Source organism: Carcharhinus amblyrhynchos, chromosome 1, assembly GCF_965287045.1.
Source record: "Carcharhinus amblyrhynchos chromosome 1, sCarAmb.v2.hapA, whole genome shotgun sequence".
NCBI classification, from domain to species: domain Eukaryota; kingdom Metazoa; phylum Chordata; class Chondrichthyes; order Carcharhiniformes; family Carcharhinidae; genus Carcharhinus; species Carcharhinus amblyrhynchos.
This window is the reverse complement of record NC_137324.1, coordinates 166,777,436-166,921,614: the sequence shown is the minus strand read 5'-3', so window position 1 is coordinate 166,921,614 and position 144,179 is coordinate 166,777,436.

Genomic DNA, 144,179 nt, shown 5'->3' with positions numbered 1-144,179 from the left:
ACGCCCAGGCTTACAAAAGGAGCCTTCCAGTCAAATTACAGCATCACCTTCATCAGTGGTAGCATTCCCATCTGAGCCTAAAGTATCTCAATTCCCATTACAAGGTTTCAGTGAATAACTTAGCTGACGCTTTAGTACAGTACCGAGGGAGTGTTACACTGTCAGAGGTGCCATGTTCCAGAAAACACACCTGGCTGTCCAGGCGGATGGGTGGGATTTTCCGACCTTGAAACCAGATCCGTCCCTCGCTTGCTCCAATTCCCATGGCGGTTCGGGACGGTAAAATTCTCCCTGATGTCTCAGCACAATCTGAAGAGTGGGTAAGTTCTCTAGATGCCCTGGCAGAGAATGCTCCAGCATATATCGAGAAAAAAGGATTCAATCACAGTTTGTGGGATCGGGCTCTGCACAAAATGCTTGAGATGTTTTTCTACGCATCAGCAGTGACTACACTTCAAAAGCAATTGATCAATTTTGAAGCACTTTGGCACGTTCTGAAAGAGATGTAAATATAGGTTCTTCCAAGACTAGAAAAAAAACTACCCTCAAATTATGGATGGATACAAGCTGCAGACTCACAAGCGAATATACTTTGTGCCAATCCACTAACTAATCTGAAACACAAAAATGTTTAGTTGGATTTACTTGAATTATTGAGATTTAATTTTGAAACCTCGTGCAGGTTTTAGGACTGAACTCTGTCTCTGATTTGACGCCAGTCCAAAAATAACATCGTTCACCCATAATTTATTATTTCAGTTGAACAAATATTGCTTTGATTAATATTTCAATGATATTCTCTATTAAAAGCTTCTTTCGAGAAAGTCGGTCTTGAAAATGCTGTTGAAACATGGACAGAGTTCCAAGCGTAACATGCTCCTGGGATATTTACTTTGGATTTTCACTGCACATCATGTGACACCCATGGTCGCTCATTTTCAGAGATTTATATTTCCGAGGAACAATGGTTAGATCTGCTCACTGACCGTGAGGATGTGTATACATTGGATTAATGTGTATTCTGTGGTTCACTGTAACATGAATAACCAAGGGACATTTTGACACCCCAAAGTTTTCAAAGAGCATGCATGTTTCTGCTTTGTAGTCGCGTGCTACTGTTGTGTCATTTTTAATATGCCTCACACATAACCTTACAGTGCAGGGCACGTCTGAACTCTGCATTCTTGCATTTTGCCATGAATGTTAAACAGTATACAGTGGGCATCGCTGGCAAGGCCAGTGTTTGTTGTCCAATAAGAACATAAGAAGTAGGTGCAGGAGTAGGCCATCTAGCCCTTCGAGCCTGCCCCGCCATTCAATAAGATCATGGCTGATCTGAAGTGGATCAGTTCCACTTTCCCGCTTTCTCCCCATAACTCTTAATTCCCTTTCCTACCAAAAACCTATCTACCCGTGTCTTAAATATATTTAGCGAGGTAGCCTCCACCACTTCAACGGGCAGAGAATTCCAGAGGTTCACCACCCTTTGAGTGAAGAAGTTCCTCCTCAACTCCGTTCTAAACTGCGCCCCCCCTTATCTTGAGGCTGTGCCCTCTAGTCCTGTTGTCCTTTCTCAGCGGGAAGAATCTCTCTACCTCTACCCTATCCATCCCCTTCATTATCTTATACGTCTCTATAAGGTCCCCCCTCATCCTTCTAAACTCCAACGAGTACAGACCCAGTCTATTTAGTCTCTCTTCATAGTCCAGTGCTAACAAAGTGATTAGCACTGCTGCCTCACAGCACCAGGGATCCGGAACTAGGGGAATTTCACAGTAACTTCACTGCAGTGTTAATGTAAGCCTACTTGTGACTAATAATAAATGAACTTTAAAACGGGTTTGATCCATGGCTTGGGTCACTGTCTGTGCTGAGTCCACACGTTCTCCCCTTGTCTCTGTGGGTTTCCTCCGGGTGCTATGATTTCCTCCTATAGTCTGAAAGATGTGCTGGTTAAGTGCTGCGGCCATGCTAAATTCACCCTCAGTGTACCCAAACAGGCGCCAGAGTGTGGCAACCAGGGGATTTTCACAGTAACTTCATTGCAGTGTTAATATAATTCTACCTGTGAATAATAAATAAACTTAAATTTCATGGCCCTTGTGGTAAGCCATCTTCCTGAACAGTCCATGTGGAGTAGGAGCAGCCACAGTGCTGTTAGGGACAGAGTTCCAGGATTCTGACCCAGCAACAGTGAATGTGACATGGTTCCAAGTCAGGGGTGATATGTGGCTGAGAGGGGGAAGTTGTAGATGGTGATGTTCCATGTGTCTTGCTGCCCTAGTCATTCCAGGCAATGGAACTTGAGGTTTGAAAGGTTCTGTCAAAGGAAGTTTGGTGCAGTGCATCTTAGAATCCCTACAGTACAGAAGAAGGCCATTAGGCCCATCAACCACAATCCCACCCAGACCCTATTCCCATAATCCTCAATTACCCTGCTAATCCCCCTGATACTAGGGTCAACTTAGCATGGCCAATCATCCTAATCTGCAAATCTTTGGACTTGCAGATGGTACACACTGCTGCCACTGCAGTGAACCTTTAAGATGGTGGATGGAGCACCTGATCAAGTGAGCCACTTTGCCCTAGATGGTGTCAAATTTCTTCAGAGTTGTTACAGAGTATTCAGTAACACTCCTAACCTGTAGATGGTGCTTGTGTTGGATGAGCTGGGAATAATGATGATTGATTTGGCCAGTGGTGCAAGTGAAAAGGACTGGTCAGTGCCTTGAAATGATTAAACTGCAATATTCCATTTTAATCCCATGACCGTTGATATTTCCTCACCAGTCTGCAGAGAGCTGAACAGTAGTCAGGGAGTCACTTCAGTTAACCTTGTCCTTACCATGTTTCTTAGGATGTTCCCTTGCTTTTTGCATGCAGTGACTATTGTGATCTCTTACGGTCTGCTGCCACCATAGATGTTGAGGGTCTCGAAGTAGACCTCAAGCGATCTATGCCTGTGCTATCGATGCTGAGTAAGATATTGAGAATGACAGGGGTTCTGGCTGAACATAATTACATGAAGTTCATTGCCAACAACAATTAAATATAGCTCTGCAAAGGCATTGGTCCAGCCTGCGTCCTAAAAGTTACATGGGTTGATTATTTGATGCCTGGCTCATAAGGTATACATTATGTTTTACTGACACGGAGTCACAGACAGTAGTGAACGTCCACAGTAGGGACCACAGGCAATAGTGAATGTTTAATCCAGTGACATCACCAGTAACAACCCACCTCCACCATTCTCCCACTTTTCACCAACAACTCAATAACTCACCAAGGCTCCTTCGACAGCATTTTCCAAATACAAATCAATGGTGCTACCATCACTGAATCCCCCACTGGCAACGTCTTTGGGGTTACCATTGTCCAGATACTCAAATGGACAATGTCCATAAATATAGTGGCTACAAGAACAGGTCAGAGGCTAGGAATACTGTGGCGAGTGACTCACCTTCTGACTCCTCGAAGCCTATCTACCGTTTACAAGGCACAAATCAGGAGGGTGATGGAATACTCCCCACTTGCTTGGATGAGTGCAGCTCCAACAACACTCAAGAAGCTTGACACCATCAAGCACAAAGCCGCCCACTTGATTGGCACCACATCCACTAACATCCATTTCCTCTACCACTGACACTCAATAACAGCAGAGTGTGCTATCTACAAGATGCAGTGCAAAAATTCACCAAAGATCCTTAGAGAGCATCTTTCAAACCCACAACCACTTCCATCTGGAGGGTCAAGAGCAGCAGATATATGGGAACTTCCTGCAAGTTCCCCTCCAAGCCACTCACCATCCTGACTTAGAAATATATTGTAGTCCTTTTGCAGTCTCTGGGGCATAATCCTGGAATTCCCTCCCTAACAGCATTATGGGTCGACCCACAGCACGTGGACTGCAGCGGTTCAAGAAGGCAGCTCACCACCATCTAGAGATGGGCAACAAAAGGTGGCCAGCCAGCAAAACCCATGTTCCACGAATGACTAAAAAATTAACAACCTTTAGCGTGTAGAAGGACAAGGGCAGCAGACATATGGGAACACATGTCCCAAAGCAAACACCTTACTTGGAAATATATAATTTTTTTTTACTGTTGCTGAGTCAAAATCCTGGAACTCCCTTCCCAAAGACACTGTGGGCATACCTACACCTGAAGGCAGCTCAGCACCACCTTCTCAAAGGTAACTAGGGATGGGCAAAATTAGTGTTGGCCTAACCAATGATACACATAGAAGAATTTTAAAAAAGCATTCTCCCTACCCCCTATCCACTCGGAACCCCAAGACCAATAACAAACAGATATGGAGTCAAATCTGTACTGAGTACAGGCAAATAGTGGTGAAGGGTATCAATAATGAGACTGCACATCTCTCCTCTCTTCCCCACAACACACGTACTGGTGAATGTAGATGGGGGCAGCCACTTTCAGAGCAGTTCCACATCCTTGTACCAGCAAGTGGAATGCAAACTGAAATGGCAGCTTTCCTTTTATCTTTTTAATTCAGGCCTGAGATTTTTTTTTCTCCATCTGCTCTAATGGGCTAACCCACAATGATGATAAATAATGATCCAGTGGTCACATCTTAATCTCCAGTCACTACTGTTTTATACCCCATCTTCCTGGCTTTAATAATGCATCTGATATTACCTAGAGGCATTTGTAATGTAAATGCGTTCCCATTAGATTGGACGGAACAATGTAAATGGCAGAAAAAAACCCACCTAATGTAAATTAAGCGCTCCTATAAAGTGCTTTCCTCCTCGAGGCTTTTTGGCCTTGCAACACACCAGAGTGAATAACTGATCAAAATGAATTAATTGATTACGACTGGAATAATTATTGATGAATTAATCAGACAATTATTGAAAGCTTTATTTTGCAAAGATCACATTGAAGTAAGGAAGTGCAGAAATACCAGCATACACCTGGCACAGACTGTAGCACCTACATTAACTTTAGCTGATTACAATGGCCTTCATCTATAGATCCATGCTTTAATCATACGGAAGAGAGGTCAGGAAGAGAGAACTAAAACGTTTTAATGAACTCTTAGAACCTTGTGAATAATGCTCCAAAATTACCCAAGTGTGGTGCTTTTAAGTCACTTTGTTTCTCCCCATTGTATCTTTTCCAACAGATGTCAAGGATAGGTAACAGCTCATAAGTAAACCAAGTTAACGCATCGATAACCTACATGGTGAGGCTAAGATATGTAGACCTGCCGCGTAGGAACAAAGCAAGTCTATCTCGCCTTGGCCAATGATCTCTTTGATATTGACGTGGATGGTGCTGCTGCCCCTGGAAGTGACCTTGAGAGTAGCGTCCTTGGCGGGGTCATGGAACCTCCATGGATAACAGCCCTAAACCTATTTACACAAGCTGCTCCTGAAGCCCAGGTTCTCAGCACTGACCACTTCACAAGTGAATTTCAACACTTGCAGCTTAGGCTTTCTCCTCCTGCAGAGAAAGTTACCAGGAACAAGTCAGCACTGCTGTTAATTCCAAAAGTCTGAAGTTGTCCACAATTACCTGTCATGAGAACAGGCAGTATGTTTTAATTAGACCAGTGTCCTTCTCACTTTACTGATTCAGATGCTTCATGTTAATCTGGGATGCAAAATTTCCTCCCCGAATGAAGCAGATAAAAGTGTGTCTAAGTATTTAAATCTCGATGCTTATAGGACAGAAGGGTGGCACAGTGGTTAACACTGCTGCCTCACAGTGCAGGGATTTAAACTGTTCAACTCCAGCTTAGGACACTGTCTGTGTGGAGTTTGCACATGCTCCCCGTGTCTGCATGGGTTTCTTTCAGGTGTTCCGATTTCCTGCCACAGTCCAAAGATGTGCGGGTTAGATGGATTGGCCATGCTAAATTGCCCCTTAGTGTCCCAGGATGTGTGGGTTAGAGGGATTAGAAGGGTAAATGTGTGGGGTTGTGGGGATAGAGCCTAGGATGGGATCGTTGTCAGTGCTGACTTGATGGACCGAACGGCCTCCTTCTGCACCATAGCGTTTCTATGATTGGCCATGCTAAATTGCCCCTTAGTGTCAGAGGACCTAGACAGGAGAAATGCATGGGGTTACGGGGATAGGGCCTGGGTGGGATTGTGGTCGGTGCAGACTTGATGGGCCGAATGGCCTCCTTCTGCTCTGTAGAGATTCTATGAATTGCTTGTCACTTTTGGGTGATTCTTTGAAGATTTGTTGGAGCACAGATTGGCGCACAGGTTAAGATATTGGTTTCTACGCTAACAGGTTACGTGGGGAGGGATACAGAGTTTCAAGTGAGAAACCACGGTTGAATTTTTACCTCCTGACCCACAGGGAATGGGACTGTCAGGAAGCTGTTGAGAGGCCATTATTCAAGTTTCCTGGACAGGCTGTAGAGCTGTGACGCCAGTGATCGATGACCCACCCAAAGGCCAACTTTGATTTGACAGGCTGGATCTCCCTAGTGTGAGGGGAGAGCAGGAGTTACAGAGGGGTTACCCCATGGAACCAGCAGGAAAACATGCTGGCACGGAATACATTTGGAACAAAATGGCGTACAGATGTTGGAACTCACCTCAGTTCCAATATCAGATGGTGGCCTAGTGGTATTATCGCCAGATTATTAATCCAGAAACTCAGCCAATGTTCTGGGGACCCAGGTTCAATTCCTGCCATGGCGGACAGTGGAATTAGAATTCAATAAAAAATATTTGGAATTAAGAATCTACTGATGACTATGAAACCATAGCTGATTGTCAGAAAAACCTATCTAGTTTACTAATGTCCTTTAGGGAAGGAAATCTACCATCCTTACCTGGTCTGGTCTATATGTGACTCTAGACCAATGTGGTTGACTCTCAACTGCCATCGGGCAACTAGGGATGGGCAATAAATGCTGGGCAGCCAGCGATGCCCACCTCCCATGAATTAGTTAAAAAAAAATGCCTGGAGCTGCTCTGGAGTTTGGGATGACAACCTTAAACCCTGGAACAACACGGCAGTGGCTGGAGAAAGCATCTGCAGGTAAACTTTCCAGATTCTGTGTCCTGGAGGGGGCTCCATCTTCCAGCCTCAGGATGTCCCTGGAGAAGGATCTTGATTTGCAGATGCTCCAACCTCTTTCTTCAATAGTGGTTCAGTGATGCTGGATGACTTTTCAATACGGCGGCCAGCATGGGGCAGTGGATTACACACCATCAGCTCTGCCCTGCCATAGAATATGGCACAAAACATCCAGTTGCATGAGGTTGGGACTGGAAGATTTGCTGTGTTTTCCTGCCAGTCACCACAATGAGAAACACTCCATATTCCCACCTCTGTCACAGAACTTAATCCCCAGTGGGAGAAGTTTAGCCCACGTTACAAAGGTTTTGCGTAGGGTTTTCACTTCTGGTCAACAAACTTTATTTCCTGTTTATTTCCTGTTGGCAGCAAGATTAGGGTGGATGTGAGGAAAAACTTCTTTATCCAGAGAGTGGTGATGGTCTGTGCTGCCTGAGAGGGTGGTGGAGGCAGGCTGCCTCACACCCCTTTTAAAAGAACCTGAATGAACACTTGGCACATCATAACATTCAGTTATGGGCCAAGCGCTGGGAGATGGAATTTAGTGGGAATTCAGATGTTTCTAATGTGTTGGTGCAGACTTGATGGGCCGAATGACCTATTCTGCACTGTATGGTTCTATAATTCTATGAAAAAAGTATTTTTTTTGTGCCAACACTCACCATTGTAACTTGTCGCACCAGTATTTTCCATCCAATTTTGATCTGACATGTCAGAAAGTAGTTGCAAATTCTAGCCACTTGACAGTCCTGGGAGTGCCTCATCCAACTCTGTGGCCATCTTGCATGAACAGAGAACCTTCTCAGTAAGGGATTGGAGTAGGTGGTGACTGTGCCTCAGGGAAGTAATCCCTTCCTCCCAGTATATTCTGGGTACAGCCCTGCTTTAAAGATGGCAATCAGGGTTGTTTGTTTAGACTTGACATGAGCAAGTGAGAGGTCACAACAGTGCGAAGGGATATACTTTCTTTTTCCTGCCTGGAGGAAGAGCCAGGCGCCTTGGTAATGTGTGGGACTTCCTCGTTTGGGGTTAGCTAAACAATGAGAAACTTTGTTTACAGTTTATTATTTTATAATGTAAGTAGGCTTACATTAACACTGCAATGAAGTTATTGTGAAAATCCCCTAGTTCCCACACTCTGGCGCTCATTCGGGTACACTGGGGGAGAATTTAGCATGGGGAGGCGATGACCTAGTGGTATTATCGCTAGACTATTAGTCCAGAAACTCAGCTCATGTTCTGGGGATCTGGATTCAAATCCTGTCACAGCAGATGGTGGAATTTGAATTCAATAGTAAAAAAAATCTGGAATTAAGAACCTAATGATGACCATGAAACCATTGTCAATTGTTGGAAAAACCCACTTGGTTTACGAATGTTCTTGAGGGAAGGAAATCTGCCATCCTTACCTGGTGTGGCCTATATGTGACTTCAGAGCCACAGCAATGTGGTTGACTCTCAACTGCCCTCCAAGGGCAAGTAGGGATGGACAATAAATGTTGGCAAGCCAGCGACATGCATATCCCACGAATGAATAAAAGAAAATTTAACCAGCACATCTTTCGGACTGTGGGAGAAAACCAGAGCACCCAGAGGAAACTCAGGGAGAATGTGCAGACTCGGCATAGACAGGGACCCAAGCTGGTAATCGAACTCGGGCCCTGGCGCTGTGAGATAACAGTGCTAACCACTGTGCCACGGTGTCGTTTCAAAGGTGGGCAGTTGGGTGGATTGCTGAACTCCAGGGCCTCAGACCATGACATCGCTAATAATGTTGCGTTCTGATATAGTTAGCAGGGTACAGCTAAAAGTATCTGCCCCTGCCTTAGCTGGACATCTAAACAGCAGTGCTCGTAATCAATAGGCTGATTATATCTGTGATATTTATTGCTTAAATAATGGGCAGAATGATGATCAGCTAACGCGGCGCTTTCCTTTTTCCCTGCGGTGGCACGGAAACTGCAATACTAATCTAATCCTGTTCATTTTTGCTCATCTCTGATTGCTTAGTGTGTACAATATTAGCAACATTACTGGGATGCATTGGCAGACCCTTCCGAATGGATATTGATAGTCATTAATGTCACCTCCTCTCACATACAGGCTTCTAAATATGAAGGAAACTGATGAAGTATTATGAACCCAAGCTGCGCAGCGTCCTGCATTAATTAGCTAATAGCAATCGAACTCAACATTAATGCATTTTGTCCTTTGCATACCAGGAACAGGAAAGAAGGATAAACCCTGAATGCTTTGATCTTTCGGCCACTTAAGGATTGGGGCATTGGTATTCCAGAGCGAGAGAGTGTACTGTAATTTGAAATTGGTCTGCCGTCCTATTAGACATCCGTGGATCAATAACAAGTGAATTAGAGTTTCAGTGATCTGATTAACTCCCCATTATTTTCTACACCAACTGATTTGGAATGCATGATGAGACAATATCCCAGTGCCTTTGGTTTATTCCAGTTCAAATGAGATATAGACTCTCTCGTGAAGCTGTGTCTGTGCATTTTACTTCAAGCAGCGAAAATAGAGCTGAACTGGCAGAGTTCATAGAATCATAGAATTCTTGCAGTGCAGAAGGAGGCCATTTGGCCCATCGAGTCTATACTACAATCCCAGCCAGACCCTAGTCTCATAATTTCACCCATTTACCCTGCTAATCCTCCTGGCATTCAGGTCATTTTAGCATGGCCAATCAACCTAACTAGCACACACCTTTGGCCTGTGGGAGGAAACCGGAGCACCTGGAGGAAACCCATGCAGACATGGCAGAATTTGCAGACTCCACACTTTGACCCAAGGCCAGAACTGAACCTGAGTCCCTGGCGCAGTGAGGCAGCAGTACTCGCAGTGGTTGGTCTGACTCAGGGCACTCTCGGGGCAATGAGCTGGACTTCATTGAGTGAGAGATTTACAGCATGGAAACAGACCTTTCTATACCCATTGTACCCATGTAACTGTCTAAATGCCTTTTAAAAGATAAAATTGTACTTGCGTCTATTACTACCTCTGGCAACTTGTTCCAGACACTCACCACCCTCTGTGTGAAAAAATTGTCCACCAGACAGTTTTGTATCTCTCCCCTCTCACCTTAAACCTATGCCCTCTAGTTTTAGACTCCCCTACCTTTGGGAAAAGATATTGACTACCTAGCTGATCTGTGCCCCCCATTATTTTATAGACCTCTATAAGATCCCCCCTCAGCCTCCTACGCTTTGATCCTTAAGAGGCCCTACTCTGTCCCTTGTTACTCTTTTGCTCTTTATGTATTTGTAGAAGCTCTTTGGATTCTTCTTTGCCTTATCTGCCAAGACAATCTAGTGTCCCCTTTTTGCCCTCCTGATTTCTCTCTTAACTCTACTCTTACACCCCCATACTCTTCAAGGGATTCACTTGATCCCAGCTGCCTTTACATGCCATGTGCCTTTTTCTTCTTCTTGACCAGGGTCTCAAAATCCCGAGTCATCCAGGGTTCCCTACTTCTGCCAGTCTTGCCCTCCACTCTAAGAGGGATGTGTTTACCCTGAACCCGAGCCTGCCACTTACCAAACGTCCCTTTGCCTTCTCACAGATTCCCCCAGCTAACTTTTGAAAGTTCCTGCCTGATGCTATCAAAATTGGCCTTGCCCCAATTTAGAATTTTAACTTTTGGGCCAGACCTATCATTCTTCATAGCTATCTTAAAACCAATAGAATTATGGTCACTGGTCCCAAAGTGATCTCTCACTAACACTTCTGTCACCTGCCCTTCCTTATTTTCCAAGAGGAGGTCAAGTTTTACCCCCGCTCTAATCAGGCCATCCACATATTGAATGAGAAATTCCTCCTGATTACACTTCTCCATCCGACCCTCTAATACTATGGTTGTCCCAGTTAACATTGGGAAAGTTAAAATCTCTGACTGTTACCACTACCTGTAATCTCCTTACGTATTTGCTCCTCAATTTCCCGCCGACTATTTGGGGCCTTGAAGTACAAACCTATCAAAGTGATTTCCCCCTTCTTATTTCTCAGTTCTACCCATATAGACTTATCAGTTTGTACAGCATTGAATGTACAATTAGTGGAATGTGGCCACTGATAAATGAGTGAGGGCACTGGGTAAATCCATATACAACTGTAGAATGGCTACAGTGGAGAAAGAGGCCACTGGGTCGCTCATGTTTAAGACTTTCTCTTCCGGAAAAGCTCAGTCAGTTCCACTCCTCTACCTTTTTGCAATGCCCTGCAATTACTTTCCATTCGGATAATTCTCCAATTCCCTTTTGAAAGCTTTGATTGAGTCTGGCTGCACCAAAAGAGACCTTATCAGGACCATGTAGATCATTTGCTTGGGAGTGGAATCCTGATGAAAGGAGGGCACGATAACCCTCCTCTAGTCCGAATTTCTCTGACAGTCCAAATTAAAGCCACAAAGAAACTGAAAGGTTGTTGGTGTCATAGAATCCACTTGCAGAGCAAAGTGAGTCATGGGCCGAAACTCTACCACTCTCCTGCTATGGCATTGGTGCGGGCGGGGGTTTGACAGTGGAAATCTCCATTGACCTCAGGCAGGAATTTCCAATCTCGCCCGAGCGAGGCCGTAGAATCCCACCCATGACCTATGATTAAGACTACTTGATCAATGTCAAGTTCTGTCTATTAAGTAGTAGTCAAAGTCAAAATTCAGGGTTTGACACCACCAGAGATGTTGAGAGAACAGTAATAGAAATGGAAACAAGAATCCAGATAGAAGGAGAAAGAAGACAGGTAGATTAATTGAAAGTAAATAGGAAGAAAGAAAAAAAAGTTGTTCTTTTCATCATTTCTTGTCAAATTAAGATATTTTGGTTAAACACTACCTTGTGTCAAGGAAACGCATATTTTAAACATGTAAACTACTCTAGTAATATTGCTCATATCCTTTGGTTATGATTACTGTAAAACAAATCTGCAAACCAACCGGTTAAATGTCAAGTTTTGTTGATATTGGCTCAGCCATATTGTATTCTGAGAAAATATGTACATATGTTGAATATTAATGTCAAAGTTTTTTTCAAGTGGGGAGGGAGTGTAGGATATGGTAGAGCACTCTCTGTTGCCCTCTTTGATTTGGAAGACATCAATAAAGTTCTTCAATATGGGCCAGGATTTTTTGGATGGTGAAATTTCTCTTCCTGCCATCCAAGGAGATGATGGTGAACGCATTGCAGACGATGCTGTGTCCCACAGTCGTTTCTTGTTCCAAGGGGAATTAATTGGCTGGGGGCAGGTCTTTTGGTTCTCCAGCGAGGAGGAAGTCCTGCCTCAGTGAGCTGCTGTCCAATTTAATGCCCAACAGTTCTCTGCTACCAGCAACACCAGAAGATGCAGTGGACAGGACTGGAGCTGCAGAGTCTAAGTTCTCAGAGTCTAAGTTTTGGGAGTCACAGGACAGAGAGGGGAAGCTCACACTGGGAATGGGCTGCTGGGTGTAGGGTTGCTGTGGAGAGGCCTGGTGGGGAGGGAGCACCCACAGAGGCCAATCCTTTTGTGGCAGGGTGGGGTGGGGGAAAGGAGCATGTTGAATGGTGACTAAGGGGCAATTTGAATGCTGACTAAGGAGCAATTTAGCACGGCCAATCCACCTAGCCAGCACATTTTTGGAGCGTGGGAGGAAACTGGAGCTCCCAAAGGAAACCCACCACACAGACACGGAGAGAACGTGCAAACTCTACACGGACAAGCTGGGAATCAGACCTCGGTCCTGACATTATGAGGCAGCAGTGCTAAACACTGTGCAGTCATGCTGCCCATATTGATGGAGGCCCGAGCAGGGTCAGTTTTCAGGCTTCACCCTTCCCCCTGAACACCTCCTTAAATGACTGTAGGTCAGTGAGCATTGTCAGCAATGTGGCAGGAAAGAGAACTGCACCATCTGGAAAATCCTGGCCTAAATTCCCAGGAGACCAGGACCAAGTAAATATTGAGGGTGAGGCCCGAGTGGGGAGATGGGCAGAGCGGGTGTTGGTGGAGAGGCCAATGGGGGCAGTGAATGCCCTGAGGGACTTGACTGTTTTCTGTGTGTGTGTGTGTGTTAGGGCGATGGAAGGGGGGGGCAGTAGGGAAGGCGGGATGGAGGGAGGTGGGGGGGAGGGTGGGGTGAGATGCCCAATGTTGAAAGGACACTGAGATGAAGATGCCCCCACCTTTTCCACTTCAGGTCTGAGCAGGGTCACTCTTCAGTGTTTGCCTCTGCCTCTGTACTCCACCCACCAGCCTGCAAACAGAGGTTAAGCGGGAAACAGCCCTTACCTGGTCATTAATTGATCACTTAAGGGCCTCAATTGAAACAAGGCTTCAGCCTCACTCATCCTATCACAAAATTGCAGAGAGGTCAAGGCAGGCCACACCCAGAATTTTATGGCCACACTCCATCTACAGACCTGCTAGTGGGGGAACATAACTGGAATAAGTTCTCGGAGGCAGATATCCCTTCACCAAAATCCCTTCATTTACAAGTCCAACAATAGCAGACAGAGTGCTTTCCGTTAGCAATCTACACTAGGATGCAGCACGGTATGGGTGGCACGGTAGCACAGTGGTTAGCACTGCTGCTTCATAGCTCCAGGGTCCTGGGTTCGGTTCCTGGCTCGGGTCACTGTCTGTGTGGAGTTTGCACATTCTCCTCATGTCTGCGTGGATTTCCTCTGGGTACTCCAGTTTCCTCCCACAGTTCAAAGATGTGCAGGTTAGGTTGACTGGCCATGCTAAATTGCCCCTTAGTGTCCAAGGATGCGTAGGTTAGCAGGATTAGTGGGTATAATATGTAGGGATATGGGAATAGGGCCTAGGTGGGATTGTGTTCGGTGCAGACTCGATGGACCGAAGGGCCTCTTTCTGCACTGTAGGGTTCTATGAGGAGTCCCAGAAAAACTGACACTTCTGGTTAAATACAAAGACTGACTCACCCACCAATTTGGCCCTTAATCAGGGAGTTTATATTCTAACAGGCCCACTGCGATTGTCTGATTAACATCATTACAATAACATTCTTCCCAGGGTATTTTGCAGTTGAGTGTGTTGTTTCTCAGTGCGGTACACAACAGCTCTGAAATAAAAGCAGGAAATGCCAAAAAGATTTCAGTAAGTCTGTCTGCATCAGTGGAGGGGGAAACAGAGTTAATGACACGGACACACAACAAAGGGAGTGTTAATAGCATTGCTAAAGACTATGGCAGGTGCTAATGGTGGCAAAAGACCAGATAGCAGAATGTGTTCATAGATTAAACAAGGGTCAACACTCTCTGGAAGCAAAACCGTAATAACAAATTATCGACTGGCCTTGTGAGGGAGGGGACTGGAGCAGAAAATATCAAAATAGAGGACAAAACATCTGGACCATGATCACTAGCCCCCTCCTTCGCCCCTCAGAGTCCTCTGCAGGCAATCAGTGACATCCTTGACCTTGGCGGACAGGAGGCAACATGCCACCCTGGATTCACATCTTTGGCCGCAGAAACAGGTGTCTGTACCCCTAAGTGAAGAATCCCCTGTCACAAATTTTCCCAATCGTTTTTTGGCCCCTGTACAACTGTTTTGCCATGGACTTGATTCTGTTTCATCTCTCAACAGTATTCAAAACTGAAAACCAGTTCAAGTTGTCCACAAATAGTTGTTTTTTTCTCTATCAGCCCCTTGGATCATTGCAAGCGAGTGAATAAGGAGAGAATAATTGAAGCCAAGGAGTGATTGTAAGGCTGTGGGATGGTGGATGGATTTATAAACAAGGAGACCAAACTCTGATAATAGATTGCTGAAATCATTCCCTCATGTTTATTATTTTCTTTGGATAATCTGCTGGTTTAACGTGATGCCAGGAGCTTTGTTTTGGATTTGTTTTGTTACTCAGACCTACTGCTGACACCGCAAAGCACGTGGTGCCACTGTACATAACGCAAGATTGATGATTAACATCATAGCTGTGGGTTTAATCAGAACAGTTTTCAGTTCATTGTTGGCAATTCTGTACTGCTTCTATATTATTATAATTATTCGGCTGCCAAATCCCCCTCTCTGTCTTTCCACGTGTTTGTCGCTGTATGTGTTTTTTCTCTCTCTCTTTCTGCTTTGAATCGATAATCCCTATCCTTGTAACTTTCTGGGTGGCGTGGTGTCACAGTATTTAGCACTGCTGCCTCTTAGTGCCAGGTACCTGGGTTCAATTCCGGCCTCGGGTCACTGTCTGTGTGGAGTTTGCATGTTCTCCCCGTGTGTCCATGGGTTTCCTCTGAGTGCTTTGGTTTCCTCCCACAGTCCAAAAATGTGTGGGTTCGGTTGATTGGCCATGCTAAATTGATGCTAGTGTCAGGGGGATTAGTAGGGTAAATATGTGGGGTTATGGGAATGGAGCCTGGGCGGGATTGTGGTCGGTGCAGACTCAATGGGCCAAATAGCCTCCTTCTGCACTGTAGGGATTTCATGATTCTCCAGCTTTCCGATGCTCCGAGACCTTTCCAATTCTGGCCTTGTGTGCATCATTAATTTTTATTTCCCCACAATGGGCGGCTGTGCTTTCAGCTGCCTGGAATCTAAGCTTTGGAACTTCCTCCGTAAACTTCTCTGCTTCCCTTCCTTCCTTTAGAACATTCCTGAAAACCTTCCTGTTCGGCCAAGCCTTTGGTCTCCTGTGGTGACCTCTCATTACCTGGCTTACCATCAAGTTTTAATTGACAGTGCTACTGTGAGCTGCCTCAGGACAGTTTGCTTGTGTCAAAGTATTACATTAATGCAAACTGTCCACACAAATGAACATGCGGCGTAGAGACACAGTGATTAGCACTGCTGCCTCGCAGCACCAGGGACTCAGGTTCAATTCCGGCCTTGGGTGACTCTCTGTGTGGAGTTTGTACATTCTCCCCGTATATCTGTGGGTTTCCTCCGGGTGCTCCTGTTTCCGCTCACAGACCAAAGACGTGCGGGTTAGGTGGACTGTCATGCTAAATTGCCCCTCAGTGTCCCAAGATGTGTAGGTCAGGGGAAATAGTGGAATAAATACAGGGGGTTACGGGGATTGGGCCAGGGTAAGATGCTCTGTCAGAAAGTTGGTGCACACTTGATGGGCCAAATGGCCTCCTTCTGCACTGTAGGGATTCTATGAAAAATCTTTGGACAATGGGCAGGATGGGAACACATTTTTTTTTCTCTCTCTTTAACTGATAGTATGTGAGCCTAATGATAAATACCCTTCCTATCCCCCAGGCTCAGGCTAAGGACCCAGTGGTGACTGATAAACAAGTCAGGGAAATATACAATGCAGCTCATTTACACTCTGTAGCCAGCAAACTATCAACGAGAACACTGAGGATTCTCAGTAAAATAACAAGTGTGTCTTTTGAGGAACTGGATATGATGGAATCTTTTGTGAAGAAACGAAAGGATATTTTCATTCATTGACTTTGGGCTGCAGGAATTGTAGTTTTCTTTTGCCGTGTGGCTATTCTAGAGGCAAGAAAACTAGCAATTGTCTATTTTATTCCTGTTTGTTTTTCTTGATGCTTAATGAGGTGATTGTCCTTTTAAGGGCAACACAGCAGAGTAAGTGTCACATGGCCTGGGTGACCAATCAGCTCTGAGTGGGGGAGTCGGCCCAGGAGGAGGAGTTCTCCTAGGCAGAGGTATTTTAGAGTTAGTTGCAAACATACAAGAGTGCTAAATAAAACCTTTTTGGTTCACTAATGAAAGTTCATCATTACACTTAATGATGCTGGATGCTGACTGTGGGAAGGGAAATTATTCAGGCACTTGTGTAGTGGTCCTGGAATGGGCAGTGAGTAATTGGAAGTTAGTGGAGATGGCAGTTGCCAGATCCCTACCTTTTATGGGCCATGCGTGTTGGCCTGAAGTGTTCCAGTATAAATCGTTAGTTTCAAAGAACTCCAAATACAAAAAACAGGATAGAGGAAAGATTGCCAGCAAGATCTGTATGCACAAAACTACCCACTGTTACACCATCAATCATACTCGTAAGACTTGAAATACTTACTGGCAATGACTGAGGGGAGGACTCTGCAGATGCCAGACTCTGAATCAGTGAGTTTAGTTGTTCTATTTATGCCAAAGACATTGACTTCCAATCTACACAAGTGGTATGGAGTTGTATGGCCCAATGTCACAGACCCAAGATGAAGGCCATCTACCCGTTTGCTACTCTCTTGACAGGATGACGTGCAGCATTTTACGTGAGTTACCTGGAAATGGTGACTTTTACAGCAGTCAGCATGGTGTCACTGCACTTTCACCTCCTACCCATTTGCACCATAAACAGAAGCACGACGGAACTGCTCATTTTATTATCCTACCACTTTTCTCAGAGATCAATGTTGCTGGTGGCTGACTGCTTGTCTACCAATCATCAAACTCCTGTTCCTCCTTTACCTTGCATTGTAATTCATTTGGTAAATATTTCCCATCTTAAGGTTATGTGTGGCTGTTGGTTTTTTTTAACGTTTATTTATTCATGTCACAAGTTGGCTTACATTAAGGCATTTGGGTGGCACAGTGCCAGGGACCCAGGTTCAATTCTGGCCTTGGGTAGCTGTCTGTGTGGAGTTTGCACATTCTCCCCATGTCTCCATGTGTTTCTTCCGGGTGCCCTGGTTTCCTCTCACAGACCAAAGATGTGCGAGTTAGGTAGATTGACCATGTTAAATTGACCCTAGTGTCAGAGGGATTAGCAGGGTAAATGTGTGAGGGTTATGTGAATAGGGTCTGAGTGGGATTGTGGTTGGTACAGACTTGATGGGCCGAATGGCCTCCTTCTGTACTGTAGGATTCTATGATCCTATAATCTAGGACCCCCATGCACCCCAGACATGCTCACTTCTACCCTCTTCCATTGGGAAAAAAATACAAAAGTCTGAGGTCATGTGCCAACCAACTCAAGAACAGCTTCTTCCCAGCTGCCATCAGACTATTGAATGGACCTACCTCGCACTAAGTTGATCTTTCTCTACACCTTAGTTATGACTGTAACACTACATTCTACACTCTCTCCTTTTCTTCTTATGAATGGTATGCCTTGTTTATATAGTGTGCAAGAAACAATACTTTTCACTAATACATGTGACAATAATAAATCAAATCAAACATTAACTCTGCAATGAAGTTACTATGTAAATCCCCTAGCAGCCACACTCTGGTGCCTGTTCATGTACACTGAGAGAGAATTTAGTGTGGCCAACCCATCTAATCCGCACATTTTTGGCCTGTGGGAGAAAACTGGGGCACTCGGAGGAAATGCATGCTGACATGGGGAGAAAGTGCAGACTCCACTCTGACTGTGACCCAAGCTGGGAATCAAACCTGGGTCCTTGGCACTGTGAGGCAGCAATGCTAAACACTGTGCTATCATGCTCTATGTGAACGGGGTTAAGGGAGGTGCAGGCTGATGTGAAATGTTCTGTGAGTATCTTCAGGCTGATGTGAGGTGTTGTCTTGTTCTGGGAATATCTTCAGGCTGGTGCGAGATGCTGACTGTTCTGGGCAATGTCTGCATGCTTTTTCTGAAGAGCAATGAAGAATAAGGATTTGAATGCTAATTCTGGAACATTGCTTCAGGAGATTCACATTTCAAGTTGTCATATTTGGCAGAGTATTTAGCTGTGTAAGATATAAGAACTAAATGTTGTTACCTCCGAACCTTGGGAAGAAACCTGTGTTTTTGTCTTAATTTGTGTTACATACAAGGATGTCCATGTTGGCATCCTCATTCTTACCTTGTGCTCTTGATATGTAAACTAAAGGAGCACATATGCGTGTCCAGCCTATCATTAAGGGCAGTGCAATAGCTGGTGTTGCATTGATTTAGTGTACCACTCCCACCACTGCATTCTTTGTGTTTTAATGATGCTGCAGAGGTGCTGGGCTTAGTGGTTGACGGTTTCTCAAGGTAATGTTCTTTTCTTTGTCCTTGATCAAGAATTATCCTTTGCATCCCAGTCCCAATGGCACCACGACAGGACTGCATAATGCGTCCCTTGTAATTAATACTCTCGCATCGCATTACCTCAACGCAGGTTTTACAAAGGTGCATTTTAAAGTCACGTGCCTGACTAGCGAATTGAAACAGGGGTCAAATGTAGCAAAGGAGCACTCGTAACGCAAGTTTTGACAAGCTGTTCAAAGGCAGGCTGTGGCTGGATGCCTTCCATTAATATATGTTGTAATCTCAAAAGAAAGTCAGCACTCAGAACAAGGAAAGCTCAAGAAGTGCCAAAATAGAATTCATTTATTTTGAACATGGTATTGCGGTGTGTTTAAGAACCATGTTCACACTGACGGTACATGATAAATGACTTGCTCTACCCAAGCCAAATCGTAAATTTAAAATGCAGAGGAAATATACAAAATGAAACTTGCAAAGAATGATATCTTGTAATACACAAATGCTCCAAACATTGCAGGATCAACACCAGGAATGTTTCATTTTATATTCAACTATCATATGTAATCTTGGTGAACATTCTGAATTATTTTGCCTGACAAATGTATGTAAAACAACAAATTAAAGAATAGGAAAGCAGGAAGGTCTAGGATCAGGGTTCTGCCTGGTCCCAGTGTCTGGGGAATACTTAACCCCAAAATGTGTCTCACATGCCCCGACGGGCAAATTTCAGCATCTCTTTCTTGAATTTACAGGTTTTTCCAGCCCCCACTGACCCTCTGTGTAGCTCATTCCAGATAATCAGCTACAATAGGGTGGCACGATGGCATGGTGATTAGCACTGTTACCTCATAACGCCAGGGACCTGGGTTCGATTCCGGATTTGGTCACTGTGCGAAGTCTACATGTTCTCCCTGTGTCTGTGTGAGTTTCTTCTGGGTGTTCCGGTTCCCTCCCACAGTCTGAAAGATGTGCTGGTTAGTTGCATTGGCTAAATTTTCCCTTCGTGTACCCAAACGAATGTGCGACTAGGAGATTTTCACTTAATTGTAATGTTAATATAAGCCTACTTGTGACACTAATAAATAAACTTTAAAAAAATCGAACTGTGTGGAGTGGTTAAATATAAAATTAATACCACATGAACAATCAGCCAGGCATTCAATTCAATGGTTTCCATTAGAGTTCTGTGATCAATTGATATTAAACATTACAAAATGTCCAGGCAAGAATCAGTAATGGGCCATAGACATTCACATCTCCTATATCTGAAAAATTAACAAAAAGATAAAATAAATTAACAAAAAAGAGCAACACCCTTAATCACCAAAATTCTCATCGCATGCCATTGATGTGGAATTTGAGAATCTAAACTCATAGCTCACACCTTGACCTATGATCACGTCACATCATTCCCTCTGTCTGCATATCTTTCAGATCAGCCTGGGTTTTAGCACAAGGCCATTCCTATTCCCAATAAGTATCTTTGTCTCCTCAGTTCTGCACTATTCCTATAACTCTTAGGTTTGTTTTATAATGATAGGGAAAATTGAATTGTTATTCACAACAGCAGAATTTTTAATATATGTGGAAAATTTTAGAAGCCACGCTTGCGATCCGTTAGAATGTAACTGGTAATAACATTGTTGTAATGTGACCAGTGGTAATAAGCTGTAAGGGTCAGCTGACCCAGTAAACCATGTAACCAATGACAGAATGATACAATGATCAGCTGACCAGCTGACTTAATATAAATTAGAACATGTTGGGAATTGTGGGGAACTTGGAATGACTCAGGCTGAGGCCTTGAGTTTAGAGTAATGAAGTTTCCGTATTAAACCTTTCTTTGATTTCTAAGTTTTGTTATATCTTTATTGTCTATGCTGGAAGAATTCTTTCTGAATCAACACGTACCTTAGAGAAGTGTCCTATTTTCTAACACTTCAAGGTGCTTTGGGCACACCTGTAGCTGTTTCGATGTACGTTTTATTGAAGGAATCAGGGAGGAGACTTGCAAAGTGTATACTCCCTCAATGAGAATAGGATCAGAATTTCTTCTTTTAGATTTCTCAAGTTTCTGATCAGTCTAATCTTTCTCTTTAAGTCGGCATATAAGTTTAAAATAACTTCTGAAGACAAAGGCAAAGGACAATATCAGTTGAGTTGATTTTGCATTGTTTCTGAGCAGGATTGTACTTGAGGAATGTTGGGACAATACACAGGGAGTCAATTTAAATTTGTGGGGAAATGCAATTGGGAAAGGCTGGGAAGGTTTAAAACCTGTCACCTGGTGCAAATATCAGCCAAAGTTGGGCTTTACTATCCACATAGAGGGGAAAAAAAAGATGCAAGTACACACTCCAGGAACAACACTCCATTAAGATAAGAAACATTGAGCTGGGTGAAGTAATGTCTTTCACCTCTCTGGTTGGCATTGCAAATACTACTAGTGGGACTGATAAGGATGTAAAGATGAGAATTGGGAAAGATAGAGCAGCATTCATCACTCTCTCCAGCATTTGGAAATCAAGAGAGATCTTCAATTCCAATGAAAGGTCTGTTCTCCTTTTATGGCTTATTACTCAGCTATTAATTTAAACACCCTCCAAGCATTCCAGTTTAATGAGACAAACCAGAACGAGAGTCAACTCTTTAATTAATTCAACAATCTCCCTTTATTTAACACATTTAGGTACCAACTCAAACCTAAACAGCTTCAATACCAGTTCCCTTTTACTGAACTCTTAACTGAACATTAAGCTAAACTATTTAATTGAAAATAGATACCACCAGGTTTTGGAAAAGTCTTGGCCAAGAACATCCCCGATGTAGAATCTATCTTTGTCATCTTTTCTGAATAATTCCTTCAGGGCACTCTTCTCATGATAGTGAATCTCTATATAGTTGTTGTTGGCAAACAAAGGACTACACCTATCTTTGATTTACAAATTCTTCCACTTGCTTCCAGAAGATTCTCTGTCATCCAGCCAATTGTGTAATCAGAAACTGACCCATGGCTCAAACTGTCAATGAAATCACTTGTAAACGACGCCATTATGCTCAGTTAAAACTGCATTTCTTCCACATACAACCCATTACCTCAACATAAACAGCTTTCCTTATTTGCTCAACGCAGGAAGTTTCAGATCATAGTTCCCAGGCCAGATCCTAACTTTAGGACCTGCACCTGGTTTTAGTTACAAGTTGACTGGAAATCCTAGCATGCTTAACATTCAGCCAGAATAGCCATTTTAAAGCCAATATTGTACTGTATTACCACGAAATTCATTGTAGTGTTTCTCCATTGTAATTTATTCATTACTGGTCAGCAGCTCCCAGAGACAGCTCCACAGCAGCTGTCTTCTGAATGAGCACATCAGAAGTACAAATTGTTGTTAAAATCATCGTTGTATTCATTCCTTGTCTTCAGACTCCCAAGCATGGAGGACCGCCAAAACACTATTGATGAAAATTCAATTCTTCAGTGACAGATGCCTCAGAAAGATCCTCAGAATTCGCTGGCTCAAAACCATCAGTAAGATTAGGCTATGGGAGGAGACAAAATAAGACCACATGGTCCTCCAAATCAAAAGATGAAATTGGATTTGGATAGGCCATATTTTGAGAAAAGTGCAGAGGGGCTTTGAGGGGCGGCACAGTGGTTAGCACTGCTGCCTCACAGTGTCAAGGACCCAAGTTCAATTCCAGCCTTGGGTGACTGTCTGTGTGGAGTTTGCACATTCTCCCCATGTCTGCGTAGGTTTCCTTCAGGGTGCTTCAGTTTCCTCCCACAGCCCAAAGCTTCGCAGGTTAGGTGCACTGGCCAAACTAAATTGCCCCTTAGTATCCAAAGATGTGTAGATTAGGGGATTAGTGGGGTAAATGCTTGGGGTTATGGGATAGGGCAGGGTTGGGCCTGGGTAACATATCAGAGAGCCGGTGCAGACCCAATGGACCAAATGGCTTCCTTTTGCACCTTACGGATTCTAAGATTCTAACATTACTCGGCAACCTCTCACATGGAACGTGACAAGGAAAGTGAAAGCGTGGCAGACCAAGAAACACATGGAGATGGGGATGCAGAAAAGGAGATGAGAGACAAAGGCTATACATGGCAACCACAGGGGAGTGTGGCCCAAAACAGGATCGGACGGAGAGAATTTGTTCGCAGTCTATGCTCCATCAGGGAGTGAAAAGGCTCAGGAGAAGACTGAGAAAAAAATCACAACTCTGCTGATTTTCTGATGAGTTAAGACCGCATACTCTCGCTGTGACAATATAATTCACATCCCATAGATGGCCAGATCTTTTATTTAGAGGCTGAAAAATTGTCCGCTTCAAAAAGAAATAGTGAGACAGCATTCAATTCCAGAACCGATGAGATTTGTTTCTTTCGGAAAATAAACTCTCGACATTCAGCGCAAACAGAAAAAATATTTTGTCCCCAGTCTGAAAATGATTTCCTTTGGCGTTCCAGATGCTAATCTAATCACCAGTGGCTGCCTGGTTGATCAGTTGTTGTTGGCTGCAGAGTGAGCAAGCAGCTTTTCCCTGTTCTTCCTCAGTCCTTGTTATGTCACCCATACGGAATACTGCAGTAAGGAGCAAATAATCAGACAGAAAAATTACTGATAGGAAAAGGAGGTCTGTCCCACCCAGCCTAGCCCACACTGCAAATAATCCATTTGATCAAGCAAACCAACCTCCCATCTATTGACTCTGTCTACACTTCCCGCTGCCTCGGCAAAGCAGCCAGCATAATTAATGACCCCACACACCCCGGACGTTCTCTCTTCCACCTTCTTTCTTCGGGAAAAAGATACAAAAGTCTGAGGTCACGTACCAATCAACTCAAGGACAGCTTCTTCCCTGCTGTTGTCAGGCTTTTGAATAGACTTACCTTGCATTGAGTTGATCTTTCTCTACACCCTAATTACGACTGTAACACTACATTCTGCACTCTCTCGTTTCCTCCTCTATGAATGGTATGTTTTGTCTATATAACACACAAAAAACAATACTTTTCACTGTATGTTAATACATGTGACAATAATAAATCAAATCAAATCAAATGATAAGTTTAAAGTTTAAGTTTATTTATTAGTGTCACGAGTAGGCTTACATTAACACTGCAATGGAATTACTGTGAAAATCCCCTCGTCACCACACTTCAGCGCCTGTTTGGCTACACGGAGGAAAAATTTAGCAGGGCTAATGCACCTAACCAGCACGTGTTTTGGACTGTGGGAGGAAACCTGAGCACCTGGAAGAAACCCACGCAGACACAGGGAGGAAATGCAGACTTTGACCCAAGCTGGGAATCAAACACAGATCCCTGGCGTTGTGAGGCAACAGTGCTAATCACTGTGCCACCATCCAGTTAAACCACAGGGTTTTTAAAGTTCATTTGAGTCATAAGTAGGCTTGCATTAACACTGCAATGAAGTTATTGTGAAAATCTCCTGGCCGCCACACTCCAGCGCCTATTCAGCTACACTGAGGGAGAATTTAGCATGGCCAGTGCGCCTAACCAGCACGTCTTTCAGACTGTGGGCGGAAACCGGAACACTCAGTGGAAACCCAAGCAGACAACATGCAAACTCTGCACAGACAGTGAGCCAAGCTGGGAATTAAATCTGGGTCCCTGATGCTGCGAGGCAGCAGTGCCAACCACTGTGCCACTGTGCCGTCTGTACTCATGATAATCTACTCAGGTAGTGCCTGCGTATATCTTTAATACAACATGAAGAAGTTTGGGGGACTGTTTCTTGTAATGTATTAACAAATACTCTGCAGTGTTAGTGTCGAACTTTACAAGGGACAGATTTTCTGCGCAGATTTGATACACAATTTTACGTTTCCAGGGCTTTACATAAGTTTCAGGCCATTTATTTTTCCACCAAGTCTTCTCCAACAAGAAGCACATTTCGAGCACAAAATTATGGGATTAGTCAGTGAGAAGAATTGCAATTGTAATATCACTCTGCACAGTTGGTGCAGGTGTACCGACACGCGCCTGACTAAAGAGATTACAAAGGCAGAATTTAATCTGCGCAAAAGTTACTCTGCTACAGTTTAGTAATGAAAAGTCACCTTTTCGGTTCATATCACCAGGAGGGAAGCTTTTGATTTCATGAAAACCCACTAAATCATTTTGGACAGGTGCCATGTGAATGGACTTTGCTCTTGATTGGTGTTGTTTTATTTTGTCAATTTAATAAAAGGAATAAAATAGGACACCTTTTAACTTCAATGCTATAAATTTTGATTGCTCCTTTTAGCTTTTTTATTTAATTACATTACAGTAAATCCTTGCCCTCGAGTTTAGGGATTGATATATTTATGTGGCACTGAAAAATGAAAAATGCTATGTAGAAGATGTAGCTGAAAATGATTTTATTCAGTATTTTGCTACATTTCACACTCTTAGATTGCTTACACTCACTTCTCTTTTTCATATGTCAAGGTGAGCTGGTTAAGGGACCAGCCGAACAGAATTTTAAAAGACTAAGGCCTGGATTCACCTGTCCTGCCATGGTGGGGCCTACCGTGGGTTGGGGAGACGGTGGGGGGCATTGGCCATTGGGTTAAATGGTCGCTTCCGGTGTTGCAATTTCTGTGTAATTCTAAGTAATTCTGGACTGTTGGTGCATCCTCAATAATAATAGCAGCATGGTAGTTAGCACTGCTGCCTCACAGGGTCAAGGACCCAGCTTTGATTCCTCATGTTACTGTCTATGTGGAGTTTGCACATTTTCCCCATGTCTGCATGGGTTTCCTCCAGGTGCTCTGGCTTCCTCCCACAGTCAAAAGATGTGCAGGTTGGATGGATTGACCCACAGACAGTCTCAATACAGACAGTTACCCGAGGAATCAAAGCCAGGTCCCTGGCCCTTTGAGGCAGCTCTGGCTTCCTCCTGTAGTCAAAAGCTGCGCAGATTAGGTAAATTGGCCCGAGTGTCCCAAGATTTGTAGGTTAGGGGGATTAGCAGGGTAAATGCATGGGGTTATGAGGTAGGGCTGCGGGAGGGTGACTCTGGGTAAGATATGCTATCGGCGAGTTGGTACAGACTGATGAATTGAATGGCCTCCTTTTGCACTGTATGGAGTCTATGGTAAGAAAATAAGCTGGTATGATATAAGTCAGAACAAACCCTTTTGCCCAGTAAAGTAGCCCTATGATTTAGGTTTTTGAGAACCCTATCAGGTGACTTTGTAAAAAAAAATCTTTTGTTCCGATCTAATCACTGTTAAATCCACTGAGTTCAGTTTTAAGTGCTTAATAAGAACATAAGAAATAGGAGCAGGAGCAGGCCATCCAGCCCCTCGAGCCTGCCCCGCCACCCAACAAGACCATGGCTGATCTGCCGTGGCTCAGCTCCACCCTCCCGCCCTCTCCCCATAACCCTTAATCCCCTCTCTTATCAAGAACCCATCAACCCGCTTCTTAAAAATATTTAGCGAGGCAGCCTCCACCACTTCAACGGGCAGAGAATTCCAGAGATTCACCACCCTTTGAGTGAAGAAGTTCCTCCTCAACTCCGTTCTAAACCGCCTCCCCTTTATCTTGAGGCTGTGCCCCCTAGTCCTACTGTCTTTTTTGAGCGGGAAGAGTCTCTCCACCTCTATGCTATCCATCCCATTCATCATCTTATACGTCTCAATGAGATCTCCCCTCATTCTTCTAAACTCTAACGAGTACAAGCCTAGTTTATTCAGCCTCTCCTCATAGCTCAATCCCCTCAACTCCGGTATCAGCCTAGTAAACCTCCTCTGCACTCCCTCCAGGGCCAAAATATCCTTGCGCAGGTGCGGCGCCCAAAACTGCACACAGTACTCCAGCTGCGGCCTCACCAATGCCCTATACAGCTGCAGCAAGACCTCCCTACTTTTATATTCAATCCCCCTCGCTATGAAGGCCAGCATCCCATTCGCCTTCCTGACCACCTGCTGCACCTGCAAGCTGGGTTTTTGCGACTCATGCACAAGGACCCCGAGGTCCCTCTGCACCGTCGCCTGCTGCAGTTTTTCGCCACGTAAGTAATAGTCCTTCCTACCATTCTTCCTACCAAAGTGGATCACCTCACACTTGCCAACATTAAATTCCATTTGCCATTTCCTGGCCCATTCGCCCAGCCTATCTAGATCCTTCTGCAGACTCTCCACACCCTCCGCACAACTTGCCTTTCCCCCAATCTTGGTGTCATCAGCAAATTTCGACACCCTGCACTCGGTTCCCTCCTCCAGATCATCTATATAAATGGTAAATAGCTGAGGCCCCAGCACCGACCCCTGGGGCACCCCACTAGTCACCAACCGCCAATCCGAATAGCACCCATTGACCCCCACTCTCTGCCTCCTATTTGACAACCAATCCTCTATCCACGCTAACACCCTACCCCCAACTCCATGTCCCCTGACCTTCTGCAATAACCTCTTGTGAGGTACCTTGTCAAACGCCTTCTGAAAATCCAGAAAGACCACATCCACCGGCTCTCCTCTATCCACTGCCCTAGACACATCCTCATAGAACTCCAGTAAATTTGTCAGACACGACTTCCCTTTAATGAAACCGTGTTGCGTCCGCCCTATCAAGCAATTCCCTTCAAGATGCCTCGCAATTTCCTCCTTAATGACGGATTCTAACATTTTACCTACCACAGACGTTAAACTAACCGGCCTATAATTCCCCGCCTTTTGCCTGGCACCCTTCTTAAACAACGGCGTAACATTAGCCGTTTTCCAATCTTCCAGCACTTCCCCGGAATCCAGCGACGTCTGGAAAATAACCACCAAGGCATCCACTATCACCTCCGCCATTTCTTTCAGAACCCTCGGATGCATTCCATCCGGTCCTGGGGACTTGTCCACAATCAGCCCCTCCAGTCTGTCGAGCACCACCTCTCTAGTAACAGTAATGTCATTAAGACCCTCCATTCCTACCACCTTTCCATCGCTAACACCCGGCAAATTATTCACGTCCTCCTCCGTGAAGACAGAAACAAAAAAGTTATTCAAGACCTTAGCCATATCCCCATCCCCTACCACTAGCTCCCCTTTCTCATCCTCTAAAGGACCAACGTTCACCCTAGCCAGCCTCTTCCTTTTTATATATTTATAAAAACTCTTGCTATCCTTTTTTATATTAAGTGCTAGCCCAGCCTCATAGCTTCTCCTACCCTCCTTTATCAACTTCTTTGTCAATCTTTGTTGACATTTAAACCTTTCCCAATCCTCTTCTCGCCCACTGCTCTTAGCTACTCTAAATTCCTCCGCTTTTAATTTAACACTTTCCTTCACCTCCTTCGTTATCCACGGCTTATTACCTCTCTTCCTACTGTCCTTTTTAACCATCGGAATAAATTTCTGCTGAGCACCAAGAAAGATCTCCTTAAAGATCCTCCACTGCTCCTCAGCAGACCTACCTTCCAACGCACTCCCCCAGTCCACATTCGCCAATTCTTCTCTCATCCTACCATACTCCCCTCTATTCAAACAAAGGACGCGTGTCCGGGAACCCACTTTCTCCTCCTCCATCTGCACCAGAAACTCCACCATACAATGATCACTCTCTCCAAGAGGATCCTTCACCGCAAGGTCCCTAATTCTACCCGCCTCATTACATAGCACCAGATCCAAGATAGCTCGCTCCCTCGTCGGCTCCAACACACACTGTTCAAGGAAATTATCCCGGCAGCATTCCAAGAACTCCTCCTCGAGCCCACCTCGTCCAACATGGGTCGACCAATCAATATGCAGATTGAAATCTCCCATAACTACTGCCGTCCCATTCCTGCACGCCGCACTTATTTGCGTGTTAACAGCCCGCCCCACCTCCAGATCATTATTCGGGGGCCTATAGACGACACCCACCAGCGTCTTCCTCCCTTTGCTGTTCCTAATCTCCACCCACAACGATTCCACGTTCTGCTCTTTGGCTCCGATATCATCCCTTGCTACCACCTTGATACTATCCTTAATCAGGAAAGCATTTGTTTTCCTGTCCCATAATATAATATAATATAATAATAGCACGAGGGGGCATGGCTTTAAATTAAGGAGTGGTAGTTATAGGACGGATGTCAGGGGTAGGTTCTTTACCCAGAGGGTGGTGAGGGATTGGAATGCCCTGCCTACTGCGGTTGTAAATGCGCCTAGTTTGGGGGTGTTTAAGAGATCTATGGATAGGTTTATGGACGAAAAGGGATTGGTATAGATTAGTGGGTCAGTGCTTTTTTTTAAAAAAACTGGTCGGCGCAACATCGTGGGCCGAAGGGCCTGTTCTGCGCTGTAATGTTCTATGTTCTATGTTCTATAAGTTAACAGTTGGGCTGAGGACAATACACATGTGTGTCACCAGGTATCGTGGCACAGTAGTTAGCGCTGCTGCCTCACAACACCAGGGACCCACGTTCAATTCCTGGCTTGGGTCACTGTGTGTGCAGAGTCTGCACATTCTCCCCATGTCTGCGTGGGTTTCCTCCGGCTGCTCCCGTTTCCTCCCACAGTCTGAAAGACATGCTGGTTAGGCACATTGACCCGAACTAGCACCAGACTGTGGCAACTAGGGGAATTTCCCAGTAACTTCATTGCAGTGTTCATGTAAGTCTCACTTGTAACTAACAAATAAACTTTACTGTATTTTCTCTTCTTTCCTATTCAGCTGTTTCTGCCACTAACCCAAATCAGTTGGCTAAAACCCTTCACTTCAGAGGAAAATAGATAAATTACGGAAAGAGAAAAAGACAGGCAAAACAGATCCCATTATGTATTTAAAAATGCTTTTTGTGATTCTCCATAAATCAGTCAGATCTCTGATGTTTTCTCTGAGTATCTTTTTCTCTCATTTTGAATTGGGCTAGAAACCACTTAAAATGGAATGTGTTTGTGGGCAGAATTTTAACCTAAAGTGAAACAGGCGTCTCTTCCACTCTCTTGCTTTTAATTGGTTCCCGTATGATTACAGTTAAAATATACAGTGCGTTCCCATGCACGAGGGTCACATGATGGGAAAGCTTTTCATAGAATCATAGAATCCTACAGCGCAGAAGGAAGCCATTTGGCCCATTGAGTCTGCATCGATTACAATCCCAACCAGGCTCTATTTCCATAACCCCATGCATTTATTCTAGCAGTTCACCTGACACTGTGAGGCAATTTAGCATGGCTAATCCACCTAACCCACATATCTTTGGACTGTGGGAGGAAACTGGAGCACCTGGAGGAAACCCACGCTGACATGGGGAGAACGTGCAAACTTCACAGAGACTGTGGCCCAAGCCGGGAATCAAACGCAGTTCCCTGGCGCTGTGAGGCAGCAGTGCTAACCACTGTGCCACCGTGGCATCCACTTCTTCTTCTTTAAACATCACAGCCACACTCCCTACCCAACACTATTGCCATTAACATGAGTCCTACTGAGGAGTGGTGGTATTTTGCATGTTTAACTATTTCACATGACATTGATTTCACTTTATTCATGTGTGCATTGCCATTATTTTGTTGAGATTATCTTAGTCAGAGAGCTAAAAGCCTCGTGGTTGGCACAGGGGAGTGTGGGGCATTGCATTTATACTGGAAGAAATAATGTTGTGTTGTTACATTCCCTCTTAACTGAATGTTCACATCAGTGTCCAATGTTGTACTCACCACGCTGTGAGACATGTCTGAACTTGCGAAAGAATTGCAAGTAGGAAATTACTGCAGGACAATGTGAAGCCTGACCTGCCATGTAAACACTGCTGAGTTAATCTGTAAATATGAACATTCCTCTGGGAAAATACAATTTCAGCTTCCCCTTCACTAAGTTAGCTCACCCTCTTTCTCACTGTTACAAGCACCATAAGCATAGAAACATAGAAAGCAAGAGCAGGAGGAGGCCATTCGGCCCTTTGAGCCTGTTCTGTCATTTATTATAATCATGGCTTATTGTCCAACTCAATTGTGTGATCCCACCTTCCCCCCGCATCCTTTGATCCCCATTGCCTCAAGACCTGTATCTAAATCCTTCTTGAAAATAACTGATTTCTGTGCAAGCAAATTGCACCTGCTTACCACTCGTTGGGTGCAGAAATTTCTCTTTAAGAAAAAACCTTTTTCTAAAGTTTTATCCCGTATCCTTAGTCTATGACCCCTGATTCTGGACACCCTCACCATTGGGAACATCCTTCCTGCATCTACCCTGTCTAGTCCTGTTAGAATTTTATAGGTTTCTAAGAGATCCATGTCTCATTCTTCTGAACTTCAGTGAATATAATCCTAACTGACTCAGTCTCTCCTCATATGTCTGTCTCGCCATCCCTGGAATCAGCCTAATAAACCTTTACTGCACTCCGTCTTCCTTCCTCAGATAAGGAAAGCAAAACTGTACACAATATTCCAGATGTGGCTTCACCAAGACCCTGTATAACTGAAACAAGACATCCCTGCCCCTGCATTTGAATTCTCTCACTATGAAAGCCAACATACCATTTGCCTTCTTTACTGCCTGCTACAGCTGCATGCTTATATTCAGTGACAGGTGTATAAGGACACCCAGGTCTCGTTGCACATTCCCTCTCTTAATTTACAGCCATTCAGATAATAATCTGCCTTCCTGCTTTTGCTACCAAAGTGGATAACCTCATATTTATCCACGTTATACTGCATCTGCCATGCATTTGCCGACTCACTCAACTTGTCCAAATCACAATGAAACACCTCTGCATCCTCCTCACAGCTCCTTTGTGTCATCTGCAAATTTGGAGATATTACATTTATTTCCTCCATCTAAATCATTCATATACATTGTGAGTAGCTGGGGTCCTAGCACTGATCTCTGCAATACTCCAACAGTCACTGCTTGTCATTCAAAAAAAGACTCATTTGTTCCTATTCTGTTTCATGTCTGAAAACCAATTTTCTGTCCACCTCATGAAGAAAAACATTTTTACGCAGAGTGGTGGGTGGCTGGAATTCGCTGCCTGGGTTGGCAGTGGAGGCAGAGATCCTAAACTCTTTTGAAAAATACCCGGATCTGCACCTTAAGTGCTGTAAGCTACAGGACAATGGGCCGGGTGTAGGGAGATGGAATTAGAAAGACATCTGGGCATCTTTCATTGACTCTTAACTGTCCTCTGAAATGGCCGAGCAAGCCACCCAGTTCAAGTGCAATACAGTTCAAGGACCAGTTGAGGAATATCAACACTCCCCACATGCATACATATATGCAAATGATTACATACACAATAAATTGCAGGTGCATCCACTAAAGCAGCATATTCATACACGCTCACCACAGCATACATGCACGCACAAAACAGGCAGCCGCAAATGCATATGATAACGTGCACATACAAGGGGGAATTGAAAATTGACGTGGACAAAATGGGCCGAATGGCCTCTTTCTGTGCTGTAAACTTTCTATGGTACTAATATGCTATCCCCATTTCACACCTAATCTCTTATGTGTGACTTTGTTGAAAGCCTTCGGAAAGTCCAAATAGACCACTTCCACTGGCCCCCCCTCAGCAACTCAACTAGTTACATCCTTAAAGAATTCCAGTAGCTTTGTGAAGCATAATTTCCCTTTTGTAAATCCGTGCTGACTCTGGCAATTCTACCACTGTTTGACAAGTGCTCTGACATAAAATCTTTTCACTTCTCCCTTGTATGTGCACATGTAATCATACACATGTGCATGTGCCTGTTTTGTGTATGAATGTATGTGGGTGAGCGTGTATGAATATGCTGCTTTAGCAGATGCACCCGCAATTTATTGTGTATGTAATAATTTGCATGTATGTATGCATGTGAGGAATATTGATATTCTTCAACCGGTCCCTGAACTGTATTGCACTTGAGCTGGGTGGCTTGCTAGGCCATTTCAGGGGACAGTTAAGAGTCAACCATATTACTGTGGCTCTGGAATCACATTAGGCCAGACCAGGTAAGGACAGCAGATTCCCTTCCCTAAAGTTTTAAGTTTTTTAAGTTTATCAAGTTTATTTATTAGTGTCACAAGTAGACTTACATTAACACTGCAATGAATTTACTGTGAAAATCCTCTTTTCAGGTACAGTGAGGAAGAATTTAGCGTGGCCAATGTACCTAACCCACTTTTGGACTGTGCGAGGAAACTGGAGCACCCGGAGGAAGCCCACACAGCTATGAGGAGAACATTCAGACTCCGCACAGACAGTGACCCAAGCTGGGAATTGAACCTGGGTCCCTGGCGCTGTGAAATTGCAGTGCTAACCACTGTGCCACCGAGGCCATACCCCAGTGAACCAGATGGGTATCTCCAACAATTAGCAATGTTTTTACGGACATCATTAGATTCTTTAGATTGGAGTTTAGTTAACCTCACTTTAGAAAGAGCGCTGGAGTCTCAGAAATTTCTAGGGCACTACACAGACAACAAATTAATCCAAAGTGAAATGGCAGTGGTGTTGGCAAATGCAGCAGCAAATTTGCACACAGACAAATTCCACAAACAGCACTTGGATGGATGACCACCTAATCAACTCTCAGCTAACAAGGAATGTTAGCCAGAATAGAAGTAGCAATTGTTCATTTTCAAACTGTCCAGTTAAACCACAGGGTTTTTAAAGTTTATTAGTGTTACAAGTAGGCTTACATTAACATTTCAATGATGTTACTGTGAAAATCTAATTGCCACATTCTGATGCCTGTTCAGGTATACTGAGGGAGAATTTAGCATGGTCAATGCACCCAACCAGTACGTCTTTTGCACTGTGGGAGGAAACCAGAGCACCTGGAGGAAACCTGTGCAGACTCAAGGAGAATGTGCAGACTCTGCACAGACAGTGACCCAAGCAGGAATTGAACCCGGGTCCCTGGAGCTGTGAGGCAGCAGTGCTAACCACTGTGCCACCATGCTGTCCCAGTAGGGACAGATAAAGAGAATCTGAGTGCAACTTCTCATCCAAGAAAATGATGGTAATGTGCTATGGGAATGTTACACACTCAGGTCCAGGGGTGATTCAAACCTCAGATACAAGCGTCACTAAAGGAGCAAAGCTGGTGATTATCACTCAAAGACAATAAAAGACAAAAGAGGAATTTTTAACTTGAAGACACCTATGAAAGGGAAGAGGGGAGACCCACTGCAGTTGCAAACTTCGTAGCTCCCATTGCAGATAGCAGCGAGTTGCCTACAAACCAAATCAGCTCCAGACTAGTCCATATACAGTGCAGAGAGTTACCCTATCCCCTTTCCTGGACAGTGTGAGCTTTTTACTAGCGTAATGGAGTAAAGTGTAACCTGAGATATTATGAAAAAGAGAAGCTGACTCAACTCGCTTTCGAAGAAGAAGCTGAAGTAAGTCTCAGGTGTAGAGTGTGAATTTACCTGGTAACATGGAAACATAGAAAATAGAAGCAGGACTGGGCCATTCGGCCTTTCAAGCTTGTTTTGCCATTTATTTTGATCATGGCTGATCATCAAATTCAATACTGTGATCCCAGCTCCCCCCGTCCCCCTCCCCCCAAATATTCCTTGATCCCTTTAGCCCCAAGGGCTATATTAAACATCAGATCAAACCCAAGATGGGATGGAATGCCTTATCTTGTCAGCTTGGATTGTCTCACTTGGGGGGGTCCTTGAATTGGATTTTGAATTGAGTTTCTGGAGCAAGCGAGGAATGGATTTGAGTTTGCCTGGTCCACTTTGAGCACTGGCTTTGTAACTTCAAGGATTGAGTACATTTCTTAAAATAAAAAGCTATATCTAATTTCTTCTTGAAATCAGACAATGTTTTGGCCTCAATTGCTTTAAGTGGTCGTGAATTCCACACATTCACCACCCTCTGGGTGAAGAAATTTCTCCTAGGTGGAACAGAAGGAAAGTCTGCAAACAAAGTTCAAAGTGGACATTGAGGGATTGAACATCTGGCCAATCCTACACCTCTATTGAGTGATGAAAAATGGGATCAAATGACAGTTTCCTATGGGCATGCCTGGAACTGGGAGAGAGCTGAGTTCTCTTTCACTCTGGGATATTACGTTAGGTTGTAAGGCAGGCATCATTGCAAAAGCTAAAGCAACAAGACAGCCGAGAAAAGATCAGGGGGTGAGATTCTCCCAGCCGCGGGTATCCTGCCAGCGGGAGGTGGCGCATTGTTTGCTAGCGGCAGGATTCTCTAGTCTCACCCCTGCCAATGGAAATTCCCATTGTCGTGACCCCCATGGCGATGGGAAATCCACGGGCGGGGATGTGCTGTCGGCAGGATCAGAGAATCCCCCCGGCATGAACAGCCGGAGAATTCCGGGCCATTTGGTACCTGTTTTCAGATCTGTTTAAAGGAGCATGTTACTAGAATCAAATATCTGGCAATCTTTTTAATCGCACATCATTTCTGTCATAGTCATGTTGAGTGATGGTGCTTTTAATTGCAATTTATTTGATTGCATCTCGCATTAGCTGTCCAAACCTCAATTTGCCTACACGCACTTTATGAGCTGATGCTCTTTAAAATGAGATTGCTCTATTCTTAACTGTTAAAAATTTGGGATCAGCTCTTGATATCCATTCCATACCACTATTCTGTCCCATAAATGGACCCTGCGCTCTTTACCACCATTTACTGCCAAGTTTCTGTTCATGTGACAGTGTGACCTCGCTCAATGTAGCAATGAATCTGCTTGTTTCATGAACTGGATACTTTGGCTTCTCCAAGTGGGCACTTTTCCTCTTTTCTATACAACAGACTGATTAGCATTTTAGTGAAACATTGCTAAGTATAAGATCAACATGTAGACTGATCGTGTAACAATTAGGTGAACGGGCAGCAAAGCATTTATGCTAAATTTTGCTGAGCGCAAATTAATTCAGCATTATTACAGCAAGTAATAAAGATGCTGCATCGCTGCAGTTAGTGAGCTCAGTATTCTCTTTCTTGTTCAGTCTTTCCCTCTGGTCCTGACCAGTTCCACCTTGAGAAGCCAAAACCTTTTCTTTTTCCAGGTATGGTGTATTCCTAGATCTTTCTGAACTGACCCAAGATACACAGAAATCGTAGAATTCCTACAGTGCAGAAGTTTTTGGCCTATCGAGTCTGCACCCAACAACACTCCCATCTAGGCCCTATCCCCGTAACCTCACATATTTACCTTGCTAATCCCTCTAAGCTATGTATCCTGGGACACTAAGGGGCAATTTAGCCTGACCAATCCACCTAACCCGCACAAATTTGGACTGTGGGAGGAATCCAGAACACCCAGAGGAAACCCACGCAGACAGGGGGAGAATGTGCAAACTCTCATGGATAGCCACCCAAGCTGGGAATCAAACCCACTGCCATCTACTGTGCCACCATGCCACTTTAGGGAAGTTAAAAATGGAAAAACTGTGCTGTTGCCTAGAAACATCTTGCCTTGTTCTTTCATTGGATGGGTAGCCACCAGCTTCACCTGTCTCCATGTTTGGAGATTAGCGAGTGGGGCTGCCAGTTAAACTGGATATTTCCCCCCAGGTAAATATAACATGGAAAATGGGAGCAGAGTGGGCCATACAGCTCCTTGAACTTGCTCCGCTGTTCAATATGATCATGGCTGATCTACCTCAGCACTTTTCCACCTTATCCCAAATCCCCTGATTCCCCAAATGTTCAAAAATCTGTTGATCTTCTTTGCACATGGGAACATAGTGGGAGTTGCCATTTCAGCCCTTCTAGACCTCATCCTGGTCTCAACTCCACTTTCCTGCCAGCTCCCCATATTCTTTTACCCCGCTTTTCATCAGAAACATATCTATCTCTTTCTTGAATCCATTGACTGATTCTGCCTCCACTGCATTCTGGGGCAGTGAGTTCCACAGGCTCACAACCTTCTGAGAGAAGTAGTTTCTCCACATCTCAATTTTGAACCTACCTCCTGCTACTTTATATCTATGATCTCTTGTTCTAGACTATCCCACAAGGGGAACATCTGTTCAATCCTTATCAATCCTCTTAAGCATCTTATATACCTCAGTCAGATCCTGCACTGCCATTGCCACCAACCCCCTCCCCATTCTTCTGAATTCCAGTGGGTACAAGCCCAAGCTATTTGACTACACCTTGTAATGAGAGCCTTGAGTTTAACTAATTTATTTATTAGTCACAAATAGGCTTACATTAACACTGTAATGAAGTTACAGCAAAAATCCCCTAGTTGCCACACTCCAGCGCTTATTCAGATACACTGAAGGAGAATTTAGCACGGCCAATTCACCTTATCAGCATGTCTTTTGGACTGTGGGAGGAAACTGGAGCACCTGAAGGAAACCCACACAGACACGGGGAGAACGTGCAGACTCTACGCAGACAGTGACCCAAGCCGAGAATTGAATCCAGGTCCCTGGCGCTGTGAAGCAGCCACTGTGCCACCGTGCCGCCCCCAAATATACAAAGCAACTTAGCAAGAACTGCTCTCTGGGAATTCCAAAGGGAGAGACTGCTAGAAGCTATCTCCAGCTGCTCTCAGATATCCAGAGACAGAAATGTTAGACTTGATGATCACTGAAATGTGAAAACTAAACCATTGTCTTAACCAATCAGGATAGAGGCTTGGTCAGAATTTTCATTCTGCGAATTTAATCAGAGGAGAGCAAACTTTACCTTGAAACTTTAATTATAAATGATACCAAACTTCTTTTGTGGCAGTCTCGAAATGTGCTACTAACAATGAGCATGAAATTATAATGTTCCGGTTTCATTCCACGGTTTCATTTTTCCTGATGATGCTAGTGGCAGAGGAATATTAAAAATTAATCCTTTCATCACAAAGCGCTCCTGTTCCGAATATCTTACTTCTTGTTTAACAAGAGGTGCAATAGTCCTTAGTCGGTGTGGCACAAGTAACAGGGCAGGATTTCATCTCCCAGGTCTGTGTAGCAATCCGGCAAACTAGATCACTTGCTCATTGTAAAAAATAATTGTCTGATCTTCATGGCATTTACCCTCGTACGTTTCTCACGAGCAGCCTTTCCTCTTGTAAGGGAATTACTTGCACCATGGTGGTTAGCTCAGGGTTTAATATCTCCTGATATGGCTCAGAACCCCAATTCTGGCATGGCAAACTCTGCCGTATTGATTGCCGAGGGATGATAAGGTGTAGAATTCACTGGTCTCTGCTTTCTCTGGGTCCTCGTCTTGGACCGCTGAGCCTTTCATGCTCACTTCTTTCAATGCCCTTCTAAACCGTCAGTCTCCAGAAGCCACAGCCATTGGAAATTGCAAAGGCACCAGTGATAAGCATCCAGTCTTCCTTTGACACAGGGAAAGTGCCAGGAAACTGGAGAATTGTCAATGTTGTTCGAAAGTAGGTGCAAGGATAAAGCCAGCAACTACAGACGAGTCAGTTTGACTTCAGTGGTAAGTGTAACTCCTGGAAGCTATAGTTAGGGACAAAATCAGTTGTCACTTAGACAAGTGCAAGATAATTAAGGAGAACAAGCATGGATTCATTTAGGGAAAGCATGTTTAACTAACTTGCTGAGGAGGTAACAGAGAAGGTGACAATGGCAATATTGTTGGTGTGATGGATTTAACTTTTCAAATGCATTCGATACAGAGTCACACAATGGACTTGTGAGCGCAATTCTAGCTCATGATATAAAAGGAAAGTTGGTACTTGTATAAGAAATTGGCTGAGTGATAGAAAACAGAGCAAGTAGTGATAAATAGTTCATTTTTCAGATTGGAAGAAGGTTTGTAGTGTACTTTCCCAGGGGGTCAGTGTTAGGACCCTTACTTTTCCTGATATAAATGATTTAAACTATTACTCAGGTCATGATTTCAAAATTTGCAGCTGATATGAAAGATGGGAAATGTTGTCAAATGTGATGAGATAGACTTGAAAAGTTCCAGATGACACAGAAATTGTTGGTGGATTGGGCAGACAAGCGGCAGATAAAGTTCAGTGCGGAGAAGCATAGGTGATTCATTTTAGCAAGGAAAGTATGGAGAGATAGCATGAAACAAAGGGAGAAAATATAAAGGATATAAAAGAATAGAAAAACTGTGCGGTTGCCTAGAAATATGAGGCTCAGAGACACAGGGAGAAACAGAAGAACAGTTTTAGTTCAGTTGGAAGCAACATTCCACAGAAAGTGCCAGAAAAGGCAGAACATGAAAAGGGACAGACAAACTAAAGAAGGAGATTCTAAAAATCAGGGAAAGACGGGAAAGGGTCCTAAGACAGTAGCTAAGTCAAGGAACAAAGACAGGGTCGAAAATAAGTCCAATTCAGTGAAGTTAAAGCAAATAGTAGAAGGGAAGGCTCCAAATTAAAGAGGAAAAGCTGTAGGAAGCAAACTTAAAGCAAAATAGGTTTTTGAGAAGCCAGAAGATTAGAGCAGACAGTTGAATGTTGATGACTCCTGACTATGGGCAGGTGAGGCAGTGGTGTTCTGTTGGTATGGCTGAGCATCTGAGAGTGCGCATGGAAGGCAAAACTTGAATGTGCATGGTGATGCAGAATTAACTAATGGCAGAGGGGATGAGTATCACATGGGGAGGTTGAAACCCTGGGGGCAGATCCCTGTTGAAGATGTCCAAGTTGGGGGGAAATTCCAAGTTGAGTTCATCAAGAGTGGACGTTGGAAGCCCAAATTAATGGACAGTGCTTTCATGAAACCAGGTGGCCCACAGACTGATAAGCATCTGGGGGCAGTTGATGTGAAATCCAGAGATTTGCATTGGTTGGCATCTGTCACTTGGTTTCAGAGTGTGGTGTGTCATCTATTAATACATGGACTGCACACTTACTACAGACATTAGAGTACACAATTTTGTAATTTGTGTTATCCTTACAAATCTGTATATATCTGTAAAGATATACTTGCGGCTGAAGGAATAGAGCATTACTGTTAATCTTTTCTGTCTTAATGAATGATTTGTTACTTTGTTAAAAATTTATCAGAAGACTCCTGTGAATGTCCAGTAGCGGCACTCAACATTTCAAAACAGAAAATAAAAGTTAGGATAGTTCAAGCCAGGATCTACCCTGGAATCTGACTTGTCCAGTAGTATCAGCTGTTACTGTTACAAGGCTGACAGGAGGCTTGACAAGGGTATTCAAGACTTTGAAGAGTACGGATAGGGTAAATAGTGAGAAAATGAGCCCACTCAAGAGGTCAAGAACTTGAGGGCACAGATTCACAATAATAGGATTTGGGACTACAGGATGGGGGGGTTGTTGGGGGCGAGTGTTAGGTTTTGGAAGAGCACAAAGAATGGGGTATCATCTTGGGGTGGTGTCCCCTATGTGTAAAGGGGACCATTCTAAAGGAGGCATCTCATCTCCCTTCCTGCTTTTTTACCAGAAATGGCCACTTTCCCTCCACCTTCCAATGTTTTATGGCACTGAAGGCAGAAGGTGGCCCATTATTTGGCTATTTATGATTGATGCCTTATCCGCCTCCCACATTATGACTGACAGCTCACGGGTGGACAGGAAAGTGATGGGCAAGCCCCAACAAAGATTCCATTTGGAATATTGTGAGCAGTTTTGGGCCCCTAATGTGCTGGCCTTGGAGGAGATCCAGAGGAGGTTCATATGAACGATCCCAAAAATGAAGGATTGGTCATATAAGGAACGGTTGAGGAGTCCGGGTCTATAGTCGACGGAGTTTAGAAAGATGAGGGGGAATCTCATTGAAACTTACAGAATACTGAGACACTGAGACAGAGTGAACATGGAGAGGATGTTTCCACTAGTGGGAGAGACTAGGACTTGAGGGCACAACCTCAGAGTGAAGGGACACTCCTTTAACACTGAGATGAGGAGAATTTTTTTCAGGTGGAAGGTGGTGAATCTTTGGAACTTATTGTTAATGATAAAGAATTAAAAAGGTTAAGTTATGAGAACAGGTTCTGCAGACTGTGCTTGCGCTCCTTTGAATATAGAAGAGTGAGGGTTGATTGAATGGAGGTGCTTATGTTGATTAAAGCTTTAACTTAAAGGATACGAAAAGGTAGATAGTGAGAAATAGTAGTGAGAGGCAGTGGGCAGGATTTTCCAGTTCATTGAGAGTAGGCAGGATTTTCCAGCTGTAATCGCCCTATGGGGGGGGGCCGATGGCATAGTGATATTATTGCTGGACTATTAATCCAGAAACTCAGCTAATATTCCATGGACCTGGGTTCGAATCCTGCCACAGCAGAGGATGGAATTTGAATTCAATAAAAATTCTGGAATTCGGAATTAACTAATGGCCATTACGCTGTGGTCGATTGTCGGATAAACACATCTCGTTCGCTAATGCTCTTTAGGGAAGGGAATCTGCTGTCCTTACCTGGTCTGGCCTTCATGTGACTCCAGAGCAACAGCAATGTGGTTGACTCTCATCTGCAACGAATGCTGGCCAGCCAGCAAAACCCATGTCCCATGAATGAATAAAAGAAATCAGAAAATCCTGCCCGAGTTGAAAAGATCTTTGCATTATCCATGTCCTGCGCACTCCGAACCTCGTGGAAGGTGGGACAGGAAATTTCCGCCCAGCGACTCTGGAACGAGGGGGCATAACCTTAAAATTAGTGCATGTTTATATAGAGCAGTTCTTCATATGAAAAATATCAATACTGTAAAAGTACACACGCCACAGAAATACCCATGGATGCGAAGTTGAAAATGTCTAAACCGCGTTTTATAGATTTTGGTTAAAGTTAATTCATTAGTCACAAGTAAGACGTACATTAACACTGCAATGTAGTTACTGTGAAAGTCCCCTCGTCGTCACGCTCCAGCGCTTGTTCGGGTCAATGCACCTAACCAGCGCGTTTTTCAGATTGCGGGAGGAAACCAGAGCACCTGGAGCAAACCCATGCAGGCACAGGGAGAACATGCAAACTCCGCACAGAAGCTGGGAATCGAACCCAGGTGCCCGGCGCTGAGAGGCAGCAATGCTAACCACTGTGCCACCGTGCTGTCTTCCAGAACCACAATGGGCCAATGGAGTTCAGATACGGATCATTCATGGTTTTGTTGATTGATAGAGTAGACTCAAAGGGCTGAATGGCCTACTCCTGTTCCTATGTAATAATGAGGTTTATTTCATGCGGTGTGAAGGAGTGAGGGAGATGACTCAAAATCCAGCCAAGTAGATGAGAAACAGCAGCTATCACCGCGCCAGGATTCATCGGCGTACTGAGTACTTTGGGGCCTCGCTGAGAATGCTACCTAGGTCAGGCGCAGGCCTTATTAAGGACTATTAGTGAATATAGGGTGATATATGCCCTTGTCCTTAGTGAATCCGGTGCTGGATATACCCTAGTTGAGGCTGTCAGTTTGGTTGATCTACGGTTGCATTTTGCGCGGGGCTGGTACATAACAGGAACAACAGCCGAGTCCATTTGTTCAGCAGCAGCAGTAACAGCTGCTTCATTGATACAACATAAATAATGGATAATTAAAACTGGCCCAGTTAATGGGAGACCAAGTGGTAAAAGAACATCAGTTACAATATTTTTATTATCCTTCGGAGACAATTACAGGGCATACGCTCATCAACTACCCTAACTGAAAGCCATTAAAGATCGCCCAGCTGGGACTTGTCTTAGCAACTCATATAGAGTGCAGCTGCTGAGATGGTGGATTTCTGAGGAACTGACCATTAAAGTACATATGTTTAAATAATAAATTTGTCTTAACTAGATCTACCCCATTTCTTCAATGTCTGTGAGGATTCTCTTCTTTCCGCCGCAGGCTATTTTGTGCCGAGGAGATTATAAATGATATTCCACATGTGTGAAATAACTTCACAGCTGGCCTGCAGTTGGATAGGAGGTTGACCCTGCACATTTCAGGACACAAATATCTTTGGAGTATTGGCTATTTGTTTTTTACTTGTGTTTTTTTTTGCTTGGTGGAAAGTGTCGATGTTAAGAAATCGAACAGTTTGCAAGTACCCAATGCTGACTTCCAGCACTCCCAATTCTTCTAAACATCAATCTGATTGTCTGTCTTACACTATAGTCTTGAAAGATTACTCACCAATTGTACTCGTGGAGCATATCCAGTTCCCAGTGTCACCATTTCTACAGCTCCTCCGAGATTGTTGATTATACTAATTTAGGATGTGGGTATCACTGGTGAGGCTGGTATCCATTGACCATCCCTTGTTGGCTTTGAGAAGGTGGCACTGTGACTTCATTGTCTACCCATAGAGTCCTCGTGGTGAATTTTCATGAGGCTATAGGATAGCGAATTCAGGGATTTTGACCCAGCACCGATGAATGATATTATATGCAGGTCAAGTAGGTGTGTGACTTGGAACAGAACATGGAGGTGATGCTGTTCCCATCTCATTGTCCTTACAGATGGTGCTAGTTGCAGGTTTAGGAGGTTCTGAAGAAGCTTTAAGACTAAGTTATAGGAGCAGAATGAGGCCCTTCAGCCCATCAAGTCTGCTCCACCATTCAATCATGACTGATAAGTTTCTCAACTTCATTCTCCCGCCTTTTCCCCATAAGCTTTGATCCCTTTATCAATCAAGAACCTATCTATTTCTATCTTAAATACTCTCAATGAACTGATCTCCACAACCTTCTGTGGCAACGAATTCCATAGATTCACCAGCCTCTGGCTGAAGAAATGTCTCCTCACCTCTGTTCCAAAGGGCCATCTCTTCACTCTGAGGCTGTGCCCTCAGATCTTAACCTCTTTACAAATGGAGACATCTTCCCCACGTCCACTTGTCCAGGCCTTTCAGTATTCTACGTTGTTCTGTGAAGAGCCTTACAATGTTCAGGGTGCTATATGAATACAACCTATTGACAACTTAACTGCAGTGCATCCTATAGATTGACACACACCAGTCACAGTACACCAGTGGTGAAGTGGGAGCATTTTGAAACTAATGGGTGGTTGGGGGAAGGGGAGGGGGAGGGGGGATTATCACTCAAGCAGGCTGATTCATCCTGAATAGTCCCAAGCTTCGTTTGAGTATCTGGCAGCGTGTTCATTCATTCAGACAACTGTAGGGTAGTCCTTGCACTCTTGACATGTGGCTTGTAGGTGGTGGAAAGTAAGGGAGTAAGGATGCGAGTCAGTTGTCATTGAATAGGTCTTGGCCTTTTGCAATGTTCTAGCAAACATCAAAGCAAACTGGAAGAACAGCACCTCATCATCCAATTAGGCACTTTACAGCCTTCTGGACTGAACATTGCATTCAACCATTTCAGAGCATGAATTTTCCTTTCCGCCCCATTTTCACTTATTTTATTTCATTTAGTTTCAACTCGTTCTCCATTTTATCATTCTCCTTCTTTCCACCACCCCCTCCCCCACTTCAGGCTAACTGCCACATTCCTCAGGCAGTCCTTTACCAAGCTATACCTTCGTCTTGCCATTCATGAATTCTGATCACTAAATGGACACTTTCAACACCTTCTGTATGATCACTTACATTCCCTTTGTCCAATACCACCGCCCCTCCCTACCCTCATAGTATAAATCTCTGCTGACTCTCTTTCCTCTCAGCTCCGACCTAGGGTCATTCAGACTCAAAACGTTGGTTCTACTCTCTCTATCCAGATGCTGTCAGACCTGCTGAGATTTTCCAGCATTTTTCTGTCAAAGAATGCGGATAGATTTTGATGCGGGAGGCACCAGAAACATTACAAATAGGGCCTCAATTAGACACTCACACCTCTTAGACACTTCTGGCCGAAGGAAAGGCCACCTCTGGCCTAAGGAAAAGTTCCAAAGTCCTTCACCGGGCTGAAAAAATAGCTGAAGACCAAGAAAAGATGGAGGTCAGCAGGTGGTTTACAGAGTGCTGCTGCATGCTGGGAGAAATGTCAGAAGGAGCACTCCATGTGGAGGACTCCAAAACATGGAACCTAAACAACTGAAATTTCACAGCCAAAGCAGAAATGTGAAAAGGGGAAGGGCGTACAAGAAGGCAGGAGCAGAGTGTTGATTGGAAATTCTGAGCTAGCGAGCAGGGGGTAATGTTGAGGTGGCACGGTGGCACAGTGGTTAGCACTGCTGCCTCAAATGCTGGGGGCCGGGTTCAATGCCCAACTTGGGTCACTGTCTGTGTGGAGTTTGCATGTTCTCCCCGTGTCTCTGTGGGTTTCCCCTGGGTGCGTTGGTTTCCTCCCACAGCATGAAGGACGTGCAGGTTAGGTGCATTAACCTGAACAGGCGTCGGAGTGTGGTGATAGGGGAATTCCACAGTAACTCCATTGTCGTGTTAACGTAAGGCTAACTTGTGACTAATAAATAAAAATTTTATGTTGGAATTTTTCACTGCGGGCGAGGATTTTGAAGCATAGGAATAGTAAGGAAATAAGACTTACTGTTCAATTTGTGTGTGCAGCTAATTGTGACAAGTGTAGTAATCACGTATGCAGTAACAAAGATATGGACCAGATTTCTCCAGTCTCGCACACCCTGCTATCACCGATGACGAGAATGGAAAATTTGGCGCTCAGTCAAATCTCTCTTCACTGCAGCGAGACCGGACAATCCCGGCTGCGGGCGAGGTTGGAGAGTTCCGGCCGTGAATGAGGATTTCACCATGGGTGGGGGTGAAGCAGGGTGCTGTTGGGTAGGCTTGTCTCAAGAATGTGGGGCTTGAAATTCATCTCAAGGTCAGATATAACCTGAACATATTCAGAAATGGCATCTCTCTTTCTGCCCCTGTACTGTTAAATCCAGAATCACCCCAAGGGTCTCTCTTCAGTCTTCTTATCTTCATCTATGTTCCTCATGGTGCCATCATCTGAAGACATGGGTCAGGTACTGCAGATGTCCTGATAACACTTAGCTCTACCACATCACCATCTAACCTGTTCATTGCCTCTATGTTGTCAGGCCGTTTATCTGACCGACCTGGAATTTATTCCATGTAAACGTCTGTTGTACTGAAGTTCTGGTCTTTGGTGCTCACTCAGACTCTGTGCACTTCCTACCCATTCCACCTCCTTCCAGGCCACAGTCGCAGGTTGAAGCACATCGTCTGACCTTGAGCTTAGCTTCTCACTCCAATGTCTTTGCATCAAAAGACTGCATACTTCCAGCTCAATAATATTACCCATCGCCATTTCGACGCCATCCATTTGCTTCTGGTCTGTAGACTCATCTGTTTCAATAAACTCCCAGATGGCCTCTTTTGTCCATTACCTGTAAACCTGAGATCCCATTATTATCAGCACACAGTTTGCTGTTCTATACTGGCTTCTGGTCCTCTAATATCTCCACTGTAACCTTTTTTCCTCATGTTTAAATATCTCCAGTTCATCACCTTTGCAACAACCTTTACAATCCCTTCCAGCCTCCCATTCTTGACTCTGTTTACACGTCCTGCTGCCTCGGCAAAGCCAGCGTAATTAAGGACCCCGCGCACCCCGGACATTTTTTCTTCCACCTTCTTCTGTCGGGAAAAAGATACAAAAGTCTGAGGTCACAAAGAACAAAGAACATCTTCTTGAGAAGCCGACATTGGACTGGGGTGGGCACAGTAAGAAGTCTCACAACACCAGGTTAATGTCCAACAGGTTTATTTGGTATCACGAGCTTTCGAAGGACTCACCTGATGAAGGAGCAGTGCTCCGAAAACACATGATTCCAAATAAACCCGTTGGACTTTAACCTGATGTTGTGAGACTTCTTACTTGAAAAGCATGTATCGGAATAGCTCCTTGAAAATCATGAGTGGCTATATCGTCACCAGAAATGCGTGTACCTACTGAAGTGGAGTAGATCAAATCCCCCCGTCCAACAAAGATTTGAGAGCAACAGCTAGTGGGTGTAGTCACTCATGAAAACGTTCAACGTTGTAGCAGATCCTCAGAGACACCCAACAGGCCTCAATACCAAAATGACCAGATTCCAGTGATTCACCATCCGACAGCAGGAAAGCAATAGCAACCGTAATGCCACATCAGAAACGTGGATGAAACAGCCGTGAATTTTGATATATCTGGCGGTCAAACTGTGGCATGGAAAGACTCAAAAATAGTTCTAGAGGACACAAGAAGACACAATTAAAGGCAGTTCTAGCCTGCATGGTTGACAGAACAACATTAAAGTCTATGGTAACCTTGAAACACAAAACCATGCCAAAATAAATCCTTATTGCCCTTGAACAAAGGGGCTTTCTAGGCCATTTCAGAGGTGGTTAAGAGTCAGACACATTGCAGCATGAGGTCACATATAAGCCAATAGATTTCTTCCCCTAAAGGGCTATCAGTGAACCGTATGGGCTTGTACAACAATCGATTGATACTAGCTTAATTCCAGACTAACTAATTGAATTTAAATTCTACTAGCTGCCATGCTGAGATTTGAACTCATGTCACCAGAGCTTTAGCCTGGGGCTGCTGGACAACTAATCTAATGACATTCCCACTGTGCCACCAACTCCCTCAAAGCTATTGAGGGAAAAGCTAAAAGTCAAAAGATTGATTCTCAGCTTAAAGATACTTAGTGACACCAATCGGTTTAAAGTTTTGAGACGCTTCACTTTACAGCATTATAGGTTTAGGGGTGACGTGATTGAGTAAATACAATACAGATCAAATATCTCTATCCGAAACCCTCAGGCCTGGTTGCATTTCAGATTTGAGATAGTTTTGGTTGTTGGATACTACATCTAGGCCACGGCCTCCTTACATTACAATGGCTGAAGCTGAGGGTAGCTTTGGTCTGAAGGAAACAAAATAGCCAGTAAAACAAAATTATAAATCCAGTGTACCAGTAATAACTTCCCACCCATGGCACCATTTGTGATTCTGCTTGGTAGGAGCAAGGTAACCAGTGCAGAGGAATAACTAGACTTACCGCACTAAAGGTCAACTGCGGCCAGCTCGGGACAGATCAGAGCCTTCCCACACTAAAGTTTGGTTGTGATTGGTTGGGATTTGTGTCAGCTCAGAACAGAGACTTACTGAGCTAAAGGTCGGGTACAATGAGCGAGATTTATGTCAGCTTAGATCAGAGCCTTCCCGCTCTCTGGTTTGGGTCAGGTTTGTGTTGGCTGAGGTTAGCAACTTCCCGTGCTAAAGATAGGGTGTGGCCTGCTCGGGCCATGTTGTCTTGGGTCAGACCTCCTGCGCTAAAGATCAGATGTTGATGGTGAGGTTTGTGTCAGCTTATGTCAAATTTCCTGCACTAAAGGTTGATGAGGTTCAAAAAAAAACTTGTGGATTTTGGATGTGTTCATTTTTTCAGATTCACGGATAAAGGATATACAGTGTGTAATGTACTGTGGTAGAATTCCAGCTTGACAGGCTTGAGGTGACCAGGTCTTGTGATTAAGCCATGCAAGAGCAGGAGTAGGCTTGATTTTAGGCAATGTGTCTTTTTCTAGAGCATGGTAAACCTTTGGAATAAGTTCTTGGCTCATGTTTGGTGATACTCTCCACACCTTCAAAAGAGAACTTGGTTGGTTGTAGCAGTGATTGCATCTTGCATAAAGTAAGCAATTTATCTGTTAACATAAGCATGGTCTATGCAGTCTCACACTGCAATCAGTAAGGATAGGCAACAACACCTTCTCCATGATCATCCTCAACACCAATACCCCACAAGGCAATGTTCTCAGTTCCCTACTATACTCCTTATACACCTATGACTGGGTGATCAAATTCTCCTCCAACTTGATTTCCAAATTTGCTGATGACACCACTGTAGTGGGTCAGATCTCAAACAATATCGAGACTGAGTACAAGAAAGAGATGGAGAATCTGGTGAACTGGTGCGATGACAATAATCTCTCCCCCAGTGTCAACAAAATGAAGGAGATAGTTATTGACTTTAGGAAGCATAGTGGAAAACATGCCCCTGTCTACATCAATGAGGATGAAGTAGAAATCGTTCAAGTTTTTAGGTGTCCAGGTCATCAACAACCTGTCCTGGTCGTTAATGCCGACACTATACTTAAGAAAGTCCATCAACGCCTCTACTTTCTCAGAAGACTAAGGAAATTCAGCATGTCCGCCACATCTCTCACTAACTTTTACATTTGCACCATAGAAAGCATTCTTTCTGGCTGTGTCAGAGCTTGATATGGCTCTTGCTTTGTCCAAGACTGCAAGAAACTACAAAAGGTCATGAATGAAGTCCAGTCCATCATGCAAACAAGCCTCCCATCCATTGACTCTGTCTGCACTTCCTGCTGCCTCGGAAAAGCAGCCAGCATAATTAAAGACTCAACATGCATACTCTCTTCCATCTTCTGTCGGGAAAAAGATACAAAAGTTGGAGGACATGTACCAACTGACTCAAGACCAGGTTCTTTCCTACTATCATCAGACTTTTGAATGGACCTACCTCACATTAAGTTGATTTTTCTCTATACCCTAGCTATGACAGTAACAGTACATTCTGCACTCTCTCATTTCCTTCTCTATGAATGGTATGCTCTGTCTGTATTGCGTGCAAGAAAGAATACTTTTCACTGTATGCTAATACATTTGACAATAATAAATCAAATCATATCAAGTGTCCTGGAAATGTTCTGGTGGTCTAAAATGGTGGCAGAGAAATTTTTGAGATTTTTTTCCATATGGGTTTCTTTTTCTGGATCCTTTTTGCCTCTCCCAGGAGTTTGCTTTATTGTCCGTGTATATGTATTATGCAGTAATTATTGGAGAGGTCTACTGTCCTCCAAGGAAGAAGGAAGTCAATAGTGGAAACCAAGCTGGAGATGCTGGGAGGGAAAGGAAGATCTGAGTTCAGTTTGGATGGAAGAATCCTAAAGGTGAAGGAGACAATACTGGGGGAACCAGGACTGGAGGCATGAGGAACAAACAGAGGTCAGTGAGACCAATAGCAAAGATGAAAATGAAACCAAGAGAAAGTTTTACGGCAAATACACATTGAATTATGAACAGGCTGTCCACTGCAACAAAATGTGCCATACTGGCTATGTGAAGAAAACACTTGGACAGTCACCTGTTCCATTAAAAAAGTGGAAGATGAAGAGTAAATTTGATTATATCGAAGGCCTGCTGAAACCAATGGCCTGACGTTGTGAGACTTCTTACTGTGTTTACCCCAGTCCAACGCCGTCATCTCCACATCATGGAACCAGTGAGCCCAGATGTGGCATTTCAGAAGGGTGAACTAAGCTTGTGAAAGATGATGGATGATTTGCAAAGGAAAGTAAATTTACACAATTTGGAGGGATGTTGTATCTGGTATAGCGCAACAGGAGAGCATAGTCCACCATGCAACGGATGTCAAACAGGGGGAATATTTGAGCGTGGATTGGGCCAGTGACAAAGCCAAACTCCTTTGAGTCACATGGGGCTCCTATAGCAACAATGAGTCTTTACAGCTAATCTGCCATTCAAATCTTATGACTTGCCTGAACTTGCACCATCTCACTTACTGTCCTGTCTGGAGACAATGCACATCTCTTCAATGCTATCTCCGCTCACATTGTCTGCACCTTTAAGATTTGAATAGCAAATTAGCTGTAAAGACTCGCATTCTAAATCAGTATTCTGTAAACTGTGTGTGACTTTATATGCCCTTCTCCATCAGAACTTTCCACACACCTGATGAAGGAATAGCATTTCGGAAAGCTTGTGGGTTTACTATCAAATAAACTGGCTGGACTTTAACCTGGTGTTGTGAGACTTCTTACAGTGTTTACCCCAGTCCAATGCTGGCATCTCCACAACAAGTCTGACCAGATGCCCCTAAATCAGGAGAGTGGGACCGAAGTGTAAACAAAATATCAATTAAAAAAAAGGTTTTTGAGCGAACAAAAAGGGGAGTGCAGCCTACAACATTGAAGACAGACGTGGCCCTCGGACTCCACAAGACCGCAGAAAGGGCACGTTGCCAATCCCAGTGGGAATGGGTGTTAGGTTTAAACATCGGAAACATCAAGCCAGTTAAAGCAGCATGTCCTTGTTCATTGTTATTATTGTGTGACAAGCAGTCAATGATTGCTGCATTGATTATTTGGTAAATAATTGACGCTGCCTCTTGATGAATTGGACATTAAAGCCTGTCACCTTTGCCCTTTTATTGTCTGATATGTGGACTGACCTTCCATTCTCTGGGCTCTGCCCTGGCCGCTATTTCGCCAGTTAATGAAATTATCCGTGGGCTCTGACTCTGAGCAAACGCGCAATATGTATATTCTCTGGTATCAATCCACCCGGCTGTTGCCCAGTGATATTGGGCCGCTGGCTCATTGCTTGTGGCAGGTTGTCTCTCAGGCACCATGAGAAAAATATACAAACTCATGTTGCAAATCAATTCTGTGGTTAAAGTGGAAATTACCGCTGTACCAATAAGCGGCGGAGCTATGAAAAAATCCCCTGAATACAACCCACACATAAAAGAGAAGCTATCAATCACTGGGGAGGGTTGCTGGCGCTGGGCGACTGCTCTCTTCCAGCAGCAGATGAGATTGGACAGGGGCTGAGATATGTGAGGTTGCCTCCTTTCTAAGTGCAAACACGTAACCCAGTTAAAGCATGTGCTCTTGTAAAGTTTACTGTCACGCCGACTAATTAATCACTTTGCAAACTGCAATTAAGGAGAAGATCCCTTTGGTTTCTTGCATACAGCTCCTTTTGGTTTCCCCCCCCACCCCAGCCCATTCTCCTTGGAGCCAAAAGCGAACCGAAAACACGCAGGACTCAATTAATCTTGGATCATCGCGGAGCTTTCCAAATCCGCCTTCCAAGTGAGAGAGAGCCGCAACGTTTCATACAGGCGGCTTGTGTAAATTCGCAAGCAGTTAGTGACTGGGAAAGGAGGAGGGAGAGGAATTGGGAGGGAGAGGAATGGGATATGGGGAGGGGGGGAGAGGAATGGGATATGGGGAGGGGGGGAGAGGGATGGGATATGGGGAGGGGGGGAGGGATATTGGGGGGGAGGGGGGAGGGGATATTGGGGGGAGGGGGGGAGGGGGAGGGGATATTGGGGGGAGGGGATATTGGGAGGGGGGAGGGGAGGGGATATTGGGAGGGGGGGAGAGGGATGAGATGGGGAGGGGGATGGGATATTGGGAGGGGGGAGGGATGGGATATTGGGAGGGGGGAGGGGATGGGATATTGGGAGAGGGGGATGGGATATGGGGAGAGGGGGATGGGGAGAGGGGGATGGGATATGGGGAGAGGGGATGGGATATGGGAGAGGGGGATGGGATATGGGGAGAGGGGGATGGGATGAGGGGGATGGGATATGGGGAGGGGATTGGGGGGGAGGGGGGTGGGGAGGGGGATTGGGGGGGAGGGGGGTGGGGAGGGGGATTGGGGGGGAGGGGGGTGGGGAGGGGGATTGGGGGGAGGGGGGTGGGAGGGGGATTGGGGGGGAGGGGGGGAGGGGGAGGAGGGGGATGGGATATGGGGAGGAGGGGGATGGGATATGGGGAGGAGGGGGATGGGATATGGGGAGGGGGGGAGGAGGGGGATGGGATATGGGGAGGGGGGAGGAGGGGGATGGGGAGGGGGGAGGAGGGGATGGGGGAGGGAGGAGGGGGATGGGGAGGGGGGAGGGGGGAGGGGGATAGGATATAGGGGGAGGGGAGGGGGAGAGGACTGGGATATTGGGGGAGGGGAGGTGGGAGAGGGATGGGATATAGGGGGGGGGGAGAGGACTGGGATATGGGGAGGATATGGGGAGGGGAGGGGAGAGGACTGGGATATGGGGAGGGGGAGAGGACTGGGATATGGGGAGGGGGAGAGGACTGGGATATGGGGAGGGGAGGGGGAGAGGACTGGGATATTGGGAGGGAATAGTTTTTCTCTCCCTCCACCTTTCAACAGCTAGTAATGGTTCCTGTCCCCAAACGGAAAAGCTTCTCTGCCTTCAGAACAAAACGTGTGTACAAAAAAATTAATTCAGACTCGGGGAAATATTCCAGCCCGGCGGCTCACAGCTGTGTATCTGTGCTTGCGACTTGTTTTCATTAACTCGGCCATTAAGAGTCCAAATCCAACAGTATGATTGAAATGTCCTGTGAAATTGCAGTGTATCAGCCAATTCAGAAACCCGACACCCTCAGGAAGTGTCCTGCGATATTGTTTCTGATTGTGTGGAATAAAATATGGTCTCGATTTGACAAGGAGAGATTAAACTGTGACAATCCTCTGCCAATCCACCAGCCAGGATGCAAACAAACACGCATCAGGCGTGCAGAAGTTGTTATGGAAGAATGCATGAGAATGACCTTTACTAACCTGTTGAATTATATTTCCTCCAACAATGCCTTTGATTTGGAAACATCCATCTCTTTCATGATGATTCCTGTATGAAACATTGAGATGAGTTCATCGGCCCACAGTAGAAATCAGCAGAAGCACTCGACTCCTGTTTAGATACAAGGTATTTAACAAGAGTTGTGGATTTAAAGCCGTACTGTGGTGCCTTTGCAGAACGATTCAATAAAGTCATCTCTGTGTTTGCTAGAGTCCAGATCTAAGGTCCATAAATATAATGGTAGTCACCAATAAATCCCGAAGGAGACCATAGTAACATAGAACGTAGGAGGCCATTTGGCCCTTCGAGCCTGCTCCACCATTCATCATAAGAACTTAAGAACATAAGAAATAGGAGCAGGAGTAGGCCATCTAGCCCTTCGAGCCTGCCCCGCCATTCAATAAGATCATGGCTGATCTGTCGCTGCTCAGTTCCACTTTCCCGCCCTCTCCCCATAACCCTTAATCCCCTCTCTTATCAAAAACCCATCAACCCGCGTCTTAAAAATATTTAGCGAGGCAGCCTCCACCACTTCAACGGGCAGAGAATTCCAGAGATTCACCACCCTTTGAGTGAAGAAGTTCCTCCTCAACTCCGTTCTAAACCGCCCCCCTTTTATCTTGAGGCTGTGCCCCCTAGTCCTACTGTCTTTTTTGAGCGGGAAGAGTCTCTCCACCTCTATCCTATCCATCCCATTCATCATCTTATACGTCTCAATGAGATCTCCCCTCATTCTTCTCAACTCTAACGAGTACAAGCCCAGTTTATTCAGCCTCTCCTCATAGCTCAACCCCCTCAACTCCGGTATCAGCCTAGTAAACCTCCTCTGCACTCCCTCCAAGGCCAAAATATCTTTGCACAGGTGCGGAGCCCAAAACTGCACACAGTACTCCAGCTGCGGCCTCACCAATGCCCTATACAGCTGCAGCAAGACCTCCCTACTTTTATATTCAATCGTGATCATGGCTGCTTGTCCAACTCACTAGCCTAATCCTGCTTTCTCCCCATAATCTTTGATCCCATTTGCCCCCTAGTGCTATGTCAAGCCACCTCTTGAATACATTCAATGTTTTGGCATCAATTACTTCCTGCGGAAATGAGTTCCACAGGATCACCACTCTTTATGTGAAGAAATAGATCATAGATCATAGAATCATAGAACCCTACAGTGCAGGAAGAGGCCCTTCGGCCCATCGAGTCTGCACCGAACACAATCCCACCCAGGCCCTACCCCCATATCCCTACATATTCTACCCACTAATCCCTCTAATCTACACATCTCAGGAAACTAAGGGGCAATTTTAGCATGGCCAATCAACCTAACCCGCACATCTTTGGACTATGGGAGGAAACCGGAGGAAACCCACGCAGACAAAAGGGGAATGTGCAAACTCCACACAGACAGTGACCCGAGCTGGGAATCAGAAATGTCTCCTCATCTCCATCCTAAATGGTCTATCCTGAATCATCAGACTGTGACCCTTGGTTCTGGACTCCCCCCACCATCAGGAACATCCTCCCTGCATCTAAACGCCTTTACCCAGAGAGTGGTGGTTAGAATATGGAGATTGTTAGCTCATGGAGTAAATAAGGAGGCAATGGCCTAGTGGTATTATGGCCAGACCATTAATCCAGAAACTCAGCTAATGTTTGGGGACCCGGTTCAAATCCCACCACAGCAGATGGTGAAATTTGTATTCAGTAAAAAATATCTGGAATTAAGAATCTACTGATGACTATGAAACCATTGTTGAAAATTTCCATCTGGTTCACCATTGTCCTTTAGGGAAGGAAATCTGCCATCCTTACCTGGTCTACATGTGACTCCAGAGCCACAGCAATATGGTTGACACCCGGGCAAATAGGGATGGGCAATAAATGCTGGCCTGCCAGCAACGCCCATGTCCCATGAATGAATAAAATAAATCATAAATTTGTTTTAAGAGCAAACAAGAAGATGGAGAATGGAATAGAAGATATGTTGATAGGGTTAAATGAAGAAAAGTAAGAGGAAGCTTATGTGGGGTATAAACACCAGCAGAGACCAGTTGGGCCGAGTGGTTTGTTTTCTGCAGTTAATTCTGTGTAAAATATTATGGCTGGTCATACTTGTGATCCGTGACCAGAGATGCTATAATTTGAATGTGTGTTTTTGGGTTTCTGTGAGAATATAGAGTCATAGAGGTTTATAGCAAGAACATAGGCCCTTCAGCCCAATTTCCCACGCCACCTTTTTTTTATTACTAAGCTAGTCCCAGTTGTCTTGTTTGACCCATATCCCTCTATACCCATCTTACCAATGGAGCTGTTTAAATGCTTTTTAAAAGACAAAATTGTATCTGCCTCTACTACTACCTCTGGCAGCTCATTCCAGGCACGCACCACCCTCTGTGTGAAAAAATTGCACTTCTAGACTCCTTTTGTATCTCTACCCTCTCACCTTAAACCAATGCCCTCCAGTTTTTGCCTCTCTTACCTTTGGGAAAAGGTATTGATCGTCTGGCTAATCTATGTCCTTCATTATTTCATAAACCCCTATAAGATCAGCCCGAAGCCTTCTACACTCCAGGAGACAAAGTCCCAGTCTATCCAACCTTTCCTGATAACTCAACCCATCAACTCCCAAAAGCATCCTAGTTAATCTTTTCTGCACTCTTTCTATTTTAATATCTTTCACCTTTTCTTATTGAAAATGATCTTATTGAATGGCGGGGCAGGCTCGAAGGGCTAGATGGCCTACTCCTGCTCCTATTTCTTATGTTCTTATGTTCTTTCCAAAGGCATATCCCACCACCTCATGAATCCTTTAGCAATCTGGAAAGCAAAGAAGGGATGTAAGATATTTTCAATTTATTAGCAGCAGCTTTGTCCGATTATTGCATAAGTGGGGAACAAGAACAGAATATCTGGCTACAGTGTTCAAGTTATTTTTCTTTTGATACTTGAAAGAGATGGCCATGATAAAATAACTATCATTCTCTGCACTGCGAGTAATCACATTTTATCATGAATAATGTGAAAAGGCTGCAAGAGATGAAACTTAATATTGATTCCCATGATCAGAGATGATGGTGAAAGTTGTACTCATTCAAATTAACTCAACCAAGTTGACTGGAAAATAATGAAGGGTTTTGGCTGCACTTAACTGTGAAATCTTCATCAACAGTATCTGATTCGAGATGTTAATATGCCACTTTTATTCCACTCACAGCTGCTGGCACTGAAAATGGGTTTAAGCTGAAGCCTTGAGGTGAATTTTGGAGGGGGGATTCAGGTCAGGTTAAAGTTTGAAAAGTCTCAAACAAGTTGCCAAGCTGTGAAGATGGGACAAGGGACTATGGCTCTCTAACCCACTCCCCAGAAGGTTGGATGGCAATTTCACTATTGTATTGAGGATGGCTGACTTTCTTAATTTAATCTGCTTTAAGAGGTTTAGCAATGGCAGATTGGGTTTCCAAGCTTTGATAAATGTAGCATCTGAAGGGAGATGAGGACAGCTTTGAATCGGGGGGAGTTTGAAATGCTTTCTCCCAGCCCCCCCAAGTCCACATCAAAACCACCCCCCACCGCCCACAGACCCCACCTTGCAAAGATCCCCAGACTTGACAAATGGATCCCCCTAGCTCCCTCATGCTTCCATGAACAGCTACAGCCTCCCTGCCTTCCCTGGCTTTCACCCCCGATGGTCAAGCTAACTTCCATGTGGGACAACTGACAAGGAGAAACTTCGTTTGGAGCTAGAACATTCCTGGTGCCCCCAGCCTATGCTACCCACCCCCGTCAATCTTACAGTCGGCACAAAGCAATTTCCATTTCGACCCCACTCTGGGTTTGCTGTGAATCTGGAGTGATGCTGGAGCCGAACGCAATGAGATTCCCTCTGTTCACACGTAGGTATCCATGTACCCTGCCAATCATTACACACATGTAACTCTGTGAGAGCAGGGTATTTAAGCCAGTAGCCAGACAGCAAAATGGAGACTCAAATTGCATCGATTGTCATTGTGCCACAGTAAATATGTAGATTTTCTAAGCATTTCTTTTTGTCTGTTAATGTTCTTCTTCCCCATGAAACAATGCCACGTAGAAAATTAAAGCAGGGGTAGACCATTCGGCCCTTCGAGCCTGCTCCACCATTCATTATGATCATGGCTGATCATCAAACTTATCCCACCTCCCTCCCCATATCCTTTGATCCCTTTAGTCCCGTGAGCTATATCTAATTGTTTTTTGAAATCACATGATGTTTTGGCCTCAACTACTTTCTGTGGTAGTGAATTCCACAGATTTACCACTCTCTGGGTGAAGGAATTCCTCCTCACCTCACTTCTAAATGATTTACCCCTTATCCTCAAACTATGATCCTAGTTCTGGACTCCCCCACCATTGGGAACCTTCTCTGAATCTACCCTGTCTAACTCTGTTAGAATTTTATAAGTTTTGTCACATCCTTGGGTTCCAGAATGTTTATTTCCATGAAAGGTGATGAGGTAACACTTAGTAACAAGTGCAATGTCGTTGCCACCTCTGCCGGTGGCCATGGTTCATGACTGAATCGAGATACTCAAGTGAATCTTCCAAAGACAGGCCCTTAGCTTTATATTCTCCCTCCTGTTTTGATGTTCCCTCTGCTTGGCCACGGAGAGGCCCAGGAAATGTCCTGCTTAGAGGCCCCTGCTGATTTTTTTTTTAAAAGGCGTAAACAAGTTTTATTCAAAATAAAGGAAAACTTTTTCAATTGACTAGACAAACATAGGAGCTGTTATCTTTACGCAATACAGGCAATCATCTCCTCAGCTACAAAAATATAGCCTCCTTCGAGTAACCTATAGGTGTCCAGTGCCTTTCACCCTGAGAGGCTGGAGTTGATCCCAGCTCAGTGCCATCCCAAGGCTGTAAGGTCAAACTCCAGGAAAGTACTGCAGATCACAGTCTAAAGCCTGCTCATCGTAATCCATTATGTGAAACCCCTTGGGGCTATATGCACCATGAAATGTATGTCGTAAATATGTCCTGTAATTGTAAGTGCAGTGATGCACCTCAGAGTGTCATGTACTGTAATTGAAAGAACTTGAACTGTATTGCACTTAATTTCGTGTCAAATTGGAACTGCTATGTACTTGGACAAATTTTAGGAATAAAGAATAAGTTTGAAAAACAAATGAACTATAGATATAATTCCCCATCTATTGAATGCACTTAACGTTTTACAGAATAACCCAAACCTCCTGTGTAAAATATCACCATTCTATCCTTCTACTCTTAAGTGGAGTTCCTACATTTTTATTGCAAGGCTGTTGACAAAATAATACTTCTCAAGGGATAACTTTTTTTTAGAAAATGCTTGGAAACAAATTTGAAACAGTAACTAAGCACTAATTCCTGGCACAAGTGAATCAAAACAAACAGCTTGGTCTTTGTGGACAATACACTGGGAAGCGGAGATAAGAGAGGAACTGTGTTGGACCCACCCTTTGGGTTTTATATTAATGGCTATAGCGTTTAATGCATTGTTATGTATGGGCCATTAAACCAAAACATTTAATAAAGGTTGGAATGACCACATGATAAGAAGAGATGGCGGAGTCACCATTGCCCTACGACAATGTGCCCTATGACAGTGCCCCCTCAGCAGCCTCATTATCATTTGAAGATGTAACCCTTTAGGGAATCCATTTAACAAATATAATGGAGCAAAACTAAAAAAGGGAAAGAGAATCAGATGTCTCCTCTCACTAATTTGCATGGTTTGGAGATTATTAGTGATGAGGAGAGATTGGATAAACTTTATTTTCAATTGGATGTTGGAAACTGAGAGGGTGACCTGATAGAAGCTTACAAAATTATGAGAGGCATGGATAGTCAAAGTCTTTTTCCAAGAGTAGAAATGTCAATTTCTAGGGGACGTTGGTTTAGGATAGAAGGGGGACACTTTAAAGGAGATGTGAGAGGCAGGTTTTTTTTTTCACAGAGGTGGTGTTTGGAATGCACTGCCAGAGGAAGTGGTAGAGGCAGGTACAATGGCAATGTTTAAGAGGCATCATGACAGATGCATGAACAAGTCGGGAATAGAGGGACTTTAGTTTTGTTCAGTCATATGTCAGTGTAGGCTTGGTGGGCCGAAGGTGTGGTGTGGTGTGGTGCTACTGTTCGGGTATTCCTTGGTTATTTATGAGGGAGCGAGTTACTTGGAATCACAAACCAAAATAAGCCACTTAGCCCAACCAGCATGTGCTCCATGTCAATGGGATCATTTTCCATTGTGTCTGTCCTGCTTTTCTTCAACTGCCTACCTAATCTATTCTTAAAGGTTGACGGTTTCTGCTTGACCATTTACTAAGTGCAATACATAGCTTCAACCTCTTTCATGACAAAACATTTCCCCTGCCTTCGCTTTCATTTCATTTTATATCTATATTTCCACACTCTAGACCCTACATCTACTGGAAACAGACAGTTCCTTGCCCTCAACACTTAATTATAAAACCCTCTAACTAATTGTGTTGTCACCCCTGATTGAAGGAAAACTTCCCCAATTACTTAAGTTCCATAGAAGCCCTTCTTATCCTCTTTGGGTCTCCATTTTGAAAAGTTCCAACTGGATGGAGCCATTTCTTCAGAGAGGGTGAAGCTGCCTCCCTAACCTGAACGCTCTGACTGTTGTTTGCATTAATGGACCCTGCACGTACTATTGGGGAGAGTTGATATGTCCATGACTTTGCCCCCTCCCTGCGTCTGTAATCCCCTTTAGCCCCACAGTCCCTGAGGACCCCATATCAAACATGATCAGCTGATAGAGTTTAAATTTAAATTAATAAGTGGAATTGGAAAATTAGTCTCAGCAATGATGACCATGAAACCACTGCCGATTGTTGTAAAAACCCATCTGGCTCATTAACGCCCTTCAGGCAAGGAATTATTCTGTTCTACATGTGACTCCAGACCCATGGCAACATGGTTGACTCTGAAGCGGCATGGGAAGCCACTTGGTTCAAGAGAAATTAGGGATGGGCAACAAATGCTGGGCTTTGCCAGAGATGCCCATATCCCATGAAAAAGTTAAAAACAAATTCTGCCAGCTGGGGTGATTGGTAAACTCCTGATTTCCTTTACCAAAAGCAAAATACTGCAGATGCTGGAAATCTGAACTAAAAAGAGGAAATGCTGGAAAATCTCAGCAGATTTGGCAGCATCTATGGAAAGGGAAACATTGACATTTTGGGTCCGGTATGACTCTTCTTCGGAGCAGTGATTTTCCAATACTTTCTGCTTTAATTTCATAATCACTATTTATGACCGTGTCTTCAGCTGTCCAGGCCCTTATCTCTGAAATTCCTTCCCCGAAACCTCTCCACTTCACCTCCCCTCTCTCACTCCCCCTACTTTAAGATGCTCTTTAAAATATATCAGTTTGGACAAGATTTTGCTGGCCCAATGTCTCCTTCTTTGGCACAGTGTCAATTTTTATCTGAAAATGCTCTGGCACCTCAGATCCTTCATTCTATTAAAGGTGCGGGTTGTAGTTTTCTGCAGATTGTCATCTGCTTTTGTGAAGAATTCCACAGGGTTTGGTTAGGGTTTTATTAATGATCTTAAAATAGAAGATCTTTATTATAGAATTCTGACAGTGCACAAGGAGGCCATTCGGCCCATCGAGTCTGCACTGACAACAATACCACCCAGGCCCGTAACCTCACACAGTAACTCTGCCAATCCCCCTGATAGTAAGGGTGGGATTTTACGGCCCCACTTCAGCAAGACCAGAAATTCCCACCTCAGGCCAATGGACATTTACATTGTTCGCCCCTCGCTCGCTCCAATTCCGTGGTGGACGGGGTGGTAGAGTTCAGGCGTTTTGGTCAATCCACTTAACTCGCACATCTTTGGACTGTGGGAGGAAATGGGAGCACCCGGAGGAAACTCATGCAGACACAGGGAGAACGTGTAAACTCCACACAGTCACCCAAGGCCAGAGTTGAACCCGGGTCCCTGGCACTGAGAGGCAGCAGTGCTACCCATTGTGCCACCGTGCTGCCCATGTAAATTGTTGCTTATGTTGTTGAAGGTTTAAATGGGACAATAATTAAATTCACAAATGATGCAAAAATGAACATAGATTACTTATCAGATGCAAGCCAGTCTGTGGCAGTCCAATTTAGAGATGTTGAGTGAATAAGTCAATTTATAGACTTATAGACAAGCACAGTGCCAGTCAGTTGGATTAGGAAAGTCCTCACATGTTTGTACTACATGGAGCTACCCATTAATGGTAACAGGTTCTAATATATCAAGGGTGACTCGATGAGGTTTCAGAACTTTATTCCTTTCAGAACTTTATTTAAGCTTTATTCCAACACAATGATCAGCTACATATACAAATAGGATCTGACAGAGAAACTAAGTGACTGTACACTACTCTCTGACTCCAACTGCCGATCTTTCCCGACCTAGGATGCACACACTTGCACTCGATTGGCTCAACTTCGTACCTTAACACTCCATGGGGTTTGGCCTGATCATGAGGCCCTCAGGGAACGCCCACTTAAAGGGGCTACTTTACTGCACTCCTTCCCCCTCCTCCCCCCCACAACTCCTGAAGTTACCTCATAAGTAAACCAAAACAAAATTATTAACATAAGCAACTATTTACAGAAAAATATGAGGGGAACCCCCATGTCAACTTGTCCTAAATTTCGTCGGCCTGGCAACTTGTTGGAGCCAGGGTGGTACAGACCCTCCTTGGTGCATTCTGAAACATACATGATTTCTACATCGGCAGGATTCTTGGGAGTGCTCTCTCTAACCATGATAACAAGTTCCTGTGCTTGTTGCTGTACGCTTTTATTGGAAGTTATTTAAGTTATGAAAACAGGTTGGATAGACGTGGGTTGTTTTCGTTGGAGCAGAGAAGACTGAGGGACAATCTAATGGAGGTGTTCAAGATTATGAGGGGCACGGGTAGGGTGGATAGGGAGTAGCTGTTCCTCTTAGTTCAGGATCAGTTATGAGGGGACCCAAGTTGAAAGTGAGGGGTGGGAGGTTTAGGGGGGATTTGAGGAAAAACTTTGTTACTCAGAGGGTGGTGATAGTCTGAAATGTGCTGCCTAGAGGGGTGGATAAGGTGGGTTGCCTCATGAGTACTTGGCATGCCATAACATTCAAGGCTGTGGGCCAAGTGAGGGCAAGTGGGATTAGGTGGGCAGGTCAGGGCATTTCATGCATTGGTGCAAACTCAATGGGCCGAAGGGCCTCTTCTGCACTGTGGTATTCTGTGACTCCTCACTACCCGTACTTGGGTTAACCTTCACATTAAGAGTTTCCTGCCGCAAACCATTCGCTTACACCCTGTTCTGCACAGTCAGTTGCCTGGGCCAGCCCCACAGCATTGTCTAGGGAAATTTTGGTCTCTGCCAATAACTTCTTTTGTATAATCAGACTATTCTTACCACAGACCTCATGATCTCTCAACATTTCTCCTAAAGTTGAGCCGAATTTGAAATGCTCTGCTAATCCTCTCAATCTGGCCACAAAGCCTGAGACTGCCTCCCCCGACTCTTGGACTGCTGAGTGAAATTTGTACTGCAACATAATGAATGAAGGTCAGGGGTTGAACTGATTTTTAACCAGTTCAACTATCTCTTATCTTTGAAATTTCAGTCTCATCCCTCTCTAGCTGTGCACTGCGATCTGCCAGGAACTTGGAACATTTTTCCTCGTCGCCAGTGTAATAAATCGAGAGTGAGTTAATGAGCCTTCAGAACAATGATTAACCATATGTATAGGGTCTGACAGAATAATTAAGTGACTGTACACCCTGGCTCCAACTGACGATCCTTCCCAAACTGGGATACATACCCTTGCACTTGATTGGTTCAACTTCCTGCCTCGACACGCCACAGAGTCTGGCCCGACTATCTGGCCCTCGGGGAATGCCTCCTTAAGGGGGCCATGCTACCACATAGGTCAATAAAGAGACCTTGGTAAAGATGTGCAGGAAATTATTATAAAACAGACAGGGCTTCAAGTTGCGTTGCTAGGCTCACTGTGTATAAATCAGGAAAGCAATATAGGAGGTGTGTGAAGTCGTTCTCTGACAGGATTGGTAGAACTGAATCGCTGCCAGCTGTACATTCTGGATAAGGCCCATTGGATCCCACAGTGTCTTCAATTCTCACTTATGCCTCCAAAGCAGCTGGTAATGCACATCAGGGGGCATGTCCTGGTATCTTTCCTCAGCTGATGGGTTAATTTAGGGAAGGGTATCATCAGCTTTGTCTGTCATGGACAGGAGACATCACCCTCTAATTGGATGAAATTTGGAATGACTGAAGAGTCAGATGGTCCAATCAAAAGCACAATGCTTCTGAAGACAGACACCAACCCTTGGCAAGAGGGAAAAACTGAAGAATACTGTGTCAAAGTGAAAGGAGGACTTGGTTCATCTTTATTTGGAATATGAGGAAGGGGAGCAGTTGCAATTTTAACCTCGGGCTATGTTGTTATGAGGCGATATTCAATTAATCAGATGTTATACACCACCAATTTTCCTTTCCTTACAGAGGAAATTGATGACGAATTGGATACAGTATACTTAAATACCTTATTGCAATTAGAATGATGGCATGGGGGGCATGCATATAACATTCAAATACAAAGACTTAGACTCATTGCCGTAATATTGCTGTTTACAGAGATGTGGGAGGTAACCTCTGTGTTGTGTGAGGGCATGGTATTGTTACTATTCTTCAAAAGGTTTCTTGACAGGTCCCAAGTAACAAGGATATTAAATAAATAGAGGACTTCCATTTATATAGAGCCTGTCTTGGCCACAGGAATATCCCAAAGCACTTTCCAGCCAATTACATGCTTTTCAATGTACTAATTTTCACACAGCAATGTCTTACAGGCACGTGATAATGACCATCTGTTCTAAACATAGGAAATGGGAGCAGGAGTCAGCCATTCAGCCCTTTGAGTCTGTGTCACCATTCAACATGCTCATGGCTGATACTCTAGCTCAATGCACTCGCCCCATATCCATTGATGTCTTTAGTGACTAGAAATCTATCTAATTCCTGCTTAAATATTTTCAGTAATTGGACCTCCATGGCCTTCTGTATTAGAAAATTCTATAGGTTCACCAGCCTCTGAGTGAAGAAATATCTCCTCATCTCAGTCCTAAATGCCCTATTCTACATCCTGAGACTGTGTCCCCTTACTAGTATTAAATATTGATCAGGTCAGCAAGGATTGCAGTGCACAGGCAGAGGGGGAAGAGACTGAAGTTTTGAAGGTAAGATGAGATAGTTGAGCGGGTTAAAAATCATTTCAAGAATACTTTTCTGCTCACCTTCAAAGTAGTACCCGGGGTTCTTTTGCAACCATCTGAAAGGGCAGACAGGGCCTCGATTTGAGGATTTCCCCCAAAGAATAACACTTCCCCCAGCACAACTCTATTGCATCACCGAGGATTTTGTGTTCAGGTCTTTGAACTGGGGCGTGAGTCCATAATGTTCCATCTCATAGGCGTGTGGGTTACCAACTGAGCTATGGTTGCAGGTATGGATGAGCAGTTTATTTTGGTGATGCATTATGATGAGTCACGATCTCCAGTGGCTTTGATGAGTACTTTACAATGAGAAAGGACATTTTCAGAATTTTTCTTTGATGTTGTGAGCTTAGAACATAGAACACTACAGCGCAGTACAGGCCCTTCAGCCCTCGATGTTGCACCGACCAGTGGAACGAATCTAATGACCCCCTAACCTAAACTATTCCAATGTTATCCATATGCCTATCCACTGACCTATATCCATTGAATGCCCTTATAGTTGGCGAGTCAAACTTTTCCTGCCCTTTGTGTTTTACGTTGTAGGGATCTCCTGCAGGGTTATGGTAAGCTGAATTGTCCACAGTTTAGAGTTATAGAATCATTACAGTGCAGAAAGAATCCATTCAGCCCATAAGGCTGCACTGATAACAAAGGTTAGCCATGGCGTGAGTCAATTAGAACACCCAGACTACCTGGATCCACTACAGTTTGCCTACCACCACAACAGGTCCACAGCAGACACCATTTCCCTGGCCCTGCACTCAACCCTGGAACACCTAGATAATAAAAACATCTGAGTCACGCTCCTATTTATTGACTATAGCTCAGCCTTCAACACTATTATTCCCATGAGACTCATCTCCAAACTCCATGGCCTGGGCCTTGGCACCTCACTTTGCGACTAGATCCTGAGCTTCCTAACTCAAAGACCACAATCACTAAGGACAGGCAACAACACCTCCTGCATGATCATCTTCAACACTGGTGCCCCACAAGGCTATGTTCTCAATCTCCTACTATACTCCTTATACAACTATGACTGTGTGGCCAAATTCCTCTCCAATTTGATTTTCAAGTTTGCTGACAATACCACTGTAGTGGGTCGGATCTTAAACAGTGACAAAACAGAGTACACGAATGAGATGGAGAATCTGGTGAACTGGTGCGGCAACAATAATCTCCCCCTCAATGTCAACATAACAAAGGAGATTGTCGTCGACTTCAGGAAGCGTAAAGGAGAACATGCCCCTGTCTATATTAAGAGGGACGAAGTAGAAAGGGTTGAGAGCTTCAAGTTTTTAAATGTTCAGATCACCAACAAACTATCCTGATCCCCACAAACGCCTCTACTTTCTCAGAAGACTAAGGAAATTTGGCATGTCAACTACGACTCTCACCAACTTTTACAGATGCACCATAGAAAGCATTCTTTCTGGTTGTATCACAGCTTGATATGGCTCCTGCTCTGCCCAAGACCACAAAGAACTACCAAAGGTCATGAATATAGCCCAATCCATCACGCAAACCAGTCTCCTATCCATTGACTCTGTCTACACATCTTGCTACCTCAGCAAAGCAGCCAGCATAATTAAGGACCTCACGCACCCTGGACATTCTCTCTTCCACTTTCTTCCTTCAGGAAAAAGATACAAAATTCTGAGGTCACATGCCAACCGACTCAAGAAAACAGCTTCTTCCCTGCTGCTGTCAGATTTTTGAATGGACTTATCTTACATTAATTTGAACTTTCTCTACACCCTAGTTATGACTGTAACACTACATTCTTCACTGTCTCATCTTCTTCTCTATGAACAGTATGATTTGTCTGTTTAGCGCACAAGAAACAATACTTTTCACCGTATGTTAATACATGTGACAATAATAAATCAATCAAAAAAGCACTCAAAGGAAACCACATGGGGAGAATGTTCAAGCTCCAGACAGACAGTCACTCTTGGCTGGGATTGAATCTGGTCCCTGGTACTGTGAGGTAGCAGTGCTAACAACTGTGTCACCATGTCACTTTAAGAAGGATGAGATTCTTCACCACGTGAATTACAATACATTCAGCAGATCTGCAGCCAAGGAAAGTCCAGTTACTGATAACCAAATATGACTTTAGACCGCTCTGAGCTTAACTGCTCTTTAGTCAGCAATCTCTGCTGACAGTAAATTGCGTGAAAGTTTTGATCCTAAGTCAGAGGCACACAGCATGCATGAGAAAGAGCTGGAATCCTTTTTATTAAAAGATTGGCTTGAATCCGTAACAAAGTGTGATACTGACTGCAATATCAGGACGCTCTGATATCTGGTCTGCACTGACATACCAGTTTCATTGTTTTGCCAATGTAGCTAAGCGGCAAGTTCAGGAGTGTGGTATATGAGAATATTATTTCATGTAAAATAGACTAAGTGCATGTTCTCGTAAAGCTAGAAGGGATTTCTTCAAAAGAATGGTTCAGGATTGAGTCAACTTTCAGGTTAAAAGTTTAAATTTGTCAACTGATTAATTTAATTGCAATGTGGGAGCAGTGTGGAGCCAAGATGTTCTTGGGATGAAGGAATTGAAATGCTTTGTATGTAGAAGTTTCCATCTGTCTGCATTTCTGTTGCTTGGATCACAGTTGTGTTTTGTTTTGTGTGTGTGGTCTACTACATGATGTGGAGATGCTGGCATTAGACTGGATTGGGCACAGTGAGAAGTCTTACAACACGAGACGTGGTACATTGGCTGACAATACAAGCGCTACGACAATGGATGAATGGACACTGCATGACAATTGCCAGGGAGCAGTGTTCCCTTCCAGTTGGGGAACATTTCAGCAGTCAAGGGCATTCAGCCTCCGATCTTCGGGTTGGCATTCTCCAAGGCAAAATTGCCAGGAAAAACTGATAACCACGTTCAATATGCATGAGGACAGCCTCAACCGGGATCTTGGGTTCATGTCAGACTACATGTAACCCCTACCATTGGCCTGAGCTTGCAAAATCTCACTAGCTGTCCTGACTTGAGACAATACACACCTCTTTAACCTGTGATTACCCCTCTCTCCACTCACATTGTCTGTACCTGTAAAGACTCACATTCCAACCATTATCTTGATATTGTGCCTTTGTCTACATGTGCCTTGTTTGTAAAAACTACCTCTCCACTCATCTGATATAGGAGCAGTGCTTCAAAAGCTCGTGATTCCAAATAAACCTGTTAGACTTTAATTTGGTCTGCCACAGATATAGAGAACATGAAATTCATGTTAGTTATCTAACTTGTTAGAAGAATGACCAAATTGGGTGTGGTAGAATAAATTTGACAGGTTGGTTAAACTGCGTTAGAATGACTAGAGAAATGTTGTTTTCCTTACTGTAGGTTTATTAAAACTCACGAGTAAACGAAGAAGAACTTTTTCCAATGGTTGAAGGGTCAACATTCATAGGGCACATATTTCAGGCGATTGGCAAAAAGAACCAGAGGCAACATGAGGAATGCAACCTTTATGCAATGAGTGGTTAGGAACTGTTTGAAATGGTGACAGATAGATTCAAGAGTAGCCTCCAAAGCTCAATGCAGGCAGCATTAAAAAAATTACATGGGTAGACAGCAACAAAGTGGAACTATCTATGGGAAAGCCAGTACAGATAGAATGGGCTCAATGGCCTCCTACACTAAATGATTTTATGATTCAAGGTGCTTCGAAATGTGAGATGGTGCCAGCACTGGGTGAATAATTTTTAAAAATATATTGTAGGTATATATTGGTCATAGATAAATGGGGAAATATATCATCCAGGCAAACAAGTATAGCAAATAAATTGTAGAAAATATACAGCAGGCCAGGCAGCATCTATGAAGTGTCATGAGGTTGTGACTTGAGCATGAGTGATATTAATTTCAATGGTGACCAACCATATGTACAGCTGTTTATATACAACATTTTAAAGGCAAGAAAATACGCTGACCAAAAATGGCTGCCACAAGCCACCTGACACGTGGAATTGCCAGTGAGCAGTTTCGGGAAAATTCTAATTCGGAATACAATTCAGACATGCAATTCCACCCTTCTCTGGAATTTTGCACTGGGGATGTCAAGACCAAATGGAATAATTACAGTTAAGTGCTGGACATAGCATTTGCATTTCTATAAGATTACCTCTACGTTAGAGACAGAAAGTCTGCTCACACAATGGTTATATGGAAATATGTCTTTCTATTTCATCAAAATGGATAATCACACATATGGGGGAATCAATGGCTGGGACATTCCAGAATCTACTCTCCACCCACCCACCCCTACCACCAAACCCCATCAAGTTGTGGACCTGACGTGGAGCAGAGATCATGTATATTCATCAGTTTAAAATTTATTTATTAGTGTTACAAATAGACTTATATTGACACTGCAACTAAGTTACTGTGAAAACCCCCTAGTCGCCACACTCCAGCACCTGTTTGGGTGCACTGAGGAAGAATTTAGCATGGCCAATGCATCTAACCAGCACGCCTTTCGGACTGTGGGAGGAATCGGAGCACCCAAAGGAAACCCACACAGACATGAGGAGAACATGCAGACTCCATACATTTAACCCAAGTCAGGAATTGAACCCAGGTCCCTGACACTGTGAGGCAGCAGTGCTAACCACTGTATTACTGTGCTGCTCCAATCAGTGTTTCTTTTAGGAGGTGTGAATGCCAGCATTTGTTGCCCATCCCAGGTAAGGACGGCAGATTTCCTTCCCTAAAGGACATTAGTGAACCAGATTTGTTCTTATGACGATCGACAATGGTTATCATTAGACTTCTTAAAAAAAATTCTGGGTTTTTATTGAATTCAAATTTCCCATGGAGGGATTCAAACCAGGGCTCCCTGAGGATTGCCCTGGGTCTCTGGGTTACTAGTCCAGTGACGACACCACTACCCTGCTGTGCAATCCCTCTGCCCAGTTATGATCTGCAATAGATTTCAAAATCATTGCCTTGACTGGAGGGCAACTTTTTATTTACACCCCTCCTCGCACTTTGTGTCACTCATTCGCCCCTGCGTCCCTAAAATGATAATTTTGATTGGGAACGTGGCCCCTCCTCATGTCACCAGCTTGTGAACTTAAATTTATGCTTCACAAAAGCTATTCAATTATTCAAATGCAGCGCAGTTCAATTTTACTCTGTTTTGATTATGCATTTCCCCCAAGTCTATATCTGTCAGATCAGTGCACTCGCGAGACGTACAATAGAACTGCTGCTAAGAAATATGAGTCCTTTTTAACACTGTCATTGAGAGAAATAATTAACTAATGATTAAAGGCCAGTGTCACTCTTTGTTGGTCTACTTAGGCTATAATTCAAAGAAGCTGTAATTCAATAGAGAAATGTGCTCAGCAACTGTTGAAACAGTTCCAGCGTGTGTTTTAATCTCCTGTGTGGTTTCCTCTTAACCTGAGTATTACTTCAATTTTTACGTTACTATTTTGTTGCTGGTTCAGAAATGAGACTGTCTTCCTTGACTCAACGCTAGTTCTCTTGTCTCAGTCCCGTGCATTGAGCCCATAATAAATAGTGGCGCACTGGTTAGCACTCCTGCCTCATAGCTCCAGGGACTTGGGTTCGAAACCTGGCTTGGGTCACTGTCTGTGTGGAGTCTGGATATTCTTCCCGTGTCTGTGTGGGTTTCCTCCCACAGTCTGAAAGACATGCTGGTAAGGTGCATTGCCTGTGCTAAGTACTCCCTCAGTATATCCAAACAGGTGCCAGATTGTGCAAACTAGGAGATTTTCACAGTAACTTCATTGCAGTTTTAACGTAAGCCTACGTGTGACTGATAAATAAACTTTAACTTGAAACTTCTGTGCAGTATTGAGGGAAGGCTGTGCTGTCAGAAGTATGCCTTTTTCTGATGAGACATTAAACTGAGGTTCCTCTGGGAGATGTAAAAAAATCTCATAAATGTTATTTGCAGACAAGCAGAGGACTTTCCCCAGTATCCTAGCCAATGTTTATTTCCTAGCAAGCATTACCATAAGGCATTTTTTTCACTTGTTTGTTGCTGTGTACAAGTTTACCGTTGCCTTTCCCGACATGACAACTGTGACTGTGCTTAAAAGGCAATTTAATGGCTGTGAAGTACTTTGAGGCTTTAAAGATGGCAAGGTGGTACAGTGGTTAGCACTGCTGACTCACAGCACCAAGATCCAAGGATCAATTCTGGTCTGTGTGGAGTCTGCATCTTCTCCCTGTGTCTTCATGGGTTCCCTTTGGGTGCTCCTGTTTCCTCCCACATTCAAAAGACATGCAGGCTAAGTGAATTGGCTATGCTAAATTGCCCCTTAGCGTCCAAGATGGGACAGCAGGGTTGGCCTGGGTAAGATGTTCTGTCAAAGAGTCAGTGCAGACTCGATGGGCTGATTGTCCTCTTCTGTAATGTAGGGAATCTATGAGATGTCTTGAGGTTACAAAGTACAAGTTTTTGAATATAATTTTGCATGAGGGTGTTTGCTTTCTGGTTGGCAAGATGTAATGAGCGATGTGCTCAGGGGTCAGCACTAGGGCCTTAACCTTTTACAATTTATATAATTGACTTGGATGGAGGGGTCGGAGGTACGGTTGTTAAATTTGCTGATGATACAAAGGTAGGGAGGAAAGTAAGTTGTGAAGAAGACATAGGAGGGCTACAATGGGTCAAGTTGGTAACCAAGTTGGTAAACATCTGGCAAATGGAGCATAATATTAGAAAACGTGAAACTGTACATTTTGGCAGGAAGAATTAAAAAGAAGCTTTTTATCTATATGGTGAGAGAGCACAGAGCTCTTAGATACAGAGAGATCTGGTGTTCTAATACATGAATTGCAAAAGATTAGTATGCAGGTACAGCAAGTAATTAGGAAAGCTAATAGAATTTTATCATTTATTACAAGGGAAATTGAATACACAAGTAGAGGTGCTCTTCAGTTATACAGGGCATTGGTGAGACCACATCTGGAGTTTTGTGTACAGTATTGGTCTCCTTATATATAGAAAGATGTAACTGCATCGGAAGTAATTCAGAGAAGTTTACTAGATTGATATTTGGATTGGGCAGGCTGCTTTATAAGTAAAGGTGGACAGGCTAGGTTTGTATCTGCTGGAGTTAAGAAAGAGTAAGAGGTGACTTAATTGAAACAAATAAGGTCCTTAGTGCCTTTGAGAGGGTGGATGTTGAAAGGATATTTCCTCTTGAGGGAGAATCTAGAACGAGGAGTTACTGTTTAAAAATAAAAGGCTGCCAGGGAGGGGACACAGGCTTTTGGTCTTAGAGGGTTGTATGTTTTTGGGACTTTCTTTCTCAAAAGGCAGTAGAAGCAGAGTCATTGAATATTTTTAAGGCAGAACGATGTAGATTCTTGATAAGCAAGGTTGTGATAGGTTATTGGTGGCGGGTTGGATTATGGTGTTCAAATTATAATCACATCAATCGTGACCTTATTGAATGGTGGAGCAGGCTTGAGGGGCTGAGTGTTCTCCTGCTTCTAATTGGTATGTCCGTATGTTAATATGAATAAGATGTTTTTTTTGGCAACTGGGTGATCCTTTAAAAAACCTTGCACTGCCTTATATGTACCATGCCTCCTCCTTAAAGACTTATCACAGCGCAGTTTAGTTTTTGATGCTATTTTGATAACCTATATTAAGTCTGTTTCCAGTAGCTATACCTTGTATCTTTATGGTGTCCTTCTTTATAGTACTGTAAATCAGTGCAATAGTTGGTTGTGATGTTCTGCAATATCATCACATTCAATCTTTACTGCAAAGGACTAAGTCAACCAACAGGATGTAGATGTCTAGAACATACTGTGCAGTAAGCTACCTCTGTACCAGCCCCTACAAGAGCTCTATTGTAATGCCACTTTGAGGGATTGGTTTTAGGGTGTTTCATACACTTTCTCTGTCAGTGGGAGTGCCATACAATATTTATCAGAGGTGATGGTGTAACAGAAAATGTCACAGCAAAGGGTTGGTGATGAAATGCCCTTCTGCAGCAATATCTAATCCATCATCTCAGGCTGGACTCTAAGAGTGAGTTGGAAGTTCTTAGTCCATAGACAAGGAAAGGTCTTTAGGAGTTTAATGTGCCTTCCAGCAGAGAAAATGGTAACAATTTCTAACAACATAAACTCTTCCTGAAATCAACACAGTTGATTTTGCAATGTTAAGGGTAGGGTAAGTGGCAAGAGATTCAAAGGGGATTTGAGAAAACATTATTTCACTCAGAGGGCAGTGGGAATCTGGAATGCACTGCCTGGGAAAGTAGTGGAGGCAAGAAACATTAAAACCTTTAAAAAGTATTTGGATGAGCACTTGAAACATCATAATATTTAAGGATATGGGACAAGTGCAGGAAAATGGGATTAGCGCGCCTTTAGTGATGGTTACTGTCGGTACAGACTTGATGGGCCGAAGGACCTTTTCTGTGTAGACTCGATGCGCTGAAGGGCCTATTCGGTACAGACATGATGGGCCAAATGGGCTTTTCTGTGTAGACTCAATGGGCTGAAGGGCCTTTTCTGTGCTGTATGATTCTATGACTCTATTAATGGTAGCCGGTGGACTTGTTGGCCAAGTGTTTCAACTTGGGGTGCCACCAGCAATCACAGTGCAAGTTATGCTCAAAATCCTGCAAGTTTTAAGCAGCATAATTTTTCTCAGGTTTCTGCTGAAGCACATCTGCATTTCACCAGACATTACATCTGCGAGGGGCCAGCTCATCTGGACAACAATTTAAAAGGTTTTTGAAAAAAATAGAAGTATGCATTGAATAATATTCTTTGATAGACTGAAGATTGGTAATTGGGTGAGGCTTCATTGCCGTAAAAATAAATAATCTCAGCAGCTTGTCTGTGGTGGCACAGTGGTTAACACTGCTGCCTCACAACTGCCAGGGACCCGGGTTCAATTCCGGCCTCGGGTGCCTGTGTGGAGCTTGCCCTGTGTCTGTATTGGTTTCCTCCCACAGTCCAGAGATTTGCGGATTAGGTTGATTGATCATGCTAAATCGCCATTTAGTATCAGGGGGATTAGCAGGGCAAATACATGTGGTTACGGTGATAGAGCCTGAGTGGGATTGTTGTCAGTGTGGGCTTGATGGACCGAATGGCCTTCTTCTGCATTGTAGGGATTTTACGATTCTGTTAGCTGTGAGTAACCCCTTTGTTAATAACTAAAAATGACTTCAAGCAAACTATGCAGAATCATATGCAGGTTACATTGGTGTGCAGTAGTCAGTTTCTTAGTAAATTACACTCCCAAGCTTTTAGAATGTGCCTGTTACTGCCCTTGCACTTGCAAAAGAACAGCGTAATTTTAAGAATTTACTCAAAATGCCCCAAATGGGTGCGATTTGAGGGAATGGTGCTGCATCTAATTGAAGTGCATGGCTTGTTGTGTGGGTAGTGCGATACTTTTTAAACTAGCTCTACTGATATTGAAATCCGATGTGGGCTTAGTGTAAATTTGTCCTTTAGACCCTGTGATCTGTTGCAGTGGTTCAACTAACTGTGCTGAATGAAATGGGCACACGATCTAGCAGAAAGCCCCATTCGATATTCTGACTTTCAAAATGTTTCTGATGCTTGTCCGGTATAAGTCACTAAAGTAACGGGTTTGATTAAAAACAAACCCACAGTGAAATGGACTGTGAAAGGTTTAGGGGGAAGCAAGCCTTAACTTCCCCTGGCCCGTCTGGAGGAGAACCAACTCTTAACTCCTGTCACTCCTTCCGAAATGGCAACCAGGAAACTGGGTTTGGGAATTTAATTGTGGCGGAATATCCTGTCGTTAGTTAATGTTCTGGGCTCATGCATGATAAATGGCCAGCAACATAAGGATGGGAGGGATGCCAGCTCCTTTGAAACTGTATCCCAGCAAGAGGCAGCTCATTTGGAAGAGTAGGGGTGAAGTTTGTGTGTATGTACAAACACAGATCTGTGCATGTAATTGTATATGTACCTGTGTTTGTCTGTGTGCATGGTTGGAGGAGCCTTGGGGGGTTACGTGTGCCCTTGTTGTCCGTTTAAAGGCAGTGCTCCCATTAATATGTTAACAGGAATCTGCCTGGCCTGTCTACATGAGGGAGGTGTGTTTCTGTGCTCCCTGTTGCCTTTGCTAATCTAAGTTGAGGCGGCTGGTGGTGTTAGATAGACATGAATACAAGGGAGAGGAGGGAATCCATTCATGTTCTTGAGCGATTCAGAGAGCACCTGGATTCAGATGGACCTGGAGGTTCCAGCCTTTTAACTACCTGAGATTCAGGGGTATTGCACTTTTATCCCGGGCACCCACATTCTAGGGAACATCAGCGCACAGCTGGCTGGAACTGTTTGAGGTGGTGTCCTTCAGCCCAGACAGACAGAGTGTCAAATCATCTCACCAGTTTTGAGGGAAGTCACGTAGTTAAGAAGCCCACCTCGAACCCCTCTCAATCTTTCCAGATAAATATTTCATCATGAAGTTGCATTCATTTAGCTATAAATAAGATGAATGAAAAAAATTGGCCCTTGCAGGAATAGAGGCTTTTATACTTTTAAAAATGTTCAAGCTCCATTGTGTGTGGTGTAAATGCAAAGGCTTTAAATCTATCAGCCCGCTGTCAGTGCTTCTTTCTGATTTAACTTGCAGATAAATCTGAACAGTGTCGACCAGCCCTTCACATTTAATGATTTTATGCATCGCTTACTGCTGCCTTTGTCCGTGTTCCCTACATCTCTTCTGTTCTGTTGTCCCATTCTCTTACTCGTTTTTTCATTAATACCAGCACGCCACTCCTTACTCAGATCGCTGTCAGTTAGGGCCACATTCACATGTAGATCGTTTTCAAATGTCTCCCTTGTCTAATTCTAGCACAACATCACCAGTCTATTGCGGAAAGCTTGGCATTGAGTTAAGGCCCCTTGTAACCGCTATCAATTTCTCACAGATATACCCCATTGTCACACAGTTAAAGCTGTTTGATCAACTTTAGAAGTTGTATGTTTAGTCAAAAAAAAAAGAAGGGAGAGAATGTTTCATGGTCATTTTGCTGTTTAAAAGGGAAAATGATTACCGGAAAAAATAACATTTTCGCTGACAGTTGGGAGTAATTAGTTTCCCAGGGAGAAGGTGCTGGTCGTGGGGACATCACACAGTGAACCATTGTCGTTTTATGGATGCTCATCCGTCAACTGTCAGCGCCTTTCAAAGAGGCTCCAGCTATAATGTTTTTCCTTTGCTCCTTTCCCATCGCACAGGCTCATTTTGCCTGAATAATCATTAGTCTTCCTATTTGCCTAGGCCAGGCAGCTCCAATGGCTTTGTAACTTGTGCCACCACTGCAGCTGCAACCAGAGGAGGAACATGCCATCCACAATGTGCTTCAATAAAGATATCCTCATATTTCAGTGCGGCTGTAGTGCTGAGCCGAAGATATGAAGACACATCAAAGCATAGGGTCATTATCAGCCTGGCTCTTTCAATGATCCAGGATGTGCTATGATATAGAGTCAGAGAATCCTACACTGCACAAGGAGGCCATTTGGCCCATCAGGTCTGCACTGACCACAATCCCACCCAGGCCCTATCCCAATAACCCCATGCCTTTACCCTAGCTGGACCCCACCCCCACCGATACGAAGGGGCAACTTAGTATGGCCAATCCACCTAACCCACACATCTTTGGACTGTGGGAGGAAACCAAAGCACCCAGAGGAAACCCATACAAACATGGGGACAATGTGCAAACTCCACACAGACAGTGACCCAAGTCAGGAATCAAACCCGGATCCTTAGCTCTGTGAGGCAGCAGTGCTAACCAGTGTGCCACCCCCATGGGAGAATAATACCGTGTAGATGGAGGCTATTTAGCTCATCGAGCCTGCACTGACAACACTCCATCTGGACCCTATCCCCGTAACACCACATATTTACCCACTAATTCCCCTGCCACTAAGGGCAAAACTATAAAGCTCAGTTTGACCTCTTGTTTTTCCTTTCTGAATTGTTGTTGGAAGAGGGGGGTTTTTGGTTGGTGGCGGGAGAGGTGGCTGGGAGGGGTTAAGAAGGTGGCAAGGGAGGAAGAAACAATTTGAAAATTTCAGAGGTTAAAAAGACATGTTACAGGTTATGGGGGGGTGGGGAGAAGGTTCAGTAGAGATGTGCGGGGGAAGTTTTTTACGCAGAGGGTGATGGGGGCCTGGAATGCCTTGCCAAGTGAGGTGGTTAAGGCAGACACGTTAGCGACATTTAAGACTTACATTGATAGGCATATGAACAGGGGGTATGGAAAGATACAAGCAATTGGTCTAGGTAAGACAATGTGATCAGCGCAGGCTTGGTGGGCTGAAGGGACTATTGCTGTGCTGGACTGTTGTTTGTTCTTTTGAGTCCATCACTGCCAGAAGTCAGTGTAGTGTCAGGGTCAGAGTTTTATTTCTTTCCATAAAAAGGCTGGTATTCAGATTGGTATCATAGAACATAGAACAGTGCAGCACAGGTTCAAGCCCATGATATTGGATATGGACCAAGGGCAGGCAGAAGGGATTAGTTTAATTTGGCGTCATGTTCAGCGCAATATCGTGGGCCAAACATGATGTCAGATTAAACTAATCCCTTCTGTCTGCCCTTGGTCCATATCCCGCTTTTTCTTTCATATTCATGTGCTTATCTAAAAGCCCTTAAATGTTCCTATCCTATTTGCCTGCACTACCACCCCTGGCAGCACATTCCAGATACCTACCAACCTCTGTGTAAAAAAAATTGCCCCTCACATTGCCTTTGAACTTTCCCCCTCTCACCTTAAGTGCATGACCCCTGGTATTAAACATTTCAACTCTGGAGATCAAGAACAGAATCTAATGAGGAAGGAGGACATCATGAGTAATGGATGCAGCAGCCCATCAGGATTGATCAGATATTCGATGCAGACATATTTACCCCCAAATTAGTTGGGTCCTAAAGCCTCAACTTGCATTTCAGGAAACAAATACCAGAATTTACGAATGCCAGAACCCCTTCCAAACCAAGAATCATCTTCATCTGAATTTTCTTATGGCTTATCATTCTTCCCTCTGTACAATAACTTCACATTAACTGACTTGATTCACCCTAAATGGAATAACTTTTCAATACCTGGCTAACTCACTCCTGTATACAATAATAATAAAAGTCATGATCTTCCCAGGTGACCATAGGTCATATGAGAGCTGACAATAAGAGCTTTTCTAAATACATTAAGAGAAAGAGAACGGTCAAAGTGAACATAGGCCCCATGTAAAGAATTCGGGGAGACAGTTATGGGGAACAAGAAAATGGCAGAGGAGTCAAACAGATATTTTGCATTAGACTTTAGCATGGAAGATACTTCGAATATCCTATTAATACTAAAGGATATCGAGGAGGAATTATGGGCAGCAGGGTGGCACAGTGGTTAGCACCTTACAGTACCAGGGACCCAGGTTCAATTTTCAGATTGGGCCACAATCTGTGTGGAGTTTGCACATTTTCCTGGGACTGTGTGGTTTTCCTCCAGGTGCTCCTGTTTCCCCTCTCAGTCCAAAGATGTGCGGGTTAGGTGGATTGGCCATGCTAAATTGACCCTTAGTGTCTGGGGACTAGCTAGGGTGAATGCAGGGGTAATGGGGATAGGGCCTGGGTGGGATTGTGGTCAGTGCAGACTCAATGGGCTGAATGGCCTCCTTTTGCACTGTAGGATTCTATTCTATCTATAAATTAAGTACTATCACTAGAGAAGTAAAATTAGACAAATTAATGGTGTTAAAGTCTCCTGACCCTGATGCCTTGCATCCTAGGATCCTAAGAGAAGTAGCTACAGAGATGGTGGATGCACTTATTGTAATTTTCCAAAAGTCCTTGGATTCTGGAGAAGCACTGGAGGATTGGAAAACTGTCAATGTGACACCCTATTCAAAAAGGGAGAAGGGGAAAAGCAGCTAACTATAGGCCAATGAGCCTAATATCTATTGTTGGAAAAATGTTGGAATCTATTGTTAAGGAAATTATAGCAGCACATTTGGAAAATCAAAATCTAATTAAATAGAGCATGGTTTCTTGAAAGGGAAACCGAGTCTGATGAATTTATTAGAATTTTTCAAGGAAGTCTCAACCAGAGTGGAGGGAGGGGGAACCTGTAAATGTGTTGTATTTGGACATCCAGGAGGCATTTGACAAGGTACCTCACAAAAGGTTAAGTCATAAGATAGGAGCCCTCGGTATTGGAAGTAGTATATTGACATGGATAAAGAACTGGCTAATGGGCAGGAAATGCAAGTGGCACAATGGTTAGCACTGCTACCTCACAGCGCCAGGGACCCAGGTTCGATTCTCGGCTTGGGTCACTGTGTGTGCAGAGACTGCACATTCTCCCTGTGTCTGCATGGGTTTCTGCTCTAATTTCCTCCACATCTGAAAGACGTACTGATTAGGTGCATTGGCTATGCTAAATTTTCCCTCAGTGTACCCGAACAGGTGCCGGGGTGTGGCGACTAGGGGATTTTTATAGTAACTTCATTGTAGTGTTAATGTAAGCCTATTTGTGAAACTAATCTAATAACCTTGAAAAACAAAATCAGTCAATGGGATAAGGGGTTCTTTTTCAGGTTGGCAACCTGTAGCCAGTGGGGTTCCACATGATTCAGTGCTGGGACCACAACTGTTTACAATATTTATTAATGACTTGGAAAAAGGAATCAAATGGACAATAGTCGAATTTGCAGACAATGCAAAATAGGTGGAAAGGCAAATTTCAAGAGGGATATAAATAGTTAACGAAGAGATATAGGGTAAGTAAATGGGCAGAATGTTGGCAAATTGAATATAATATGGGAAAATGTGAAGCTGTTCATTTTGGAAGGGAGAACAAAAGAACAGAGTATTATTTAAATGGAGAAAAACTGCAGAAAGCTGTAACACAAAGGGACTTGGGGGTACTTGTGCATGAAACACAGAAAGCTAGCCCACAGAGGCAGCAGGTAATCAGGAAGGCCAATGGAACTTTGGCCCTTATTTCAAGGGAGTTGGAGCAAAGGAGTAGGGAAATCTTGCTGCATCTGTACAAGGTACTGGTGAGACCACATCTGGAATATTGTGAGCAGTTTTGGTTCCCTTGTTTAAGGAAAGATATTTCATTGGAGGCAGTTCAGAAAAGGTTCTCTAGGATGAGTCCCAGTATGGAGGCATTGCCTTATGAGAAAAGGTTAAACGGTTTGGGACTCATTTGGGATTTAGAAGAATGAAAGGTGATCTTATTGAAACATGTAGGATTTTTACAGGGTTTTATAGGTAAGTACTGAGAGGATGTTTCACCTCACTTACATGGGTATGATGGATATAGAGGAATATGGGGCAAATGTGGACAATTGGGATTAGCTTACGCATTTAAAAAAAAGGGGCGGCATGGACAAGTTGGGCTGAAGGGCCTGTTTCCATGCTGTAAAACTCTATGACTCTATGACTTTATGGCTCATGAGAGAGTCCAGGGCCAGAGAGTACAGTCTCAGAATAAAGGGGCAGAATGAGAAGGACTTTCTTCTCTCAGAGAGTTGTGAGACTTTGGAACTCCTTGCCACAGTGATCTTTGGGCGCAGAGTCCTTGGGGGCAATCTTACTCCCTTGCCCTACTGGCCGATGGATGGGGCTAGTCAGTAAGATTGCAAAAGAGCCAAGAAATGGGGTTTGTGCCCGATTTCTCGTCTCCTGTGATCTTACTGGCACCAGATATCCACCGAGAAACAGCATTGAAATATTACAAGTGAGCCCAGGATGGAATTAGTGAGGACCATGTATGGTCCCCATCAATAGTGATCAGTGGGGAGGAGACTGGTTTTGTCTGCGATTAGTCCGGCGGGTAGGGAAGTGGCAATCAGTCCGGTGGGGAGGGGTTGGCAATTGATCCAGGTGGGTCCGGAGTGGTGGTTGGTCTGGGCCGGTGGGGTAGGGGGGGTGGGTGGGTAGAGTTGTGATGCTTTTGGCCACGGAGCCCCACAATAGTGGGGGGAGGTGGGGTGGAGGATGATGGGTCACAGAAGCTGGCTATAGCTGGGGAAAGCAATGACAGGTTTCTGTGGTCACAGAGCACAGAAATCTGCGCATGTGCAATTGCACCCACTGCTACTATCAACTGGCTTTTGGGTGATTTAGGCCCTGTCCCCTCCCCCTGCTGGCAGATTCCAAGTTTGTCTTTTTTTTGACAAAGTCAGGTAAGATTCAATTTTTAAGTCCCCAAACAAATGGGGGGCACATTTCTCCCATTTTCACGCTTGATCAGGACATCTTTGGTAAGGTTGCCACCCATCCCTCTCCTCCTCCTCCGCCGCACACCGTCCCCCCACCCCTGTTGTGTTTTTTAAGGCTAAGATAAATAGATTCTAGATCGGTAAGGGAAGCAAGGGTTACAGGGAAAAGACAGGAAAGTGTATGTGAGAAATGTCAGATCAGCCATGATCCTATTGAATCGTGGAGCAGGCTCAAGGGGCCAAATGGCCTTTTCCTGTTCCTATTTCTTATGGTCTTATGGTGGCTTTGCCCTTTGAAGGGGAGAGTTGACTGGTGGTGATTTTAACCTGAGGATCACCACACCTCAGGCAAGGGGCAAGGGGCCCTCACGAACAACCTTGTATTGAATGGGTGAATGTATTGGCCAAAGTTACTTTTTGAACCGTGGCCAGTGTCTCTAGCGCTTGACCTTTTACATGCACTCTAGATAAGGTAACATTTCAGAGGACAGACTTAACATATTTGAATCTCAACCAAGTGCACCTTTCATTTAAGCACTGGAATATACACACCATCAAAAATCTGTTAAGGGGATTATTGGGAGAGGGTGCAGAGAGAGGGGTTGGAACTGCTAATAGTTTGACCAGTTGGTATTTGGAAAACAGCCATGTTTACCTTTGAAGAGTCACACAGTTTAGTCAGCATTGCTTGAAGTGAAAAATGAAAAGGATAATAAGAATTATTCTGGACTATTACAATTAGTTTTGAGAAACAAAGAGTTAGGAAAGATTTTTGACACACTCTTATTGCAGGCAGATAATATTGATAGCACAATAAGTGCTTGCTCTGCTGGAATTTTCCCATCCTGTCTGCCACAGGAATCGTAGCGAGCAGGACACAGACCATGCAAAGGGTGACCTTGGGTGGGATTTTCCAGTCTTGGGGCAAACATGGCCAGAAAATTGGATGCACAATCTTGCACAAGCATGACTGTTCTCTGCAACATTACACATCAAGCAACACATACATTCCTTTGCAGGGAAAGCTAAATTCCTGAGATTCCGGAAGAACATAAGAAAGCATGGATCAGGAACGCTTGGATCATGAAACCTGTTCCTTTACCAGATCACACGCTATGCACCCACTTAACTAGTCTCCTTGGACAATGGCCTGTCTAATTGGCAATCAGAGGAAACTGTGGATTGCCTATCCATCACCCATCTTCCTGTCAATCCAAGCCAGTTGCTTTCCACAAATTTACTTGATCACTGAAACACAGGATTCTTTCCTCCATTGAATATTTACCCAGTCCTGTTTGCTAGATACAGCACTTAGGGCGAATAGGATCAAAGATTATTGGGAGAAAGCAGGACTAGACTAGTGAGTTGGATGATCAGCTGTGATAGTGATGAATGGCAGAGCAAGCTTGAAGGGCCAAATGGCCTCCTCCTGCTCCTATCTTCTATGCTTCTATGTTTACAATTATACTGATAAGCTTCAACCCCTTATTCTGGTCAGATGTTCATCCAGTTCTTTCGCTGACAAACTTAATGACACATTAGTGCTTCATTTTTTTGCCAGGACTCTCCCAGGACCCGGGGAGGTGGTGGCATTGTGATTATGTCGCTGGGCTAGTAAACTAGAGACCCAGGGTAATGTTCTGGGGACCTGAGTTCGAATCCCACCACGGCAGGTGATGAAACTTGAATTCAGTAAAAATCTGGAATTAAAAAAGTCTAATGATGATCATGAAACCACTGTTGTAAAAAACCATCTGGTTCACTAACATTCTTTAGGGGAGGAAATCTGCTGTCCTTACCTGGCCTGGCGTACATGTGACTCCAGAATCACAGCAATGTGGTTGACTCTTAAAAACCCTCAGAGATGGGCAATAAATGTTGGCCCTTCATGGGCCATGAATTAAATAAAAATATGCTCACCTATTCTGTGCGTGAGAATGTCTTGTTTCTCATCTCACTGAGACTTGTTCGCTTTAAAGCTACAACCTTGAGTTGTATGTTGACAGTGCGCATTCGATAATTGACTTAGCTCTACATTATCGCTGCTTCTTTGCATTTTAAGGACTGGAATCCTGTATCTCTTCAGTGATTTTCTTTTCCTTGAAAATAATTCAGTCAGTGAGTTGATTCTTGTAATTTAAAGTTCTACATCTTGGATTCATGCTTGTCACTCTTTCCTGAGTCCCTTTGCAGGTCGTTTGTACAAAATCTTTCAGGATATTCCAAATGTGGTGTCAACAATAATCCGTCAAAGCTTAAGATGTAAACTTTTTCAATTTGTGATCAAATGCCCTTGAATTGCATGATATTTTATGTTTACATTGTCCCCTCTCTGATCTTTTCTCCATGAAATGTGCTTAACAAATGCAAGTTGTTGTTGTATTTGAGTGGCCTTATTGATAGCCCATTCATATTGACCACATACTTTCAGTGAATGGTCAGTAATCTCACCCCAATACAGACTAACTTTCACCTGTACCTGCTTCACGGGGAATTTCAGCATTAAATAGACAAATGAAGGAGAATGAGACACGTGGGGTGAAAATAGCAGGATGTTTGATGGGAGCCACATTGGATATGCATTCAGATTCCCATTGGTTGCGAGTTTGCACAGGATTCTGATTGATGGGACTTTCAACTGCTCTGGCGTTGGGAGAGGTGAGGTAACAGCTTCTCAGTGAACTTCCACGATCCCAGCCTCCCGACTGCTGACTTCACCCCGGCGCTAAGGTCTGCTGGGCAATGCACGCGGGACCCACCAGCATTGCGTCCAAACCTGTATATAAGCGGCGGCATCCTCTTTAAACTCAACTTCCTTCTCAGGGAGAGCGCCGACAGGACAAATATTATCCCACTTCCTGACTAATGCTGCAGGCTGGCCTTCCAGTTGTCAGAGTGGTCAAGTTGGTCATCAGAGGTCAGACAGAGGGCATCCACTGCAGAACAGATTGTGGAAATGAAAATTGACAATGGTGGAAATGCTCAGCAGGTCAGGCAGCATTGGTGGAGAGAGAAACAGTTTTATGTTTATGGCCATTAGGATCAGTGGTCTATCTAATATTGTGTGCCCAGCTCCCCTGGCACTGCCCAATGTATGTGTATAGTGGCACGGGCATCTGTAACTGGCTTTGTAATGAACTGATTTTGGTAACCCTGCGGGTTCAGGATAGTATGCAGCTGGCTCCCATTCATCTGACTATATGGAGACCACATAAAAGAAAGCCGATCCAATGTAACCACTTCTTTTCTGAACAAACTAATTGGAATGTTATTCTAGGTGGAGGACATTGATCTGAATCTCTGCAATATTGGGATGTTGTCATCTGCTGCCGAGAAGAATATCTCCTGTCACTTCCAAGGAAAAGTTAACACCTGATTGGCAAATGAGATCCGGTACCTACATCAACAGTACAGGTCAGGCAGCCCTTTTCAAGTCTCTAAACACAGCTAGATACCAGTGGTGGATGGGGTGCATTCAAGGTCTAGATGTCAAACACTAGTCACTGTGGCCCAGTCCTTCTACAACATCTTAAAGCTGCTTTTGAGACAGGATACAAAAGTCCAGCCCAAATCCATAGCATCCAAACTGGAGGAGTGCACAAAAGAATGGCTCAACGGAAATAGTAAGTTTTGAATTACACCAGACGATGACCGCAATCACCTCAAAAGGCCTCACCACTATCAGCACAGATGAAATGTGACTTTTCTTTTTTTTTTAGTGGGATGTTAACATCACTGGCAAGGCCAGCATTTGTTGCCCATCGCTAATTACCTTTGAGAAGTTAGTGTTGGACCACTTTCTTTAACAACTGCGATTCATGTGAGGTAGGTATCCCAGTGCTATTGCAAAGGGAGTTCCAGGTTTTTGACCCAGCAACAGTGAAGGAATGGTGATATAGTTCCAATTCAGGGTGGTGTGTGATTTGGAGGGCCTGGGTGAGATACCGTTTTTACAGAGTTGTACAGACTGGATGGATCGAATGACCTGCTTCTGCTTCTGTAGGGTTTCAGTGGAAATGACCTTCTGTGGGCAATTTTGTATGACATGACCCACTGTGACCTACCTTGGAGTGAACTGCACTGAACACTAACTCTCAATGACTGAAGGAAGGTAGCCACTAAAATGAAGGAATTGGTCAACCTGATCCAGGAACTGTGAGGGGGTGTGGTGCGGATAGGGTGGCGGGATGCAGTATTAGCATCAGTGCGTAGAACATCAGTGATGTTCTCGTGCACTCTGTAACCAAATCCTGTGTATTGGTTTGGATCAGAAGTAGGCACATTTAACTTGTTGATATCCAATTGAAAAGTGTAATGAAGTATATCAGTGGAATGCTCGAATCAACCTGAGCACACGTGGCTCTCCACATTCCACAGCCACCACACCCAACCACCCCAGCTCCCCCACACCCCTCCATCCATTCACTATAATGCTCTGTAAAGTTTGGGATATCCAGGAAAATGAACTCAGCCCCATACTCCACGCCTTCTGTAATTTCCCTCATTACCGCTCGAAGGCATACAGGCTCTCTGGATCCAAACCCGGTAATGCCCAATAAAGGCATGCCAACGTCATGGTAGGGGATTTGCCAAAAATATTCTAAGTGTCAAATGAGCGTGAAAATAGGAGAGAATACACCCTTTTTGGATGAGCTCTCAGACATGATCTCATGCCATTTAGTGCAAAAAAAGTGTGATTCACACCAGAAGGGGGAGTGGGTGGAGTCTCTTCTTACTGGAGTGCCAGCTGCTGATGACTAGAGGATGCCAAAGCACTTGTGCCTTGATTTCTTGGTGTTCTGTGTAGACAGTGCACATTAAAAACTGAGAGATCTGTCACTCCTCCCACATTCCCAGATATTGCCCGCCCCCCTCCTCATACCCCTAACCTCTCTGGACGTTGTTGCTGGGGACCATACATGATCACTGCTGGTGAGAATACCCACCGGAGAGACATTTAAGGCAAGTGAGCCCAGATGATTCTGTCCCAGGCTCACTAATAATATTTAAATTCACATTTAAATATTATAATCAGTCTCGAGCCCTTCCCAGGTCTGTAGCTGATCATGTCGGCTTCACAGTGTCAGTGATATCATGAGAGGTGTTAAACTGGGTGCGAAGCCGATTTTTTTGCCTCTCTCACTATCTTACTGGCCGCACCAATCACCCATTGGGCAAGCCAGTAATATCACCCCCATAGCTTTGAAAAGGAAAACTGTACTCAATATGAAATGATATTCATTGTATTATATTCACTGGAGTTTAGAAGAGTGAGAGGGGATAGCATAGAAATTTACAAAATTCTAACAGGATTAGACAGGGTAGATTCAGAAAGAATGATCTTGATGGTAGCAGAGTCCAGAACTAGGGGGGCATAGTTTGAGGATAAATCCTGATTATAATGAATGACAGAACAGGTTCAAAGGGTCAAATGGCCCACTCCTGCTTTTGTTTTCTATGTATGTTTCTACGGAAGTTTCTGGAATTGACTTTTCTTTTAAAAATGGACAATAAAATACTATAAAATATGACCACTTGGTCTCTGAATTCAAATTGTCACACTCTCCCAAAAGGACACATTCCAGATTAAGAAAACAGAAATAGGAGCTGGGGTAGGTCTTCTAGCCCTTTGAACTTGCTCTGCCATTTAATATGATCATGGCCGGCACTCTATCCCAACACCATTTTAACTTGGGTCAATGTACAACTTGAAGTAAAAATAAAAGCAAATTACTGCTCCAAACACTAGGGGACAGATGGACATCTCAAGTCCAAGAGGCTCCCACTAACTTGCATTGGCCTGCCACCATTGTGTTTGCTCTCATTATGTAGGCAACACTGGCAAAGTGGAGTTTAATGCTCATCTTTCATTGACTTGAGAAGATGGTGGTGGACTGCCTTCTTGCGGTGATGCTATTAGGGATAGAGGACCGTAAATGCACAGCAATATCTGTTCGATCAGGATGGTGTGTAACTTGAAACTGATGGCTTCTGACTGTCCTCAATGCAGCGCCCGTCAAATGGATGACCAACACTGAAAGATGGAAAATGATGTTGCTGGCTAATTATCTCTTAATGATTAGCCTAGAAAGTTTTGTGGCACAGTAGATAGTATCCCTGCCTCTGGGCCAGAAGCTCTGGTTTCGATACCCACTCCAGGACTTGATGGCCAAGGAAGATGTGTTCCTAACACGATCAAATAGATCGAGTGTCAACCTGTAAATCCTTCCAAACATGGCGAAAGCTGGTGATAAAAGCAGCATACTTGATGTGCAGTGGCACTTCCTCATGCCATAAGCCTCTGGCAACAGACGAGCGACCTGTTCTGGGAATTACTAGCTATGGAAATAGATGGAAGTCTACCTTAACGCACTTAACCTAACCTTGAGTTGGAATAATTAGCCTCTGCTTGAGACTTGTAACTGGCCAGTTCTGGGAGAACCAAGGGAATTAGACAAGGGAATTAAGGGTTATGGGGAGAAAGCGGGAAAGTGGAACTTATCCACTTCAGATCAGCCACGATCTTATTGAATGGCGGGGCAGGCTCAAAGAGCGAGATGGCCTACTCCTGCTCCTATTTCTTATGTTAAGTTCTTATGTTTATGTTAGGACCAGGCCTGAGCTTGGCCTGTCCAATTCTCATCCCTTCCTTTCCCCAAACCACCACCTGGCCATGTATCCGCTCCTCTTGTTGTGAGGAGCGGTGCCCCAGTGCAATCAACCTTCAGTTGCCAATTGGAATTTGCCCAGACACAAGGATCAAAAGATTCTGCCAGTGAATTATCATTCGCCTTTGTGAGCAGCGACCATCCTCTTCGAATACACTTCCATCAACATCTCAAAATATCAACTGTAAGAAATGCCCTAAAAGGACCATAAATGGGGTCAGGGAGGCATGACATTTTATCACGAGAGAAATATATGTTTTTCGATTTCCTTTCCAAATAATTGAATTTTGCAGCAATCCCATAGGAGATACATCAGCGTCCTTGTTATCCGAGGCAGCTAATCCCATATCCTAATTTCAGCCGTGTGTATTCTACTCGATTTCTGATTTCATATTGGATAATTCACAATCTAATACAGGAGGTTTCAATGGAATAACTTAATGTTTTTTTTTACAGTTAAACATATGCCGCAGGAATGATAGATGAAAATGTAGCTCCATCTTCAAAAATAAATGGCAATTTTATGTCATATTTAAGAAGCCAAATATCTTCCTTGTAATTTTTTCGGAGCAGTTTTGAATATTAGTGTAATTGGAAGAAGAAGGGAGCACAGTGGTAACCACAAAACCATTAATTAACAAGATTGATAGATTATTGCAGACTGGTGAGCTGTTAGCTTGGATGCTAAGCAAGTGGAAAGCAAAACCTGCTAAAAGGCTGCATTTTGGAATGAATACCTGCAATTAAAATCGGTGTTTGGCTCCAGTGTAATAACCAACATGTATTTTAAGATTGAATTTGAACATTTTCCATTCATACTGAGGATTACAGTGAGTTGTTTCAGCGTGTTTTATATTGGAACAGACACCCCTTAATCTACTTAAACACTAAATTTTATGCCCTATAATAGTCCTGTTTCTGTCTTCTGATCTTCTATAGATGAATAGAAGTATAATTAATGTTTAGAGAAGGCAATTAAGTAGTAAGTTTCCCTTGTTTAATTGGAAATAATTCAACATTGAATACATCTGACTTTATTACCATTACATAAATTGTGCAACACAGTCCTGTAGACAAACTGACATTTTTAAAATCTCTATGACTTGTTTATTCTCTCACTGGTATTAAAAGCACAACAGGGTTCAGAAATGCATCATTTTGAACAGAGTGATGGCTGAGTGCTCCTTACTGTTACTGCTTGGGAATTATCCAGAATAACCCTGTACATTTGTCTGGTGCTGATGAATCAGTCTCAGCCCTTTCTATAATTCCGTCTGCTGATGAGAACCCTCCTGAGGTGAAGTTGAAACATTCCAGAATGACGTGTGGAACCCTGAGACCCGGGCGCAGCTATTGGTGAAACTGTTGCTGTTCCGTCCCTTTGTCTTTCTCTCTGAGGGTGGACATTTGAGAAGAAAGTTAACATTTTCAACTTCTGACCCTAAGCAAAAAAAAAGCACATGTTAATTTGGCAGCGCAAACCCAATTGTTTGTGTCAAAAAGCAAAGAACAAAGAAAATTACAGGACAGGAACAGGCCCTTTGGCCCTCCAAGCCTACACCAAGCATGCTGTCCAACTGAACTAAGCCTCCCTACCCTTCCAGGGACCGTATCCCTCTATTCCCATCCTATTCATGTGTTTGTCCAGACGCCCTTCAGAAGTCACTATAGTATCTGCTTCCACTACCTTCCCCGGCAGCGAGTTCCAGGCACCCACAACCCTCTGTGTAAAAAACTTGCCTCGTACATCTCCTTTAAACCTTGCCCCTCGCACCTTAAACCTATGCCCCCTAGTAATTGACTCTTCCACCCTGGGAAAAAGCTTCTGACTATCCATTCTGCCCATGACCCTCATAATCTTGGAGACTTCTCTCAGGCTGCCCCTCAACCTCCATCATTCCAGTGAGAACAAACCAAGTTTCTCCAACCTCTCCTCATAGCTCACACAGGTACAGGGAGAACGTGCAGACTCTGCACAGTGACCCAAGCTGGGAATCGAACCCAGGCCCCTGGCACTGTGAGGCAGCAATGCTAACCACTGTGCTATCATGCCACCCAAAATCAAATGAGCATTTGTGAGTCAACCATCAAGATAGACAAATCCCCGGGACCTGATGAAGTGTATCCCAGGACATTGTGGGAGGTTAGGGAGGAAATTGCGGGTCCCATAGCCAAGATATTTGAATCATCGATAGTCATGGCTGAGGTGCCTGAAGATTGGAGAGTGGCAAATGTTGTGCCATTGTTTAAAAAGGGCTGCAGGGAAAAGCCTTGGAACTACAGGCCAGTGAGCCTCACATCTGTTGTGGGTAAACTGTTGGAAGGTATTTTGAGAGATAGGATCTACAGGCATTTAGAGATGCAAGGACTGATTAGGGAAATCAGCATGGCTTTGTGAGTGGAAAATCATGTCTCACAAATCTGTTTGAGCTTTTCTGAAGGGATAACCAGGAAGGTAAATGAAGGCAGTGCAGTTGATGTTGTCTACATGGACTTTAGCAAAGCCTTTGACAAGATACCGCATGGTAGATTGTTGCATAAGCTTAAATCTCACGGGACCAAGGGTGTGATATCTAAATGGATACAAAATTGGCTTCTTGATAGAGGCCAGAGGGTGGTTATAGATCGTTGTTTTTCAAACTAGAGGCCTGTGACCAGTGGTGTGCCTCGGGGATCAGTGCTGGGCCCACTGTTATTTGTCATTTGTATTAATGATTTGGATGAGAATATAGGAGGCATGGTTAGTAAATTTGCAGATGACACTAAGATTTGTAGCATAGTGGACAGTGAAGAAAGTTATCCCCAGTTGCAATGGGTTCTTGATCAATTGGGCCAGTGGGCTGGTGAATGGCAGATGGATTTAGACAAATGCGAGGTGAGGCATTTTGATAGATTGAATCAGGGCAGGACTTACTCAGTTAATGGTAGGGCATTGGGGAGAGTTACTGAACAAAGAAATTTAGGGGTACATGTTCTTAGCTCATTGAAAGTGGAGTCACAGATGGACAGAGTGGTGAAGAAGGCATGCTTGGTTTTATCAGTCAGAACATTGAATACAGGAGTTGGAATATCTTGTTGAAGTTGTACAAGACATTGGTAAGGCCATACTTGGGATATTGTGTGCAGCTCTGGTCATCCTATTATAGAAAGGATATTATTAAACTAGAAAGAGTGCAGAAAAGATTTACTGGGATGTTACTGGGATTTGATGGATTGAGTTACAAGGAGAGGCTGGATAGACTGGGACTTTTTTCTATGAGCATAGGAAGCGTAGTGATCTTATAGAGGTCTATAAAATAATGAGGTGCTCAGATCAGCTGGATGATCAATATACATACAGGTTTAACATACAGGTGCCTGAAACCGATATGGCGGTGGTTAGTAGCAGCGCCACAAAGAGGCAATGGAAGCAGTCAGTTAAAGCCTTCCCTGCCCTCCCCATTGAGATCATCCCCTTTCATCCAAGCTCAAATCTCAATCTCTATTTTTCAAGAATAACAGATTAGAGGGGACACGAGGAGAAGTCCTTTCATCCAGAGGGTGAGGGGGCGTCTGGAATTTACTGCCTAAGATGGTGGTTGAAGTTGTATGCTGATTATTGGGACCTGGAGATGATGTTACTACAATCCAAGCCAATTGGTGAAGCTGCAACAAGGCACTGAGTTTTTCTTTATCACGAGTTTATTAAAGAACATAAGAACTAGGAGCAGGTGTAGGCAGTTTATACCCTTGAGCCATTCAATATGACCAGGGCTGATCTCATCACCCTCCACTTTCCTGCCTATTCTCCATAACCCTTCAACCCTATACTAACTAAAACTCTGTTCAGCTATTCCTTAAATTTACTCAATGTCCCAACATTCACCATATTCTGGGATAGTGAATTCTACAGCCTCACGACCGTTTGAGAGAAGTAATCTCTCTTAGTTTTAAATCTGCCACCCCTTATCCTAAAACTATGATCACTTGTTCTAGATTGCCTACGAGAGGAAACATCCTCTCCCCGTCTACTTTGTCAATCTTCCTTCCCATCTTGTACACCTCATTTAGATCTCCTCTCATTCTTCTAAACTCCAGAGAGTATAGGCCTAAACTGCCCAATCCTCTTTGTAAGACAAGCCCCTCATCTCTGGAATCAATTGAGTGAACCTTAGCTTGTTCTGTCTCACAGCTCTCTGGCCGTACAGGCCAGTGTCCCAGCTATTGCCTATTTATATGTACTCAAGGACAAAAAATACCCACCACCTGTTTCTCTCCATCGTATAATGTAATTGACATTAACCAAACTCAACAATATCCTTAACAAGATACTGCAGGGGGGTATACATGCATAGAGATATGAGATAGAGGAGGAAAATTGAAAGCGGTACTATATCTCTTACGGACAATAAGCTAATGCATTTTTAGTTCATGAACTTTTGTGATGACTGGAATCTCTCTCTCCTGATTCTTCCTCCCATCGCCATATCCAATGAACTGCCAAAAACTTACACTATTGCGCCCTGTATTTTTACCATCATTCTGTTTAGTACTGTCAGGTGAAGTCTATTACAGCCTTGTAACTCTCTTTTCACCATCGATTATTCTATATGTACTGTACTTTCAACCGATGCTTTCAGCATTGCTTTCTTAAACGAACATGACATTACTATTGACAGTAATTCATTGAGTTGGTACAGGTTAATACTGCCTGCCAAGGCAGTGATAAATACCTTCTCATCGCACTGCAGAGTTAGGAATTTAGTATCAATACTCGGTTTCTATGGCACCATGGGAAAGCTGCTGTGACCCAAACATAGGCTCTCTACTAAACAACAACTTGCATTTATATAGCACCTTTCATGTAGTGAAAGGGCTGAGGTCACCTTGTAGGAGTGTTATCAAACATAATTTGATGGAATTGAGATCTGGGAGAACTGTAGAGAGGGAGGAGAGATGACTGGGTGGCTGGATAGAGAGAGGGAGTGATGGTTGGTGAGCAGATGAAGACAGATAATACTTCCTTTAGGAATAGATAGATTCTAAAACTAGAATCTTTTCCTGTCAAACTTTAGCATTGAATAAAATTCCTGTCAGCCTCTTGTTTTATTGGGATGAGTACCTATTAACCCTGTGCACACTCTCAGGATATTCAATGCCATTTTCTCTTCATCCCCTTCTCCATGTGGTGTATATACAATGGGGAGGCAGTGACACAGTGGAATTGTAACCGGACTAACAATCTGGTGATCCAGGGTAATGCTTTGGGGAGCCGGGTTCAATCCCACCATGACAGATGGTGAAATTTGAATTCAGTAAAAATCTGGAATTAAAAGTCTAATGATAACCATGAAAGCATTGTCGATTGTTGGGGGGAAAGACCCATCTGGTTCACTCATATCCTTCAAGGAAGGAAATCTGCCACCCTTACCTGGTCTGACCTACATGTGACTCCAGGGCCACAGCAATGTGACTGACTCTCAACTATACTCTGAAATGGAAGGCAGTTGGGGATGGCCAATAAATGCAGGCCCAGCCACCTTGATAAAAATTCATTTTTTAAAAAGTTTACTATTGCTATAGATGCTACATGTGGACATGTGTCTGCTTTTCGTAGAATCCCTACAGTACAGAAGGAGGACATTCGGCCCATCAAGCATGTACTGACCACAATCCCAATCAGTCCCTATTCCCGTAACCCCACACATTTAGCCTGCTAGCCTGCCTGACACTAGGGGCAATTTGGCATAGCCAATCAACCTAATCCCCAAATCTTTGGACTGTGGGAGGAAACCAGAGCACCCAAAGGAAACCCACGCAGAGATGGGGAGAACGTGCAAACCCAACACAGTGACCCGAGGCTGGAATTGAACCTGGGTCCCTGGCATATGAGGCAGCAGTGCTAACCACTGAGCCACCATGCCACCTTTATCACAATTGTGAGATCTTTATTGCATTTTTTTTTGCATTGAACTCCTTATTTGATACCTTTCTTGTGACCCTTGCATTTTGAACTGTCTTAGAAGCCTTTTTGGTTTTTTGTACCGCCTACTGTTCAAAATGCACAGTATTGCTCCCAAGGAGCAGATGTTTGATGTTCACAGATGTTTTACGTTCACTAAGACACTGAAATCTGAGCCGAGAAATTGGATTGCATGTGATTTGAGGTGCAGTTCAGTTGCAGGCACCTCATGAAGGTGGCAGCTGGATGATGGGATAATGGTCTGCCAGCTTCACTAAAGTATTGACATGTTCTGGGGCAACATGTGCGCCAGAGGCAGCTGGCTGGCCAGGAACTGGGAGAGGGAGAGTGGCAAAATTGGATGGCTGAGAACACCAGCCAAAGGCCTCAGGAATAGTCAGAGGGACGGCGATGTAATTGGGACAGGGCTGAGCAGGGGCTAGAAGGGGCTAGAAGGGGCTTGAGGGTATACTGAAGACAGTAAGGAGTCTCACAACACCAGGTTAAAGTTTATTTGGTAGCAAAAGCCACTAGTTTTCGGAACGCTAGCTGTCCCTTCGTCAGGTGGGTGGTGTTGTGACACTTCTTGCTGCATTTTAATGAAGAGCCAGGAAGAGTTTCCCTGCCTCCCTCTTGGCAAGTTAAAAATGGGCGACTTACGTTTCAGGTGACAGTCTCTGAGGGCCCTTTAAGGACTAATTGATTTAGCTAATGAGCACTTGAGAAAGCTAAGGTGAGCATGTGTGACACCTGATACAATTAATTAGGCCCGTTACTGAAAGACCCTTCATTTGCCCATATACCAAGCCTAACTCCAGTTTCAGGCAGCTATCCTGGATGCCTGTGGAGCAGTTCAGTCCAATAGGGCAAGTGATGTACATCTGACATGGAATAAGCAAAGGCTGTTAACAGTTATTGGGTCTTAAAGACCCAATTTCTACCTATAAAACAGACATGGTGCAATTGAATTCCTAGTTTCACATCAAAGGTCTTTTTGCTTATGTTATGGGTCAGCTTGCTGTGGGACAGCTTGCTGTAGAACCCTTTGCTGAATTGATCTGCTCTCAACAGTTGACTCACAGCTTGATAAACTTGCCAATTGAATAATGGCGCTGGTGGATTCTCTCCAGCTGCTGTCTAACCTCTGATGTTCTCAGTCCCACATTCAATTCTAACTGCCTGGAATCCCAGCACAGCTGCAGAGCTGATCTACAGTGAGAGTCATCCTGCCACCAGAAATGCCACCATGCAAACAAACTGGCTGCTTCTGCTCAAGAACAGAGTGCAGGAGTGATGTGATGCTCTGGAAGTCCCTGTCAGCACTAGCTCCTAAAGCCGAAGGGCATTTATCTGGCCTTCCATGGTGGCAGTTTTAGCTCCTGTAATTTATCAGAGTTGTTCATCTAAAACTATTCCTGTATCCTAACTTGCACCAATTCCCATGTCCCATGTCCTTACTGATGTTTATTAGTTCTTAATCCAGTAATGGCTCAACTTTAAAATGATTATCTTCAAAATTCCGGTGTGTTCTTGTCATTTCCAATCTCTGTAGCATCTACCAGATGTGCAACCCTCCAAGAACTTTATGTTCTTCCAACTCTCCGGAAACTCCCAATCCATTGGCCTTACAATTGGCGGCTGTGTCTTCAGCCAGAGTTATCCACTTCACTACCTTTCCCTTCTTCTAATTGACTCATTGTCCTGCTCCTGGGCCATGATTCCCCCACCCCACTGCGCTAATTTTTTTCTCCGTTCTCTTTTTATCTTATTATTTTTAGAGCCTTTAGCCACATTCCTTTAAAATCTTGTTGTTCTTTATTCTTTCATGAGATGTGGTCCATTCCAGCAAGGCCAACATTTTTTACCTATCCCTAATTGCCCTTGAACTGAATGGCATGCTAAGCCAATTCAGAGGCAGTTAAGAATCAGTCACATTACAGTTGGTCTGAAGTCACGTGCAAGCCAGACCTGGTAATGAGTCTGCAGCTCTCTTTTTCTTTGTTCTTTCCAGTAGCGTAGGGGGTTTTAGTCCACTCGGGCAGCATGGTCGGTGCAGGCTTGGAGGGCCGAAGGGCCTGTTCCCACGCTTAATTTTCTTTGTTCTTTGTTCTCTCGTGTCTGCGCAGATTTCCTCCCCATGCTCCGGTTTCCTCCCACAGTTTGAAGGATGTGCTGGTTAGGTGTACTGGCCATGCTAAATTCTCCCTCACTGTACCCAAACAGGCACCAGAGTGTGGAGACTAGGGGATTTTCACAGTAACTTCATTGAGGTGTTAATGTAAGCCTACTTGTGGCACTAATAAATAAACTTTAAAAAACTTTAATCCAGAGACCCAGGGTAATGTTCATGGCAGATGGTGAAATTTGAAATCAATAAAAATCAGGAATTAAAAGTCTGATGATGACCGTGAATCAATTGCTATAAAAACCCATTTGTTTCACTAATGCCCACTATGGAAGGAAACTTGCCATTCTTACCCAGTCTGGCCTACATGTGACTCCAGCCTTTTTCCTCGGATGGTGATGGCTAGAATGAGGGGACGTAGCTTTAAATTGAGGGGCGATAGATATAGGACAGATGTCAGAGGTAGGTTCTTTACTCAGAGAATAGCAACGTCGCGGAATGCCCTGTCTGCAACAGTAGTGGTCTCACCAACATTAAGGGCATTTAAATGGTCATTGGATAAACATATGGAGATATTGGAATAGTGTAGGTTAGATGGGCTTTAGATTGGTTTCACAGGTCGGCGCAACATCGAGGGCTGAAGGGCCTGTACTGCGCTGTAATGTTCTATGTAGATCCACAGCAATGTTGTTGACTCTTAAATGCTCTTAGAGATGGGCAATAAATGCTGGCCCAGCCAGTTGTTTTATGAATGAATAACAAAAGACAGGCTGTCAAGTGTTACAGACTATACAGCGGAGCTTTAATGGCTTCAGGGATGAGGAGTTATGTGAGAGATTAGAGAAGCTGGGATTGTGCGGCTTATAGCAAAGAAGATTACAATGTCATTTAATAGAAATGTTCAAAATTATGAAGGGCATTTATGGAGCAGAAACCTGTTTCCATTGACAGGTGAGTTAGTAACCGGAGAGTACAGGTTTAGGACAATTGACAAAAGAACCAGAAGGAATTTAGGCAGCAATGCTATATCGGAAATGCACTACCTGAAAGTGTAGCTGTGATGATCTGTAATGGTTGTGCCTTTAAGGGCAACACAGCAGAGTAAGGGTGATCTGGCTTGGGGGACCAATTGGAACTGAGAGTGGGTGATCACCCCAGGGAGCGGAGTCCTCTCTTAGGCAGAAGACATATAGGGGACTAATGGCAGCCATATGTCTGCTGTACATCTGTACAGTTCTTCTTTTAATAAATATCTCTTATGTTTCTAATGAAGTCTGTAAAAGTGCATCACTACAGTAGTAGAATCAGATTCAATAGCAACTTTCAACAGGAAAAGGGATATGTTCGTGAAAAGGAAACTTTTATGGAGTTAGAAGGATAAACCGGGGTGGGGTGGGAGCGGTGGAAGGGACTAATTGGAAAACATACAAAAAGCTGGCACTGGCACAATGGGCCAAAGGGCCTCCTTGAATACTGTCTGATTCAATGCTTCTTCCCCTGGTGCCCTGATCAACCAGCCTCACTAAAACAGATTATTTCATTGCCGTTTATGGGATTGCTGAGTGCCAAATTTGGTGACTATGTTTCTTAGTGCTACAACAGTCACCATACTCTAAAAGCACATCATTGGTTGTAAAGTGCTTAATGAGGTACGGAGGTCATGATAGGCAGTACATAAATGCAAATTCTTTCCTTTTGACCAATAGGGGACATAATATTGGAGTGGGTTGGGAAGACAGTCTTTTTAACCACTATTGATACAGCCACACTGCCAGCAGGGTGTGTGAAGGACAGGCTTGTTGAACTCAGTGGCTTTAATTGTAACCCCCAATGGCTTTCTAATCCTTCTTTCCCTCAGCCTGGCACATTGTAGCTTATACTCCAGTCCAGTGCTTTCATTTTCCAATGAAGACAATAAGACTCCACTGTTATAGCTGAGAATTCAAGTGATCAAAATCTAAGATTTATATTAACACTTCAAAGGAACAATTTTTTTTGGTGACGTTTGAGGCTTGGATGAAGTTACTGTGAAAATCCCCTGGTCGCCACACTAGGCTGTTCAGGTACACTGAGGGAGAACTTAGCATGGCCAATACACCTAACCAGCATCTCTTTCAGACCATAGGAGGAAACCCACACAGACATGGGGAGAATGTGCAGACTATACTCAGACAGTGACCCAAATCAGGAGTCCAACCCAGGTCCCTGGCTCTGTGAGGCAGCAGCGCTAAGCACTGTGCCACCATGCCACCCTGATACATCTCCTTTCATAGTTCCATCAACTAGTTTTGAAGATATGTGTCTTTACGATTTCATGATTTTGCTAGCAATAATCTCAGAATAAATAAGTTGCAAGTTATGAGTTGAGCTGAGAATGTAAAAACTTAAACTCAGCACAGTTCCTGTAGGTGATGAATGCAAACAGTTTTACAGATGAAGTTTAGCCAGAGATTTAGAATGAAAAGGAGTTTCGCTTTCATTCAATTGCCGTCGCACTGCACTGGAGCTCAGTGGAAGCAGGAATCAGATGGTGCGGACTCTGATAGAGAGGAAACCTCATCCCATCGAACAGGATTGCATTTGAACTTTGGCCTCGGGAGGGCAAGGACAGTATGGCATCACATCATATCATGCCATGTTCCCTTGGGAATGGCTGTCATTGAACAAACCTATTTTATCCACTGTCTAACTCAAAAGGTCCAAGGGCACTGCAAAACTGTCATGACATTTCAACACCATTAAACAGACTGAGAGGTGTAGGGTCACTTTAAACTGTACGTCAGTAATAATCTTGGTGGTTTAATTTTTGAGAGGCAAAGAGTCAGTTCTTCCCCATTGTTCTCACCATGGCTGGTCTTGATCTAGCAGAGGTGGTGGGATGGCCTGCATTCTGAGCTTTTCAATGACAGGAAGTGCCAACCATTAGTGTCCTCTCTTTCCCAATGATATGGAGTGCCTGATTACCACTGAACGCATTTCCCTACCCCTTCCAGCCCCAAACCCAAAATCAAACTCAATTAATTGAGCTGGCTGCCTTCCCAACTGCAATTTTAAGTCACAACCTTTGGACTGGGAGACAACTGATTCATCATTCATGGGACATGGGCATCACTGGTGGGCCACTTATCACCCATCCCTAGTTGCTCAAAGGGCAGCTAAGAGCCCACCACATTGGTGTGGCTCTGGTGTCACATGAAAACCAGACTGGGTAAGCACAGCAGATTTCCTTCCCTAAAGGGCACTGGTGAACCAGATTTTTTTTTGACAATTGACAACGGTTTCATTGTCATCAGTAGATTCTTACTTTCAGGTTTTTTTTTTATTGAATTCAAATTCCACCAGCTGCCGTTACGGGATTCGAAGCCAGGTTCCCAGAACATGAGCTGAGTTTCTGGATTAATAATTTGATGATTATATCATTAGACCATCACCTCCCCTGATGATTGCTCATAAATATGGTTGCCATCAGTTCAAAGAGTTGCTGGTTGATGGAAATGAAAAGCAATAAGCTGACTCCATTATTAAAAATAAAGAATATATAAATAAGGGGTAGCACAGTGGCACAGTGGTTAGCATTTCTGCCTCACAGCTCCAGGGACCCGGTTCAGTTTTGGCCTTAGGTGACTGTGTGGAGTTTGTACATTCTCCCCGTGTCTGCATGGGTTTCCTCCAGGTGCTCCGATTTCCTTCCAAAGCCCCAAGATATGCAGGCTAGGTGGATTGGTCATGGTAAATTATCCCTTATTGTTCCAAGAAGTGTAGGTTAGATGGGTTAGCCAATGGAAATGGGTGGGGTTACAAGGATTGGGTGGGAAAGAGGGCCTGAGTAAGATGCTCTGTCAGAGAGTCAATGTAGACTCAATGGGCTGAATGGCCTCTTCTGCACTGTTGGGATTCTATGAATGATGCAAAGAATGTGAGTTCAGCAGAATTTCGCTGTACGAAGATTAAGATGCTTGTGGAATAATTTGCTGGGGATGGTATTATGGATTCAATACAGCAACTGCAACCTGCATTTATATAGCTGGATTAGCACAGAAAAAGGTGCTTGGAGAGTTGGGACTAAGGTGAGAATGTCAGTAAATGGGTTTGACGTAAACCACAGAGAAATAGGCCTTTTGACTCTCATTGCTTTTCCATGTTCCCAAAAATTCTTAGCTATTAATTTTGGGTTAGTTTAGTTACAAGTACCAGGTAGGACTTGTACAATTAATTCATTATAAGCAAGGAAGGAATAGATAGCTGACTGAAAGTGATTTCTCCCAAGGACCTCCAGAGGATTACAATGCAGTCAATGCCGCTTTAATTAAATCTAATGCTGTGTGAAATGCACTCCAAGAAACTTTGATGAATGACTAGGACCATTCATGCCTCCTGGCAAAGGGCAACGAGCCCTTGCATGGGTGTCAAACTGCAATGAATTGGTTAGTACAGGCATGTTTATAGACTGTGTAAGGAACCTTGTATTTGTGTGGCAATGTCAGTGATAATGTTATGATTTGCCAAGATAGGCTTTGATGATATGGTTAATGAGATGTCCTGGTGTGCATCCCCGCAGGGTACATTTAGACCTCCCACTTCAAACAGCCAACCTTGCCCCTCTGAATTACATTTGTGTTGCTCAGCTGTGCTTTTCTTTCCAGCTTGAATTTTTGAAACGCAAACATTGTCTGGAAATGACAATGTCAAATTCATGAGGGCCTTGGCTGTAGCGTATGCGAATCGCAAGCCAGAAATGACTGTTTCAGCCGCAAACGTATGAACATTTAATTTTCCCACAAGCCATTCCTTTAATATTAGTGATGGAGGCATTAACTTGCAGAAAGTACAAGTGTTACATGCCGCTGTTAAAACAATGGTCTGGGAAAGGCCTTATGATAGTGTTGGATTCATGTGCTAATATGGCAAATAGCAGTTTTTCAGCTAGAATTTATACAACACATACAGTGATCTACTCTGCATGTTTTAATACATTTTTCTATATATATATACTATATTTTATAATATATATAATATATATTTTAATATAAGACCAATCCAGCTATATTTTAATAGTTTATCTCAATGAATTATATATATATCCTTTGTTCAGGATTAATCACTTCATCGATCCTTTCGTACAATGTCAAAAACAAGAATTAACTGTACATGATGGTACTGGTCTCTTAAGATAGTGAACCAACACCAGTGCTGGGGGCAGAATTGTTCAATTATTATTATGCTTCATGTTAGTTGGCACACTAACAAGAGTGCAACAGAAAGCAACCATAACAAAGAGAGATGTCATCTCAACTGGGCCTAATTAGACTGAACAAATCACTGGGCAATAAACCGCCAAGTCATATATCTTCTGAAGTCTGACAATTGCCTCAACAGCTCTCGTTCAGCAAGCAGGTGGCACTATTGTGCACAAAGTAAAGCATTTTCCCATTTGTTTGCGCCTGATGCGATTGCCATCCTTACCCAGTGTGACTCCACTCCTACACCAATGTGGTTGGCTCTTAACTGCTGCCTGAATTGGGCCCAGCCAGTCATTGAGATGAATGAAACTCTACAATGACCACCACAGGATTGCAGTGCTTCAAAGCAAAGACCCACCACCAGCTTCTTCCGGCCACTGGGGAGGGACAATAAATGCGGCCTTAATGGTGATGGCAGCATCCGAAGAATAAATTAAAAATTTGAGTTAAATCAAGGGAAAACACTCATCTTTTGTAGTATCACTTTTGTCACATCTTCTCAAGCCGAATAAGTAAATAATCATGGAATTAGCACTCTTTGTCTGCATAATCAAGAACCCCATGCACCCCGGACATTCACTCTTCCACCTTCTTCTGTCGGGAAAAAGATACAAAAGTCTGCGGTCGTTACTAACTGACTTTTGAATGGACCTACCTTATGTTAAGCTGATCTTTCTCTACACCCTAGTTATGACTGTAACACTACCTTCTGCACCCTCGCGAACTTGCTGGGGTCTTTTAAATGACTTCTGGATGAGTACATGGGATCTAATGGGATTGGGAGTTACTGATAGTTCTATGGCCTGGTAGGTATGGATGTGATCGACGCAACTTGTGGGCCGAAGGGCCTGTTTGTGCTGTAGTGTTCTATGTTATATGTTCTTTCCTTCTCTATGAATAGTAAGCTTTGTCTGTATAGCATGCAAGGAACAATACTTTTCACTGTATAATAATACATGTGACAATAGTAAAGCAAATCAAATATCTGTATTTAAATTCCAGAATAAATGATGGAAAATTACATAGAGAACACTGGTGCTTGACACAAATATAATGGATTAATAAACATGGCAGCCATTATGTTCCTAGTATCTGAGGGACCAGCTAAAGCAACAAAAATTCTTATTAAGCTATGTCAATGATTATCTGAGAGATCATCATCAGCCTAGACTCTTCTGTCTGATGTTGTATAGAGCGAATACTTATGTGAAATAGGTCCTTATATTTATTAAGACCTTTAGACTGAACTATGTCTTTCTCGGTAGTTATTCTACAGATATGTTCAAAACTGTACATGATAGTTGCTATGTCACTAGGGTGGGAGGTTCAGCTCAGAGATGAATAATAGTGATGCGAGGAGGTGGGAATATTTTGGAGCCTTGTTTTTCAACCTTTAGGGATTTTGGAGTATTTACGGAGAAGGGCATTAAAGTGATCTGGTAGGTGTCAATTGTGTATGAATTGTGTTTTTTTTACTGATTCGTGGGACATGGGCATTGTTGGTTGGCCAATGTTTATTGCCCATCCCTAATTGAGCTTGGAGGGCAGTTGAGAGTCAATCACATTACTATGGCTCTGATATCACATGTAGACTAATCCAGGTAAAAATGGCAGATTTCAAAGAACAAGGAAAATTATAGCATAGGAACATTCCCTTCAGCCTACCAAGCCTGCACTGACCTGCACTGTCCTTCCCTAAAGGACATTAGTGAAACTGATGGGTTTTTCTGACAATCAACAATGGTTTCATGGTCATCAGTAGATTCTTAATTTCAGATTTTTAAAATTGGAATTCATCTAGATTAATAGTCTAGCGAGAATATCATAATTATATGCAGATGGAGGGCATTATTTGCGTTCTACTTGAGCGCATATAAAGAGATATTTATTCAAACTGTGACCTGGTTGAGTTAGGAAATGTCTATTGGCAATGATCCATTCTATAAATAAAAGTAAAAATTGGGTCCTGTATCATCCTTCACCAAATGGCCTTCTGTATACAATATAATGGTACGGTCTATTACAGGATAGTTTGTTCTTTAGAAGGGAGTGGAAATGATAGAGCAATAACCTTTCCTTAATTCATGCTTTTTTATTTGCTCATATTTTATAGTGGAGCAAAGCCAAAGATATGGATTTGCTTTGTGTTCTGCCAATGTGAGTGCCACATTCCATTACTGAGTAGGAATTTTGGATCTTTGATTTATTTGCAGTGAGAAATACTGAATGGCTTTCTTCAATCTCCCATTCCTTGACGATCATTTACCATTGATTAGATTTAATGTTTTCATCAGCGTCAATTAGTCACCAAACCAAGATTCAAAATATTTGAAAAGGAGAAAGGTGAGTGACAAACATCACAATCAATCTCCATTCACTCTTCAATGTTAAACATAATGGGGGGGAATTTTCCCATTCCATCCGCCATGGGAATCATAGCGGGCTGAGGGTGGACCATGCAAAAATCTGTTGAGTTCGGGCAGGATTTTCCGTTTTGGGGCAAGCGCAGCTGGAAAATTCCACCTATTGTAACTTTTGACCATTTCCAATCATTGGAAGTACTTCAGTTGGTGCTTGTCATTTGGATGGAGAGTTAACCACTCTATAAAAAAGGATTATCTCCTGAAAACAGTTTAGCATTTCTCTAGATACCAAGGGATCTGATGGAGCCGGGGTCGGTTCCCTGAAAAATCCCCATGATTACATAGAATTTACAGTACAGATCAACGCCATTCATCCCAACTAGTTGGTGCCAATGTTTATGTTTTGCACACAGTAGTGAAGGGGTTATGCTATTGGACTAGTGAACAACAGTCTGGATGAGTAAGCCAGAGTACGAGAAGTTCAGATCCAACCAATTCAGTTTTTGGATGGCACGGTGGCACAGTGGTTAGCACTGCTGCCTCACAGCACCAGGGCCTGGAGTTCGATTCTCGGCTTGAGTCACTGTACATGTGGAATTTACAAGTACTTCCTACGTCTGCATGGGTTTTCTCCTGGTGCTCTGGTTTCCTCCCACAGTCCAAAGATGTGCGGGTTAGATGGATTGGCCACGCTAAATTGCCCCTTATGGGGATTAGCTAGGGTAAATGCATGCGGTTATAGGGATAGGGCCTGGGTGGAATTGTGGTCAGTGCAAATTCGATTGGCTGAATGGCCTCCTTCTGCAACGTATTCTATGATATATCTCCTCCTGTCCTACTTCATCCCATTCTCTTAACATGTGGTTCTCCCTCGTCTACTAATCTTTGATTTGATTTATTATTTGATTTGATTTATTATTGTCACATGTATTAACATACAGTGAAAAGTATTGTTTCTTGCATGCTATAGACAAAACATTTCCGTTCATAGAGAAGGAAACAAGAGAGTGAAGAATGTAGTAATGCAGTCATAGCTAGGGTGTAGAAAAAGATCAACTTAATGCAAGGTAAGTCCATCTAGCCTTAAAAGCCTAATTTAGCCTTAGGAGTATCGAGGTTATTCACCTCAACTTTTACTGATAGTAACAGATTTCACAATCTAACCACACTTTGCACAAAGAACCTTCTCCAGGATTCCTTATTGGGTTCCCCATGATAATGAGGCCATAAGACAAACACTTACTTGCCATAGCTCCAAAGTTCAGTGCCTCATTAGGCGCTACTGTTGACTTCTCAATAGAAATGCCAAGAATTGGTGCACTGACCTAATACTCTTTCTGGTACAAGCGATTGATAATGTTATTACTCATCTCATTTGCTCTGAACTTAAATTTTGATAGCAAATGGCACAATTGAGGTGTGACAAGAGTTTCTCATTCACAATGGTTTCCATGGCCACTGCTGGGATTGGCAGATAGGAAAGATACTGGCACATTCTTATCACGGTCTGTCGGACCCTTTCCAATGGATATGTTCTTTTTTGCTTTCTTCTCATTTAGAATATCATCAGTTACCAGAATAACTGAAATTAGGTTTTATTCAAATTGCAATCACTACAACAGATGATCCTTCATTTCCTGCTCACCTACAAAGAGCTAGTCAATTCAAACCCTCAAACCTGCTCCTTCATTCAGTTAGTTTATATCTGATCATAGAATCGTAGAAAACTTACAGTGCAGAAAGAGACCATTCGGCCCATCGAGTCTGTACTGACCACAATCTCACCCAGGCCCTATCTCCGTCTCCCTACATATTTACCCGCTAATCTCTCTAAGCTACGAATCTTGGGACACTAAGAAGCAAATTAGCATAGCCAATCAACCTAACCCGCACATCTTTGGACTATGGGAGGAAACCCACACAGACATGGGGAGAATGTGCAAACTCCACACAGACAGTGATCCAAGCCGGGAATTGAACCTGGGTCCCTGGCGCTGTGAGGCAGCAGTGCTAACCACTGTGTCACCGTGCTGCCCCTATTAGAGTTATTAGAGATATTGAATACTGCTCTGAATTCTGTCTGATTTGGCGATTTCGTAATGATGAAATTAAAGAGCATCGCAAAATCTTTATTCTACGCGTGTGTGGTACAGATTTTGCCATTATGCAAAGTAATTTCCCAATAACCATTTTTGTTCCTACAATTAATTAAGTAAAAATAATATTGAGTAAAATGAAGCTATGAGTTTTGAGAGCTCTCCACATCCTGAACTCAGCTTTCATTGACTTGTGTCCCTGAAAGAGTGCATGAAATGACAGTGCCTCACAAAAACAGAGTCAAAGGTCCTACATTGACGGGTCAGGCACTTGGGTCAGAGTGTGATGTACTCAGGCTTTTCCCTGCAGCAATCTCGTCTAATTAATCGTACTTCCAAAACACATCAACAGACAAGAGGAGGAGGATAAGTTAATGTTAGAGCTGCTTAGCCATGGAATCGGAGAGCAGAGTGTTCATTGTGTGTGTTGGGCTGCTTGCAAACAAAGCAAATCACAGATATACATTGGAGGATGTGGAATCATAAGCATTTTACAGCACAGAAGAGGCAATCAGGCTCACTGTGTTTCTGGTGCCTTTTGATGAGAGGGATCCAAGTCTAATCCCACTGCAGCTCACACTCCCTTCCTTCAGATAGTATTCATTGTTCCAAAATAGATGCATTCTCTTTGCCTCACTAATGAACAATTTGAATTAAGATTTGCAAAATTAACCCTTGGAGGAACCAAAATCATTTCTGCACAAAAGGGATGAAACAAATATGCAATTTGTTAAATTATTGTAAAAATGATGCCTGAGAATTTGCTTGTCTCCACATCACCACAGTAACCTCAGAACAAACTCTAGTTAAGTTACAGTACTGGAGCAGAAGCAACTTTGAAGAAATTCCTGTCCAATGGAAGTTCAATTTTTATAGTTGCTGTAAAGAGACAAGGTTGTGAAGTTGAGTTGTGAAGTGTGGTTCCTTTAAAAGCTGGTTTGTGTTCAGTACTGGGATGTTTAAAATACAGAGGCATGCAGAGTACACAAATTGTAACATTTGTAACAAGGACCAAGCATCAAGATTGCCTTGGTAACAGGCTTTATAGGCTTTCGAATTTTGGCAGCCTATCACTTTAAAGAATACAAAAAGGAAAACGCTGGACAATCTCAGCCAGGTCTGGCAGCATCTGTAAGGAGAAAAAAGAGTTGATGTTTGGAGTCGAGATTGAATTTGTTGTTGTTGACATCAGTCCAATCCTGCTATAGAAAAGTTGATTAGATCATCATAGTTATAAAAAGAGGAACTCAACTCCCTGCCTGCAGTTCAGTTAGTTAAACTGAAGAGCTGCCACCTCTCAGCACCTAGAGAGGGCAAGAGCGGCTCCCTGCTAGCTTAAAATATCTCTTAAGGGAACTCTCCATCTATCTAATGAAGGATACCAAAATCAGAAAGAGCTTATGGACAGCGGATTCAACAGAAGAACTCCAAAGGTTTTCCAAAGCCAAGACACCTGGTTGTATATTTTTTGAGAGTGACTACATTTCTGGGGGGTTTTTTGGGTAATGAATGGGCCTTGCATTTATTTGAACTGCATTCCTGTAGTACCTTACTTTAATTGATGTGTTACTTGTTTAGTTAAAGTATTCGGTTGGTTAAATAAATAACTTGTTAATTATCCACTTAAAATGAGTGTCAGGTCTTTCTGTTAATGAACCTCTAAACATTAATGAAGAACAGTTCACATCTTTCCAAACACTTCTAGCAGATTAGGAAGCTAGGTTCCCCTTTGGGGAATTCAACGTGACTTCTCAAAAGAGGGTCAACCTCTGCATTGTAACAACATTGTATTTTTCACATCCTACATATGAGGATATAATGCGCAAAATATTAGCATTGAACACACAGCTAATGAAATACAGCTGAAGTGAATGGGCTATCAGCTGAAATTAACACAGAAAGGTAGAATTGGCTTGTTATGGTTAATAGGTTCCTATATTCGAAACAAAGGTTTTGGGCACATGCTAAAGGTTTTAAAAAATATTGTTAATATTTCACAATTTACTGATGACACAAAGATTGGAAGTTTAGTGAACTGTGAGGAGGATAGTAAAAAAGTTCAAGAGGACATATGTACGTATTGGGGGGAACCACACTTTCAGCTGTGATAAAGGGTCACCCAGACTCCTAACATTGGCCCTGTTGTCTCTCCACAAATGCTGTCAGACCTGCTGAGATTTTCCAGCATTTTCTCTTTTTGTTCAAGAAGACATAGATAGGTTCGTGGAATGGGGGGCATGCGGCAGATGAAATTTAAACCATGAAGCTGTGAAGTAATACATCTTGTGGGGAAAACAGAGAGAGGCAATATAAACCAGCAGTGCTTAAGAGGGTGCAAGAACAGGGAGACCTGATATGTGCATCCCATTGAAACTGACAGGTTGGGTTGAGAAAGTAGTTAAAAAGGCATACAGCATCCCGGGTTTTGTAAATAAAAATGTATTTTCATGCAGTCGCAGAGACTCTGGGTGGAATTTTCCTGTCCCACCCACCATGGGAATCATAGCAGGAGTGGTGGTGGGGGAGGGGTGGGGGGGGTGGGGGGGTGGGGGGAAGGACCACGCAAAAGTCTGTTGACCTCGGGTGGGATTTTTCAGCCTCGGGCCATGCACAACTGGAAAATCCCACCCTCTTCATCTTCACGAAAATGGCAGTAGAGGCCTGCATTCATAAGATTGAAGTCTCACAACACCAGGTTTAAGGAACACTGTTTCCGAAAGCTTGTGGGGTTACTATCAAATAAATTGGTCGGACTTAAACCTGGTGTTGTGAGACTTCTTCCTGTGTTTACCCCAGTCCAACACCAGCATCTCTACTTCATAAGTTTGAGCCAGGCCTCTGCCATTTTTGCAGGGAGGTGGGAGGAATAGGATAGGGTTGTAATGTGCATGTCCTTGGTTCACTGAGGCAACTACACTTGTTAGAGTCAGATCTGCTTTTCACTAATGAAATATCCAAAACATGGCTTGTGCATTTTAGACCCTGTAGGAGAAGGTGTGAAGCTGCCTGATTTCTTTGGTACTCTTTCGGATATGGTCTCGGAACACCTCTGGGGAAAGAAGGTGTCCTTTGGTATTGTTAAAAGTAAACGTGAATGCGCGTATAATAGGTTTGTCCAACTTTTCCATGTTCTTCCCACTCAATGGACCAATGGGCAAATTTCAGAAAGATGCATGAATTTTTTTTAATTGTGAAGAAAAGAAACAACCTGCAGACTGCTCAGAATGGCTATTTCTTCTGTCAGCTACTTGTCACATATGTACACATTAACCTGATTGTGTCAAGATGCCATAATGTTGATATGATGTGTGATATGATGTGTAATTGTACCATTATGTCGCCCTGCTGCTATATCTGCAATATACAATAATGTATGCAGTAGACTGAGTTTGCTGAAGTGAGTAATTTCTATTTTTCTGGAGATAAAAGGGTTATTCCTATTGGAGAAAGAAGAGATTCGATATTAGTTTTTCTTAAAATTATGAAGTGTTTTCGATTCCTGGCTTTGGTCACTGTCTTTGCAGAGTCTGCATGTTCTCTCCGTGTCTGCGTATGTTTCCTCCGGGTACTCCGGTTTCCTCCCACAGTCCATGTTAAATTCTCCCTCAGTTTAAAGTTTTTAAAGTTTAAAAGTTTAAGTTCATTTATTAGTGTCACAAAAAGACTTACATTAACACTGCAATGAAGTTACTGTGAAAACCCCCCAGTCGTCACACTCTGGCACCTGTTCGGGTACACTGAGGGAGAATTTAGCATGGTCCATGCATCTGACCAGCATGTGTTTTGGACCGTGGGAGGAAACCGGAACACCTAGACGAAACTCACACAGACATGGGGAGAATGTGCAGGCTCCGCACAGACAGTGACCCAAGCCGTGAATCAAAAATGCTTCAAGAAAAACTGGTAATGAATCTCTTGTGCTGTGAGGCAGCATTGCTAACCACTGTGCCACTATGTCACTGTGCTGCCCTGAACAGGTCCGGAATGTGGCGACTAAAGGATTTTCACAGTAATTTCATTGCAGTGTTAATGTAAGCCTTCTTCAGATTAATAAATTAAATTTAAAAAAAACTTTAAAAACTTATAGAAAGTTCAGAGCAGCTAAAACGATGGCCTCTAAACCAGCTTTGTTCCCCATTTCTTAAGTATCGAGGCTAGGCAACGCGTGAAGAAAGAAAAGAATATGCAGTGATGTCCAAATGGGATTCCCCATTGTCAAACTCTGGAGACTGAATGGTAGCATGTGCCCCTCTAGATAATCAGGGTAGGCAAGTGGGGAAAGGGTGGAGGGTTGGGGGGAGAAGTTGGGAACCTGTAATGTTGAGCAAATAGATGTCTATCTCAAATTAGCATCTGGGTGGGGGTGAGTTCAGAACTAGGCATTGTGACGTAACAAGGGATAGATGGGAGGCTATGTAGTATTCAAACAAAATATTTGAATGATTCAACAAATAATTAGGTGACAAAGGCTTATAAACTTTTATCAGCGCTGCTAAGAATTTCTAGTAGACATATAAGCGTTGAAGAGGTTTAAGTTTATTTATTATTGTCACAAGTAGGCTTTCATTAACACTGCAATGAAGTTACTGTGAAAATCTCCTAGTTGTCACACTCTGATGCTCGTTCGGGTACACTGAGGGAGAATCTAACATGGCCAATGCATCTAACTAGCATGTACTTCGGACTGTGGGAGGAAATCGGAGCACCCGGAGAAAACCCAGGCAGATACAGGAAGAACATGCAGACTCTACACAGACAGTGACCCAAGCTGGGAATCGAACCTGGGTCCCTGGCTCTGTGAGGCAGGAGTGCTAACCACTGTGGCACCGTGGCGCCCTTTATCCATCACTGATGGATAAGTGCACTCATCCATCAAGAATAGCATACTCAGTATGAACAATCAACAAAATAACATGCATTTATATAGTGCTTTTTATATACTAAAGTGTCTCAAGCATTCACAAACATTATCAAAGTTTACTGTTGAGCAACATAGAGGAAATGTTAGGCTGGTAACCAAGAGCTTGTTCAAAGAGGTAGACTTTAAGGAGTATCTCAAAGGCAGAAGAGAAGTGGAGGAGGGTTGCGATCTGGAATTCCAGAGCTCAGGGCCTTGGCTGATGGTGGAATGCTGCCCAACATAGAGTGATTAAAATCAGCAAATTGTAGGAGGACCAGAGTTGCCCAGAGCATAGAGATCCTGCGGGGTTGGGGGGGTGGGGGGGGGTGGGGGGGGGGGGGTGGCGGTGTAGCTGTAAGGATGAGGGAGATCACAAAGATATTGTGGGGTGTGCAGGGAGTGGTGCAAGGCAATGGGGAGATTTGAAAACAAAGATGATGAATGTTTCTAACTCTTTTCTCCTAAGTTTACAAACAAGGCAAAGATTCAAAAGATGATCCCAAATGTACAACTGTGACATGTAGCAACAGTAGTAACAGTTTAATTCTCCTTCAATATTAATTGTTTTGTTATAAATGGAAATAATTGATTTCTGAATGCAATTATCACACAGCTTTTCACAAAACAGACACAGCGGAAGCATTTAAAAACGGCTTCCACTTATTAACACCAAACAGTTGTGGACACCTTGGGCTGGCCACATGACTGGGAATTCCATGTTTCCACAAATGGGATAAACTAGAATCAGCGGGCACAACCTCAGGCTAAAGGGACAATCCTTTAAAACAGAGATGAGGAGGAATTTCTTCAGCCAGAGATTGGTGAAGCTACAGAACTCTTTGCTGCAGAAGGCTGTGGAGGCCAAGTCATTGAATGTCTTTAAGACAGAGATAGACAGAATATTGATTGAAAAGAGGATTAGGGGTTATGGGGAAAAGGCAAGAGAATGGGGATGAGAAAAATATCAGCCAGGATTGAATGGCAGAGCAGACTTGATGGGCCGAGTGGCCTAATTCTGCTCCTGTGTTCTTATAGAAACATTTAAGATCATGAAGGGAATAGATAGGATAGAAGCAGAGGAGTTGTTCCCACTGGTGGGTGAAACTAGAACTATGGGGCATAGCCTCAAAATAAGGGGAGGTAGATTTAGGACTAAGTTGAGGAGGAACTTCTTCACACAAAGGGTTGTGAATCTGTGGAATTCCCTACCCAGTGAAGCAGTTGAGGCTACCTCATTGAATGTTTTTAAGGCAAAGATAAGTTTTTGAACGGTAAAGGAATTAAGGGTTATGGTGAGCGGGTGGGTAAGTGGAGCTGAGTCCCAAAAAAGATCAGCCATGATTTTATTGAATGGCGGAGCAGGCTCGAGGGACCAGATGGCCTACTCCTGATCCTAGTTCTTAAGTTCTTATGTCTTCTGGTTTTATGGTTCATAACAGCATTGTTCATGTGATGGCTCTTTCAGTGCGCTGGGTGTCAGTGAATTGTGGTACAGACTGCACCGATAAGGCCAGCGCGGATCACGCCATTATTCTCACCGTTACGACAGGAATTTATTGAGGAGAATTCCACCCAGGATTTCTAAGTCGATGTTACTGAACCAAACTTTGTTCAGATGAGAATGCTTTGTGGCTTGATTTTTGCTCCTACGGTTTTTTGAACTCTAACCCACAGACCCAAGAGAAGGGATACCGGCTCCTTGAAAAGTTTACACAACATCATTTTGTCCCCAGATCATTAGAAAACTTTAGCTGTTTACACAGTGAGAAAAAAAGCTTAAGTTTATTTCCATAGGCATAAGAAAAGTACAGTTCATCCGTTCATGGGCCTACATCAAAGCAAGTTCCCATATCACAGCATTCTCAAAGATTATTTGAAGAAACAGTATGAGGTAAGTCTGTTGGACAGGCTTCGATCGTCAAAACCTTCCACACACAGTAACTAAAAAAAGCCCAAGTTGTGTTTGTGTCAACTTGTGTCTTAGGGATTACTGTCATCTGTATAGACGTGAAAAGGGTTTGGTAAAGGCTACTTACAGTGCATCTTTGAGCAGCGTAAACAAACTTGTAGGGTGATCTTTTGACATCAGTGTTTCATTTGAGAAAAGCTAGTAGCTATTGTTCGGACATCCAGCTGATGCACAAGTCTCCCGGCCAATGCAAGCAAAATAAATTCTTGACTATAATTTTCATAATCCATTAAACATGGGGGTTACTTCTGTTTAGAAGTTAGGCAACTTTTCAAGTAACAAGCTGGTTGAATCTGGATTGATAGTCAGGATAAGTGAATCCCGGCAAATAAATATTACTTTAACTTCTGTTGTAAATTGCAACCTGCTTTATTAGATGCACGTCTCTGCTGTTTTTTACATATTGCTTGAATCATGCTGCACAGATCACAAGAGGATTATGGATGGCACAGTGAAACAGTGGTTAGCACTGCTGTCTCACAGCTCCAGGGACCCACGTTCGATTGCTGGCCTGTGTCACTGTGTGGAATCGGCACATTCTCCCTGTATCTGCGTGGGTTCCGTCCAGGTGCTCCCTCAGCGTACCTCAACAGGCGCTGGAGTGTGGTGACTAGGGGATTTTCACAGTAACCTCATTGCAGTGTTAAGGTAAGCTGACTCGTGACTCACGGGGCGGCATGGTGGCACAGTGGTTAGCACTGCTGCTTCACAGCGCCAGGGACCTGGGTTCGATTCCTGGCTTGGGTCACTGTCTGTGTGGAGTTTGCACATTCTCCCCTGGTTAGGCGTGCTGGTTAGGTGCATTGACCTAAACAGGAGCCAGACTGTGCTGACTAGGGAAATTTCATAGTAACTTCATTGCAATGTTAATGTAAGCCTTACTTTCGACTAGTAAATAAGCTTTAACTTTTTCAGACTGTGGGAGAAAATTGGGGCACCCAGAGGAAACCCACACAGATACATGGAGAACGTGCAACTTTCACAGACAGTGATCCAAGCCGGAAATTGAATCCTAGTCCCTGGTTCTGTGAGGCAGCAGTGCTAACCAGTAATGGTAATCCTCAACTCCACTTTATCCCCATAACCCTGATTCCTTCATTATCTATCTCACCCTTGAACATACTTAATGGCCCAGTCTCTACAATCCCTGTGGTAAAGAATTCCACTGATTCACCACCCTACAGCAAAGGTAATTAAATGCTAAATGCCTTTAACTAGATATTGCAATCATAAATGCATACCTCACCATACCAGAACATGTCAAATTGCCTTTCTAAAGCATTCTTGGTTGTTGGGGACAGAAAGAAAGGTGCATTTATATTTCTAAAGCTGCCCTGCATGATCTCAGGACGTCCCAAAGCACTTCATTTAGAAAAGTTGGGCAAGTGGGGGGAGGCAGTTTGTGACCATTGCATCTCAGTTGATCAATTGTCCACAATGATAGAAATATAGAAGCATAGAAACTAGGAGGAGGAGAAGGCCATTCGGCCCTTCAAGCCTATTCTACCATTCATCATGATCATGGCTGATCATCAAATTCAATATCCTGATCCTGTTTTCCCCCCCTTTAGCCCCTAGAGCTAGATCTAATTTCTTCTGGGAGGCTTTGCTTCTCAGAGGTGAATGCAGCATGCTATTTTTTGCAGCCTGTAATAGAATGGGGCTCTCTGATCACCTCCAGATCTGGGCTATAATTCTTTTATTATTAGCACAGTTTTAAAGTTGAACTTCCCTTCAATGTATGCACTTTACTGAATCCCTACTGGGGGTGGACCTATTTATGTGCCATTTCCCTGCAGTGCTGACATGTGTCATTGTCTGAATCCCATCCTCTACAATACAGAGAAATGCAATAAACTCAGTCTTTAATCTTTCCACAATACTCTTAATTAAGCGCTTAAAAAAGGAAAGCAAAATTCTTTGATGTATTGCTCTCCACCTCAGGTGGGGTATAACTATTGTTAGGCCAAAGGTCTAGTGCCTGATAGAGCTCATCACAAAGTCTGTATTAGTGGGTGACAGGTAGCTGTAGATTTTGGATACTGGCGGAGAGCACTATCAGATTCCCATCTATAACATCCCTGCTGGTCTTTACAATTACTTTTTAAAGTCTTTAGAAGTTATACACAACAAAATGGAGAAAATTAGATCTGTAAAAATTCTTTCATGGGATGTGGGTGTCACTGACAAGGCCATCATTTCTTTGTTGCCCGTCCCTAATTGCTCTTGAACTGAATGGCTTGATAGGCCTTTCCAGAGGAGCAATGAAGGGTTAGCCATCTTCTTATGGGTCACATAGTCAGACTGGGTAAGGATTTTCTTCCTTAAAAGGGATTAGTGAACCAGATGGTTTTTGTGACTAACTATCTTATTGAATGATACAGCCAAGCTCAAGGGGCTGAGTGGCCTCCTCCTATGATGTTAGTATTGAACACCTATGATTCATGTTCATATGAGGACAGTCAAAATGATCCTCATTGCTGAGACTAGCTCTATATTCCAAATTTATGAATTGAATTTAAATTTCACCAGCTGCCGTGGTGGGATTTGAACCCATGACCCCAGAGCATTAACCTGGGCCTTTGAATTATTAATCCTGTGACATTATCATCGTGACAAAACCACCCCAAATGTTTCTTAATGTTGTTTTATCCTGGAAAAAATGTACAAGGTTTTACATCTTCAATTGCCCCACTTGTCCCAAATTATAGGGTCACTCCGAAGAACATAAGAACATAAGAAATAGGAGCAGGAGTAGGCCATTTAGCCCTTCAAGCCTGCCCCGCCATTCAATAAGATCATGGCTGATCTGTCGTGGCTCAGTTCCACTTTCCCGCTTTCTCCCCATGACCCTTAATTCCCTTGTCTGTCAAAAACACTCCTGACAACAGACAGTGGTTTAGATAAAAGTGCTGTTCCTGAGGATGTGTAGAATGATGTCAGTCACTCAGGCAAGCGTGGATAATCTGTTTTCATTTCCAGTCATGTGGTGGAACAGCGGTAGATCAAGAAACAAAATGGATGTAGATCGGAGTACAAGAATTTGCATTTATAAAGGGATCTTCACAGAAAGGTGCACATGGAGCATGAGGAAGATTTACCACAGGGGGGACCAATGGCATGGTCAAAGATGGGCAGAATTAAATGCCCTCCCCCATGGTGAATTCAGTGACGTTCTGGTGGCATTGAATTGGATGGGAGGATGGTGGATGGGGGACCCCCCACCACCTTTCCGAATTCACCCCATTTAAATTCTTGACACAAAGCCCCAGTGGATGGCTTTATTGCCCCTCTGAGTAGTTAATGCTCACTTAAGGGCTGCGTTCCAGTGCCACTGGCATTAACCCAGTGGGGGAGGAGGGACACTCACTGTGTAGTGACTACAACAGCAAACCTGTGCCGAGTTGTTCAAAGGCAGTCAGGCCAGGATTTCATGGCCCAGCCACGAGTGAATGTCACCCACCAGCGAATGTGGCAGGTCATTTACAATGCCATTTAATACGGCAGGATGTCAGCCAATGGGTCGAGTGTAGTGGTGGTTTGGGGGAAGGACAGAGTTTCCTAAGAGCACTCAACACCCTGATTCTGTGACTATAGGGCATCCATGAATTTGCCTTTAGAACCCTCCACTGAGACACTCCTCATTTCCAAAGAGTCGCAGAGGTCTGGCAGAAAGTACAACTGAATCTCCAACCTAAGCTTTAAAAACATAAGAAATAGGAGCAGGAGTAGGCCATCTAGCCCTTTGAGCTTGCCCCACCATTCAATAAGATCATGGCTGATCTGAAGTGGATCAGTTCCACTTTCCCGCTTTCTCCCCATAACCCTTAATTCCCTTGTCTATCAGAAACCTATCTACCCGTGACTTAAATATATTTAGTGAGGTAGCCTCCACCACTTCAATGGGCAGAGAATTCCAGAGACTCACCACCCTTTGAGTGAAGAAGTTCCTCCTCAACTCTGATCTAAACTGCACCCCTCCCCCGCTTATTTTGACGCTGTGCCCTCTAGTTCTGCTATCCTTTCTAAGCGGGAAGAATCTCTCTACCACTACCCTATCCATCCCTTTCATTATCTTATACGTCTCTATAAGATCCCACCTCAGCCTTCTAAACTCTAACGAGTCCAGACCCATCTAACTAGTACAGACATTTCTTTGCCTTGGATCTTGGATCTTTAGAACTTGAGACTTCTGGTTCTTGTGCTTCAGGCCTCTCGAGCCTGCAGCTTGAACCTGGTTTCCAACACCACATGACCCAAACATGGACTGATATTGTACAAAGTTTGTCACTGGGACAGCCTGGAATGTGCTGCCTGGGAAGATGGTCGAGGTGGGTTACCTCACATCCTTTAAGAAGTATCTGCATGAACACTTGGCACGACATAACATTCAAGGCTACTGACCAAGTGCTGGTAAATGAGATAAAGTGGGAGTTGAAGTGTTTTACGCATGCTAATGTAGATTCAATAGGCACTGTGTGATTTTATGATTTTTTTGTTAATGTTGGATACCGGTGTTGTGTTAGCAAGAAATGCAAAGTGCACTCTAAAGATGCGTGGGTTAGGATTGGCCATGCTAAATTACCCCTTAGTGTCAGGGTAAATGTATGGGGTTATGGGGATAGGGCTGGATGGAATTGTGTTTGGTGCAGACTTGATGGGCCGAATGGCCGCCTTCTGCACTGTAGGATTCTACACAGCCTCATCCTGTACAGATCAAAAGAGTGAAATTGGAACTGTTTACACGTCATCAATTCAATGCTGAACACCCATGGGACATACACAGCTAAGGTAGCAACAGTAAAGCAAAAAAGAAGAGAAGAAATAATATTTAGCATGAGTGCTTTTTAATCGGATGAATTGAATTTCTGATAACACGGAACACACACCCAACTGGCCATAGTCACCAACTCATTGAGATAGACTCGGATATGAAGGCAGAATGTGAAGGAAATAAGGATAGTTGCCATCTGATCTCATATTGTGATGTGCCAGAGGAAGTTCCCAAAACTGATATATCGTAGTATTATTTTTCCAAAGACTCCCTCACGGAGATGCCAACCGGTGACATCAATTGATGAAGAAAAGTGCAACAAAAGGTGAATTAGGCCGCTATGAAACTAGATCAATAGGGCAGCTCTGGTACCAGGGGTGGGGGAACGGATATGTTACTGGACTAATACCCCAGTTGCCTGGACTAATAACCCAAGGCACCAGTCTGTTGTAAACAATTTAAGTTCATCTCCATCCTGTGAACAGAATTCCCACTGTAAATGGGGTCTGATAGATGGTTCCTGCAGGAGTGAGCATTGTCAGCTCAAGGCACTGATTGGCCATGCACCAGACTAACGTGCTAAGTGATATTTGTATTATAATTATCCTTACTTTCAGAGTAAATGATGTGATGACATCCTCCTGGAGTCATAAAAGTGGAATGTTACTGAAAGCCAGTTAAACAGATCATAAGGAATCTGTGAATCTGTACCTAACACGCCAAGGGAAAGATATGTTTCCTTCATTAAAGCAGTTCTGATTTTACTTTGTTTAAATGAATCTGCCTTCTTTCACAAACACAAGCAGCAAATTCCAATTCAGATTAACATCATTTCCAGTCTATCTGCTAACACCTTCCACTGAGAACAGCTTTTGACCATTTTTCTCCTCATCATAACTGTTCCTAGTACTAGAATCCTTGGCAAATGTTACATAGAGACCTTTCAGGGGTGGCATAGTGGTTAGCACTACAGCCTCGCAGCGCCAGGGACCTGGATTCAATTCCTGGCTTGGGTCACTGTCTGTGTGAAGTCTACATGTTTTCCCCATGTCTGTTTGGGTTTTCTCCGGATGCCTCAGTTTCCTCGCACAGTCCAAAAGATGTGCTGGTTAGGTGCGCTGGATGTGCTAAATTCTCCCTCAGTGTACCCGAACAGGCACCGGAGTGTGGTGACTAGGGGATTTTCACAGTAACTTCATTGCAGTATTAATGTAAGTCTATTTGAGACACTAATAAATAAGCTAAGCTAAGCGAACCTATGCTGGTGATTGTGCTCATTTATAAATGTTTAGTTCAACTCTGAAAAAAATTCAACCCTGGTTCAAACAAATTGAGCAAACCACAGTTGAGTGGGCAGCACGATGGCACAGTGATTAGCACCGCTGCCTCACAGCGCCACAGACCAGGCTTCAATTCCAGCCTTAGGTGACTGTGTGGACTTTGTGTGTTCTCCCTGTGTCAGATTGGGTTTCCTCCGGGTGCTCCGGTTTACTCCCACACTCCAAAGATGTGCAGGTTAGGTTGATTTTCCATGCTAAACTGCTCCTTACTGTATATAGTCAAGTGAGTGACAAGGAGCAGCAGTCTGACAATTTGTCATTCCAAATAAACCTGTTGGACGTTAACCTGGTGTTGTGAGATTTCTTACTGTGCCCACCCCAGACCAATGCCGGCATCTCCACATCATTACTGTATATGGTTAGGGGGATTAGCGGGGTAAATACATAGGATTATAGGGTAAGCCTGGGTCAGAATTGCTGCAGGCACAATGGATTGAATGGACTCCTTCTGCAGTGTAGGGATTCTAGGAGTCTATGAAAGTGCAGATCCGGGTTAAAATGGAACATAATATCCAGATCCCCCATTGTACCACTAGACAAACCTCGCACTGCTGGATGACCACATTTGGCTTCCCTGACCCCCCCTCCTTTTCCACTGGAGCTCATTTGGCAAAAAACATGCTCAATATTTGAGAGCATCTTGTACAGGCAGCGGGAGATCTGTTGACGAGAAGTTTATTTTGCCATGTTGCAGCACGGAGACAATAGTGGTGAAGGTTTCTGACGAGTGTGAACAAAAAGAAAACATCAGAATTCAAGCCGTTGCCATACTTCATCTGTTGCCCTTTCCCTAACCCTTGCTGTAAGGTCAGTTGTTCTTTCTGATGGTGTAATAGATTGCAATGAAATGCATAAAAGCTGCAGTCACAGTTCAAGCAAGGAGAGTGATTTGATTTATTATTGTCACATGCATTGGTACACAGTGAAAAGTATTGATTCTTGCACGCTATATAGATAAAGCATACCATTCATAGAGTACATAGGGGAGAAGGAAAGGAGAGGATGCAGAATATGGTGTTGCAGTCGAAGCTAGGGTGTAGGGAAAGATCAGCTTAATATAAGGTAGGTCCATTCAAAAATCTGATGGCGGAAGCTGCCCTTGAGTGGGTTGTTACGTTCACTAATGCCCCTACTTTCTCAGAAACTAAGGAAATTTGGCATGTCAGCTATGATTCTCACCAATTTTTACAGATGCACCATTAAAAGCATTTTTTCTGGTTGTATCATAGCTTGGTATGTCTCCTGCTTTGCCCAAGACTGCAAGGAACTACAAAATGTCATGAATGTAACCCAATCCATCATGCAAACCAGCCTCCCATCCATTGACTCTGTCTACACTTCCCGCTGCCTTGACAAAGCAACCAGCATAATTAAGGACACCACACACCCTGGACATTCACTCTTCTACCTTATTCCATCTGGAAAAAGATACAAAAGTCTGAGATCACTTACCAACTGACTCAAGAACAACTTCTTCCCTGCTGATGTCAAACTCTTGAATGGACTTACCTTGCATGAAGGTGATCTTTTTCTGCACCCTAGCTGCACTACAATCTGCATGGTCTCCTTTTCTTGTCTATGAATGGTATGCTTTGTCTGTATAGTGTGCAATAAACAATACTTTTCACTATATGTTAATACATGTGACAATAATAAATCAAATCAAAAACATGACCACAGACTTTTGTATCTTTTTCCCGATGGAAGAAGGTGGAAGAGAGAATGTCCTGGTGTGTGAGGTCCTTGATTATCTGCTTGCCCATGATGTGTCTCATCTTTCACTTTCTATTTGGGCGGCATGGTGGCACAGTAGTTGGCACTCAGTGCCATGGAGCTGGGTTCAATTAGGTGACTTAGGTGACTGTCTGTGAGGAGTTTGCATGTCCTCCCCATGTCTGCGTGGGTTTCCTACGGGTGTTCCGGTTTCCTCCCACACTCCAAAAATGTGCACGTCAGGTGGTTTGGTAAATTGCTGCTTAGTGTCCCCAGATGTGTAGGTTACGGAGATTCGTCAGGGTTATGGGAATGGAGCAGGAGGTGGGTCTGGGTAAGATGCTTTATTGGAGAGTTGTTGTTGTTTTATAAATGTAGAGAATAGAAGTAGGCACTTTGAACCTGCTCCGCCATTCACTTTGATCATGGATGATCATCAAATTCAATATCCTGATCTCACCTTCCTCCATATCGCTTGATCCCTTTAAGCCCCAAGAGGCTGAATGGTTTTCTTCTGCACTGTTGGGATTCTATGAACTTTGGAAGACTCTATCCTCAAATGGAGAGGCACTTTGAGCAGCAGAGGGCCCTCTCCTCATCTGTCTCATTTGTCTCTGGTTAATCATTGACTTCTGTCGTGTCACGACTGCCAACAACATATTGAGGATAAAACCCACCCAACATGAACTGAGCCCTCTCTCTGTGCAGGAGGAGGCTGTTGTCCTGAGGGGTAGTGTGTTGTCTGACACTGTGAAAGGTTAGAAGTCAATCTCACATTCCACTTTATGTTCATCATTGGCAGCCACATTTAAATAAAAGGGACATGAACTTTCTGTGGAAAGACTATTTGTACATCCAACATGTATGGCATCCATCGCTTCACAATGATCCTTGCAAACTTACATGTATTGGAATTCAGTCCCCTCATCACTTTCAGAATCCCCCAGCTATGCACCGTAACATGCTTGCTCAGATTTTGTTTTATTCATTCATGGGACATGGGTGCACTGGAGAGGCCAGCATTTATTGCCCATCCCTCGTTGCCCTTGAACTGAATGCCTTGCTAGGCCATTTCAGAGGGCAGTTGAGAGTCAACCCCACTTTGCTGTGGCTCTGGAGTCACATGTAGGCCAGACCAGGCAGGGACGGCAGATTTCCTTCCCTAAAGAACATTAGTGAACCAGATGGGTTTTTCTGACGATCGACAATGGTTTCATGGTCATTGATAGATTCTTAATTCTAGATTTTTTTTATTATTATATTCAAATTCCACCATCTGCTGTGGCAGGATTTTAGTTTTTATGTCTCTGCACTATAGGGATTCTATGGTTGAATTGCTCCCCGACCTCTGATCCAACTTTATCAGAAAACTACCTCCTCTCTTTCTTCTTAAGCAGTCCTTTGGCTCTGAGGATAATTTGTTTCCACTCGTGTTCAGTGGGATGGCTGATAAATCCAATGCACATTCTGCATCACTAACTCTTGTGGGTGAGGGTGCAAACTGTGATTAAATATATTCCCAGAGGTTTCATCATAGGATTTGCCCTGATGTTCCAGTAATTAGTCATAGAGTCATAGATTCATAGAGGGTTACAGCATGGAAACAGGCCCTTTGGCCCAACTTGTCCATGTTGCCCTTTTTTTAACCACTAAGCTAGTCCCAATTGCCCATATCCCTCTATACTCATCTTACCCATGTAATTCTCTAAGTGCTTTTTAAAAGGCAAAATTGTACCTGCCTCTGCTACTACCTCTGGCAGCTCGTTCCAGACACTCACTATTCTCTGTGTGAAAAAATTTGTCCCTCTAGACCCTTTTGTGTCTCTCACATCTCACCTTCAACCTATGCCCTCTAGTTTTAGGCTCCCCTACCTTTGGGAAAAGATATTGACTATCTAGCTGATCTGTGCCCCTCATTATTTTGTAGACCTCTACAAGATCACCTCTAAGTCTCATAGGCTCCAGGGAAAAAAGTTCCAGTTTATCCAGCCTCTCCTTATAACTCAAACATGCCTGCCAACACACTCCTCCTTGTGCCCTGGAGATAGATACTCAATATGTGGAGACTAAGGCAATCTGGTTTGGAGATTGTGGCCTCTCTCCGACATCTTGATTTCACCTCTGCGAGTTTCTGATGAAGTTCTCACTGTCTTCCTGAATGAATCTTCCACATTTTCTGTCACAAGTTAGGGACTCCCTTGAGTTGGTGGGGAAGTTTGATCTCTTCAGTGATGCTTTAAGGATATAAGAACTAGGAGCAGGAGTAGGCCATATCGCTCCGCCATTCAGAAAGATCATGGCTGATCTTGTCGTGGACTTAGCTGCACTTACCCACCACTCACCATAAACCTGAATTCCTTTAACGTTCAAAGACCTATCAATCTCCACCCTAAGAACATTCAATGAGGTCACCTCAACTGCTTCACTGGGCAGGGAATTCCACAGATTCATAATCCATTGGATGAAGAAGTTCCCCCTCAATCCAGTCCTCAATCTGCTCCCCCTTACTTTGAGGCCAAGTCCCCTAGTTCTGGTTTCACCCGCTAGTATTAACAACCTCCCTTATCCATTCCCTTCACAATTTTGTATGTTTCTATAAGATCCCCCCTCACTCTTCTGAACTCCAATGAGTATAGCCCCAGTCTACTCAGTCTCTCCTCATAAGCCAACCCTCTCAACTCTGGAATCAACCTAGTGAATCTCCTCTCCACCCCCTCCAGTGCCAGTATATCCTTTCTCAAGTAAGGAGGTCAAGACTGTACACAGGATTCCAGGTGTGGCCTCACCAGCACCTTATACAGCTGCAACATAACCTCCCTGCTTTTAAACTCCATCCCTCTAGCAATGAAGGACAAAATTCCATTTGCCTCCTTTATTACCCACTGCACTGCAAACCAACTTTTTGCAATTCATCATTTGTAATATCTCTGAAGTGATTCTGTAATCCTCCTGGGAGCATCCAGCCAGAGCTGAGGTCCAGTTGCTTTGGGGGTTCTGTGTCAGGCACATGAACTGCACACTCAGCCCAGCTGTACTGGTTTGGAGTCATTCACACCATGATGCTAGGTGAGTTGGCCTAAGAGAAGATGTTGCTATTTGACCATCTTTCTGACTGTTGGGATTAAGACGTTCTTGCAAAGGCACCGCTGGTGGCGCTTCTCCAGTGCTTTGTGGCCCCTGCTGTAGGTTGTCCAAATCTCCGTAGCATAAAGGAGAGCGGGAATCGCTGCTAATCCGTCAGACCTGACCTAAGTCTTGCATTTGAGGTCCTGGCCCTCAAACAGAGACTCACTCAAGTCGCAACTCCCTGTGCATACCAGGTGAGATCGACCTTCCATTCTTTCGGTGAATTTCTAACTGAACCTGGACAATGTGGAGAAGTGATGTGGAGATGCCGGTGTTGGATTGGGGTAAACACAGTAAGAAGTCTCACAACGCCAGGTTAAAGTCCAACAGGTTTATTTGGTAGCAAACGCTTTCGGAGCGCTTGCTGCTCCTTCGTCAGGCAAATGGGAGTTCTGAACACAGTAGAGCATATAAAGACACACAGAATACTGATTAGAATGTGAGTCTTTACAGCTAATCAAGTCTTAAAGGTGCAGATGATGTGAATGGAAATAGCATTAAGCACAAGTTAAAGAGATGTGTAATGTCTCCAGACAGGACAGCAAGTGAGATTTTGCAAGCCCAGGCAAGTTGTGGGAGTTACAAATAGTGTGACATGAACCCAAGATCCCGGTTGAGGCCGTCCTCATGTGTGCGGAACTTGGCTATCAGTCTCTGCTCGCTGATTCTGCGTTGTTGTGCGTCATGAAGGCCACCTTGGAGAATGCTTATCCAAAGATCAGAGGCCGAATGCCCGTGACCACTGAAGTGTTCACCAACAAGAAGAGAACGGTCTTGCCTGGTGATTGTCGAGCGGTGTTCATTCAGCCATTGTCGTAGCGTCTGCATGGTCTCCCCAATGTACCATGCCTCGGGACGTCCTTTCCCGCAACATATCAGGTAGACAACGTTGGCCGAGTTGCAAGAGTATGAACCTGGTGGATGGTGTTCTCACTTGAAATGATGGCATCCGTGTCGATGATCGGGCATGTCTTGCAGAGGTTGCTGTGGCAGGCATCCCGTACGGACAAGCCCTCTGTATACACAGGATCTGCTCAAATGTGGAGAAGTGCCAGTAACACCTGAAACTCATTTTTCAGGATTTGTTTTATCTTTTCCTATGTGGTTGGGGCTGGGGGCTGGGGTGGGAGGGTGGTGTGCGTGGAGCGGGGTGGGGTGGTGGCTGGTGGTGGTGCCAAGCAGCTGCAATTCCTTCAGTTACCATTAGAGGGCAGTGTTACTGATGTCTATGGCATGAGCTGTTGGAGAGGGAATGTTACTAACCTGGGCTGTGGACTGTTCTGTTCAACTTTTTATCAATCTGTTTAGAATGCATTTTAGATTGCCGGGAAAAATTTTTACCCACTGGACAATCACTTTCAAGTATGAAGGAGAAGAAAAGAGAAATTAGGAGCCGAAATCCATTGAAAAAGTGAGCACATTGTGCTGGTTACAAGCCTGTCTGCAACTCGCAGCCACCTGACGAAGGGACAGGCTATCCTGAAAGCTTGCGGCATTTGCTTCAAATAAACCTGTTTGGACTTTAAACTGATGTTGCGGGATTTCTTTCTGTTTCGCAACTGTTAGAACAGACAGAGCTAGACAGTCAACCTCACTGCAGTAACCACTGCCATCATTGTTAAACTGCCTCTGTTAAGCTGCACATTTAACATTGATGTAATGCAACAACAGCTTACATTTGTATGGTATCTTCAATGTCAAAATATATCGGATGTATCACAGCTTGGTATGGCTCCTGCTCCGACCAAGACCGCAAGAAACTACAAAGGGTTGTGAACGTAGCCCAGTCCGTCACGCAACCCAGCCTCCCACCCACTGACTCTGTCTACGCTTCCCGCTGCCTTGCAAAAGCAGCCAGCTTATCAAGGACCCTATGCACCCCGGACATACTCTCTTCCACCTTCTCCCATCAAGCAAAAGATACAAAAGCCTGAGATAACGCACCTACTGACTCAAGATTAGCTTCTTCCCTGCTGCTATCAGACTTTTGAACGGACTGACCATATGTTAAGTTGATCTTCCTCTACACCCAGCTATTTCTGTAACATTCTGCACTCTTTTGTTTCCCTCTCAATATGCTTTGTCTGTATAGCACACAAAAAACAATATATTTTACAGTATCCCAATACATCTGGCAATAATAAATCAAATCAAAATCCCAAGGAGCATCACTGGAACATTAAAAAACAAAATATGCCATCAAGCCACAAATGGAGATATTCGGTCTCCAGAAGTTTGGTCAAAGAGACAAGGTTTAATGAGTGTTTTAAAGGAGGAAAGAAAGGTCAAGAGGGGAGAGTTGTAGGGAAGGTACTGCAGAACTTAGAGCCTGGGTAGCTAAAATTGGGTTTCACTAGAGGCCAGAATTAGAGGAGCACAGATATATCAGAGGATTGGGAGCTGGAGGACGTTACAGAGATGGGGTGAAGCCATAGAAATGATTTGAAAACAAGGATGAGACTGCTAAAATCGCAATGTTGTTTGACCAGGAGCCGATACAGGTTCACAAGCACAGAGGGTGCTGGTAACCACTGCAATCGCCAAGATATCAGAAAAGCAGCCGGCATGATCAAGAACACAATGCACTCTGGACATTCTCTTTTCCACCTTTTCCATTGCAAAAAAAGATACAAAGGCCTGAGATTACGCACCAACCGACTCAAGAACAGCTTCTTCCCAGCTTTTGAATGGACTTACCATATATTATTGGCTGTGAAGTCTGGGCAGCTAAAATTTGGTTTGCATTTGAGTCATGGTTAGATGTGGGCAGCAGAATTTTAGATAACCCCAAATTCAGAAGATTAGAATGTGGGAGACCAGTCAGGACTACATTGGAACAGTCAAGCCTGGAGGTAACAATAATGTGAATGCTGCAGGTGTTAAAACAAAAGTTTGGATGTACATAAAACATTGGCAATGTGGTTTAGTCATGACTGGACTGTTGTCTGTAATTTTGAACTTTGCTTCATCGGGAGACTGCTAGAAATTGGAAGTCAAGTTTCATGAGAATTCTGTTGACAGGATCCAAGAAGAGAGCTTGTCATTCTGACAAGAGGTTTCAAACTTGCAGAAAAAGTTAAGAGGAATTCAAAGAGAGGTTTTAAAAATTGAAAAAAAAGTTTAACAATAGTCAGTGACAGAATTTCTTTCCACAGGTTGGAGGTAGATTCATATTTATCCAACAGAATATTGAAAATATCGTAGAATTATGAGAGCTATGTTTCATATACAGGTTATTAGGATTGCTATATGGACTGCTTTAGAACAAATGAGACACAGGGCAGAATTTTCCCATCCCTCTTGCCATGGAAATTGTGACAGATGGGACATGGACAATATAAAGGTCTGTTGACCTCAGGTGGGATTTTCTGGTCTTGGGGTAAGTGTGGCTGGAAAATCACGGCGAGAAACTATAACTTCATTCAAAAAAGATTTGGAGAAGTTATTGAAGAGTAGAAATATAAAAGAATACGGAAAAAGGGCAGGGGCAGGACAGTTTTGGTTCAACAGAGAGCACTTGTTATCTTTTTATCATGATATAAAAGCATCAATCACTCATAACAGATTGAGTAAACATGTTGTGGGTTCATTTATTAAGACAGGCACTTGAAAACATTTAAACAAAGGTAAAGAGCTTGAAGACATCAGTGGCAGAGCTGTGTGTGCTGTGTTCTGCTTGCAGGTAAGAGTGACACTGAGACTGGATCACATGACACGTTTCCCTTCTGGAGGAGTTGCATGGTCTAGATTAGCAAGAACTGTGTAAAATATTAGTTAGATCATACTGAAGCAGTGCCAAGACTTCTGGTCACAGAATTACAGGATGTGATCACACTAGACAGGGTACAGAGGAGATTTATGAAGATATTGTCAGGAATGGAGAATTTTAGTGAGGAGGAAAGATTGGATGAGCAGAGATTAGGGGGCAGAGGGAGATTTAATTGATGACTATAAAATTATGAGGGGGTTAGATAAATAAAGCTCATGCTACCAAATAAACTTGTTGGATTTTAACCTGGCGTTGTGAGACTACTTACTGTCCAACACCGGCAACTCCACATCATAGATAAAATGGAGAAGAAGAATTTATTTTTCTTAGCAGAGAATTCTATAATTGGGGTGGATGGGTGGGTGTTCATATTTAGAATAATTAGCAGAAGGATTAAAGTGAGTTTGAGGAGTAATATTTTCACCAAGACGGTAGTGGGGGCGGGGGGGGGGGTGGAGTTGGTTCTAGAACTCAATGCCTCAAGAGTGTCAGAAACAAAACCCTCATCACATGTAAAAAGCACTTGGATAACCTACAGGGCCAGGGACCAAGAGCTGGAAAATGGATTAAGCTGGATGGTCCATTCTCGGCCAGAACAGACATGATGGGCCAAATCGCCACCATCTGGCTCATAAAGTTTCTATGTTTCTAAAGCAAAAAATTGCTTGGAGATGTCTTGTGATTGTGAAAGGCACAATATAAATGCAAGTTTCTTTTAATGAAGGCCAGGGCTACTCCAAAGTTGCTGCTTTCACACTGTCCGTAAAATTTGTGTGTATTATAGACCACAGGTTAGAAGGGACAGTTGCAGCCAGAGTTAGCTGAGACGGGCAGAACCGAGAAGTCCCTGAGTTTGAGAGTTTAACAACCAATTTGTGCAACTGGAAATACTTTCTTTCGCAGCCGTTTTCTTTCCCTTTCTATCTCTGCTGCTGAGTGCTTGTTTCTAATGGAGATTTTGTCTACTCTGCAAGCTCAAACTCAAGGCTTCCATTCCCTTGAACACATTACACATGCCAATGCACATGAGCATCCTAAATGCCAATGGGAGATACACTAGAACTTCACAAAATTCATTCAAATTTTGGAATTTCGCTCCTCTTCAGAGAAGACAGACAAGTCTAGAGTTGGTTGTGGCTACTCTGACATGGATAATAATTCCAGCAAAACAGCAGCAGGGAGGCTATAAGGAGGCATGTGAACATCCTTCTGTTCAGGCAAATATCCACAAGTTTCTGGTCCCAAGGCATGGATGCCGCCCTCCTCCTGCTTCAGGCACCTTAGTCCTAAGAGCACATTGGCAAATATCAGATCGGTCCATCATTACACTTGGCAAAGACTGTAGCGCTTTGCTGTTACCTTTGGCAGTAGGACTGACCAGGAAACTCATCCACTTTTTACACCTGCCATCTGGTGTGTTGGAAGGATTTACAAGCTGACAATCAACTTAAAATAAAAACAAAATCCGACGGGTGCTGAAGATCTGACACTAAAACAGAAAGTGCTGGAAACATTCGGCAGGTCTGACGGCATTTGTGGACAGAAAAAAATAACATACGTAGAAATCATACAGACTAGATTCACCAGGACAATTCCAGGGTTTGTGAAGCTAATTATGAGGAAAGACTTGAGATACTGGGGTGAGTTCGTTTAGAACAGAGAACCTTTAGAAGGTGTTTTAATGGAGTTACTAGCACCGTGAATGGCTTTAATGAAGAGGATAGAAAAGATTAATAGTTGTAGTTGGGGAGTCAGTGAAGAGGAACCATCAAGTTAAAACATTTAATAATAAAATGGAGGTAGATTCGGAGAGATATCTTCAGTGAAAAGTTGGATGAAACATGGGATGTGTCACTACTGGGAATGATTGATACACCAACTTCAGGATATTTTCAGAGAAAAATGGATAAATGTGTGAAGCAGAGGATGATGACAGGCTATCAGGAGAAAGTGAGGTAGGGGGTGTTCAGGCTAGTTTTGGCTTAGTCCAGGAAAGAGCCATTGCAAACATGATGGGCCAAATGGTCTTCTTCTATCCTGCAAACATCTACAGTTTGTGCATGTGTCTGCCTCACTTCTAGAAACATGAAGCACACTTCTGACCATCAGTAAAACATTCATGCAGGAAATTCCTTTTGAAATAAAAAAGAATCGTGCTGCTCAGCGATAAAAAACAAGCCCTCCATAGATTAGCCCAATGGCTGGTTCACTCATCATGGTGGGGTGGGGGTGGAGGAACAGTGGTACAGTGGTTAAGCACTGCTGCCTCACAGCGTCAGGGGCCCAGGTTTGATTCCCGGCTTGGGTCACTGTGCAGAGTCTGCACGTTCTCCCTGTGCCTGTGTGAGTTTGCTCCGGGTGCTCCAGTTTTCTCCCACAGTGTGAAAGACGTGCTGATTAGGTGCATTCGGCGTGCTAAATTCTCCCTCAATGTACCCGAAAAGGTGCTGGGGTGTGCCAGCCAGGAGATTTTAGCAGTAACTTCATTGCAATGTGATAGAATCATAGAATCTACAGTGCAGAAAGAGGCCATTTGACCCATCGAGCCTGCACCGACAACAATCCCACCCAGACCCTTTCCCCATAACCCTCCTAGTCACTCCGACACTCGGGAGAAATTTAGCATGGCCAATCAACCTAACCCGCACATCTTTGGACTGTGGGAGGAAACCGGAGCATCCTGAGGAAACCTACACAGACATGGAGAGAATGTGCAAACTCCACACAGACAGGGACCCAAGGCTGGAATCGAATGCGGGTCCTTGGCGCTGTGAGGGAGCAATGCTAACCACTGTGCCACTTACACACCTACTTGCCAAACTAATAAATTAACTTTAAACTCTTGCTGCAAGAATATCAATATTCTTGTAAAATGATCACACTCTCCTTCAGTGCATCTTCATGTTTACCCCACAATTCCTTATATTGCATTCATGCCCCTTCCTCCCAGCTTCCTAATTTTTAATACATGTCCCTACAAATTGAAACATTTGCACCCCCAGCCTCCCATGTTTAATCCTCCACCAGTCACTTTTTTAAAAAAATCCTACATAAACTGAGAACATGAGTTTCAGAATCTACCTTCTTCCAAATGAACATAATAACAATCGCAATTTGCATTTTGTACATCACTTTTAATGTAATAAAGATGCTCTTTGCAGGCACAAATATCAAATAGAATTTGACACAAGCCCAACTCCTTCAAACAGAGAACAACTTGGCTTATGTCATTCTTTGTGTTCTGGAGGGAGGAGGGGGCAGGGGAAAGAATCCAAATGGTTTTCCAATCCATAATGTGAATTAAATTGTCCCAAAGAGATATAGATGGATGTCGCAATGCAGCATTTAAAGAGGAACATGCCCTACTGATAGATTTATTAGAACAAATGGACTCCAGTGATCTTTTCCAATTCAATAAAATATCAGCAATTAGTTTTGGTTTTGGAGAATAGTCAACCTCCATTCAATGTTCTTCAATCTTTCCCCGTTAATTGAAATTCCTAATACCCCGAATTGTCCTCGTTGTTCAAATGTACAACCACTCAGTCGGGGGGAATGATTTATTTCCTTTGGCTTGGCTGTGACATTCACAAACTTGTGAGGTTACTGAGGAGCTTGCTATTGGGCACAGGCTCTGTTCCTTGAAGAATCCATTTCCCCCCCCATTTCCCCCAACCCAAAACTGTCCCAGCTGACAGACACAGAGTGTGGAAGTCCTCGCACTGGGATAAAGTTCGAAAGCTGGATTTTTAATTTAAATAAAACTAGTTTTCTTGATGTTCTTACGCCCATTTGTTAATGTAAGAAAGAACTACAGGGACAGGATTCAGAGAAACACCACTCCAATTTTAGCAGGTACGCGAAAGTGTGAATGGATCCTGACAGCACGGTGAAAATTTGTGCAATGAAAAATTTATCCTGATCCAGATCCGTGGCTCCCAGTAAAACAAAAAAGAAATCAAACCAACATTGAAAGGAACCCTTAACATAGGAGATGTAATCAACATGTTAATCTCAAAAACACCTCGGAATAGGAGGGATTTCATCTCATGAGAATGCAGGGAAAGAGTTAAGTTTAAAGTTTATTTATTAGTGTCACAATTTACATTAACACTGCAATGAAGTTACTGGGAAATTCCCCTAGTCGCCACACTCCAGCGCCTGTTTGGGTAAGCTGAGGGAGAATTTAGCATGGCCAATGCACCTAACCAGCACGTCTTTCAGACTGTGAGAGGAAACTGGAGCACCCGGAGGAAACCCATGCATACGCATGGGGAGATTCTGCACAGGCAGTGACCCAAGCTGGGAATCGAACCCAGGTCCCTGGGTCCCTGGCGCTGTGAGGCTGCAGTGCTATTGCCCTGTATATGATGCCTTTGGTGACTATTTCATATTGAGTGCAGCAGGCCTGCAAGAGCCTCTTCAACTTGTCTGCTGTGGTTTGGAGAGAGGGGGCAAGATCCAAATTGTTTTTTCCATTCATAATGTAAACTAAATTATTGCATGAGAAATGCCTGGGTGTAGCAATGCGGCATTTAAAAGGGGAACATGTTCCACTGACAGATTTATTCAAACAAATGGACTCTGAAGATTTTGTTTCTCAATCCAATAAAAAAATCAAGAATTAATTGTGGTTAGGTAGGGTAAAGGATAATTGGCTTCCGTTCAATGTTTAAAGGCTGAATGAAAAGCCTGTGCAACTGTTGCAAGCTTTGTTGTGTACAGGGAGAATTACATGGACTTCCCAAGTCCTCATGCCTTTATCTTATTGCTTTGCTTATTAAAAAGATGCATAAAATCTTTCTTTTCAGAGGTCCAGAATGGATGAAGTATCATTTAACTTCAACTTGTTATATGTTCATTATTCAGTAATAATTCATTAGAACAATGATATTTTCAGGATGCGACATTCTGCAGCACACTGTGCACTTTCAGAAGCCCAGGTAACTTTATGGGATTATTTTTTTCCTCAGGGGAATCTTTATTGCTTCCTTGTGCCTAGTGACATGCGAGGCAGACAAAGCAACTGCTTAGAACCATAGAATCTACAGAACCATGGAATCCCTGCAGGAGGAGGACATTCAGCCCACTGAGTCTGCACCGACTCTCTGAAAGAGCACCTTACCAAAGTCCTCCCCTCTATCCTAACCCCATAACCCTGCACATTTCCCATGGCCAATCCATCTAACCCGCACATCTTTGGACTGTGTGAGGAAATGGAGCACCCAGAGGAAACCCAGGAAAACATGCAAACTCTATACAGGCAGACATCCAAGATAGTATTGAATCCAGGTCCCTGGTGCTGTCAAGCAGCAGATCTTACCACTGCACCACCCTGCTGCCCCGTGCAGCTTGTGTCTGTTTCTATGCCTTGTTTTTCCTGGAGCGGGTTATTAGCAGCTGTAGGTGACACAGTGATTAACACTGCTGCCTCACAGCGCCAAGGACCCAGGTTCAATCCCAGCTTTGGGTGACTGGCTGTGTGGGGTTTGCACATTCTGTCTGTGTCTGTGTGGGCTTACTTCAGGTGCCCCAGTTTCTTCCACAGTCCAAAGGTGTGTAGGTTAGGTGGATTGGCCATAATAAATTGCCCCTTCATGTCCAAAGATGTGTAAGTTAGGTGGACCGGCCATGATAAATTGTCCCTTACTGTCCAAAGGTGTGCAGATTAGGTGGATTAGCAATGGTAAATTGCTCCATGGTGTCCAGTTTGGGTGGATTGGCCATGATCAATGCATGGGGTTGCAGGGATGGATGGGGGAGTTGGCCTGGGTCTTTTGGAGGGCTGGTGCAGAGTCAATGAGTCAAATGGCCTCCTTCTGCACTGTAGAAATTCTATGGTTTGGCTTGAGGGACACCAGCCAGCTTGGCTAACCAAGAGACCGCTGCACTTATCACCTGCCATCAATGAATTGGGAGGATTTACCGTTTGATAATCAACAAGTTCTGGAATGGGACATGAACCTAGGGCCCCCTGGCTCAGAGACAGGGATACAACTCTTCCCACCAACACTTCCCTTCATAAAATCATAGCTCCAACCATGCCCAAGACATGATGTGGAATTTCAGAGCACACAAACTGTTTTATCCATTTTACATCATTTTGTTTAAGCACTGCATTCTTTAGTCTTTGAAAATCAATTGCATTTGAACAACCCTTCCTAAGGATAAGGTAAAAGTAGCTGTATCAACATGAGGAACACCTTTTTTACAGAGAGAGTGGCCAGGATCAGAAATGTGCTGCCTTAAAAGTGTGGTGGAGACAGAATTGATGGTGGCTTCCAAAAAGGGGAATTGGTTAAAGCACCTGAAGTGAAGAGAGAGGAAAATCTTGCGGGGCTGAGGGGAAAGGGCAGACCAGTGGAACTGAGTTGCCCTTATAGTGGGTCAGCATGGACATGATGGGCCGAATTGCCTCTTTTTGTGCAGTAACCATTGTATGATTCTAATGAAGTTTCAAGGTCAAGGTGAATGGACCACATCTTGATCAGCCATGATCGTGATGAATGGCAGAGCAGCTCGAAAGGCCAGATGACCTCCTCCTGCTCCTATCTCCAATGTTTCCATGCCTTATTCAACCAAACACTGTGAATACATCGGTGAAGCCAAGTGTTGAGGACTAGATGTTGAGGGCAATTTGTTTAGTGAAGTCCTTCACTTTCCTAAGTAAAACATATAAAATAAAAATGAAATTCCCCGTGTAGAAACGGCATTGTCCAATAATCTGATATTGAGCCTCACTTCACTCCTGTTTCCTTTCCTTTGGAGATTCTCAATCAACATAATTCCACACTGGGAAGCATTGAGGGTTAAACTGGAAAGATTGTGCATCTTGGTGAAGGGAGTGGGATTTGATTTGGCTTCTTAACAGATTCAATGGATTCTTAATTGATTCTAGTATGACTGTAACTACACTCTCTCATTTCCTTCTCTATGAATGGTATGCTCTGTATAGCGCGAAAGAAACAGTACTTTTCACTGTATACTAATACATGTGACAATAATAAATCAAATCAAATCAAATCAAGGGACGGGCAAACAGTGTAGGTTTTGATGCCACTCATTGTTGCCTTTGGGGGTGTCTTGTGAGGCAAAAGTACTTTAGGACTAAGTACTTCAGGGGCAACACAATGATTCGTACTGCTGCCTCACAGCACCAGGGACCTGGGTTTGATTCCCAGCTTGTGTCATTGTCTGTGTGGAGACTGCACATTCTCCACATGTCTCCGTGGGTTTCATCCAGGTGGACCCGTCTCTTCTCACTGTGTGAAAGATGCCTTGCCTGTGTTAAATGCTCCCTCAGTGTACCTGAACAGGCGGCGGAGTGTGGTGACAAGGAGATTTTCCCAGTAACTTAATTACAGTATCAATGTAAGCTTACTTGTGACTAATAAATAAACCAACCAACGGCAAAAGTGGGAAACAAACCACAGAGCTCCACTTTATTTAAAAAAAATACCTTGGCATCAAACTTCACAAGAGCTGCTTACAGCCAAAGTGTCCCAGTCAAGAATTAGATGATTGAAAATATTAAAAATGCAAAGCAGTAAGTGGGGGACAGTCTGTATTGGAAATCTGACTGTCTTCTAATGCTATTACTCACCTACTTAGTGCACAGTTAAATGAAAAGAGAAGCTTTTTTTTAACCTTTAATTGTTCAGCGTCGCACAAACGAAATAAGATTAAAATATGTAAATCCAGTTTGTGGCTAATATGGTTTAAAACGGCCGTGAGCGAGAGAATCAGACTTGTTAAGATTATTAGCATTCTTAGATAATGATATTACACCGAAAGCCACCCGGCTTCAGTTTCAGGGGGAGGTGGTGGGGGGTGTCCCGGGGAAATAACTCGCTACAGCGCCTGGGTTACAAACAGCTGCTACAGCAGAAAGAGTTGAATTAACCTTTGTGCCTTTGTTCCAGGGGGCCAGACCCGCAGCGGGGCACAGATGTCGCCGCCATTCACTTTGTATCGTGTGTGGATAATGAAATTTTTTTTTAGAAAGGGAGCCAAGATTGCCCAGCAGCATCCCCCCCCGCCCTCTCCGTCCCACCCCACCTTATAAGCTTTTAAATGAAGTCCCATTCTCTGGGGCGCCAAAAAAGCGCATCATGTGTCACCACTTCCAGCTTTCTGAATTAAGACCACGCCCTGAATCGCAAAGACGAACTCTGAGGGGGCCAATGAATGTTAATCAGTCAGAAAACGGAGAGGGTCTCTCTCTCTTTTTTTTTGGAGTGGGTGGGGGGGTGTCACAGATTGTTACCAGAACACGCCTCAGACCTGTGAAGAGCCACTCAACCGTGTTGTGGTGTGAATTGTAGATTAAAAGGTCGCTCAGAGAGCATTGATCAGAAACTGAGGGGTGGGATTCTCCGCTGCTCTTAAATGTATTAAACTTTCAGACAAAGAGTGCCAATGTGTCCTTTTCTTTTAACATGGGAGGTGGTTGATTCTGGTGAAAGACTTAACCCTTTCAACACTCAGTAACATGATCAGATATTTCCCTCCTTCTTCAGATATTTTTATCTGTGTTTTGTATTTAAATATGTGTAAACAAACCTGAAAAGAAATACAGAGTTAGCTCGTATTATGTCATTTCCTTTCAGAACTATGGTATTCCGCCACCTTGGTCAATGAGGAGATTGGATTAATCTGGCCTCAGGACATCGCTGTACATGCTTGACAGAGGTCAGTGGGTGACTGGTGAGCAAGTGTCAAAAGAGGGATCGCAACCAGGCCCGTGGGCTAAGAGTAGAGGCGCCAATTCTGATTAGATGTTTTGTCATGGACATCCCACCTTCAATGGTCTTGCATAGTCAAACAATCTGTTCTTTCTCGTGGTCAGCATGGTGACGTGGCCTCTTTAAGTTGACTCCTTTAAGGGGGTGGGTCTTTGAGGGCCGTGTGATAGGGCCGGACCCCCTATGGAGAGGTTGCGCCAGGAAGCTAGGGAAGGGTGTGCATCCTGGGACAGAGAGGAACCTCAGTTGGGGCCATGGAGGAGAAGAGAGTAGACTTCTATTGCAATTTAAAGGCAAAATACTGCGGATGCTGGAGTTTGAAACAAAACCAGAAAATATTGGGAAACCTCAGCAGGTCTGACACCATGGGCGGGATTTTCCAACTGCACTCGCCCCAAAACCGGAAAGTCCCACTCAAGATCATTGTCCATCCCCCCATCCACTACGATTCCCGTGGCAGGCAGGATGGGAAAATTCTCCTCCTCTGTGGGAAAAGAATAGAGCCAACGTTTCCAGTCTGGATGACTATCATCCTAACTCAAAACATTGGCTCTATTCTCTTTCCCCATAGATGCTATCAGACCTGTTGAGATTTCCCGCATTTTCTGAAACTTGTATTGCAATTCTGTCTGACCCTTATCTTGTCCAAGACCACAAGAAACTACAAAGGCTCATGAATGAAGCCCAGACTATCACGCAAACCAGCCTCCCATCCATTGGCATTGTTTATACTTCCTGCTACCTCAGCAAAACAGCCAGCTTAATTAAGGACCCCACGCACCCAGGGCGTTCGCCCCTCCATATTCTTCTGTCAGGAAAAAGATACAAAAGTCTAAGACCACGTACCAACTGACTCAAGAACAGCTTCTACCTTGCTGCCATCAAACTTTTGAATGGACCCAAGTCCATTAAGTTGCACCTAGCTATGACTAACATTCTGCACTCTCTCCTTTCCTTCTTTATGTTATGCCTGTACAGTGTGCAAGAAACAATACTTTTCACTGCACATAAATATATATGACAATAATAAATCAAATTAAGGAAAAGGGAATTGAAGATTATGAGGAAAAGGTGGGAGAATGGATTTGAGAAACTTATCAGCTATGATTGAATGACAGAGCAAATATGTTTGGCCGAATGGCCTAATTCTACCAAAAGAGAAAATGGTGGAAAATCTCAGCAGGTCTGGCAGCATATGTAAGGAGAGAAAAGAGCTGATGTTTCAAGTTCGGATGACCCTTTATCAAAGCTTTGAGTTCCTTTCTCTCATCCTGCTAAGAGGTTGGTTTGACTATCAGCATCAGAAAGACAAATGACATGGCCCAAAATGTTTTTATATTGCCATCTATCAGCACTGATAGTTTCACATATCTAGGCTCCACAATCACCAGCAATCTACCACTTGATGTTGAAATCAACACACACGTTGCAAAAGCTGCAGCTAAGTGAGAGAGTGCAAATCTGACTGAGAACAACAAACTGTAGGTCTACCAAACCTGCATTCTCAGTGCTCTCCTCTACAGTGGTGAGACTTTGTCGATACATGCTGGGCAGGAGGCTGAACAGTTCCCACATTCCCTGTCTCAGATGTATCCTTGGAATGTTTTGGCAGGACACGGTCACCAACTTTGAGGTCCTGGAGCTTGCTAATTCTATCAGTATACATTCATTGCTAAGCGAACAATCTACTTGGTCATGACCTCCTGGGTGTCCACCCTCTGCTACAAGGACACCTGCAAGCAAGATATGAAGATGGTGGACATTGACACTGACAACTGGGAGGACATCCCTCTCCTTTGCTTTTCCCCTAGGTACTCTATGAATGGTATGCTTTGTCTATAAAGTGCACCAAAAGCGATAGTTTTCACTGTATCCCAATACAATAATAAATCAAATCAAAGAGACACCTGTACGGTACTGGTGACACAAATGGCAAAAGTTGCTCATTTAATGAAAGGAATAATAAAAAATAAGCTGTCTTATAAAGTGCAGTGTAGTTACCAACAGGAAGCAGGAAATTCGGAACTTCCTACTTATTTGATGCTGAGATTTGACTGTTATTACACATTCCTTGCATTAGAAAAGACTCATTGCAGACATCAAAATGGGAGAGCAATTAAGAAACAACAATATATTCATTGAAAAATGAATGAAAAATAAGAACTGTATTTATATAGCAACGATTATTTCTCGGTAACACACTGGTTAGCGCTGCTGCCTCACAGCACCAGGGAACCTGGGTCCCTGTCTCGGCTTGGGTCACTGTCTGTGTGAAGTTTGCACGTTCTCCCCGTGTCTGCATGGGTTTGCTCCCACAGTCTGAAAGATTTCATTGCAGTGTTAATGTAAACCTATTTGTGACACTAATAAATAAACTTTTATTTGTCTGAAAGTAATTCAGAGCTAATGAGTTACAATAAAAGGTAGTGAGCCAGGACTTGTTCTATAGGCAATCACATCAGCTGATTTCTGTTCATCAGACTACTTCCGAGCAACACTGCAACAATTGACTGGTTCACCTGTTGTTGGTGACGTTTTTTCACTGAAGATTATCAGTCTGAGACACTGGCAGAACTCGCCGGAGTTCTTTGAGTGGAACTGTGGGATCCTTGAATCCAGTTGAATCAATAGGTCAGGTAGATGAGGTCTCTTCCTACTTGAAGAGCAGTCGTTCTGATAATAGAGAAACACTCCAGCATTGAAGTGCTCCTTCAGATTTCACATTATTCTATCCTTGATTCTCCCACCCTTGGTTCCTGCCAATGTCCCAAAGCCTTCCTATTTGTTAACCAAGGTTGGAACAAAGGTCATAACTGCAATACTATCTCTAAACTTGACTGTTCTCCAGTGCACTCCTGACTTGCATCTCCTTCCTTCCACTTGAGATCATCCAACACTCTGTGGTCAGATCCGACCATTGAGAAAGTCCCATTCACCCATCAACCCTGTGCCCATTACCCTACATTGATACCTGATTAAACAAAATGTCAAATTTAAAATTCTCATCCTTATTTTCAGATCCAACCCCCTCCCTCCACACACACCCCCAACCCCCTTCCAATGCAGCTTCTTTTGTCTCTATAGCTATAATCTCCTTCAGTCCTATAACTGATAATTAAGGACCCCACGCACCCTAGACATTCTCTCTTCTACCTTCTTCTGTTGGGAAAAAGATACAAAAGTTTGAAGTCATATATCAACTGACGCAAGAACAGCTTCTTCCCTGCTGCCATCAGACTTTTGAATAGACCTACCTCGCACTAAGTTGATCTTTCTCTATACCCGAGCTATGACTGTAACATTATATTCTGCACTCTTTATCTGCATAATCAAGAACCCCACGCACCTGGGACATTCTCTCTTCCACCTTCTTCTGTCGAGAAAAAGATGCAAGTCCGGGGTCATGTAATAACCGACATTTGAATGGACCTACCTTAATTAAGCTGATCTTTCTCTACACCCTAGCTATGATTGTAACACTATGTTATGCACCCTCTCCTTTCCTTCTCTATGAATGGTAAGCTTTGTCTGTATTGTGCACAAGAAACAGTATTTTTCACTGTATGCTAATACATGTGGCAATAATAAATGAAATCAGAAAATCAGAACTCTCTGAAGTATCCATGCTCTTGCAATCCTGCCTCTTGCAAATGTGCTATTTTGGTGGCCATGCCATCAGCAGCCCAGGTCTTAAGCCCTGGAATTCCCTTCCTAAATCATTTGCCCCATCACCTCTCCTTTCTCTTTAAAGATGCTCTCCAAAAGACCTCTTTCACCAACTTTTGATTACCTGCCCTAATATCTCTTGATGGCTCAATGTCAAATCTTGTGTGATAATGCTCTTGGGAAATGTCTTGGAATGTATACAGTGCTTTACAAATGCAAACTGCTTTTGCATTAGGCTAATTCTGCTTTGTTTACAATAGCTGTGAACTCAACTGCAGTCCAAATAAGCCTGAAGCAGTTAAATTTCCAGCTTGCTTGAATTTGAACGCACCAAGCAGTGATCTACATCTCACTTATATTGTTCCAATCTTTATTTGCAGCTTTATATGACAACACTAATAAATGTGAAAATGTTTTGCCTGGGAGGCACAGTGACGCAGTAGTTAGCACTGCTGCTTTGCAGTACCTGGGATTTGGATTTGATTCCCGGCTTGGGTCACTTTCTGTGCAGAGTTCCCTGGCCAGGATTTTGCAACCTTGCTCGTGTGAGACTGGAAATTGTCGCCTGAGGTCAACGGACATTTCCATTATCTGTCCCTCACCAGCTCCAATTCCGTGGCATGCAAGGTGGTAGAATTCTGGCATCTGTGTCCCTGTGGGTTGCCTCCGGATGCTCCAGTTTCCTCTCACAGCCTGAAAGACATGCTGGTTAGGTGCATTGACCATGCTAAATTCTCCCTCAGTGTATCTGAACAGGAGCCAAAGTGTGGCGACTAGGAGATTTTTCCCAGTAACTTCATTGCAGTGTCGATGTCAGCCTATTTGTGACACTAATAAATAAACTTAAACTTTAGTTGCAAAATCTGCTTCTCCAAATTCAAAATAACTCGTGCAAACGTATGGACTCGGATTTAACACAAACAGGCCAGATAGCCATGTGGAACACTTGGATTTAGCCAAAACTGGGTTCATCCTTTTAGAACCTGCACAATTTATGAGTGTTAACAGCTGCTGATAGCAGGAGACATTCAGCCAGTTCAAATTTGAGTTGTTAATACGCTTGGAAACCTAAAATGTAGAGACACCCTCATGCATCACAGGGCAAGAAAAGTGCTTGTAACTACGAGGCAGCAACAAAACAACATCAGCATGCAGAAAGATTCGCGATTGAAGCAAACAAAACTCTACCATTTGTGTGATGCAACTGTTCAAAAGAGGCACCAATATCACACAGGACCTTCTTTCAAAGAGTCATACACTGGTTATTCAAAGTGTATCAGTGGTTCTATCAGATATTCTGGCCTAACCAGTTACTTGTTCACGTTCTTTTTTCAGAGCATACAAGTGACGAGACTTGTACCTTGCTCTGATCATCGTGCTGAGCTAATCTTACTGCCGTGACTATCGTTTGACTATCATGGTTCACTGTGACTGTTTCGCTGATGGAGAAAAGCATTGGGATTTGTGCTGGGACAGAGAGGGTTTTGTTCAAAGTATCCTCTGTCACAAAGGTGAATCCTATCAGGGAGATTGCATTCTGTAGTTTGACTGTGATGTTGTGGAGGATGTAGAGAAGAGGTCACACACAACATCTCGGGAATGAGTGACTTATCCATGTACCACTCCCCGGGATGGAAAAGTGAGTGCGTGAAAGATGATTTTTTTTTGTATAATAAATAAAATGGTCAGTTAAGAGTGGTCCAATTTTTATTAAATGTCAAGTCACACAAAAACGTTCTTGTGTAATGTGAACAGTGTCAGTGCAATAAAAGCACAAGTCAGAGTGTGATAGAACACTTTCCATTGCCTGGATGAGCAATTATCATCAATGGGCCCTCTAAGTTGAGGATGATGTCCATCACACTTGGTAAGTCTTCAGATGACTGGTGGGCCCAGGTCAAGATCCACAAGTTCTTCCTCAGTGGAGGCATGATGTTGTGTGGAGGAGTAAAATTTACAGTCTTATGCTGGCTTCCTTCTCCTTCCTCTATCATTGCCATTTTGTTTCGCTATCATGTTGCTGAGTCTCAAAGCTATAGTCTTGATGGACCAGATGGACCCATGCTCAGTGGTCCACAACTGTCTTCTCCCAGTCAGTGATGTTCGTACCTCCATGCTTTAGGGTGGCTTTGAGCATATCCTTATATCTTTTCCTTTGGTAGCTCTTACAGCGTTGGCCAGCAGAGAGCTGGGAGAAGAGAACCTGCCAAGCGAGGTGGATTCTAGGCCTTTGGATATAAGAGACCATCCATCGCAATTGGTTTTGCAGGAGCAAGGCTTCCAGGCTGGTCAACACAGCATATGGGAGGGTGCTAGCATTGGTCCAGCGATCCACCCATTTGTTCCCTAGGATTTGCCACAGGATTTCATTTTGATTTGATTTGATTTGATTCAGTTTGATTTATTATTGTCACATGTATTAGTATACAGTGAAAAGTATTGTTTTTGGCATGGAGTACAGACCAAGCATACCATTCACAGAGAAGGAAACGAGAGAGTGCAGAATGTAGTGTTACACTCATAGCTAGGGTGCAGAGAAAGATCAACTTAGTGTGAGGTAGGTCCATTCAAAAGTCTGACGGCAGCAGGGAAGAAGCTGTTTTTGAGTCAGTAGGTACGTGACCTCAGACTTTTGTATCTTTCTCCTGACGGAAGAAGGTGGAAAAAGCAATGTCCGGGGTACGAGGGGTTCTTACTTATGCTGGCCGCTTTTGTTTAATAATTTAGTAGTTTTTTTTTAAATAAAGTTAAAGTCTATTTATTAGTGTCACAAGTAGACTTACATTAACACTGCACTGAAGTTACTGTGAAAATCCCCTAGTTGCCACACTCCGGCGCCTGTTCGGGTACACTGAGGGAGAATTTAGCATGGCCAATGCACCCTAACCAGCAAGTTTTCCAGACTGTGGAAGGAAACCGGAGCACCCAGAGAAAACCCGCACAGGTACGGGGAGAAGGTGCAGACTCCGCACAGACAGTGACCTCAGCCAGGAATTGAACCCAGATCCCTGGCGCTATGAGGCAGCAGTGCTAACCACTGTGCCACTGTGCTGCCCATAGGCAATGTTTACTGCTAAAACAACAGGCAAACTCATGGCCCTCTCCATTACTTATGTGTGAATGATCCAGCAACTTAAGGCAAGAGGCAGATGTGTGCTGAGTCTAAAATATCCAGAAGGCTGCTATCTGAATTGCTTGGTCTCTTATTAGCTTTGTGAAAATGGCCCCTCACTGTCTGTCTCATCATTGATATGCACTGCATGTTGTGAAAGAGCAAACTATCCAGTGGCAGGCCTAATTAAATGCCAATATCCTTAGTAGCCCTGCCATTGCAAATATGTTCACCTGTTTGTGGGTCTTGAACTGCCTTGAGGGGTAAGAGTCACACATTGAGATTTTCTTGGGGGTGGGCAGGGTGATGGTACCCCACTAATGGGCAAAGGTGAGGTGGGAAGGAGTCCCCACAGCTGTTCTTTCAGACAGACAGGAAGAACGGAGTGTCCACCTCCAGGCACTGAAGCATCTCGTGTGGGGAACTGAAGGCCATTTGAAAAATCTTTGGACTCAATTAGTCCCCTCATGAGCCTAATCAGCTGCCTGCCACATAATGGGCAGTGGCCCAGTTGGCCCTGACTTTGCAGAGATGGCCAAGAGGAGTGACGGAGAGCCTGAATCAGTGTCGAGGCTAAAGAAGCTCGTTTTCAACCAAGACTGCCTAAGATCCTAGCCCTGGTGAGAGCTGAAATTCCAACCCATTGGTTTTATTTGACCCAGTATTCATATAAAGTTGAGAACTCAACTATGCCCCTCATTATTTTATAGACCCCTACAAAATCACCCCTAAGTCTCCTATGCTCCAGGGAAAAAACTCTCAGTCTATCCAGCCTCTCCTTATAACTCAAACCATCAAGTCCCGGTAGCGTCCCAGTAAACCTCATGTGATTCGTTTTTAAGACGCGGGTTGATGGGTTTTTGATAAGAGAGGGGATTAAGGGTTATGGGGAGAGGGCGGGAAAGTGGAACTGAGCAGCGACAGATCAGCCATGATCTTATTGAATGGCGGGGCAGGCTCGAAGGGCTAGATGGCCTACTCCTGCTCCTATTTCTTATGTTCTTATGTTTGGCTAATCGGGATGCAGCGCATGAATCCAGGAGCTGCACATGAGTTTTCCATGCAGTTTGGAGTCTGGAGTCGTGGTGTCCGGTGGCCTTATATCACTCCCTGTACATAGTTACCTAAATACACCATGGGGCGGCAGGGGTCAGCATTGCTGCCTCACAGCACCAGGGACCTGGGTTTAATTCCCGGCTTGGGTCACTGTCTGTGTGGAGTTTGCACGTTCTCCCATATCTGTGTGGGTTTCCTCTGGGTGCTCCGGTTTCTTCCCACAGTCCAAAAATGTGCAGGTTAGGTGAATTGGCCATGCTAAATTCTCCCTCAGTGTACCCGAACAGAGTGTGTCAACTAAGGGATTTTCACCGTAACTTCATTGCAGTGTTAATGTAAACTTGTGCCAATCACTAAACTTTAACTTTATTTTCATTCATTAACCTACTTGGTGGTCTCCTGTCTTTGCAAGATACCACAGCATCTCTGTGATGCTTCTCCCCACAGATGGACTTGTTCAGTTTTTTCTGAAGCTTCAACTGCACAGAGACCTAAGTGACAGCGCAGAGTGGTTAAATCCGCTATTTTATTTGGCCTTTTACAGCCTTGTCTAGTATAAAGTAATCACCATCCATTGCTCTAAAGATCCTGCTGGCAGTCTTTACTTCTGATAGACTGCTATTGAATGGCTGATAAATTCATAGGGAGCAAACATACAGACAAGGAATGCCAGTGGTACAATTCCAGTTAAGGTTATTCTGATTAACTCAACCTCCTGATTACTGGTCCAGTAACGTAACCATTGTGCTTCAGGTCACTTGAAGGGCAAGACTGTAAAGATAATCTTTGAACTGATCAGATTATCGGTGCATATAGATCATAAAGCACTCACTAACCGATCGCTAAAGGGTGGCATGATGGCACAG